Source organism: Limanda limanda, chromosome 11, assembly GCF_963576545.1.
Source record: "Limanda limanda chromosome 11, fLimLim1.1, whole genome shotgun sequence".
Lineage (NCBI taxonomy): Eukaryota > Metazoa > Chordata > Actinopteri > Pleuronectiformes > Pleuronectidae > Limanda > Limanda limanda.
In genome coordinates, this window is record NC_083646.1 from 3,290,481 (window position 1) to 3,434,659 (window position 144,179).

The following is a 144,179-nucleotide window of genomic DNA, read 5'->3' on the forward strand; positions in this document are numbered from 1 at the left end:
AACAGGATTTTAAATGCTCACGCAGAACCAGGCTTTAAAGGAGAGAAGAAGAAAGAGAAACAGAGGGAGAGCGGAGACAGGAAGTGCACTTGGGCCCAGACTGAGCCTCTTCCTGTTTGCTTTATGTTCAGGTCCAATAAGAATCAGGCTAAGAAAAAGAGACAGAGTCAGAAACCAAAAGTAACTATATTTGGAGGAGCAGGGGGTGGACGATGAGTCTCCACGCCCACCTACACCTGCCCTCCGCAACCATTGGACGGTATTAGCTGTCAATCAAACTGTGGTATCCACGCCCCTATGAATCTGGTGCTTTATGGTCTATTTGAGTCTAAATGATCATAATTTACTTAATGAACATCAGCTGTTTTGAAGAAGACTTGAAACTAGAGATTGAGACATAAACTCCTGAGGAAAATGTTTACTGACGTTATAAAGTGAGAAGTAGAGTCATTTTCTCATTGACTTCTATAGAAACAACCAGTGGAGTCGCCCCCTGCTGGACATTCCACACAGTACAGGTTTCAGGCATTTTCCTGTTGGCTTCAGTTTCTGGACCTGGAGTCTGCGATAAGAAAAATTAGATTTAGGTCTCAGTGATTTGGGTTTTTAGAGAGTGACATCACTCTGTTAGCGTTGATATAATGTTCCACCTTCTGGTTTCCGTGATGCATCAAGTCCAGTCTCTGCCCGAGTTTCACCAGCTTCCAGAAAACTTCCATCACAAGTTTATGGCTTTTCTTCTTCTTCTTTTCTTCCAGACGATTCATTGATGAATCGGGAGGTGAAAAGGATTTCAACGAATAACATAAGAAGTGTTTGAGAAGTTTTAACAAACACGTCCAAACTCCTCCGACTAATGATAAAACAATAAAAACCGAAGGCGGTGACGGGGACAGACCTTTGCAGCTCCAGGAACCTTCCTCCTCTGAATCTTCTCTTTTATGTCAAGTATTTCCAAAGAGGAAAAAGCAATTCGACAATTTAGCTCATATATATATATATTTATAGAAATAAAACTTGTGTAACCCTGCATTTGCATTTAAAGAGGTATATGTGCAACACTTGCAGACAGGACACATTCAGCCCAAGTGCTCTTGACTCCGGGGGACACCGTCTGTCGACTGATGAGACAAGTTCTCGTCCCCTGGTCTTTTTTCAGGTTGCCCTCACTCGGCTTCCGCAGCTCTCAAATTAAATTTCTAACAAGCTGCTAAGTGTGAGAAAACAAATCAACCACACACTTCACAAAGTTTGCGTGAGTTTCCCGATCCGCCCACGTCCGAGCTCAGCCATCACGGGTTCTAAAAGCACAGCTCAGGGTGTTATTGATTCCCCGGATCCTCTCGAGGCTTCTCCTCTGACGGGCTACTCTGGTTTGACTCCTCTTCTCCCACAGCGGCTCGTCTCCTTCTCTACTGTATGAACTCAGTGTCTCGGCCTCTCCGGCATTAATTACGAGCTCTGTGCTCCCTTCAACTCGTCTGTTCTTCAGACTCATCGCTGGCAGAAATATCTCTGTTAATCCAATTTGGGGCTTTGAATATTCTCCCAGAGTGTCTCAGACATTATTGAGTATTTGTGGGAAACGTTTAGGCCTGAAGTGAAAATTTCCTTTATCTGATCTGACTGAAGGATGCTCTCTTTTCAAAGGGAAGGCTATCATCATGCACTCGTACTGTAGAGAACAGAGACTGAAAGGATCTGAGGACTTGGCTCCAAACCAAGGTTGTGACATCACTTCAAGTCTCTCTGCTCAGGGTCGAGAGCATTTTTCTATTCTGAAGCTGCAGGATTTTAATACTTGTTCATGTTAATCAAAGCAAATGGCCTCACAGTTATGAAATCCACTTGGGTCTATTTTAATCCAGAGTTTTACTGAAATTCATATTCAAGACGTTTCCCTCTAAATCTGACGCAGCAGTTTCATGTGGAGAGTTTACAGCAGAGGCCGGTTGAGGCTTCTGAGTTCTCTAGCTCATTATTAATATGCATCTTTACTGCAGCACATTTAGTTCCATCTCAAACATCAGCTCTACTTTGTGCTGTTAACATTTTGAAATGAGTGTTTGCACAGCACGAGTGGAAAATAATAAATCAATAGTCAAAATATTGTACAAAACATGTTTTGCATTAGAAAACGAGCCACGTTTTATCAGGTAAAGCTCATTCAGAGGTTGACTTAAAGGTGATTAATGGATTAATTAACATGTCGTTAAGCAGAAAAAGCAAATCCCTCATGTGCATCATTTTAATTTTCTCTTTACTAGACGCTAAATGTGAACATGCACTAGATTAATTAACAAACTTGGGCCCCCATTCTCTTCAAGTCGAGACACAACAGTGACAACAGGTAGTGGAACGTTTCATGCCTCATTTCAATGTCCTCTAAAAGTCTTGAAATCTAAGATTTTAAACAAACAAACGACTTTATCTAACATTGATTGTTCATTTGCATTTGACTCTTATTTACCTTATTTATTTACTTCGGTTGTATTTTATATTTCTCAGGGAGGAATATTGGTTAACATTTGTTATTACCTCCACTGGAAAGGTTTTGTTTTCACTCTTGTTTGTTGGTTTGCAGTTTTACACAAAAACTACAGGAACCATGAATTACCACGAAACTTAATGACAGGATTTAATATGGGTCAAGATAGAATTTATGTTTGTTCTGATCCAGTGAGAAAACACAATTTTCAACATTTTCCTTGAGAGAAATAAATAGATCTTGATTTACAAAACATCATACGTGTTTTGGGGACTGAGATCTATGAGTCTGAATGAGATTAATATAATAATCCAGCACTAGTGGATTTAAATATGGTTTCAGAAGGAAACTGTTGGGCCTCTGCAGAGATATGAACTTTACTGAGTGACAATCTGGTTTGTAATTGACTCTATTGGATATATTTCATTAATATCAGCTTAGTGTTAGTTATAGTCAGGTGTCTACAAAGGTCTGAATGACTCATATTATTATTGAATGGAACCACTCTCTTGCACCTGCAGCCCCTGACCACACGGTGTCAGTGTGTAGCTGCGAATCCACTGTGGCTGAAACGAAGACCACCAGTCAGCACGTTTCAACAGAGACGTTCAGTGTCTCTGAGGAATGAGTTACAGATGTTTGGATGAGAGTCAGAAGCAGAAGTCGCTGAAACACAACGCTACACAACGCCCTGGAAAAAACAACACAAACACACACTGGTGATGAATGTTGGTCAAAGTGTTTTAATTTACTAAAGTGGATGTCGGGAGGAAATGTGAAGTGTTCGCCTACTGAACAAAGGAAATCACACACACACACTCACTCGCACTCACTCACTCACGCACACATAAACACAGACTCACACACAGTTGTGTCTCTATGACTTCAGAGGACATTACATTAAATTACTGGAAATTAATTATAACCTTAAACCTGACCTTAACCTAAACATAATCTCATTCTTAACCTTAACCAAATTTTAATGTAGACCTATCCTTAACCTAAACCAAACCTTAAACTTGTGCCAAAGCTAAACATAACCTAAAGCTTATCTTAACTTTACCCTTATCTTAACCTTAACTAACCTTGACCTTAACATAAACCTAACCTGATCATATACTTTAAATCTTGAGTTACTGGGACTTCATTTTGTCCCCGTAAATCCCCATAACGTGAATGTGTAAACAGATTTAGGTCCCAACAACAACAACAACACACACACACAAACACCCTTCGTGTTATCCCATAATTCCTGACCTCCTCCCTCTGTAACTACACATCCTCACCCATCTCCTTCAGCTCAGTTCAGCTAATAGAACGACTCAGAGCTTCATCTTCTGTTTCCTGTGAATAGAAGCAATCAGTCGCTCGTTCAAAGAGCCGACGGGTCCGCGGCCTCGTGCACGATAATTAGCCGAGTTAACCAAACCTCTGATTGACACAATGAGCGAAGCAGGTTGATTAGAAACCTGAACTGATCCGACTGGAGTGAAAAGGGGACGAGACTTCACCTTGATTCTGGGGGAAGAGGTTTATCAGAAACCAGAGAGTTGATTTACAGGATATTTCACAAGCGAGTTTGATGAGTCAGACAGAGATGCTTCGTATTCCAGTTTCCCTTTAATGTTGTACTAAGTACTCATCTAATAATGTAGCAGTGATTACTACTAAGTACTTGTGCAATAATGTAATGACATAGTACTCTAGGAGCAATTTAATTAAGTATTAGCACTTCTGTAATAATCTATTGGTGGATACATTGTACTTAAGTTATAGAGTAGTAAAGTAATCATTTGATATCGTCGAGACGACTTCAGAATTTTGTGTGATAATGTAATGAGCAACCACTGAGTACTTGTGTTATTATAAAGTAATGACTTCAAGTTCTTGTGTAATAATGTCGTAGAGACCCCTGAGTCGACATGTTTAATGTAGAAATATCTACCGAATACTTGTGTATTGATGTAGTGATGACAACAGATTATTGTGTGATGATGTCTTCTGACTAATCGTGTCATAACGTCAGCAGCTTCAGACACATCACTCATATTTAGACGTTGAAGTTTTCAATCAAACGTGTGAGAGAACTTCCATCAGCCTGGTGTCAAAGTCGATTTGTCGTCATTGTGTCTGAGCGACGTTTAGAATTCCATTCACACTGTGCCGCAGTGATCAATAAAACAGATTTCCCAGTTTGTCCAATTTCTGCAAATATTTGAAAACCGGTACGAGCAGCACATTAGCTGGATTTTGAACGATGATCTTCTAGTCGTTAGCGATGCTGCGGCCGGCCTGAGCCGTGATCGTGTGCGTCTCCAGCGCCTCCTCACAGCAGGAGATGATGTGATATTCTGGTCCCGTTCAGTCGGAGAGCCGAGACATGTTCGTGCGGACGCAGCCTGCGACGGCCCACTCATGCAGCCTTCGCTCTTCATCTAACGGCTCAGGCTAATTGGTTTTTGATCCACTGCTAACGAGGTTAGAAAGTGCTCCGGAAAGAAGGAAAACACTCGAAGCAAACTGTCAAAAGTGAGGGAGCAAGTGAAGGGATGAACAGACAGGACCTGAACAAAGAAACTTAATAAAGTCTTATAATAACTGACAAAAGGTGATTTCTTGACCTTTGCTTAGTTCTTTGTTCTTCAACACTTAATAAAATAGAAAATCTTTTTTTTATGTCTACAAAAGACTTTGTAAATGTGTCTTTTGAAAATTGCTGTATGAATAAAGGTTATTATTGTAATTATAATTGTACTAATTGTTTAACTACAGCTTCTATCGTTAATTCAATTCTGATGAATAAAAAAGTTGGAACACCCCATTTTGTCCATTAAGCTCTTTGGTACAAACTGCTTAAGTCAATTTAAACCTATTTTCATCTGGTTTACTTCCACCAGACAACAATTAAAACATCAGCACACAGCCTGTTACAAAGAAACACAGATTAACAATATTAACACACATTTAAAAGCACAATCCATTTATCAAATCTTGTTTTAGCTTGAGTTTGGTCTCAACGAACACCGGAGAAAAATATCAGTTATTCTTTTAAACAATTTAACTTTTATTCATTTGCTTTTTAATTACTTTTAATTTAATTTAATTTAATTAATTCCTCACTTTTACTTCTTACTTTATCTCTCTTATCTCAACTTCTGTTTAACTTGATTCTGTTATTTTTATTCAAATTTTTTCTTATTCATTTCATTTTGCCGCCTGCATTTGTCTTAAATTGTTTTTAATAATTTGAATTACTTCTTTTCTTTTTCTTGTTTTTTTCTGTCTTATTATGGTGTTGTCAATCACACGTGAAGCACTTTCAATGTCAAACACCTGCGTGAGTCGTGGTATAGAAAAAACCTTTTGACTGATTGAAATGACAAAGCTTTGACTTTCCACATTAATAACAGAACAGAAGGCAACAGTTTGTGTTGGGATCAAACTCCCGAGGGGGCGATGACGCTCATGAACCATGTGACGATGACACGACCACATGACACACGGCGCTGGATTCATGCAACAAGAGAACAAATGGCTGCAGACGACAGAAATCAATGAGGTGAGTCTCCCAGATCAATCCTGCGGTTGCTGGGCTACTCACTTCCATTTCCTCCCCTACACACACACACACACACACACACACACACACACACACACACACACACACACACACACACACACACACACACACACACACACACACACACACACACACACACACACACACACACACACACACACACACACTCCACACGACCCCAAACTCATTGAGGGTGACAAAGACTAAACATGTTACCGCCTGCACAGAGAAATCTACATTCTTCAAAACTGTCATCTCTTCAATCTCGTGCCGACAGTAATGATCCCGAGCCGCCGCCATTTTGAGACAAGCAATTTAAAGAAAAAAATGAGCGAGCGGAGGAGGACAAATGTCTCTGAGTGAAGAGGGGAAGAGGAGGGTGGATGGAGGGGGGTGGGGGGGCGCGGAGGAGGACTCGCTGTGAATCATTAGTTCAGTGGAAGCTTCGAGGTTCCAGGACTAATTGAGTATCAGTGTGAGCTATGGGGGGGTGGGGGGGTGGGGGCGGCCTCCGAGCTGCTGTCGTCAGGTGTTTGGGCCCGATGGGGGGGTGTGAGCGGGGGGGCACTATGCGAAATTAACAAAAACGGTTCATGCAGAACCCTCGAGTCTGACAAGGACGGTAATGATCCGGAGACGACGCCATTTTGAGACGAGTAATTTAAAGATAAAGATCAGTTTAAAGGTTTTTATGCATAAACTGGTGAAATCTGCGACATAAAAAACAAAGATAGGACTTGTGCGTGTATATTACTTGTGTTAGAATGTAGTACTAAGAACTCATGTAATAATGTAGCAGTGATGACACTGTATTTTGTACTGAAGTAGCAATGTATTGATGATTACTGAGCATTTGTTTAATAATGTATTGGTGGCTGCAGAGTACTCATATTATAATTAAGACCAAGTACTTATTTTCATACTGTTGTAATGACTATACAGTATTTGTGTGTTGATGCAATAACACTACTCAATACTGTACTACTAAGTACTTGTGTAATTATACACTGATGACTTCCAGTACTTGTATAATAACATAGTAATGACTAATGCATACTTTTGTAATAATCTAGTAGACTACTGAGTCTACATGTGTTATAATTTATAAATGTCTATTAAATATTTCTTTTGATGTAGTAAAGACTACTGAGTTCTTATGTTATCATTTTATAATTACTGAGTATTCATGTAGAAATGTATTATTGACTATGGACTATCAATGTAATAATGAAGTAAAACTAAGTACTTGTGTATAAAGTAGTAATGACCGTACTTGACTGTACTGTTAGTATTATTGTACCAATAACTACAGAGAACTCATGTAGTAACGTAGTAACTGCTGAGTACTTGTGTGATAACATAGTAATACATGAGTACATGAGTACTCCTGATTCATAATATCAACCTGTTGACGACTGATCCCGGTGGTTCGATTCCCTCTTAAGAACCGAAGCCTTTAACTTTATTATCTCATCGTCTTCTCTGTGTAAAGTCACCGCTGAGTCGAGATGTTTATTTTCTCTCACGGATGCAGACGACATTTTTTCTCTCTGACACTCGAGTCATATGAATAATTAACTTCTAACCTGCAGAATAATCAGCTCGACTTCCATCGCTCGGCAGAGGCAGAAAAACCGAGAGACAATCTTCTTCTTCATGGGGGGAAGTTAACAGAAACCGGCCTCTAATCTTCACTAGGTGATTACAGCTGAGAGGGAAATTATGCGTTTATGAGAGGAGCCATAACTTCAATAATGTCAGAAAGAAGAGTGCGATCGTGATGGAAAAAGACTTCATTTAAAGTTGTGATTAATATTTCTGAGCAGAAGCTGTGACGGCTGCATGAGCTGCTGAATTCTGAGTAAAGTTAGGACCTCACAGGGAGAAGACATGTTTTATACAGATGATATAATAACAGGAAGTTCTTTAGTCCTTTAATACAGAGTCTCATTAGCTCAGAATCATTTTCCTCAAGGTTTAATATCTTCAGCTGCGGTTATGGTTTCAGAACAACAGCTTCCTGAGCAATAAATGAAAACCCGATGACGTGTAATCAGCATCTCATGGATTCTGAGCCAGAAATCCATCCACAGTCACTTTGGGGTTTGAGGTACGACCTCCGGGAAAGTGTTTGTTTAGCACAAAGTCAGATTCATTATAATTATTATTATGATTCATTATTTCACACTTTTACATTCTGGCCTCATAGAAAATTAATTTCACTTTGTTATGAGCAGGTCAAACTGAGTCTGTTACTTTCTTCTTCAACAAACGACCTTCATCTTAGTTTTATGCTTTTTATTCAGTTGATTGGATTCCAGAAAAATGTCTAGTGTGATATGATTATTAAAAACCTTATTAAATCCTCTCACTTTTCTTGTTTACAACTCTAAAATAGAAAATCCATATTTGCACAGATGTGGAGTTTGTGTGTTGGTGCACGAGTGTGTGAAACTGAAATGTGTGTGTGACAGTAACTCATCAACAGACAGTGAATAGTGCTGTTATTCGATTATTCACTTTTGAATATGACTGATTATAGAGAGTCTTCCTGTTTTGGTCCGGCTGCACTGGGGGGTTTCCAGCTGGCTCCAGCCGCCCAGCGATGGGAGTGTTGGGGGGGGTGATGGTGTTGGGGTGAGATGGGGTGACACGGGGGGGGGAAGTGGGCCGAACAGGTTAAGACGAGCTCGGGTCTGCATGTGTGTGAAATCTGAGTCCGGCTGGAACAGACAAGCACAGGTGGCTCCTTGTCTCCGGGTGAAAGAGTCCGAGCTGCTGAGTCCAGATCCGAGCTCCGCCTGACCGCACCGGATTCAACCGGCAACCCACACACACACACACAGATACACACACACGCACACACACACACACACACACACACACACACACACACACACACTCAACAGACACACTACTGTAGCAGGGACCGGGGGTGTGAGGCATCAGGCCATTAGTGCCAGACGTGCCAGGCATAGCACAGAACTGCCGGCTGACCTCAGCTCGCCCTCGTGGCAAAGAGAGAGAGAGAAATACATTAACCAACATTATACAGTTTGTCCTTAAAACCATTACAGCTGCTGCTAGTTACAGGAAACTTAACTTTGAATCTCTGCATCTTTAAAAAAGGACCAGGACACAGAAATCCACCGCAAGCACCGAGGAGGTTTTCACCCCCGACCCCATTTTAATGACATTTATATGGAATATGACCCAAGAAATAATGACATGTAATGATGGATTTAATAATTTACATGTTTCAGCTGATCCAGAGGAAAGACGTTATCCATGGTGGACGGATTTTTTTTACTATGAATGAATATTTTGATGATCTTTTAGATGAGATTAGATTCAACTTTATTGTCATTGCACAGTACAAGTACTTATACATCAAAATGCAGTTTAGCATCTAACCAGAAGTGCAAAAAAAGGCAGTACAAGTGCAGAGTATTGTGCAAATTTAAAATGAATATGTAAACAAATAAGATCTGTACAGTAAGACATATATATGGAATATTACAGTATTAAGAGGTATTGTAAGATATAAGAACGGCTGCTATCGCTGTGGTGCAGTGTTCAGTTTTTAAATTTATTTGTCACAGATTTTCTTTCCTTATATAAAACCTTTTATACAAGTGATGCAGGACTGTACAGGAACTATTATGTTCATTCTGGTTTAATGTTATTTTTTGTTTCTGTTTTTCCCTTCACATCGTGTGTTTGTTATGTTTGTTGTTCGGGGGGGTGAGTCAGGGTCGGACCCAGGATTTTAACTTGTGCAGATGCCGCAGTCGGTTCCGATTTTAAGATCTCTTGACACATGAAAAGGTAAAATGACCTTTTCCATAAACAAACAGACTCAAAGAAATGCTCTCTGTTATCAGAAGTCTCTTCATGCTCATGCAGCAGCTCTGGGTTTGTGTGCCGAGGTTTCTCTCCAGATATTCATCTCTGATCTTTCTGCTGCCACGACACAGATGAGATGAGTTTTCTCTCCGGGACTCGACATATTCACGAATGACATTGAAAAATTCCACAGCAGCAGCGTCGCAGTCGTGCTGAAACTGGAAAACATCTATGATTGAGACGTTAATAACATTTAATTGGCTGAAGGTTGAACCATGAAGAGGAATTTCTGTTTGGAACATTTCCTTCCAAAATAAAGTTCTTGGCTGAGGTTTAGTTTTATCTTTTTATGTTTCCACATCTGCATTTTGTCATAAACTGCATTGGTCTGTTTGTAATGTACAATACAAGCATTATATTCTAACTAAAACAACACACACGCAGACACACACACATACACACACACACAAAACCACAAGCAAGTGGTCGGTTTAAATCTTTCAATAGAGTGAACATGAATTCTGCTTGAACAGTAGATTTCTTCCCTGAGGCCGAAGCAGAGGATCATGGTCCAAGTCTGTCTCATAAAACACATCCAGACCCGAGCCGGCCTCAGTGAAACGTGCAGAGAGGAAGAGCCGCGCTCCGCTCGACCACAGGTCCGTGACACGCTCGATTCCGAGTGCTGGGATGTGGGTCAGTTCAGAATCGATGCAGAGCTGCAGTTTAACTCCGTGAATCAAGTGTGAAAACCGACCAGAAGAGGTTTTTAAATCAGCTCCACGGCAGCAGAGGAGGTTTTTCATTTAACTGTTTCTCCGTCTGCTCCCTTCACTCGGTCAGGAAGAGTTTCCTGAGCCGGCCCGAGTCCTGGGAGGTTCCTGGCAGCGAAGAACATCTCAGAACAACTGTTTTGTTCTGAGATGTTCATTTCTCCTCTCGTTCTCCTCGGCATGAAAAGGCTCTTTCATGGAGACGTGTATGAAAAGGCCTGCGACGGCGAATCAGACGGAGAAATGCAACAGTTTTCACTGAAGACATTTTTCGGGGGAATTCGGTATTCGGCTCGGTGGGAAGGAGGAGGGAGTCCGTGTGTGCTGCAGCCCTTTGTGCTCCTCCATCGGTGTTTATGAGGCATTTAAAAGCCTCCAAATGTGCTGCGGTTTGCGGCCTGCAAGTCCACCGCCCCCCCCTACCCCCCCGCCCGAACCCTCCGGGCACGCTGCCATCGCAGACCCACAGTTAAAGTCAACAGACTCGACAGAGTTACGAGGGCGAGCTGCCGACTCTTTCCTTGGCTTGTTAAATATCTCCTTCCACTTCTTGCACGACTGTATTTTTCCCCCGACTGATGAAGACGTTGAGGGGAATCGAACCCGTTTCCTCTGGTCGTGTTTCCATGTTCACGTCACGTCAGCCTCCTGAGGAAAGTCCCAAGGCTGAGAAATCCTCAATCAGCCTCCAATCAGCGAGATGATTAAGCAGAATTAAACGGGATCAAACTGTTTAATGACTCCTTCAATCCACTGCCTGTGTGTGTTTGTGCAGGTTTAATGAACCCGGTTAAACTGGCAGATTATTTGCGTTGTTGTGATCCCTCATGGTTCAAATTTCCCTAAACTACTTTGTGCATTTGACATTTTTCTAAATGGTTATTAATGGAGTCTGGGATCAGATATTAGCCCAATAACGACCTGATGTCAAAGAAGACTCAGGCGTCGAGATGTTTAAATCAATTTGACACGGTATCGAACTTTCAGATCCATGTTTTCTGTTTTGCAGTCTTGGTGCATCCTCCTCTTCAGTCAGTCATAATCACATAATCTCACACATTTAAATTGATGAAATCCACTGATCACAAACAACATTAAAACAGGAAGCTGCTTTTAATGTTGTGCCGATCAAAGATTTAACAACATTTTTGATTTGATCACAAGACGATCGTATTTATCGTAAATCTGCTCCGACGTAGCGTTAAAGGCTGATGGGATATTTATTATATTTTATAAATAGCCTTCTTTACGATGCATCGTCCCATTCTCCTCACGAACAGTGTCGTCTGTTGACATGTGATTAAAACTGACGCAAACCGACTTGCATTAGATTAACTTTGTCACTCAGAATTATTTGACACCTTTATTTACTTTTTGCTCCGAGTTAATTTATTGTCATGTGTCCCAGCAGCTGAGGACACGACTCGTCTGTCTGATGTGAGGAGACGTGTTCTCATGATGAGACTCATATACGTCAAAACATAAATTGCACCTGTCCTCTGCATCATTATTTCCTCAAACTCAGTTTGACGTATTGTCGTGTGAGATATATTTTGAAAACTTGAAGTTCCAGCGTTCATCTCAACATCATGAGCAAGTATTTTAATTAATAGTATAAGTATGTAATGAAGGCGGAGACCTCTCAGCGACCGACTCTCTGGCTGCAGCAGCTTCATTAATTGAAAGACGTGAACCTGCTGAATCGATGCTTTTCACTTCAAACATTGGAAACCGGCCTGTTGGACAGATTTCAGTTCCTCGAGTCGTGATGCAAACACCGGACAGTGTGAAGACAGACGGAGAGGTCGGGACAGGGGCTGCATTTTATTTTTTTTTTTTTAAATACATTTTTATTACACTTTTTTTAGACAAGACAAAACAAACAGAACTGCTCAGGCACGACAAAAAAAAAAAAAAAAAAGGGAAACAACAGAATGTGGGCATGTGGATAGAGTAAAATAGAAAATAATTGAGATATTAATTAAGAAAATAAGAATTAATGACAGTGGGCACAATTTCCATCAAGACAAGGCAGAGTCAGATAGGAGTCAATACAGAGCATACCGACATAGCGAGGCCACAAAATGAACGTTACCCCTAAAGACAAAGTTAGTTACGAGGACAGGCTAGGCTGAGCTGGGAAATCCACGAAGCAAGGAAGATGACAGTGTGGACCCGATATGCTGCAAGTAAGGGTCCCAGACCTTATAGAAGGCGTCTGTTTTGGAGGGGCTGCATTTTAAAACACCAAAACTTTAAAAGTGTTAAAGGTTCAGTCTGTAGGATTTAGTGACATCTAGTGGTTGAGTTGCGTGTCGCAGCCACCTCAGGGTCGGTGGAATATTCCATCTCACGGGACTCAGTTTGGACTCCATGTGATTTCTTGGTGATTAACTGAAATCCCAGAGGCTGTAATTCACCTCGGAGTATTTCTCTAAATGGTTATTAATGGTGTTGATGTTGGCAACTCATGTCTGCTGCTTTACATGGTAACCATAACAACAGATAACAGATAAGCTCAGAATGTGCAACAACATTTTTCCACTCACACGAGCTTCCAAAGCTAATATTGGAATGAGAATAATGGAGAAAAAACCAGCTGCAGATTAATAACAAATCCAGATGATTCAGCCTGATTCTGTGTGAGAGTGCAACAAGAACCCTGAGCACATCCAGAAAGTTATAGATCTGATGGCTCCAAAAATAAATCAAAACGATATTAACCTCTAACAGGAAAGTTAGGTTCCTGCTAGCGACCAGGCTAATGGCTAATTTGATGGCTTTTGGGATTTGAACTCCAGACCACGTCTCACCCCGAGCAGCTTCTCCACAGACCTGAAGCTCCTCCTGGACGTGATGGATTGTGGATTTCGACGACCCTTCTGATCTCATTTCACCAGGAACGCTCCTCTGGATGTTTGGATTCAGTCTGTGTCTTCAGAAGGAACCACTGGGCTTCAGGATGAGAGCCACAGACAAGGTGAGGACGTTTAGAAAGACGTTCACATTGACAAACGAGACCAAACGTTAAAGGACAGTGACACGTACACATGTCGACGCCCTCTTCCTGTCAGACACACACACACTTCACACACACCATACTTCAAAGCCCGAGAGGAAGTTAATTAGAAGAAGGAACTTGAGGAAAGTTCTGCCCGACTTCCTCACCCGTCGTCTCCGATCCATCCTGACAGGCAGCGATCCGACTGAACTGAAAACTTTCCTTCAGCGTCAACTCCAGCGAAGACGTATCTGTGACAGAATGAGATGAAAGTCGTGCGTCAGTGTTTAACGAGCTCAAATTAATGCCCGGTCTAATGAGGCTCTCTCTGGGATCCTTTGAGTCCAGGCTTGGGGGGGGGAGGGCGAGCAGGAACGCAGCTTTTCAAACATGATCCCGAGGACGAGGAGGCCCGGAGCAGACCGAGGTGAAAGATGAAGATTAAAAACACAGAACTCTGCTCCGAGACCACATTAATGACAAAGCATCAAAGTCTGAGAACGATATCTAAACAGCGATTGATTGGTTTTCAGATATTCATGTTCCCCAGAGGATCAATTCTTTACGCTTGATTCCTGATTTTTTATTTCTAGCCACCAACAAATATCATAAATACTTCAGACTACATTGTGTTCGGCCTTATCTTGAAGTTGTATGCAAGAGATGATGGTCGACTCTTTTCTGTCTGTTGCTTAATCACAATTAAAATATTTGGCAAACCAGGTCTTTGCTGTTTAATCTCCAACTGGAATACATTCCAGATTTCATTAATGGAATTCTCTAATCTTATCTCATGTACAACTGACTTCTCCTGCAGTGATTGTAACTGTTAGTTGATATAACCATAGTATTTTATTGAATCGTCAAAAATGATTGTTCATGACCTTTTCCCTTGTATTACTGTATATATATATATATATTTGCATATTTATTTCATTCTTATTTATTTATTTTTTCTTTTAATGTATTAACTCTTCATTGTACCCTGTATACTTGTCCCTTGGCCTAGGTGGGGGGGCAGAGTCTTCTTTCTCCTCCATAGTGACAAAAATAAATGTTACTGATAAATAAAAGATGACCTTTAACCCACAGAACATTAGAGAAGCTGCGTTGGCTTGTTCCCCCCCCAGCCTCCATGTGTCCCTACATGTTGAAAGGTCGGTGAGAGCTTCACTCAGAGGCCGGTGCCTGGTGATGGATGAGAATATGAAGAGCGGCCTTGGAGAATTCCCCCCCGAACCGCTGACGGAGGACAGGACGGCTTCACGCCAGGGACACGGGACAGAACACGTGTCCTGGAACCAGGATCAGTGTTTCCCAGACAGATTCCTGCCTCACAGACGAGAGGAGCGACTGAAGAAAGACTCACCAGCTTCATGTCAGTGCAGTGATTATTCCTCTGACAGGTCTGGATAGTGAACGATGCTGAGACCTTCTCCTTCGGCCCTTTGCTGCCGGTTCCTCCACAGACATAATGGATTGTGAGAGCGTCTGTCAGCGAGCAGCAGCCGGGCTCAGACGTGGGGAATAGAAAGTCATTTTGAGGTACATGCTATGATTCCAGCGTATATGGTTTTTTTTTTTAAGGCTGGAGGGTTTGTGGGGAAGGTGCGGGCGGGGGGGTGGGTCACGCTGGAGCGGCTGGCAACACAAAAACCCATTTAAAGGAGTAAAAAAAACCTGCAGTCGCCGGTCAGACAGATTAAAGGAGGTAGGAGGCCGTGTACAGTAATTGGAAAATGTTTTTTCTCTGTCAGTCACAACCGGCGCTTTTCTTTGTCCACGTTTCTTTTCCCGGAGACATCGAACGTGATGAGGTCAAAGACAATAATTGGATTAGAGATCAAAATATTTTTTCAGGAGAGAATCTTTCAATTGCTCCAGACGAAAAAAGCAAAACGCAGAAACAAAGTGATAAATGTCAGACCTGCTCCAGAGTTGCTCGATGTTGAATCAGTGTTTTGGAAACGCAGTCGCTCCAGTTTCAGGTTTCAGTTCAAACTGTTCTGAGATCCTGGATGAGAGGAAAATCACAGAGAAAGATTAATACTTTTCTCTGTCACTATATATCACATCTTTGGCTTTACCACAATAAATGTCAGAGACTATTTTTACTTATTGAATCAGTATCAAATGTCCATTGCTTAATTTTTACTGGAAACTACATTATAATCAGTTTTCGGGGAAGGATAGAAGACACGATACATTTTACAAAGCAGCTCAGCTTTTCTCAATGTGCTGCATTTCATATCAGGAATGTTTCCACCATCACTTTCATTCAGCAGCTGTTTAGAATCATTCACTAGTTTGTAACTTGACGACCAGATCATGTAGAACAAGGCGTCTGTAATGAGTACGTATGGAATCAGTCTCTACAATAAGAAAATTTATAATTTGACCTTTGGTCCCATCACGTCCGTCCTGAACACATTAACAAGACTCAATGCTTCAGTTAAAAGACGTTTCCCCTGGAAGTCATCGGCCTTATTGACAAGAATCAAATAACGACTTCAGCCGAGGCTTATTTCCATTAGCACACATTCATCAGCAGCTGCCGTCGAGATGGAAACATGCAAACACGCTGGAGAGAAAAGGCCGAGCGCTCGGCCTGCAGGCCATCGACTGACGCTTGGTTTGAATCCAATAATTATGCAGCAGCTAATCGCCGTCCATTATCCAGCCTGAGTTCAATCTGCACCAGCAACAAACACGTCTCCGTCATCTCCTCCAGACACACACACACAAACACACACACAAACACACACAGAGACACACACAGACATGATTATCTAATAGACTGCAGGGAGGATAATTGCATAAACTAATCGATACCACCTCATTAGTGGAACTGTTTTGGCTGAAAGGTCGAGCTCAGCAGCCATCAGAGTCATTTCACTGTCTGTATTAAGACCAGAGCATCGTTTGGCTTTAACGTCTCAACCGGTTTATCCCGGATTCTCTCGGTGCTGATGCGTTTAGAGGAGAATCAACTGATGGACGTGACAGTAGAACTCAGCTCGATGATTTTTCAGAGGCTCTGACGTCTCTGGCTTCACGCTGATGGAACCTGTCGAGCGTTTAACTGGAAACAACGAGGATGATTGAAATTGTGTGTCTTTCCAGCAGTGGTTCAATGTAAATATCGTGTGTTTTAGCCGCTGGTGTCGCTGAGAGCTCCACGCAGTGAGAAGACACGAGCAAATACACAAAACAGATGGAACAGACACTTGACAACACGTACACGGCAAATAGAAAACGTGTTGCAGTGCGTTGAGCTTCCAGAGCCACTGTAGGAAAAGGTTTTATGACCAGAGCTAACATCCTTGATGTGGACAGAGATGTTTTTTACTTTGAAAATGTTTTAAAACAAATGTTCGAATGGATGTGGTCTGATTCTAGTGTCACATACTTGTGACACTAGATGGTGTTGTACTGTATATAAATGTGTAGGATTCTATTACATGGTTTGACGTTTTCGTTTCTATGGAATTACCTATCAGTGTTTGATATCATGACAAAGGTAAAACTGCATAACCACTAACTTATTTTTGATATCTGTAACATATAATTGTATGATCATTATTTAATGTATTTTAACTTTTGATATTTGTAATTTAACGTATGTTTTAAATGTTTGATATTGGTATTGTAATGTATGTTTTAAATGTTTGATATCTGTATGTATGTCTTCAATGTGGACCCCACTAAAAGTAGCTCTGTCTTAGGGTGGAGCTAATTGGGATCCTTCTAAATAAACAATAAACAATAAACAATTCTGGATCCCTTTAATCCCAAAGAAGAGGACTAACATGTGCAAACTCTGTTATTCCAGATGAGACACAAACACGACAACTGTTTGTTCTTTGGAACTAATCTCTAATGAAATGATCCAAAACTTTCTACCACTTGTAATAAAACATTATAATGTGAGTCTTGTGTTTTGCTCGGTTTCCGGAGGGCTGATTGGAACTGAAGGTCTCGGAGTCACAGCTTCCACCAGCAGACGGAGACTTTGCAGAAATGTCTCTCCACACGAGCCTTGAGCTCCCGGCTGTTTACTCGCTGTCGGGGGGGGGGTTCACGCCGTGATGTTTATTGTCTCTTATGCAACGGCCTGTGTGGAGTCTATTAGTCAGTGTAACTTGGTAATTGAATTCAGATTCACTTCTGTAAACACATCAGAGTTTTGTCTTCATCGCTCTTCTGTGATGGAAGCTTCTGAAAAATGGATCTTTACAGGGAAGCAAAACAAAACCCTGGAACGCCACGAAACTCCTGATTCTGAGTAAAACCTCAACAACACACTCTGCATTCAGACCGGTGGCTCATGGGTAGAGCGGGTTGTCCGATAAGCAGAGGGTTGGTGGTTCGATTCCTGGCTGAACACTGAACCCCAAAATTGCTCCAGACAGATAGAAGCTCTGTCTGAGTGCGGTTGAATGTCAACTGCACCGTAAACTGCTCTGAGTGCACGTTAAATGCAGCTCATTTATCATTTACATGAAAATTACCATAAACTTTTGTGACTTTCTTATAGTTCTTTTTGAAAATAAAAGCACTCAGCAGAGAGAAGAACTTCTATTATGTATGACTGCGTGTCAACTGGGGTAAGAGAAGCGACCAGTAAAACAGATTTTACTGATTTCTAACGGCTTGATATCAGTTTAGCTTTTTTTGCTCTGATTAGCAAACACTATTTGGATTTTTTTAATTAGTAGCTTATGCTAAATCTGTACGTTAAACATTTTTGTATGTCCGAAACCATAATTTGTAACAAATAATACATGAATTGCACAAAATGACAACGTTGTCAAAGATGCAAGTGTAAAATAAACCAAATAGAATTCACAGCATTGTTCCTGTGATGTCATTTTAGTTTGCTAAATTCTGTCTCTTTGTGTTTTCTACTTCCTGTCTTATTTTGTAGTCTTGTGTTCATGGTGTGTTGTCTCTCCAATTGCCCCTGTCTTCCCTGTGTATTTAAGCCTCTGTGTTTCCCCTTGTCCTCTGTCGGGTTGTACTTGTTGTTACACGTCGTTTCACGTCGTCTGAATGGTAAGTTCTTGTCCGCTGTTTCGTCCAGCTTCCCTATGCTTGTTTTCCTTGTTCTCTGTGCGCCTTGTCGCCAGTGCTGACTGCTAGTGTTCCTGTTTTGTTTGTTTGTCTTGTTAAAAGACTGTTTGTTATATTAAATTACTTTTATTTGATACCTCTGCATCCTTGGTCCATCTCTCCCTCATCTAACCGTGACAGTTCCCTTCACCATGGAGGCTTTGTTTTAATCCTTTTCTGTTTATTTATACGTTAAAAACTCTTGAATCGATCTCCATGGAACTTTCAGAAAAGATGTGAGTCCGAAAGTCAATCAACTTAGTTGTGGATCCGGATCAGGAAGCAGATCCAAGTGTTTCTTCCACCTTCTTTAACATCATGAGACGTTGAGTAAATCAAGGATCTTGATGAAAAACAACAGGTGTATTAATATAAGTGTTCAATTTGGTGCAGATGCAGATGAAGTGATTTTAAACCCGGTTCCATAAAGCGATGTTTGCACTCTACTGGGTTCATTCCAGTTTGAAATGTGAATGATATCTAATGACGTAGTTAATTTAACTTCTCTTCACACAGTCGTTGCTGCAATGAATAACAGACCTTGAGGCAGATAATAAAAGTAAATGATTTCTTCATTAATGAGAACAATGTATGCGTCGAGGTGCTCAACATGGGGTCATTGAGTGGATTTTCAATTTACGTATGCACAAGGTGTTATTATATATACATGTGCTGAGCTGGAGGGACATAATGTTCAAGGTATAATTACAGGATTATGTCCTGAAATAGTCCCGGACATTTCGCCGCAGGTTGCTTAGGATGAACAAGATAAGTGAAACATTTGTCCAAGAGCGAAAAGCACTTAGAGCTTCTCCGTTGAGCAAGGCTGAAGCCTGTACATGTTCTATGTTGCTTTATTATACCGAGTTATCATTTCCCTCTTTACTTCCTGGTTATTTACAATAAGTATTCAATTTAGAAGCAGGAACACAGGACACAACCTTGATAGGACTTTTATAAGCAGGTGAACACAGGTGACGCACTTCGTTCAGGTTTTATCGGAGTCCTGTTAATAAACTTGATTACTTCACTTGAGCTGTGCCCATAGAACAGCGTCTCCAGAATAACTGTAATTAGAATGAAAGCTGAAGTTTGTTTGCCAAGTTCTAACTCTGTTATGTTTCCTCTCGGTTTTTAATGCACAAACTGAAATGTCCTTGTTTGTCTTCTCACCAGAGGTTGGTTAGGTTAGACCAGGACTCCTCCACTGTTCAGCAGCAGGACCTGGATGTTTACTCCAGCTGTGTCCTCTCGTGGCTCTGGGCTCTTCTTTGTTGAAAGAAACTAAACCCAATGACATTCGCTGATGTTTGTTAAAGCCTTTAAAAGATACGCTCTTGATGAAATGTGTGTAATAGAGCAAGGAACTGTGGTTTTTAAACATCCTGACAAACAAACACTCAGACAGCAGCCAACAACTAACAGAGTCATCGGAGCGTTTCAATGGACTTTAGAGATCCGGAGCAGAACACACCCAGAGGCCCTCGAACCAAACTGAACCCTAGTGATCAACCAAATCTCTGAAATTAATAAATACTTATACAGTAGGATATTATACTGAGGATTCATCATGGGCAATTGGCCTATTAATGACCTTTATAAGACGATGCAAAACTGATATCTCAAGATTGAAGAAGAGGAGCCACTCACACAGAAGAACACGATGAAGACGTCAACTTGGAAAGACAAGACTCAAGAGCTTTTGTGAACGTGTGATTTCTGCAGCAGAATTTATACGTCTTGTTCATTACCCAGGCTCCACCCCTTCTCTTCACAATGTCCGTTGTGTTTGTGTTCATGCATCACCTGGAGACTTTACATTTTGACACAATCACCAGTGAGACACGTCATGTTTTCATTTTTATTCCTAGTATAAGAGACATACAATGGTTTTTCCGTGAGACCAAATTCATAGTAATTCAAGAGGCGCAGTCTGAAAATCAAACAGAAAAGGAAAAACAATACTGAATCCATGAGACCCGTCCAGATAGAATGTATTTACACCAAATCAAACACTGATTCAGACGTCAGAGGCGACAACGCTTCTTTTTCTCATTCAATCTGTCACCGGCAGATAAAGAAAAACTCACACACTCTTCAAACATGGCAGCAGCTCCTCTCATGGAACATTACGGGCGGGACCTTCAAAACCAAGTTGCATGTTTTATATTTGTTGTGTGAAAAGCTAAATCTACTTCTTTCCCCCTGAAGAACAAACCGTGTGGTCAGTTATATTTTCCTTCATTAACTGGATGAATGATCAACTCTACACTGGGTCCAATGAGCTTCGGGAGATTTCAAATCAATACAAAACCCTTTCAGATACAGTGAGTGACGCAGAGCTGAGTTCACAGGATCGATCATGGTTCCACTCGACTCTGACATCGTGATTCCTGAGGAGAAAACCTCAGCAGATGTTCTGCGTAGCGACCTCCGGGGAACCTGCTCCACCATCGCTTCCTAAGAATCAACCAACGAGACAAACTCAACTTGTCGGATCGATGTTCATTGCACTTCTCCAGGTTTTAACATTTTTGCTCAACAAAAACTTGATCTCCACTCCTGTTTATCTGCTTCCTGTGCTGTGGATGTTGACGCCCGGGGACTCAGGTCAGAATCGACAGCAGCAACCGTGTCCAGACTTGTGTCTCCTCCTGCTTTTAAACCAAAACTAGATCGTCTTCTTCCTCTGAATAAGAACTTAAGGAACTGGAGCAACATCTTTGCTTTATCCTTCAGTTAAATGTGACTTGTAGAAATAGCGACCGGTCGTAAGGTCGAGCTTCAGAGGAACCGTGAACTGCTCCTGCAGAACTCCAGAGAGATGCTAACACTTATTCTAAAAGAAATATAACAATGGCACCAGTAGGGGAAGTGACTCCCAGTAGAAAGTGACCGTCGCACACTCGCTTCACCCAACAACACACTGCAGGCTCACACTCCTGGGATGCGAAAAATAACAACAAAAACAAAACAACAAAGCGAAATGAAGGGTTTCATTCCAAAACTCCATCAATCTTAGAAAAAAAGAGACGATAATTTGCAAAATTAATATTCCTTTGTAAAAAAAAAAAAAAAAAAAAAAACTAAAAGAAAACGGCTCAATATACTCAAGATAAAACATAAAATATGATACAATAATAAGTGTTACAATCATATTCACAGTTACCAGTTTGTCAGACGACTTTTTAAATGACAAAATTCATTCTGGAATGAAACTCTTCAAATGTACAATAGATACTGTAATGACACGTACTGACGACCATAGAAAATGAAACACCAACAATATACTGGAGCATAGTAGCCATCAGAGCCCCTTGCATTAACCCCAATGTCACACACTATTATTAAATAAGGCACACATTTACACATACAGTTAAAATTTGGCTAGTAATTATTCCTTTATTTACAACCAATAGTCACAAAGTTAATAATTATAATACTTGCAATCCGTTCTATGTGTCGTGTTCACTCGTGTTGGTCTTGTCACTTGAGTTTACAGTATTTTTTTGTGTTTCTTCCACTGCAGAGGAAACTAAACCTTCTGAATTCTGTGGAGCACCAAAGTCAGAGGAACATTCTGGAGGAAACTAACTGGACCTGACATCTGCTGGAGCAGGGAGAGAAGAAGAAGAATAGCTGCTGAGTTGAAGTGTTTCCTTTCTCTTGTCGACACAAACTAATTTGGTTTGTTGTTTTTTAATTTTTTAGCCAACTTGACAATGAGTTGTGTTGATGAAGTGCATGATGAAGATACTTCTTAAGAGTGTGCGGGGGGGGGGGCGGGATCGTTTGATATGCCCAAAGATGAAAGAGTATAGTAAGGCCAAGACATAACTACTTTCGGGGGGGAATTTGCTGACTTTTCACCACAGGTTACATATACTGCAAATGTATATGTATACATATACGGTGTGGATATAAACACACATATATATACACACACATGCATAATAGAAACACATTCGAGGGTGGGGCGGGGGGGGGGGGACTGGTTACCAACACTACATCAGAAAAGTTTAAGCAAAAGCCTGAATCTACGCATCGCAGGAGCCTCCGGCTTCAAGTGTTCCAGATGACGGATGAGTTTCGTTTTTTCCAACATCGATGTGTCCGAAAACTGAGTTGCATTGTAAATCCACACTGAGGACATGGGCAGCCGAACATCAGGAGGTGGCGTCACGTCACCCGAGTCAGCGGTTCTATAATAAGCAAGTAGCTGAGCAATACCAATATGGTACAAAGATATTCGCTGGACAAAAAGAGATCGGGAAAAACAAGTTTGGTTGAGGCTTTTGTCCACAGAGACTCTGGCTGTCACGGGTTGTGTTTTCTTGTCAAGGTCTGAAACCTCAAACCCTCTGGAGTCCTTCACAGAGAACGTCCTCTGAGAAGAACCCACGAGGGAGAACCTCCTCTAGTCCAGGAGAGAACCTCCTCTAGTCCAGGAGAGAACCTCCTCTAGACCAGGAGAGAACCTCCTCTAGTCCAGGAGAGAACCTCCTCTAGACCAGGAGAGAACCTCCTCTAGACCAGGAGAGAACCTCCTCTAGTCCAGGAGAGAACCTCCTCTAGTCCTAGGGAGAACCTCCTCTAGTCCTAGGGAGAACCTCCTCTAGTCCAGGAGAGAACCTCCTCTAGTCCAGGAGAGAACCTCCTCTAGTCCAGGAGAGAACCTCCTCTAGTCCAGGAGAGAACCTCCTCTAGTCCAGGAGAGAACCTCCTCTAGACCAGGAGAGAACCTCCTCTAGTCCAGGAGAGAACCTCCTCTAGTCCAGGAGAGAACCTCCTCTAGTCCAGGAGAGAACCTCCTCAGTAGTTGAACTTCCCCTGCTGGTTCACCGGGGACGTGGCAGGTATGAACAAAGGTTTGGGGGGGACGTCGGGTTTGAGGGAGGAGCCCCGGCGGACGATGGCGCCCCCCCGGTGTGGCACCTCCTGCTCTCCGGTGTAGCTGTGCTGGCGAGCCAGGTACCCGTTGGGGATGAGCGGGTAGTGAACCTCGCAGGCGCTGCCGGTTGAGTTCATCCGTGCCAGCAGGGGGGGGGGCTGGTGCGGCCCACCGTTTCGTTGGCTGAAGCTGTGCTGGCGAGGGATCATCCCCCCTCCTCCACCTCCTCCTCCTGGCATCTTGGCGGCTGCAGAGATCAGCGAGTGCCTCTGGGACGAGTGCCTCCTCTCCAGAGTGGACTGGTGGTGGGGGGGGATGTCCGGGGGGACGTCCATGCGCCGGGTGAGGCTGTCTCGAGGTAACGTGGACGAGCTGTAGTAAGGAGCAGATTCTGTCTCAGGGATCTGAGGCTGGATCCGGTTGGCGAAGGCCAGGTGGCCTCCGCCCCCCCCACAGGCCATGAGACCCGACGGGCTCATCAGCTGGGAGTGTTTACTGCTGCTGGCGTCATGGATGTGCTTCAGGAGCTCGTCCAGGGAGGTGACCTCCATCACCTTCTGGGAGTAGCCGGGGTACGGCTGCTGGGAGAGCACACGCTCAACGTTGTGGATTTTACGTTCGTCTGAGAGGAGGTGCCCCCCCCCCAGCGGCTGCCCATTGGACAGGCTGTGGGAGTAGGGGAAGACCTGCTGGTGGAGCAGGGCGGAGCTAGGCCTGGAGCCGCCGTTGTGGGACTTTGGGTCTTTGGCGTTGTTGCAATTCTGGTTCTTCTCCCACTGGTTCTTGAAGGCCTTCATGCTCTTGATGGGAAGCTCCGGGGTGGAGTCGGGCGTCGGCAGACCGGAGAGTTCGGAGGAGTGGTGAAGGTGGTGATGGTGGGGGTGCACCAGGTCTCCCATGGTCATGGCGTGGTGGCCGTTCCTCCTCGGTGGGTGATGTTCCTTGCTGTTGGTGAAGAACGAGTTGTAGATCTTCGGCGACGACACCTCCAGCTTGTCGTCCTTGCTCTGGCTGTCCAGGAGGCCGTTGAGCTTGGCCAGGCTGCGGAGCGACAGCGCGTGAGGGATCGGAGCCTCGGGGTCCTTCGCCAGCTTCTTGGTCTTGTGGCCCGAGTGGTTGCAGTAGCAGGACACCAGGAAGCCGGAGAGGAAGGCGCCGAGGACGAAGGCCACCAGCACGCACGCGATCAGGAGCGTGTAGTGAACACTGTGGTTGGTCTTCTCCAGGTCGGGGGGGCGCCTCACACCTGGACAACAGAAAACAGATTGAGGAAAAGGTTAAGAGCCAAAAGAAGAAGAAGCAAAACACAAACATTCAAGAGCTAATGTAGGTCAAGTAGCAGCTGGGAGAGACAGGTTGCGTTGAGAGAGATTTCTCTATGTGAGAAACAGCATGGGGGGGGGGGGGGTGTTTGAACTCGGCTCTCTGCTCCTTCTCCCTTCACTGGTAATAGATCAATCCTGAGTTCCTCTCGGACCTGTGCTCTCCCAGAAGACCGGTGGAGAACCCAGACTTTCCCCGGGCCGGCGAGAAATCAACTCTGAGATGAATATTGAATATTTAAATATTGATGTGAGCAGAGCAGCAGGAACCTGAGATCATCTTCAGCGTCGGGATCAGGAGCGCGAGCACCTGGCGTGATGAACGAGCCAAAAATAACAGCACCGGCCAATCGCTCACCGGGTTCGACGCCTTCGCCAACACGGAACCCAAATGAGGTTGTCAAATTCTTTTCAAAATGAAGCCGGGGGGGGGGGGGGGGGGGGGGGGGAGTGTGTGCGACAGAGCACCGCGAACACAAGGTCACTTAGCCGCGGTAAATCTAGCATGTAAACGTCCTTGGGCGATGTGACCCCCGGCTGAGTGTTTTGCCTAATGGCGTGAAAGGCGGCGAGGACGAGAAGAGTGAAACCTGCCACCTCGTCTAATCAGAGCTCATTTGCAAGAGGCTGCCGCCATCTGTGGTGTCAGGCCCCTCCCCCCTCCGCCCTTAATGACAAGTTCTGTGAAACTGATTAGTCTGTGGAGGTGAAGGGGGGGAGGAGAGGAGGGGGGTTGGGGGGGGGGGCATGCAGATGTTCAAAACAAGTTAAATCCGACAGCTCGAGAAAAGCTTCCATGAGGAATGGAAACGGGAAAGTGATGATGTGTAAATCAGGCGTCGCTGATGAGATGTTCAGAGTGATGAAGACGAGGGTGATGAAGAGCAGATCGGCTCAATAATTCAGAGGAGCAGATTTTAATCTTTCCTCTGAATTGAAGCGACCCCGGACTCGACAGGACGACGGCTCTCGGGTCTAGAATAGTCCGACATTGGAAATTCATCTCTGGAGTTATGAATATGGATATGAACGGAATCTAACAGAGTGTTGGGATCTTATTTTTTGTCTCCGTGGTGATAAACAGTTCATCGTGAAGTGGAGATATATCGATAACAGCAAATGTAACAGGAGGCTTTTGGCTTCAGAGAGCCACAGAATCATTTTATCGTCCAACTCTGCCGGATGATTGATCGCCTGCTGCCACGACTTCAGAATCATGTGGAGATATTTTACGTGACGAAGCTGCAAAAACAACTCAAATTCTCCAAAACTTAATTCTTTGATCCCGTCGAGACAAAACCTCTTGGATGGATTTCATTTTTTTCCGTAAAATGAAACCTAACTCAGAGTTTCTGAGTGAACATTATTAAAAGGTAATGACGAAGTCCAAAGGGTCAAACAGGTTCCTCCTCAGAGTTCGTCTGTTGATTAGAGGAAAATATTAGGGGATATTACAGAGGAGGGAAATCTGATCAGAGTCGTTATATTTCAGTCAAATCTCGTTAGAAAATCCTCGAGAGACAAACGAGTGAAAACTAAATCTAATTTCCTTGAGGCCAGGAAGACGCCCGACACCACGACGCAGGAAACGGAGACACGAGCCGCTCGCCTCCTGTCGTCCACGAGGATTTAATTCGACTGAATCTTATTACAGACGAGAGAAGAATCTGAATCCTTCCAGGTTTGATCCGATCGGCGTGTACACACAGTTTCCCGGCCGACAGTTTAAAGCTTATCGTTTCAATCCTGAAGTTCCAGTGAAGTTCTTTTCACTCGTCATTATCCGGAGGCAGACGTCTGTGCAGGTGCTTGTGGAAGATTAATATCTCATCATCGTGTATCATTGCATTCATTCTCTGGCTGAGCTCTGCTGCCAGTTCCCCTCAGAGGAGCCGGAGTCCACCATCTCATCTTTCTGGATATATAACGCTTTGAGTAGAGCTTTCCAATTAAAAATCCTCACTTTTTAGCCATTTATTCTTATGATTGCCTGGACTTATGACCACATTAAAAAGCCATAAATCATAATTGCATTCCCAGTGGGAGAGGGAATCGAACGTGGTGCAGCAGTGAGCCGGTTAAATCCTCCTCTTTGATTCTTGGACAGTTTTCGTTTGTCTCATTACGCCGGCTGCCAATCAGCTCTGCGGCAAAGACACGAGTTCTGAGTTTTGGATTCTGACCGAGCGGCGTCCCGGCCTCGTGGGGGGGGCGGCGGAGGCGGAGGCGGAGGCGGAGTCATGCACCTTTTGGTAATGAGCCTCCATCTCATCGGGCTTCTGCCTCCTGTCGCCCCAGCGGCTCTCTGGTACCGGTGACTCATCAGCTCCCTCTGGACCGCGGCGCCCGGGCCTGACCTCCGGCTCCCCGGGCGGCTGATGGCTTCCTCCCGGGCGAAGGGAATGAGTCAAGTGGCTTGGCGAGGGGGGGGGTGCTCGACGCGCAGCTGAGGTAAACAAATCCAGAGCCGACAAACGACCTGTCACAACATGCTCCACCAGCAGGTCGGATGACTCCATCATCGGGTGTTGGGGACACACGGTGCCACCGGTCACAGTCGGATCGTTTCACGGTGAATCACCACGACAGCCGGGCGAGCAGCTCGGCGCCGAACAGGAGGCGGCGCCCAACTTCTTGGCTTTCCTCGCCGTGCTCGTGGAAACTCAACATTTGGGGTTTTTGAAACTTCACGAGTACTTTTATTTTAAAGTGAGGTGACGAGGAAGAAAATCGTCACCTCGTGTAGAAGCGATGGTTAACGCCGCTTTACGATTATCTCACAACTTCCCGCTCCACGTTTCCACGGATCAAGAGTCAAGTCTCCGTCTCTAAAACCGTCTCTTTGTGTTTCAACGGCTTAATATAGAGATATACCCAAGTCTGCCAAAAGGTAAAAAGACAGATGGGCTGCGTGAGTGGAGTCAGGGGAGAGGAGAGAGGGAGAGAGAGAGAGGGAGAGAGAGAGAGAGAGAGAGAGAGAGAGAGAGAGGGATGGTGACAGCCAGGGGAAAGAAAAGAAAAGGGAGATGAAGGGACGAAACTCAACCTTGGTGACAAACCGGCGATGAATAGGGGGGGGGGGGGGGGAGTGAACGAGGGAGGAAGGACTCGGAGAGATCAATAGAGACGGAGGAGCAGGAGCAGAGCAACGGGAGGATGAAAGCCACAGAGCGAGAGAAAGGAAAGAGAGCGAGATGGAGATAACAAGTGAATGTATGTGTCTGAAGGAGGAGAGAGAGAGAGAGAGAGAGAGAGAGAGAGAGAGAGAGAGAGAGAGAGGTGACGGGCTCGGTGACAGACCATCACTCTCCTCCCGCTCTGAAGCTCTCCTGCTGTGATGTGAGGAGGAGGAGGAGAAGAACCCTGATGCTCCTCCTCCTCAACCGCAGGAGGAGAAACGCTGCCGCTGCCACGCCGGTATAAATAGACGCTGCCGCGGCAGGTTACGTAAACAGGTTTTTAAAACACGCCGCTGCCTGAGCTGCATCTTACTAATTGGAGATGTTATTTTTTTTTTTTTTGGCATAAGGGAAATAAAGTCTGTCTGTTGTTATGTGTGAAGTGAAGTGCCCCCCCCCTCCCTTCCCCTCCTCTCCTCTCCTGCAGGTGATTAAGTTGAGTCTGAAAAACTAATTACAATGGAAGTGATAACTACAGTAAGTGATTAAGTAAATGCCGACTGACCAAATCTGCTTCGTTAACAATCCAGCAGCCATAAGCTTTTCCACGACACCAATTAGCGGAAATCTGAGCCGTTTGAAGTCTCTCACTTTCTCAGTGGTGAAGGGATTCCTCTCTCTCTCTCTCTTTCTCTCTCTCTTGCAGGACATTAAAGCCTCTGAACTGTACAATGCCGGAATTTTAAAACATTGCTGCGAGCGAACAGCTACTTTCATATCAAGGTCAGATACGAAGTGATTTAAACGGAACAACTTTTTCTTCAGCGGATGACTTTTCCATTATATCAGACTTTTCCTCAAGGGTGCGTTTAAACACTTTGCAAAACCTGAGAACAACTCGTCTTTTTTTTTGTCTGCTCGTCAAGTGAAGATTCTTTTTTCAGAATAGCCTCCAAATTACTTTCTGCTTCCACGAGTTTACAAGAGCATGTTATTGTTCCTTTAATGGATCCTCCGTCCCGACGAGGAGTCAGAGACAAAATGGCCCCGAGTTTCATATCCACCGTCTTCCTGCTCATTCTGCAGATTCATTTCTCCCAAAATTACAAAAAATAAAATAATAAAAAACACAATTGAACTCCTGAGAGACGCCCTGAGGTCGAGGAATGGAACAAATGAATCATTTTCCCTTTTTTTTCAAATCCGGGTGAAACGCAGAGCAGCTCCGACTCGTCAACGTGAGTTTTAGTAATTTGACAGTTTTAATTCCTGACGTCTGTGAACTGACAGACGTGGTTAACACACAGAGTGATTGTGTGCGTCACACACACACACACACACACACACACTGAGTAAAAGCGCTGTGTGTGTGTGTGTGTGTGTGTGCAGGACGCTGGCTGTTGACTGAGTGAATTCAATCATGTACACTTGTTATTAGGAATTTGCATAATATTCCACCTCAGTGCTCAGCCAATTGGATGAAGGTGTAATATATGCGCAGGAGCTGAGGTGATACGGTGTAAGGTTAACAGATCCTTTCCAATTGAAAAGCAGTGGTGATGAGAAGTGCATTTCATTCCAGGTGTGCCGATGCATACGGAGAATAGATTTCATTACAGGTTTGATTGAATGCTGGTAAATTAAGTGTGAGGTGGCATCTGGCAATCAGCGGCACACTGTGTGAACCCGGTCGCTGCTCTGAAGAGAAATCAGGTTTTTCTCAAGGAGCTGCAGAGAAGAAGCAAAGAGAAGAAGATAGTTTTGGTTTCGATCGTCCAGGTTTGGAGATATCGTCACTCGGCTGCACATGGACGTGAATGTTTGTGCTGATTGAAGCTTTAAAAATCATAACTGAAAAGTGGCGTGTCGTCATAACAACGACTCACAAACAGCTCCCGGCACAAAGCCAAGTGATTATAGATGATAATATTTTTAGGCAAACGTCGCAGATATCTTCAGATCAATGTGAAACCAAAACTATCTGCATGATGAGATGTCACCAAGTAGGAAACAGAAACTCTTTTAAATGAACATCTGATGAACTCATGAAGCCGAGCACATGCAGAGGGAGGAGTCCTTGTTCTCATCTTTACATGCAGTTGCATCAGAAACTTAAAAATACACAAAAAAAGGAAAGAGCTGTTAATTTGCCATTCAGAGGCTGGTAAAGCAAGAACTGTTCCAGTGCAAAACCTCCACCTGCCGAGGATCTGATCTGACCGGAGAGGAACCGGCAGCAGAGGAAGAGTCTTGGCTTTTACCAACCGGCTTAAAGAGACAGTCCACGCCAAAGTTCTACAGCTTCTACAAATCACTCTGTTCTGGTTTCGAGTTTAAAGAACAAAACAGCAAAAACAAAGAAAATGATGGAAATATTAATAAGAATCACTGGTTTCCTGGTGGAATCGTCTTTGGAGTGAACTGCTGCTTTAAGAGACGGAGAAACTGTTGCTCAGTGAATCCAGAATTATAGGCAGATCATAGAGAGGTCGGGGGGGGTAAAGGGGGGTCAGTGGGGGGGGGGTTACACAAAGGAGGCAGGTGTGGTTAAAGGGTTAGTCCGACTAAAACACAGAAGAAGAATAAACACAGGCAGGTAAAACTCTGGAGGACATACACCCCCAGAGGTCAATGAGACAGATTAAAGGGTCAGGGGTCAAAGGTCAGGGGTTAGGGCCAAGAGGAGGGGGGGGTTTGATCACTGCGGGCCCCGTGGATCAGCTGATCGCCCTCCATCCCGACACAGAGCCGAGCTCTCATGGCCCACACGGAGGTAAAAACCATTAAAATGTGCCGGGATGGAAAGTGAAGTATTCTGTGTGTGTGTGTGTATGTGTGTGTGTGTGTGTGTATGTGTGTAACGTTGTCGAGGTGAGTTTGTGCAGCGCAGTGTGGAGTGTGTGTTTTTAAAGAACAGTAAAAAGCATGAGGTCACTGGTGATCGTGGAAAAGTGCTGGTGAGCGAAGGGAAAGTGTGTCAGCGTGACCTTTAATGATCATTACACCACGAGTGTGAGTCAGGGAGAGCGAGTTGTGTCTGTGTGTGTGTGAGTGTGAGTGTGTGAGTGTGAGTCAGGGAGAGCGAGGTGTGTGTGTGTGTGTGTGTGTGTGTGTGTGTGTGTGTGTGTGTGTGTGTGTGTGTCTGTGTCACACCCTGACTTGTGTTAAAACGTTTAAGAGAATCCTGTCGGATCAAAGCAATTTAAAGATGTTAATAGTAAAACACACTTTATGGTTTTAAAAGAGTCACAGTTGGTTTTCAAAATCATTTCTAAAGTTCAGAGTAAAGGACTGAATATATTTTTTTGAATTATTATGAATTATTTCATTAACTCTGGTGTCAAACTGGAAATTAATTTTTTCTCAGAGGTGGTTTCAGTCAATTTTGTTATGTTTCATGATGCTGATGTTTGTTTGTGTTTCTGATTTGTCATATCAATGAGACCTGGATACCGTGGCTCCATTCCACCATCACTACTGGGATAATTATGATTCATAATCGTACAATCTATGGTTCTGTCAAACCAGTCTGAGATAATTTAAAAGTTTCTTTTGGTTTTCAGGGGCAAGATGGAAGTTTTCTTCGCCAGGATATATGTTGGATTCGTCCATCTTTATTTACAGTCCATGTTTTCAACTAACAACACTTCATCCTCACATTTGATTCTCTTTTTGCACGATTTTAAACATAAAACTATTGTCGTAATCTTGAACAGTTTTGACGCTGATGTGATCTGAAGAGGAGAAACCTCGGAGGTTGGTTTGAGGGGACGTGTCGTCAGAGCTCGACCAGACGATGTGTCTGTTGCCATGGTCTTCACAAGTATAAATAACTATCTGGTAAACGAGCTGGCATCGATGCCCCCCCCCCCCACCCCACCCCCCCGCCCGCCCTCATGTGAAGGTTCAGCCCGAGTTCACTTTCTGCTCGGTTCCTGTCAAGCTTTAATGAGTTGGAAAACACCCGCCTCACTTGATTCTATTATCGAGCCATCTCTCTGTGCACGTCAGTTAAATTAGCTGCTAGCGCGGCCTTCCAGTCCCACACACACACACACACAGACACACACACACACACACACACAGACACACAGGTTCATCCAAATGAGCGGAGGAGTCAGGGAAAAGGTCAAATCACAATGGAGGGCAGGAGAGAGGGAGCAAACCACCTGGAGGAGACTGTGAGGTGGACGTGGATCATCTCTCACCGGGGTTTGAACCATCGAGTGCAGCCGCCCACGTCCCGGCCAATATTCTACTGTGTGGTTTTTATCCGTCGATATCTGAGCCGCATAAACAATAATTCTCGTATAAACTCAGGTGAGCTGAGTTTTCTCTTTTAAATCCCTTGTTAAAACATACTTTTATCCAGGAGCCTTTCCTGGTTTTACCTTTATTCAAATTCTATTTTATTGGATTCTATCTCAAAACTTAATTTAAAATAATTTTTATGTCTTTCAATATTTGCGATTCCTGTTAGTTTTATTTTGCTGCCCTTGTAAAGCACTCTGTATTTTGGAAAGTGCTCTATAGATAAAGTTTTTATTATTGTCTGTATGAGCTGGATTTATTTTTAGTCCAGATAACAGTTAATGTTATTGGTCTCACTAGTTTTTTACAATGGACATAAAGAAAAGTTCTTTACTAAATGTATTGACTTTAATTCGTTCTAAATGCTATTAAGGCTTCTTAAATCTATTTTACAGTATTTCATTGTTATATTTATGAGAACCACTCTGCAGTGCACTTCTCTATGTGAAAGGCTTGATTGATAGATTGATTGATTGACTCATTAATTGATAGATATATTGATTGATTGATATATAGATAGATAAATTGACTGATTGATAGATAGATTGATTGATTGATTGACTGATAGATTGATTGATTGATAGATAGATTGATAGATAGATAGATAAATTGACTGATTGATAGATTGATTGATTGATAGATTGATTGATAGATTGATAGATAGATAAATTGACTGATTGATAAATTGACTGATAGATTGATTGATTGATTGTCAGCAGCAGCTTCATCTCTTATTAGTATCAACACTTCATCTTCTCATCTTTTTGCTTTAAGAGCCATCAGAGCTGAAAACAGATTAATTAGAGCAGGTCGTCATTCTGTCGACTCATCACGTTAACCAGAGTCGTTACATCAGCAGAGGCGACAGCTGTTTGGATTAAATTCACATCTGCTCACAAAGACAAACACTGGATCCTGTTTAGAGGCTGAGAGATAAATCAGCAGTTCAAAGTCAAGGTCACGACATCGGATTATTTCTCTTTTAATCTGCGTCAATAACGGTTTACAATATTTCCCATAAAGCAACAGGACTAATAACCACATGTTAAGCTCTCCTGCCTCTTTTTTACCCAGCAGATCTTTTACTTACTCAATCTTCTCTCCTTCCAGTCTCACGTCCTCATTACTGCGACTTAGGGCCGATTGAAATCCTAAACGAAGTCCTAAATCTACAGGTGCTGTCTGAATAAAGGCTGGAGGTCGTGTGTTAGTGTTAAATTGCCTCGGCCTGATGGCTCGTGGGTGAGCTGCCTCTTTGTTACAGCAAATGAATGTGATTTGGAGTCGAGACTAAGGAGCGAAGTCAATTTTCTTTGTAACGATGAGCAATTTACTCGCGTTAACGGCCGTGTTTCCCTCAGAATCTCCTCAGGTCGCCTTGTCTCTGTCCACCGGTTGTTTTATTTCGACGCCGCCTTGTCGGCCGGCCCACCTGGCGGCTGCCGGGCAGATTTGTGACCGAGCCGCCGAGCGTCTACAGAAGGTTCCGACACCAGAGCAGATATCTGGTGAGGAATGGACAGGAAGTGGGGCAGATTGGACGCCCTCTCTTCGCTGTGATGCTTCCTCTCCTTCCTTATCAAGCCGCCTCCTCTGATTGAAGCCGCAGCCCCACAGTCTCTGGCTGAAATAGATTGTGTGGCTGTTTCTTGTTCGCCCTTCACCTTCCCTCTCTCTCCCCCTCTCCACCTCTTTGTCCGATTCCCCCGGCTTCGGGTCCCTGCTGCTTTTTTATTTGTTGTGTTTTTTTTCTCATTTAAGCCTGAGTGGCTCATAATTGCAGGCAGCGAGTCTGGCTGTGAGATTGGACGCCTCTTTCACCCGCTGAGGATTTATGGACCTGTGACTTGGTGTCTGTAGATCTGAGCAGCGAAGAGAAAGACCTGCGTCACGCCGCCTTGTCTCCCTGAATGACGTCCGAATAAACCGACTCCTCTTCCTGTTCCTGCTGTGCAGCTCGTTTCCTTTATGAGATTATTTGAGGGTCAAAGAGACATTTTCCTGCATTTCCAGTCCTGGCTAAACAGCTCTTTGACTTGTAATGTTAATCAGTACGAGTGCGAAGTGTCACATTAAAAATGTAGGAAATAATGAGACTGCGGCCTATAAAGATCAAGGTGTAATTAAATATTCAGGAACTGGCTGAACTTTTATAGGTCATGTCATTTACTGGGGCGGCCGGACTGCAGCGGCTCTGATGCTGTGGACAATACGTGAAGAGGAAAGTTTCACTTCCAGAGAGAAAACTTTACTCCATCACTTTGACATTTGTCACTTTGCAAATTACAAACAGCAAATTTAACAATATAACCTTTAGAGAGGCAAATACCAGGCAATTAATCATCTTTGATAATAAGGAACGTGATGAATAGGATGATCTCAGCTTCTGGAGGGTGAAGCTGTTCATTCTGTTTCCTTTTTTTAAAGTATATGTTTTTGTGGGGCATTTTGCTTTTATTACCTATTACTTGTTATCGTTTGCTTTTACAGCAGAATAACAGAAAAACTACTGAACCAGTTTTTTGATTTCATTTTGTGGAGGGGGGGGACGAGACCCCATTAACCTTTGGTGCAGACTCTTTGAAGAATTGATTGAATCCATGACGTAGCGCTGATGCAGTTCTACACTCGCACAGGAAACAGATTCCGAGGGAAAGTTTGTGAGGGAGAGAGAGAGAGAACTGCAGCTTAAACTACGAGGTCTGCATGGACCCTAACAACATTATGGACGTTAGCACGAGCGAGCGTGCTGCACATTTATCTTTTATATCTTTTTATATAGATCTGTTTACGTCTAAATAAATGTTACGTTGTATAAATATTAGAAAAAGTGAGTAAATAAGAAGTAAATAGTGAGTAAATATATATTGTTTTTTATTGTTTTTCTTATGTGTGGTGTATTTATTGTGTTTTTATGTTTCTATGTTCATTGTATGCACCAATAACCAGAGCAAATTTCAGGTAGGTATAAACCTACTTGGCAATAAATACCTTCTGATTCTGATAGTACTCGCCTGATTGGTTCATTATAAAACTGTGGACAGTATAAATATGACGACATTGAGCGTGAAGGGCGTTTGGTCCGATTGGTCTGATGTGTAATGAAGGAACAAAATATTTCTACATATCTCTCACGTCTCTGATCAAAGCGAGTTTGTAGTAACCACTCGTCCGTGTGTGTGCGTTTTATCTGCTGCACATTTTATTCGCTTCTCTCTTTCTTTGGGGGATTTTAATATCGCTGAGTTAAGCTCAAAAGGGGTTTAATTTTAGTATGAATATGATTTAATATATTACATTAGATTACGGATTATAAATCCAAGGAACATGTAAAACTCTTTTCAGGCAGACGGATGAAGTCCTGATGAGTCAGAGTCCCGTGGGAGCGACGCTGAAGTTCACGTCGTGACTTTGGAGAATTAGAATTTCAAAGTCTTGAGTTCGCTGAGCGGGGGGGGGGGGAAAGCCTTTCTGAGGTGCTGGGTAACAGTGGGAGTTGTAAATGTAAATGAAGGTTCTCGGGGAGGGACGGAAACTTTACCTGGTTTGTGCTTCTGAAATCTCTGAGTGTGTTGTGAGACGTCGAGGGAATCTGTGCGTTTGCTGACGAGATAAATAAAAGATGAGGAGAGTTCAGCAGGGGGCAGCGTGTTTAGACTCAGGTGGATTCAAGGAGTTAATTAGAGGCGGTGCAGTATTTTTCCGTAAGTCATTAAATCTTGCACGTCCGCGGCTGCTGTATCGAGACGTACGGTTGAACATGAGGGGATAATAACCGGATAATATCCTTCAAGCGGGACCTATACAAAGTGCTTCTGTGTGTGTGTGTGTGTGTGTTGCAGCCTTCGCTCACATGATGATCACACGAGGCTTTTACTCTGAAGCTGCACAGGAAATCAAGCATCAAGCGTCATGTGAGGGTGAAGCTAATGAGGTGTGCGGTTAGAAAGCAGAAATCAGTGGGTTATCAGCGGCGTCCTGATCTGAGAGATTGTTTTCACTGGAGAGTTTAGTGTTAGTGAGCAGATGAAAGAGATGTTTCACCCTGAAGAACATTCACAGACTTTAACATGCAAACCACCGAGTGCTAGAGTGCTCGGCCTCAGACTGGAGCAGATCTTTTTTATCGACTATTCGCCAGAAACAGCAAATAGAATAAAAATGATAAGAGTTGAATTTATCTGCTGCCATGTCCTCCATCAGCTGTGAGAGCCCATCGCTATGGAAACACAGGAGGGATGATTGGTATGTTTCTGCCAGAGTGAAACATCTTCTCTCTTTCTGGGTTTGGTGTTAGTGGTCAGTGGGTTAGACGGCGTCCGGGGCCCAGCAGTGCAAACCCACGGGAGGTCAGAGTTCACTGAGGACACACATCCCCCCCCCCTTACCCTCCATCTCCACACTGATTGGCTCCGAGTCAGGTGACCCCTGTTCCCCCACTGGGGGAGGGCCATCAGGACCTGTACCTCTTTCAGGGTCACCTGCCTCCTTTGGGGGTGCCGCCCCGTGATAGGTTGTGCTGGCGCTTGTGGGTGTGGTCTTCCCTGCGGTTGTGACGAAGGGAAGGGAGGGGAGGGAGAGGAGGAGGGAGGGAGGGAGGGAGGGAGGGAGGGAGGGAGGGAGGGAGGGAGGGAGGGAGGGAGGGAGGGGGCGACAGAGTGAGCGATTAGTGAAATGTGAATCAGCCGAGACAATCAACTGCACAACAATGAGGGTGAGTCCTGAGTGGAGAGAAGACGTCACGTGTTAACACACAGAGCAGTGATGAGCGACAGGATGAGACACAGACGCCGGGTCAAAGGTCACCAGGTCAACGTCACCAGGTCAGCAGCGGAATCGAACCCGCGGCCTTTCTCTGAGAAGCTGCTGTGGCTTCAGGACTCTAACATCCTCCGTCCCTCGGTTGTTTCTCGCTGTGCAGACATTATTTATTCATGACAGATTTCAGAACATCAGAAACAACTTAATATCCAGAGGAGGAGAAATCGACTTTCTGCTCTTAAAACCAGAACTGAGGCTCCGGAGGATTAATGAAGATTTACTACATCCATCATAAGTCTATATATAAGTATATTGTTTGTTAACATGTTTTCTATAGATATGTTTCTATAGATCTGCCTGAATGTAGATGTATGGTGACTCTCCCTATTTTAACAGATATGTAGACTGTTATGGAATAACAACTATTGGTGTGTCAATACTTTTGTGTATATTTGTTATGATATCTACTATGATATGTATTTATTCTGTATAGCTGCATCATCACATGATTTTGTTAAATAATGGCTTGTGGGTAGTTTACTTTGTGTTTGTGTATTTTCTCTTATTCAAACATCTAATGCAGAAATTATCAGTCTCAACAATTACAGATTCATTTAAAATGATATCTCACTCCACACAAATAAATGACTAACATGCTTGAATTGTATCTGAATTGTTACAAATTTCCAAAAGTGGTTTGGCCTTATCTCTAAATATGAAACTCCTGATTAAATACTTTCTATTTCAACAACCTGGTGAAAAGCGAGGGGCCCGAAGGTTCTAATAATGATGTTAATCCTCCATCATCTTGTATGTTGTTTCTTAACATGATTTCTATAGATTTTCTTCTATACATCTGCCTGAATGTAGATCTACGATAACTCTTTCTTATGTATATTTGTTATGCTATCTACTATGATATGTATTTATTCTGTATTGCTGAATCATCACATGATTTGTTAAAAAAATGGCTTGTGGGTATTTTACACCACACAAGTAAATGACTGTAACATGCATGAATTGTATTTGAATTGTAAAAATTTCCACAAGCAGTTTGGTGTCATCTGTAAATATGAAACTCCTGATTAAATACTTTCTATTTCAACAACCTCGTGATAAGCGAGTGTCTCCGTCTTTTAGTCAGAATCCACAGTTTTGCAGGTGAAGCTCTTTCACACGTCTTTTCCTTTTTTAAAAACAGCCTTAAACTCGTCTCCCATTCAAACTCCTCTGCACTAAGTGTTTCCACAGACTCTATGAAACAGACACTTGTCTTTCAGATATGTTTCTATACATCTGCCTGAATGTAGATCTATGGTGAATCTCCCTATTTTAACAGATATAAAATTGTTTGTGTATATTTCTTATGATATCTGCTATGATATGTATTTATTCTGTATAGCTGCATCATCACATGATTTGTTAAAACATGGCTTGTGGGTATTTTACTTTGTATTTGTGTATTTTCTCTTTTTCAAACCTCTCGTTCAGAAATGATCAGACTCAACAATTACAGATTCATTAAAATTATATCTCACTCCACACAAATAAATGACTGTAACATGCTTGAATTATATCTGAATTGTTACAAATTTCCACAAGCAGTTTGGCCTCATCTCTAAATATGAAACTCCTGATTAAATACATATATATACAAACATAATTCTATTTCAACAACCTCGTGATAAACGAGTGTCTCCGTCTTTTAGTCCGAATCCACAGTTTTGCAGGTGAAGCTCCTTCACACGTCTTTTCCTTTTTTAAAACAGCCTTAAACTCGTCTCCCATTCAAACTCCTCTGCACTAAGTGTTTCCACAGACTCTATGAAACAGACACTTGTCTTTCAGATATGTTTCTATACATCTGCCTGAATGTAGATCTATGGTGAATCTCCCTATTTTAACAGATATAAAATTGTTTGTGTATATTTGTTATGATATCTGCTATGATATGTATTTATTCTGTATAGCTGCATCATCACATGATTTGTTAAAACATGGCTTGTGGGTATTTTACTTTGTATTTGTGTATTTTCTCTTTTTCAAACCTCTCGTTCAGAAATGATCAGACTCAACAATTACAGATTCAATAAAAATGATATCTCACTCCACACAAATAAATGACTAACATGCTTGAATTATATCTGAATTGTTACAAATTTCCACAAGCAGTTTGGCCTCATCTCTAAATATGAAACTCCTGATTAAATACATATATATACAAACATAATTCTATTTCAACAACCTCGTGATAAGCGAGTGTCTCCATCTTTTAGTCCGAATCCACAGTTTTGCAGGTGAAGCTCTTTCACACGTCTTTTCCTTTTTTAAAAACAGCCTTGAACTCGAGCACCATTAAAACTCCTGTGTGTCCTCAGCACTAAGTGTTTTCACAGACTGCTTGAAACAGACACTAGTCTTTCAGCTTGTTTCCACTACCTCACTCGGGCTGAGCGCTTCCACAGATCCTCCGTCGTGTGGCGGCCGAGCAGCAAACAGCCACATTCAGAATCATCTCTAAACAAACGCCAGGAAACTCGCTGCCAGAGGCTTGGAGTTATCAAACATATTTGTCTTGATGACACGCTCCACATCTCGATTGCTTTATTAGCTCTCTGTTGTCCTTGAGGTCCGGGGAGCGGCAGGCTGCCATTGGCTCGGGCCCGTGCGCTAATAAGCCTTAGCGCTCGCACTCTGCAGCCCTCGCCCGCCCCGTGTGCAGGAGCACGTTCTCGTTCTCTCTCTCTCTCTGCCAGCCGGTGGAGAACACTCACTGTGAACGAGTGGCCCCGTCACTTCGCCATCTGCGCCGGGCAAATTAAAAGCGAACGCCAGGGGGTGTTTGGCCCCGGAGCCTCCGACAACAGCTCCAGGACCACATCATTACTGCAGCTCTCACTCTGCTGCTTGCATCGAGTCGTTTGTTCTCTTTTTTACTGTTGATTCAGTGAAAAACAACCCAGAATGCACAATGTACAACAGAGGAGCTTTTGATTCGCGACACAGGCGAGCGTTTGACTCGAGCGCTTCTCTCTGCTGGCGGCGATGGTTTGGGCGCCGGGGAGGAGAGAGAGAGAGAGCGTGCCAGCGTTAGAGGAGCTCGGTCGGGCGTATGGAGCGTTACTGTCGAGGAAAGATGATAATTGATCTTCAGTGCAGAGACTTGAAAGCAGTTTTTTGTGTGAATCAGCTCGAAAAAATATATAAACAACACGGAGACGGAATCTAAGTGTGTTAGAAACTTCAGATAAAGCAGTGAAGCATCCGGGCGGCCAGCAGGGCGGAGCTTCTCCTCGAGCGGCGAGCGGCTTCACACACCACCGAGGCACCGTGGGACCCCGGGACGGTCGGGGGTCCGATCCCAAGCCTCTGGCGGACAAAGTGGCTTCTGTTCTGAGAGAGAAGCTGGATCAGACCCAGGATGGACGGGTCTTCGGAGCCGTAATGGCCGCCGTCTTCCAGCAGGACGGCTCTCTGCCACGCTGACACTAATCACTGCGCCGGATCAGCCGCGGCCGTTAACTCCCCCGTGTCATCATTTGTTCAGCGACAAAGAGACTTTAGGTCTTAAAAAACTCCTCGGAAAGTTGAGGCGGAGCGTTCCGGTCGCGCGGATGAAAAGCAAATGAGGCCGGACGAACACTTTCTGACTGAGAACGAGCGGCTTTGAATGTTTGCGCCGTTAGAAACCAACAGCAACTCGTCAATCTCCTCCCAGGCCCCGGCCAGCTTGGCGGCGTTTCTATTCCTATTGCAGCCGAGCCAGGGGCAGAGCGGTGTGGCCGGCGGAGGAGTAATGGGACGTGACAGGGATGATGATCCTTCTTGATACAGGGCATTAGGCAGAGCTCCCAGTCCATCAATGGAGTGATGCTTCAGACAATGGCTTCAATGTTTGAGCTGTCGGCCGAGGGAGAGAGAGAGGTGACCGAGCATTCAGCCGCGGCAAAGCAGATTCTGTAACCTCCAGAGTTAAAAGTAAAGAGAAGAGACGTTTACTTTGTACCAATGTGAATTAATGAATCTGAGGCTTCTCCCCACACGCAGGGTTTCTGCAGCTTCTAACGAGTTAGAACCACGAGGATTTACATTCAGGAGCAGTGACTACAAAGATATATCTGAATATATAACTGAGTCCAAGGATAAACCTGATCTACAACTCATTCTGGAAGATAAGGTGAAGTGAGGCGTTTGTAAAGTTGTATCACAGTTTGTTAATATCTGAGAACAACACATGGAAAAACAAGCGTTGATATAATTATGATCTACTGAAATAGATTTCTGAGCTAGTCCTAATATTTGAATGTATTCGAGACGTAAAACTGAAAGAGTTGCTCCATATGGAATTTGTTATTCAAGGATATTTCAAGTACATAAATACATCATGTGTATACTATATATTTCCATTTTTAACTGTTTAGTCATTTTGATTTTACCAGAATAAAACTTAGCACCTTATTTAGGGAAAAACTAACAAACCTCATTTTCATTTTGCTCTTCCTGTGGAATCAAACCATCAAGGACTAAGTTTCACCATCAAATAAATGTTTTACATAAACTTCACAATTACCCGTCTTGTTTGATTTAGTTACATAACGTGTAGAAACTGTTGATTTCAGTGAGACCCAGGCTCAGAAATTAAACTCCAGAACGTCAAAACTAAATAAAACAAATGCTAATTCCTGACGGAGACGAATCAGCTGAATCTTTATAGTCGGTGCTCAGTTGAGGTGAAAAGATAAAAAGACGTGTCCACTGACCATACGCTGAATCCAGCGCCGTGTTTTGCTTGCGTGTTGTCGCCAGGACGTCTGGAAAGAAACAGAAAAACACAACATCATCAGTGTGAGGCGTTGATAGAAATTCTGCTGCTCGTTGATTTCTAATGTGTCGTTGAATCTGTTCTGTTTAAATCTAAAGACAACAAACCCTTTGTCATGAAAACGACTTTGAGCCGACGCTTGATTAACAGACAAAGTTTGAGAACAGTATTCCAGCGCGGCCTGTGAACGGGGGGGGCGGACTAACCCCTCCTCAAGCTCCTTAAGGATGAACTGAATCACATCATAATTCTCTCCGTTCCAAATCCGTTACGTCCGCAATCACTTGCGGCCGCTCTCGCTCTGACGTCGGGATCCGCTGCCGCTCGACAGCTCGCCGCCCTCTTTCCTTTATTGCTTATGTAAATCACTGAGAATGAAGAAGTGTTTCCGTCTCACCGTGGCAGGTATCAGGGAGCTGATGGTGGCCGCTCTCCACATCCTGTTCGAATCCGCCTCTGCAGAGAAACAGGACACAAAGAGAAAGGAGCCATCAGCACATTGGCATCACTTCATTTCAAGAACCTGCAGGAGAACATCCAGCCTCTCGAGGATCCTCGGCCCTGTGGGGATCACCAGATTCTGGGATCAGCAGCGTGGTAATAAGTTGTAATTTCATTTAATTGTTCCCAAAAATGTGCCGACTTCGGTGCAGGTCTGAGCAACTTTTCTAATTCCCAACATGTCAGGTATCTGAGTCCACTCAGGCGCCTGCTGGTGTAATTGGCAGCTTCACTTAGTTCAGTGTCTCTGCTCTGCAATTAATGTCTCAGCGTATGATTGTAGCATGTCAGTAAAAATTTTCCAAAAGGAAAATGCGTTAATTTAGATTGACCGACACAAACCCCCTGTGATTAATATCTCTCTTCCCTTTCTGCAGCAGGTAGAGAAACTTGGAAACTGAAAACATGATGCGTGACGTGTTATTTTCAAACTTTAGGTATCAAGGATTTTTCCGGAGACAAAAGACAAACATGCAGAGTTTTCACACAAAAACTCTTTTCAGCGCCTGTTCGAAGCGTCTCATGCAAACAAAGAAAGACTTTTGTAAACATTCGTAAATTGATTTGTTGGTGTCACTGTTTTCATCGGAACCGAATCACAAACAAAAGCTCAATCACGTCAAGTAAATCCGTCATAAATGATTTTTACTTTGCAATTTCTGCCATCTTGAACTCGCTCCTTTATGAAATGTGAAAGCTTCTTTATTCGCCTTTTGAACCTTCGTCTGCAAACCGACAAGAAGAAACCCACTCTGACGATTATTGATTTCCTGCTCCTCCGATGAGAACATGCATACGATTGATTCGCCGTTCTCCCTTTGCAGCAGACGAACCATCTTTCACCTTCGAGTCAATCACGAATCAGAGGCTCATCCGTTCTCGCCGAGCGGAGCTTCGCATCAACGCCAACAATCCTCCCACACGTCGAAATGAACCAAACAAAATAAGACACGGGCTCGTGTGCCGCACAAATGTAATGATCCGGTCTCCACGCCGGAAAAACACGCTGTACGGGCGTGCGTTTCATTTGTATAACAAACCAATTAGTTTCTTATATAATCTAACAGCTCAGGCACATTATATTGTGTCTTACACAGCATGCAAACACAGGCTCCCTGCACCCATCTATAATTAGTGAGGAAAACACACACGCACATGGAAAATACACAATCTCGCACGTACATTTTTATATTTCTTCACACTTTTCGCTTCAACAAGATGTTCACTTTGGAGACAGAAGAGCTTCCAAGAAAGAAAAAGACAAAACTGAGGTGTAATAAAGAAAAAAGAAAATGTGAAATGTAAACAGGACGTTCGACCACTAACAGCCAATCCAAGTCAGAGACAGATTTTGCTCATCTTCCAGTTGATCTTTGGAATTAGTGTCAATTAGTTTATGACAGATTGTAATTTGAAATTTGCAGAACTCTAGTGACGTGTGTTTAGAAACTACTTCCTCTGTCAGTCACTTCAAACCAAGCCTCTCCTGCAGCAGCTTCCTGAGGACAGTAAGACAGGAGGTGATTATTAAAATCAAACGCTCTGTTATTATGCAGAGAACGAAGGAGTCGGGGACAGAACAAACTAAATAAATTAAATCTTAAAAATACCCTGACGACGTAGTTTTACAGTTTGCGTTCGATGCCAAACAACAACAGAACCATAAAAGGTCTGATCACATCCACAGAGACGAGGTTGTTTTCGTCGGCATGAGTCACAGAGAAAAGGTTTATTTTGGTACGTTTACACTCGGGTTGTCTCATCGGGCGACCGGTTCAACCACAGGATGATTGTTCTCTTTCCGATTAGCAAACAACATCCAGTGATTCAGAAGGAAAAATACAAAGATTAGAAGCTTTCTAAGAATTCCTCTCACTAACCAGAGCCCTGTAAAGCAGGATTGTTATTTACGAGCTTTCCAACCCGACCAGAGGATCAACCACAAGCCTCCGAATCAGTAATGTGTACGTGGACTTATTCACATTTTATTTACATTTCCCCTCGAAACAGCTTCGAGTGACATTTTCCTTCTTCTGCAGTTGAATCCTCTCAGTTGAATCAAACCAGCAAAGTGCTGTAAACACACAAGTGAGCTCGGTGACATCGGAAAACCAACAACACACGTGTGGAGTCCTTTAGAACACAACACAATCACAGTGAAGTGGCTTTTTACAGCACGGAGGCATAAAGTAATACGAGGTTTTGCACATTCGCTGGCAGCACCGAGCACTTCTGCCTCATTTAAAAAGCTCGGAATATATGAATATGTGAACAGTTTTAGTTTAAAAGGTTTTTTGCTGCCGGACACAAGATGTTTCCCCACTTCAGTGGAAAGTCCATTCTCACCGTTAAGTGCTCTGGAGGCTTCGAGTTCTAACACATCACATCACACACCTGTGGAAGTGTCACGACCACAGAAACACGACCGGCTCCGAACTAGTTATGTCACAAAAAAATCGTTTTGTTGCGCCCACGAGTAAAAACTCAGATTCTGAGGTCAGCGCGGAGACGTTTTCCATATTTGGTGGATGAATATGAAAAACAGCCTCTTGGTGTCAAACTCTGCACATAAATCATCCGGCTCAGTGAATGTCAACCGTGGCCGGCAGTGGAGCCACAATAGGCAAAATCCATTTTCTGAATAATGGCGTGGGGGGAGGGGGGATTCACACAAAGTGAAGCGGAGCCTGTAAACACTTCTGCTAACCGCTGGCGTGACAGGTCACCTTTACTTCAGAGGAACCACGACAGACGTGTCAGCACTCGACACCGTCATCGACCTTCTGCTGCTCGTGCATCTGAATAAACATCAGGCGAGAATTCATCTCTCATCCATCTGTCTGCTTTTTTACCCACAATCCCTTGCAGTGCGGGTTCCCCGTCCTGTCACCTGCTCGGCGACGCCCCCTCGTAGGACACGTTGGGTTTGGAATTCTAAATCGTCTGGGAATTAAACGGCGTTGTTCTCACTTTTCTTTCCACCTGGTTTCAGATTTCTTTCGCTGTGTGATTATTATTTGTGTCCTGACGTCGATAATAAAAGAACATTGATTTCATTTCACAGATCAGCGGAAAAACATCTCACGACTGAGACTTGAAGAACATTCCACGGGGGGGGGGGGGAACGTGCACTGATCATTAACACGTGCACATCGGAGTCCAGACCCCAGATCAGCTGCAGGAGCTGAATAAAGCTTCCAGGGAACGAAATGATGAATTGTGTGAAAGCAGAAATGTAAAATACAAATTCCAACACTGGAATCTTTAACTAGCTTCACCAAGGAGTTTATTTTTCCATCGGGTTTGTTATTTATTTATCAGGATTATACAAAAACTAACATGAAACTTGATGGAAAGATGCATTTTATGGGACCAACCAAGATCCAGGGATTTTACTTTCCACTTTCTTTTAACATTGTGAGTCTTTTTAAACCTTTTCCTTGATTTCTCAGGGAATAATTCTTGAATCTTGATTAAAACATTGGACACGTTTACAGGACTGAGATCTATGATTGTAATTTGGTGCAGATCAAAATAAGAATCAGGATCTAGTGAATATAGATCACGCCCTAAACTCAAATCATAAAACCAGACTCCAGAAGGTCTCAACTAAATTAAAAGCACCTTCTCCGTGTTGCTTGCCAACTTTCATGCTTCATTACACACAGAAATTTAATAAGGAAACATATTTCCAATGAAAAGCTCATTATTTTTATTACCTTAAAAGCAGTGGATCTTTAATAGTTATATCAGCGTGTGCCGGGAAACATAAACAAAGGTCCAGACCCCAGATCAGCTGCAGGAGCTGAATAAAGCTTCCAGGGAACGAAATGATGAATTGTGTGAAAGCAGAAATGTAAAATACAAATTCCAACACTGAAAACTTTAACTATCTTCACCAAAGAGTTTATGTTTCCATCAGGTTTGTTAGTTATTTTGCAGAATTACATAGAAACTACCATGGAACTTGATGGAAAGATGCTTTTTATGGAATTAACCAAGATCCAGGGATTTTATTTTCCACTTTCTTTTAACATTGTGAGTCTTTTTTAAACCTTTTCCTTGATTTCTCAGGGAATAATTCTTGAATCTTGATTAAAACATTGGACACGTTTACAGGACTGAGATCTATGATTGTAATTTGGTGCAGATCCAAATAAGAATCAGGATCTAGTGAATATATGAATGTGGTTTTATTTATGTATATATATTTTGGCCGAGAATCAGAATCCGAAATTCCTTCTCCCTAATTGTTTTTTTGTTCTTATCCGAGAAAGATCCGTATCTTCCAGGTTCTATGTTCCACAGCTGAGACCAGTCCAACAACAACTGAGCTGTTGAGTCTGGTTCGTCTGGTTAAACAGCTCCAGGCTGATTTCAGGAGGAGGAAGAGGAAGAGGAGGAGGAGGGGGAGGAAGAGGAGGAGGAGGAAGAGGATGAGTCTGGTTCCTCTGGTAAAACAGCTCCAGGCTGATTTCAGAGCTTCTTACAGAAATGAAAGTTCATGTCCGAGATGTGATTTCGGTGATTTAGAAACTTATGAACTTAAAGAAGCAGCTCGGAGCCGGTGACACGTCGGGAAGTTACAGAGAGATGGATCAACTCTCTGCTGACATGTGAAGAGGAGGAGGAGGAGGAGAAGGAGGAAGAGGATAAGAAGGAGGAGGATGAGGAGGAGGAAGAGGAGAAAGAGGAGGAGGAAGAGGAGAAAGAGGAGGAGGAAGAGGAAAAGGAGGAGGAGGAGGAAGAGGATAAGAAGGAGGAGGATGAGGAGGAGGAAGAGGAGAAAGAGGAGGAGGAAGAGGAAAAGGAGGAGGAGGAGGAGGAGGAGGAGGAGGAAGAGGAGAAGAAGGAGGAGGATGAGGAGAAGGAGAGGAAGAGGAGAAGGAAGAGGAGGAAGAGGAGGAGGAAGAGGAGGAGGAGGAGAAGAAGGAGGTGGAGGATGAGGAGGAGGATCAGAAGGAGGAGGATGAGGAGGAGGGCGAGGACGAGGAGAAGGAAGAGGAGGAAGAGGAAAAGGAGGGGGAGGAGGAGGAGGGGGAGGAGGAGGAGGAAGAGGAAGAGGAGGAGGAGAAGGAAGAGGAGGAGGTGGAGAAGGAAGAGGAGGAAGAGGAGGAGGAGGAGGGAAGAGGAGGAAGAGGAAGAGGAAGAGGAAGAGGTGGAGGAGGGAAGAGGAGGAGAGGAGAAGAGAAGAGGAGAGGAAAGAGAGGAGAGGAGAAGGAAGAGGAGGAGGAAGAGGAGGAGGAGGAGGAGGAGGAAGAGGAGGAGGAAGAGGAGGAAGAGGAAAAGGAGGAGGAGGAGGGGGAGGAGGAGGAGGAGGAAGAGGAAGAGGAAGAGGAAGAGGAAGAGGAAGAGGAAGAGGAAGAGAAGGAGGAGGAGGAGAAGGAAGAGGAGCCGGTGACACGTCGGGAGGAGACGGATCAACTCTCTGCTGCTTCAAGTGTTTTTATCTGATCTGATAACAATGAGAGAGTTATGGAATATGACCCGTTCTGATTCTTAATGAAGTTTCAATCTGCTCCACACAGCTGACCTGATCCCCCCCCCTCTGTCTCTCTCTCTCTTCTATCCTCGGCCGTGCTCTGTGTTGGCGTTGAGCTCTGGCGTTGGCGATTATGTCAGATGCATTATGGATAGCACAAAAAAAAAAATCCCCCCCGATGTTCCAGATGAAAAGGCACGAGGAGAATGTGAATCCCCCCCCCCCCCCTCCCCTCCCCTGTCCTCCGGATCAGCCACAAATCAGCCATTCAAATTTATGACACCTCTGGATGAGGAAGGAGAAGGAAAAAGAGGCAGTGAAAATAAATGATGTGGATGAGAAAGGAGGAGGAGGAGGAGGAGGAGGAGGAGGAGGAGGAGGAGGAGGAGGAGGAGGAGGAGTAGGAGGAAGAGGAAGAGGAGGAGGAGGAGGAGGAGGAGAAGGAGTAGGAGGAGAAGGAAGAGGAGAAGAAGGAGGAGGAGGAAGAGGAGGAAGAGGAGAAGGAGGAGGAGGAGGAGGAAGAGGAGGAAGAGGAGGAGGAGGAAGAGGAAGAGGAGAAGGAGGAAGAGGAGAAGGAGTAGGAAGAGGGAGGAGGAGGAGGAGGTGAAGGAGGAGGAGAAGGAGGAAGAGGAGAAGAGGAGAAGGAGGAGGAGGAAGAGGAGAAGGAGGAGGAGAAGGAGAAGGAGAAGGAGAAGGAGGAGGAAGAGGAAGAGGAAGAGGAGGAAGAGGAGGAGGAGGAAGAGGAAGAGGAGAAGGAGGAGGATAAGAAGGAGGAAGAGGATAAGAAGGAGGAGGATGAGGAAGAGGAGAAGGAGGAAGAGAAGGAGGAAGAGGAGAAGGAGGAGGAGGAAGAGGAGGAGGAGGAGGAGAAGGAGGAGGAGGAGGAGGAGGAGGAGGAGAAGGAGAAAGAGGAAAAGGAGGAGGTGTAGGAGGAGGAGGAGATGAGGAGGAAGAGGAAGAGGAAGAGGAGGAGCTCCCAGTAGGTTAATGAGTATCGAGCTGCTTCATCTTTAACTCTCGTCATGCTCCTTCTCCTCCTGATTCTCATCCCTTCCTCCTTCTCTCTCTCTCTCCCTCCTTCCCGTCCTCCTCTCTCTCCAGCTGCTCCTCAGCTCCTCTCACTGTGACTCATATAAACTCACGTTCATATTAAACTTATCACTTCAGGCAGGTTTCATATCGGAGGTTTTGTCGGAGCAGCCGGAGGAAAACGTTTCTTTTCTCCAGTAGAAAAACCCTAAATGAAATACAGATGTTCAGCACTTCTCTCTCTCTCCTTCCTCGTGTTCTCTCCTTCTCTCACCCTTCGCTTCGCTGGTTTTCCCTTCACGCTTTCCTTCCTTATTCCATCTCTCTCTCAACTCTTTCCCCTCATCTCTTTATTCGTCCTACTTTCCTTCGTCTTCCTGTGTTTCTCTTGTTCTCTTTCTCTCTGGCAGACGACGGAGGTTTTATTTGATGTTCTGGCTGATCTCTCCCAGGTTCTGGTCCATCGGTTTCCAGCCGGGCTTCGTCCCGCACGCCAAAACACCGACTCATAAATCAAACCTCGGCGAGCAGCTCGGAGTTCCTCGCCAGCAGGAAGACGCGTCGCCACTTCCTGTTTCTCCCGCTTCACCGTCCAGCGACGGCCACTAACTCCGAGCCTCGGACCCGATCATCTCCAGATCTTAATCACGCCCTAAACTCAAAACCGTAAAACCAGCTCCCGAAGGTCTCAACTAAATTAAAAGCACCTTTTTCCGTGTTGCTTGCCAACTTTCATGCTTCATTACACACAGAAATTTAATAAGGAAACATATTTCCAATGAAAAGCTCATTATTTTTATTACCTTAAAAGCAGTGGATCTTTCATAGTTATATCAGCGTTTGCCGGGAAACATAAACAAAGGTTTCAACTCATAAAACACACAAATTAAAGTCTCCTCCTACTTTTTGACATCTAATTAAATCACTTCACGATATTTCACGGCAACAGGAAGTGGATCAGATCGACCTCGCTTCATTTCACTGGAAGCAAAAACCTTTCTGAAAATCTATAACAAAATCTAAAGCTCAAAAATCAATCAACAAGAGAAACTTTATTAACTCGTAAAATATTGACGTATGATTTTGTTACCAAAGAGCAAAGCTATGCTAGCTGTTTCCATCTATCTACAGTGTTAATGCTAAGCTAACAAGAGCCAGACTTGATATTTTACAGTTTAACCATATAATTCATTATAAAAATCATAAATAAAACTGATGCATATATGTTCTGCACCGTTTATTCTCTAAGATAAAAGTTTTCAAACCCACAAACATAAACATTAAATCCTTTATGTTCGTGAGAGGCTCATAGGAATAAATCAGTTGGTTTCTGAAGCTAAACTCACGGTGATTAATTTTAATGAATGAGCATAAACTTCGGCAAGAAAGCAAATATGACAACATCTGCTTTCCTTTCACGTTCCACTCGTACAGGTCTGAAACCCACGAGAAGGTTTAGAGAGAAGCTTGTGTTTGTGATGTCACCTGATCTGAGCCCAGAGGCAGGAAACAGGGACATGTGAGTTCTGCTGCTTCACAGATCACAACCCCCCCCCCCCCCATCATCAACCTTGTGAGTATTTAATCCACACAAGATCAGAAGTGTAAAATCTACACATCGTGGTTTTTATAGGAGGATTATGTGCCTGATTATTTCTTGGCCGGGTCTCGGAGGCTTCGTGGAGACTCGTCTTCACCGTGCGGCTGCCAGAGAGAAACCCAGCTGCTTCCAGTCTCTATACTGAGATAAGCTAACCAGCTGCTGGAAACAGCTGGATCTCTGTCAGCGCCGACACACCGGGACGCCACCGAGCCCGAGAGGGAAACTGGCTGGTTTCCCAAAAAATATAGAAAAACCTAAAAATACACGAGGGCACAGACGCATCTAAAAAAAGGAAAAGGAATTTCCTATTAGCCTCCGTGTGTGTGTGTGTGTTTGTTTGTGTGTGTGTGTGTGTGTGAGGGCGGCGACACTGACACGACCGACCGACCGGGCAAAGGATACGTGGTAATTCCAGGTCTGCACATTTCATTTCAGGCCCTAAAATAATCTGTGGGAAGCCAGTCGGCACAGGAAGTGATGCTCCCTGTGTGTGTCTGTGTGTGTCTTTGTGTGTGAGGTAACACACACACACACACACACACAGTTTACAACCAGTGTACACAGAGATAAAGGAACAGTGATTTAGCAGCAGGTTGTACATCAGCCACATGGGGACACACAAAGTCCTTGACTGCCAGGAGGCAAATAGGAGGAGAAAACAGTTGCTTTAACTGCCTTTACACCCCCCACTCCTCCTCCTCCCTCCTCCTCCCTCCCTTCTCCACTACATCCATCTATCTGTCTCCCTTGTCATGCATCCATCTGTCCATCCAACCAGCCATCCGTCTCTCTCAGTTTGCCAGACGGTGCAGCCGAACATCACTTCTGATTTTTTATGAGACTAAACTCAGAGCGAGAGGCTGAAAAACGATGATGAGGAGAAAGATGAAGAGAAACCGAGCGGCTGAAAATATATATTGTGTTTTATCTTCTGAACAAAAGCAGTCGTGATGCGCTCGAGGAATAAAAATAAAGTTTACTTGTATTTCACTTTGCCTCTTTTCAGAGCAATAACCAGGTAGGTGTAAACCTACTTGGCAATAAATACCTTCTGATTCTGATTCTGATTAACCAGGAGACTGTCAGAGGAATAGATTGCATCATATCGCCTGGTGGTGCCCCCCCCCCATGATTCCCTGTGGTCCTGCTCCGTATCCGTGAGCTTTCAGAAGATATAATATATGAAACAAACACAAGCATCCGTCCGTCTCAGGGATAATTTCTGACCTCTTCCTGTTTTTAATCATGTTTGAATCCCTCAGTCATGATGGAAACATGTTTACAGTCTCAGACGGGAACGAGCCGAGCGTTTTATTAAAAAACTACAGTCAGATATTCATCATGTTGACGTCGCCCCATTTGTCTAATTGCAGATAAGTTATTGATCATCGGGGGGGCGTGGCTCGGGTCCAGAGGATCTGAACGACTCACTCGAGGATCCGGAGCGGATATGAAAACCATCGCTCCTGCTCCGGCTCCACGTTATTGACCGAGGTGGAAACGTGTCCTCTGTGACGGTGAGTTAGAGAAAGTAATAATGTCTTTATCCGGCTGCGTCCCCCCCCGGTGCCGTCCCACTGACCACACAACACACAGGTCGGACTCACTAATTACAACAAGTGCGTCCGGGGGAGAATTAGAAGCTGCAACCTGCTGCTGGAGGGTTTGATTAGAAAGCAAGATCTGCACACGTCGGCCCCCTGGTGCTTTCTGATCGGAGACCCCGGAGGTAGAGGAGAGATCCTCGGTGAGTCACGCTGAGCAGAACATTGCTGCTGCATCATTAATAAAGTTCAAAGAATATTATACTTCTGGGCACGGGTGGGTTTTTTCTCTACGAGCTGTCAAAGCAAAAGTGAAACCGGAGGAGAAACATCAAGAATATCTCAGTGAACACGTTTCTTCTGATTGAAACGTGATGAAAAGCCTCATCACTCAAAAGAGTTTCAAGGTTGAAAAATCACCTTATTGAACTTTGTCTGATCACACTTGCATTATTTATCTGCAGATGGGATCTTGTTTTATGCATCAATTTATTTTGTTTTTGAACTATTCCCCAAAAACTAAAATATTTGGTGTCTTGTCGAGAAATTAAATCAGAATTTTAACATTTTTCTTTGGTTTAAAGTTCACATCTTAATCTTTTACTGATTTATTAAACCTCCTGTGTGAATACATTTCACCATTTTTGATTTTGCACTTTGGAAATTCTTGGTTTATATATTAAGAAGTTGTTCTCCGCACCTGAAGCTAAAGAATGATAAGATGTGTTTATCCAGATACACAACTATGATCTTGTAAAACACAAAAAGCTTTTGGTTCCAAAATGCAGTGAAGCCGTGAGCAGAATCCACTTTAACACATCACACACTTCTTAAATGAATAGAAAGTTTTGTTTTTGAAATTATAACCTGTACACACACTGTTTTTTTAAATGTTGTAACACAAAAAATGCAAAACCACAATATCTGACAGTTACATATTAAATCTAAGTGTTTCACATCAGACTGAATGTGTCTCTGGTGATGTATCTAAGAAGAAGACAAAAACATCAGCCGTAGAGTGCGTGTGTGTGTGTGTGTGTGTGAGTGTGTGTGTTTGTGTGAGTCAAGACTTACTTTAATCCAGGTGAGACCGTGGCACAGCTGCCTGACTTCAGCCAAATGCAATAAGGATCCCGTGAAGACAGACAGCTTCTGCAAGACACACACAGACACACACAGATGGTCAGTGATGGAGGGAGGAGCACAGAGAAACGTGATTGAAACCCGGCAGATGTTAACTCAGGTAACGAGGCTCCGCTTCGCCCCCCCGGCCTCACAAACCCCCCCCAATCACTTTCAACTGCTGCTGCAACAAGGAGAGAAGAAGTGAGCTCATGTGAGTCCTGGTGTGAACCAGCAGGTAAATACAGCTTCACACCCAGGACATGTGTGCAGCAGGAGGCAGGAGGCAGGAGACAGGAGACAGGAGGCAGGAGACAGGAGGCAGGAGGTAGGAGACAGGAGGCATGAGGCAGGAGGTAGGAGACAGGAGGCATGAGGCAGGAGGCAGGAGGCAGGAGGCAGGAGGCAGGAGGCAGGAGGCAGGAGGCAGGAGGCAGGAGGCAGGAGGCAGGAGGCAGGAGACAGGAGGCAGGAGGTAGATGGCAGGAGGCAAGAGGCAGGAGGCAGAAGGCAGGAGGCAGGAGGCAGGAGGCAGGAGGCAGGAGGTAGGAGGCAGGAGGCAGGAGACAGGAGGCAGGAGGTAGGAGGCAGGAGGCAGGAGGTAGGAGGTAGGAGGTAGGAGGCAGGAGGCAGGAGGTAGGAGGTAGGAGGCAGGAGACAGGAGATAGGAGGCAGGAGGTAAGGAGGCAGGAGATGTAAATTCTGCTGTGGAAGGATCAGCACATTTGCACCAGAGTCGCCAAAAGCTCTGGAATCTTCTCGTCTTTCCAAGTTAACGTCTTCTACTTGTATTCTGTGATGTTTGTGTTCTTCCAGGTTTCACATCAGTCTCATTTGGACATTTTCTGCTCTTTTTACTCGGGGACTGTCAGGAAAAGTTCAGGAACTGAACTCAACTGACTCGGACATTTGCATTGTCTCAGAAAACCACGATGGAAACTTTCAGTGAAGCTTCTGAAAGCAGCTTCAGAAACTGATCGAAAGAAAAACATGCAGATGCATAAAACGACCAAGCTGTGTTTAACGTTAACAATTTGGTTAAAAGTTGAACAAAACAAAACAAAAGCAGCGTTTTACTCTGAAATCACAGAGTAACTATTTACATCTGAACCTCACGTCTTCATCATTCATGGTTTTCCCTCCCTCTTGTTCCTCACTCCCACGGACGCTCGGCGTATAAACACAGTTCAGCTGAATCGTTTCACGGCTACAAAGGGAACACGATTGTTTAAGTGGAGCTTCTTTGTATGAATAAAATATGTAATTAGCTCGGTCACAAACACTGACTAACAAGTATCCCGACCGCAATCTGCCGCACGGAAACAAACGCAGGCAATTATGAGAAGAGAGGCGGGAAAGATCACAGCCAGATTAGTTTGTGATGAGAGTTGAAGGACAGAGATCCGTTTGTTTTCTTTCCTAACGAAGGGAATTAAAGACCGGAGAAGCTTTTTGTTCTCTTCTGCTTCTCTAAAAGATCCGATAATGATATCACCCACGTACAATATGAGTATTTACAGAAGAAACATATCAACTCAAAACATAATTGAAAAACAAAAGGCCTGATTTCCTTTCTGTGATTAAAAAACTCAGTGATGTAAACAGGCTTCAAAGACGGGGAGAAACAAATGAGAGTTAAAAACTCATTTTCATCTTTTTAATTGAGTGAATTAAATATCTAATCACTTCATCTTCATTCTAAAATATCAATATATCCTGGTAGCAGTGAAATAAACAAACAAACCAAATGATTTGTGTTTGTGAAGAACATATTCACAGTTTGTCTCGTAGGGTTTTAAAATCTGAGAATATGCAGAAACTTCAGAGAGAATCACGAGTGAGGGATTCCTCTCCGGGGACGTACACAACTACAAGAGATGTGTAACACAGCACAACAACAAAACAACACAATTCAAAACCAATACAACAAAGACCGGTTCAACCTGCACAGCGCCCCCTGCAGTCTACAGGGATGTTCACTCTACAACACTCTGTTATGTTGCTCTTTCATAACTCGTTTTAACTTCATTGTGATTTATTTGTTGTTTGTTGTTAATCCAGGTTTTAAAACATCTAGGATTTGAAGCGTTTCCCAGACGCACAATTTGTTTGAGCTTCTCTTAGATTGAGATGAATGTTGATGTGGAAATATCCAAGAAAAACTCCCATTAAACCCAAACTCAGGCAAAGTGAGAGCGGAGGCCGACGTTTACTACATGAGCTGAATATCTGCTGAAGAAAAGTCTCTTGAAACTTGTTTTCTTTGCAGAATCCTGGTTTGACTTTTGCTTGTTTATATTCTGAATGTTCCTTTAAGTTCGCTGCAGGTCGTTGGCTCCTCATCAGCTTCACTCCTGCTTCACTCCAGCTTCACTCCAGCTTAATTCCAGCATCGCTCCAGCTTCGCTCCAGCTTCGCTCCAGCATCGCTCCAGCATCGCTCCAGCTTCACTCCAGCTTCACTCCAGCTTCACTCCAGCTTCACTCCGGCTTCACTCCAGCTTCACTCCAGCTTCACTCCAGCATCACTCCAGCTTCACTCCAGCATCACTCCAGCTTCACTCCAGCTTCACTCCAGCTTCACTCCAGCTTCACTCCAGCTTCACTCCAGCATCACTCCAGCTTCGCTCCAGCTTCACTCCAGCATCACTCCAGCATCACTCCAGCATCACTCCAGCTTCACTCCAGCATCACTCCAGCATCACTCCAGCTTCACTCCAGCTTCACTCCAGCTTCACTCCAGCTTCCCTCCAGCATCACTCCAGCTTCACTCCAGCTTCACTCCAGTTCTCAGTCGTACTGATGAACCACACGAGGCCTCATTCAGAGAAACCAGCTGATTGTAGCGTCGGCCTCATGTCGGCATCCCCTGCTTCCACTGACTGTACGTCTGTTGTGATTTAGTGCAGATTGTTTACTTCCTCCTCTTCAGGCCGTCGGCATCAACCAGCATCAATAGCCATTAGTCCCATTCTCCACGGTGTCACTTCCCGGCAGCGTCGGAGCACGGCGGCGTCTCCTCCTCTCTGAGCCACGCGTCACTTCTGTTGATTAAACTCTTCTGCTGATCTGCTGTCAGCTGCTCGGCCTCATGTTTCATTTAAGTCTGTAGTTTTTTTTAATCCCTCACTGAGGAACCGGTCTCTCGATCCTCTCGGCCTTCGCCTCTGATGCTGTGTCATCGCAAAAACCACACCAGGCGCCAAGGAGGGAGTTGAGGGTTTTTTCCCGCTGCTCTCGCGATCGTACCCAGCGCCGGCATAACGAGCGTAAAGCACACAGGGAGCAAAGACACGACAACAGACAACAATATTTACGTCTCTAGTGGCTTTGGAGATGTTTTTAGCCTGTTGTGCTGAAACCCCCCCCCATCAGAGATGAAGGTAAACACACGAAACGGAAATGCCATCAGCTCGCTGGTGGTGGCGCCGGGTGCGCACGCCGTGATGTCAAACCTGAAACCTTTACTGGCAGTCAAAGAGCGAGTTTTTAATGAGAACCCCTGTGACCTGTTTTTAAAATCCACCCAAAAAATGACTCACAACAATCTAAACTTAACGTGCAGGAGTCGCACAACCGTCGGTAAACAGAGGAATCCTCAGAGAGCGGCGTGTCACTCAGGCAGGATGAGGTAATGCACGACTTCCTGTCTGATGCCTGCAGCTCAGAGTTTGATGCAAGTTTCAACTGTTTTGTTTTTGTGGAGACGACGAGAAAAACAACAACAACGACACACGGCAGCAAACACAACCTGATGAAGACTTAACAAATCCAGACTCACTCACAACATTGAATAACAAGCGGCTGCAAAATAAAAATATCTCACTCAGGTTTTCAGCTAAAATTAAACTGTAAAACAATAATATTATATCCGTGCAATAATGTCAAAATGTTTGTATTATGTTTAACTGTATATATTCCTTTCATTTCATAGTTCCCCATATAAAAACGTACATTTTTGATCTTCATTAGTTCCCATAGTGGGACCGATAAAGCCCAATTCTCTCGTCTCTTCTCATGTAACCCAGTTGTTGCTCGTGCAGACTCTTCCTGACACGACAGCACTGACCACCGGGATCATGGGAAACTGATCCGAGGCTCCAGTGAAGGTCGCACTCGTACAAACACTCGATGCTGTTGTTCTTTCCACGGAGCACATTCTTCACCATGATGCTAACGCTCTGCAGTTCGTTCAGATTTACTGAAGCTCATAAAGCTCGTTCAGGTTCTGTTCAAACTCAGAAGCTGCCTCGTGTTTTATAAAATATCCCGTGAGGTCTTTAGGTCGGATTCGGAGAAGAGCTTCTTCCTGGTAAACAAACATTATTCCTCCAATTATGATTGCCGGAGGGGAAAGTGCTCCGCAGAACAACGTGCACATTCACAACGTGCACATCACGAGTGCATCGGAGACACAAGTTCAAACACACATTATATCTAAGGCCACATTATTTCTCAGATACACATCAGGGTAGTTACAGGTTTCTAAGAAGTATTTGCTTCTGCAGTGATTCGACTCAAAACAGAATCCGCAGAAAATAACAAACACTTGATACCAACCTGCTAAATATGTCTGAATCTTTTCCACAAAAACGCACTCATTGTTCTCAGAGAAATAAAAAATATAATCACAAGGTCAAAGAAAGTGGTAAACATCTTCTTCCCTGAGTTTCATGGTAATCCATCCGGTAGTTTGTGTGTAACCTTGTTAAACATCAAACAGACTAGAATAGCACTTTTATTGGGATCTGAACCAAATTACACACACACTCCATTATTTGTTCTAAAAATAAGAAAACCACATCCTCCCACTAAGTTCTGTGGGAATCCGTTTGGTAGGTTGTGTGTGTAATCCATACAAATAATTTAACAAACCAACAGACGCACAAAACAAAAGCTTCTCAAATTCAAAGCCTCCAAAAAAATCAATTTTAAAAATTAGAAACCAGGAGCTTCACTGACTCCGAGGGCAGGAATCAATGCTCTCTGTCACGTTTCACCTCCTCTGAACCCAGACACACACAGGAAGTGGAAAGAATCCAAACTTCAGAGTGAATCATAAACTTTTTCTTCATCATCAAAAACAACTTTCAGTCCCTCAAATAAAATCCTGAGCGGTTATTTATTCCTTTGCTCTGTCAGAGCATCAGAGCCGGAGCAGCGCCGGGTGTCGAGGTCTGAAAGTCACTCCGGCCCGAGTGTGTGGTTCCAATATGTGACAGGGAAATCGAGCGGCTTCAAATAAATGATTCATACCCGAGCCACAAGGTGTATATGAATCCCCCCCCCACTGTGCCTGCCACCTCCTCTCCTCTAACTGATATGACGGAGGTGAACCTGTGAACCTCTTCAGCTCTGGAGGAACAGACCAGATGTTTCCAGCTGTGGAGCTCGAAGTCGTTTCTTCTTCACGTGACGTCTCTTCTCTTGAATATATACGACATGTGTTGGTGTGTGTCCCTCGTCGCTCTTTAAAACCTCAGACTCCTCTTCCTCCGTCTCGCCCGCACGCTGTCATGCGATGAGTAACACAAAGGTGTGTGTGTGTCAGGAACTTCCATTAGCTGCTGAGGGGAGATGGGATTCATCCAGGTTCTGAGGAAGGGACGCACAACTTCCAGCTGTCATTTAGCCCACAACCAGGGAGTAACACAACAAAGAGCTGGCTTCATCTCAAACTACACAAAACAGACCCACTAGAGCTGGTTTAATCACAAACTACACAACACAGACCCACTGGAGCTGGTTTCATCTCAAACTACACAACACAGACCCACTGGAGCTGGTTTCATCTCAAACTACACAACACAGACCCACTGGAGCTGCATGGTTTCATCTCAAACTACACAACACAGACCAACTGGAGCTGGTTTCATCTCAAACTACACAACACAGACCCACTGGAGCTGGTTTCATCTCAAACTACACAACACAGACCCACTAGAGCTGGTTTAATCACAAACTACACAACACAGACCCACTGGAGCTGGTTTCATCTCAAACTACACAACACAGACCCACTGGAGCTGGTTTCATCTCAAACTACACAACACAGACCCACTGGAGCTGCATGGTTTCATCTCAAACTACACAACACAGACCAACTGGAGCTGGTTTCATCTCAAACTACACAACACAGACCCACTGGAGCTGGTTTCATCTCAAACTACACAACACAGACCCACTGGAGCTGGTTTCATCTCAAACTACACAACACAGACCGACTGGAGCTGGTTTCATCTCAAACTACACAACACAGACCCACTAGAGCTGGTTTCATCTCAAACTACACAACACAGACCAACTAGAGCTGGTTTCATCTCAAACTACACAACACAGACCCACTGGAGCTGGTTTCATCTCCAACTACACAACACAGACCCACTAGAGCTGGTTTAATCTCAAACTACACAACACAGACTCACTGGAGCTGCATGGTTTCATCTCAAACTACACAACACAGACCCACTGGAGCTGGTTTCATCTCAAACTACACAACACAGACCCACTGGAGCTGGTTTCATCTCAAACTACACAACACAGACCCACTGGAGCTGGTTTCATCTCAAACTACACAACACAGACCGACTGGAGCTGGTTTCCTCTCAAACTACACAACACAGACCCACTGGAGCTGGTTTCATCTCAAACTACACAACACAGACCCACTGGAGCTGGTTTCCTCTCAAACTACACAACACAGACCCACTGGAGCTGGTTTCATCTCAAACTACACAACACAGACCCACTGGAGCTGGTTTCCTCTCAAACTACACAACACAGACCCACTGGAGCTGGTTTCATCTCAAACTACACAACACAGACCGACTGGAGCTGGTTTCATCTCAAACTACACAACACAGACCCACTAGAGCTGTTTTCATCTCAAACTACACAAAAACCGACCGACTAGAACTGGTTTAATCACAAACTACACAACACAGACCCACTGGAGCTGGTTTCATCTCAAACTACACAACACAGACCCACTGGAGCTGGTTTCATCTCAAACTACACAACACAGACCCACTGGAGCTGGTTTCATCTTAAACTACACAACACAGACCGACTGGAGCTGGTTTCATCTCAAACTACACAACACAGACCAACTGGAGCTGGATTCATCTCAAACTACACAACACAGACCCACTGGAGCTGGTTTCCTCTCAAACTACACAACACAGACCGACTGGAGCTGGTTTCATCTCAAACTACACAACACAGACCCACTGGAGCTGGTTTCATCTCAAACTACACAACACAGACCGACTGGAGCTGGTTTCATGTCCAACTACACAACACAGACCCACTGGAGCTGGTTTCATCTCAAACTACACAACACAGACCCACTAGAGCTGGTTTCATCTCAAACTACACAACACAGACCCACTGGAGCTGCATGGTTTCATCTCAAACTACACAACACAGACCCACTGGAGCTGGTTTCATCTCAAACTACACAACACAGACCCACTGGAGCTGGTTTCATCTCAAACTACACAACACAGACCCACTGGAGCTGGTTTAATCACAAACTACACAACACAGACCCACTGGAGCTGGTTTCATCTCAAACTACACAACACAGACCCACTGGAGCTGGTTTCATCTCAAACTACACAACACAGACTGACTAGAGGTGGTTTCATCCCAAACTACACAACACAGACCCACTGGAGCTGGTTTCATCTCAAACTACACAACACAGATCCACTAGAGCTGGTTTCATCTCAAACTACACAACACAGACCAACTGGAGCTGGTTTCATCTCAAACTACACAACTCAGACCCATTGGAGCTGGTTTCATGTCAAACTACACAACACAGACCAACCGGAACTGGTTTCCTCTCCAACTACACAACACAGACCCACTGGAGCTGGTTTCATCTCAAACTACACAACACAGACCAACTGGAGCTGGTTTCATCTCAAACTACACAACACAGACCCACTAGAGGTGGTTTCATCTCAACCTACACAACACAGACCCACTAGAGGTGGTTTCATGTCAAACTACACAACATAGACCCACTGGAGCTGGTTTCATCTCAAACTACACAACACAGACCCACTAGAGCTGGTTTCATCTCAAACTACACAACACAGACCAACTGGAGCTGGTTTCATCTCAAACTACACAACACAGACCCACTGGAGCTGGTTTCATCTCAAACTACACAACACAGACCCACTGGAGCTGCATGGTTTCATCTCAAACTACACAACACAGACCCACTGGAGCTGGTTTCATCTCAACCTACACAACACAGACCCACTGGAGCTGGTTTCATGTCAAACTACACAACACAGACCGACTGGAGCTGGTTTCATCTCAAACTACACAACACAGACCAACTGGAGCTGGTTTCATCTCAAACTACACAACACAGACCCACTGGAGCTGGTTTCATCTCAAACTACACAACACAGACCGACTGGAGCTGGTTTCATCTCAAACTACACAACACAGACCCACTAGAGCTGGTTTCATCTCAAACTACACAACACAGACCAACTAGAGCTGGTTTCATCTCAAACTACACAACACAGACCCACTGGAGCTGGTTTCATCTCCAACTACACAACACAGACCCACTAGAGCTGGTTTCATCTCAAACTACACAACACAGACCCACTGGAGCTGGTTTCATGTCAAACTACACAACACAGACCGACTGGAGCTGGTTTCATCTCAAACTACACAACACAGACCAACTGGAGCTGGTTTCATCTCAAACTACACAACACAGACCCACTGGAGCTGGTTTCATCTCAAACTACACAACACAGACCGACTGGAGCTGGTTTCATCTCAAACTACACAACACAGACCCACTAGAGCTGGTTTCATCTCAAACTACACAACACAGACCAACTAGAGCTGGTTTCATCTCAAACTACACAACACAGACCCACTGGAGCTGGTTTCATCTCCAACTACACAACACAGACCCACTAGAGCTGGTTTCATCTCAAACTACACAACACAGACCCACTAGAGCTGGTTTCATCTCAAACTACACAACACAGACCCACTGGAGCTGCATGGTTTCATCTCAAACTACACAACACAGACCCACTGGAGCTGGTTTCCTCTCAAACTCCACAACACAGACCGACTAGAGCTGGTGTCATCTCAAACTACACAACACAGACCAACTGGAGCTGGTTTCATCTTAAACTACACAACACAGACCCACTGGAGCTGGTTTCATCTCAAACTACACAACACAGACCCACTGGAGCTGGTTTCATCTCAAACTACACAACACAAACCCACTGGAGCTGCATGGTTTCATCTCAAACTACACAACACAAAGCTACTGTAGCTGGTTACCTCTCAAACTACACAACACAGGCCCACTAGAGCTGGTTTCATCTCAAACTACACAACACAGACCCACTGGAGCTGCATGGTTTCATCTCAAACTACACAACACAGACCCACTGGAGCTGGTTTCATCTCAATCTACACAACACAGACAAACTGGTTTAATCACAAACTACACAACACAGACAAACTGGTTTCATCTCAAACTACACAACACAGACCCACTAGAGCTGGTTTCATAATACACTTTTTTGTTGGTTTGAACATTGTGTTGAGTTGTTGTCTGAGATTTCAACAGTTGCTTTGTGAGCACGATTCACTAGAACCAACATCAATTATGAATAAAACCACAAAAATGAAACACAATAACTTATCGTTTCCTGTTGTGTCTACTTCTTAAATCAACACAACTTTTTGCAGTAGGTGACAGTAACAATAATACAGTTATTTATTACAGTAAAACACTGGGAGCTGAGTGTTTCAGGGTTTCGGGGCCTCCTCTGCCCACTCATTGTGTGTTTTTTTTTTCATTATTAAAACCTCAAATTTCATACAGTTCCAAGCCGCTGTTTCAAAACAGTTTTTTGAAACCTAATATCTGCAGCAGGGGCCTCGGGTGAAAAAAAAAGAAAAACCCGACGGTGCCGACTCCAGTGAGACGGAGAGATTCAGAAGCAGAGAGAAGATGGAGGCAGAGAAACGGAGAGATGGAGTAGATGGAGACGGATCCATCGGTGTGGTGATGGGGCTGAAACCTGACCTCCTGACCTCTGCTGATGAGGCTCATAAGGCCCCTAATCCCAGGAGGAGGTGCGCTGGAGTCTCTACCACGGATTTGGGGATGTAGCCCGGCCTGTAAGCTTATGTTATGTAAGCCAGACCCTCTCCTCCTCCTCCTCCTCCTCCCTCTCCTCCCTCTCCTCCTCCTCCTCCTCTCGCTCCTGCAGCCTCGATGGTGGCTCCCGGCCAATCAGCTGGATCCAATTTATGAATGAGTGATTTTGAGAGCTTCTCCAGACCTTCACAACGAGGGGTTAGCATGCTATGGAGCTGAGTGTGTGTGTGTGTGTGTTTGTATTCCCCCGGTGGAGCTGAGGAGAAATCCTGACTCTGGGTGAGAGGGGTTGACAAAGAGCATGGGAGGGGGAGGGAGTGGGGATGGGGGGGTTCTCGACATTCCTCAGAACCCCAAAAATAGATTCCCGAAGCTGGGGAGCGACTCTGCTGAAGCCGGGGTTAAAACATCGGGCTGGAAAAACAAAAGGCTGAAGAGAAACAGAGACGCCTGAAGGCTTCTCTGTGCTCGGCTCATAAAGCTCCACGGCCTCCGGACACTTTACAGCTTCTCCACCAGACAATAACAACCATGGCAACTGTGTTCACAGCCCGACAAGCACATGATCACCGTGGACATTTCACAACTAATAAACGATTAATAATTGATGAATCTCTCTCTCTCTCTCTCTCTCTCTCTCTCTCTCTCTCTCTCTCTCTCTCTCTCTCTCTCTCTCTCTCTCTCTCTCTCTCTCTCTCTCTCTCTCTCTCTCTCTCTCTCTCTCTCTCTCTCTCTCTCTCTCTCTCTCTCTCTCTCTCTCTCTCTCTCTCTCTCTCTCTCTCTCTCTCTCTCTCTCTCTCTCTCTCTCTCTCTCTATTTCAAATTCTCCTGTCGCCTATAAAACGTTGAAAGATGACCGTCACTCTTCCTCTGACTCCGAAGTGTTTCTTTTATTTGTCTGACGTCCAAAATGATTCAATTTAGAGACAAATGTGTTTTAGTTTCCTCAGTAACCTGAAAACACTTCTCCACTTCCTCCACATATGGAAAAATAATGCTCAGATATCCCAGATTCAGTTTTTGAGTCAGTCTCAGCTGTCAATCATGAGATTTCCCATGTCATCAAATAACTAATTCAGACCAAACAAATACATTTTTGTCCCCTTCATTAACATGGAGGAGGCAGGTTTTTTCTTATCCGTCTATGGATAAAGGTGATTTATTGGCACCAGGTCTTTAATTCGATTTTCACATGTGACAAAGACATTAAAATAACTCCGTCCAAGTGGAACTAAGATAAAGTTAATGAACTTTCAACTTAAACTGCTGATAATTTCCGCTCTGTAACATTTAAACCTGAAGCTTCGACTGGAATCCGATCAGAACTTTGACTGTTTCCCAAACACAACATTTCTTCGGCCTCACTGAACTTCCTCCTCCTGCTAAGTTTATTCCTCATTCTCTCTTTCTGGGGGAAAGTCCATGAACCAGGCCGATGATCCACTAACACCTGTTATTTGGTTCCAGCGTTTGTCCAAATCCCTCTAACAGCCCCATGAGTGGACACATTTCTTAAATTGGGAGCTGCAGAGTAAATCGATGGCGTTTTACTCGAGTTCCCCGGCAGAGCTGGAGCACAGGGAGGACACCATGAATTCACAGAGTGGTCTCGTTCTTCAGGCTGGTTTCAAGACCTTCCAACAAATTTAAAATCTTATCTCTCCTACTTTCAAATACACATTTTTACCTCAGAAAATACTACAATGTTTTTTAGGGTTTTTCTATTAAAGGCTGTGACTTTTATTTATTTTCCTTCATCTATAAATCATGTCCAAATATCCAGAAAGAGAGTGAGAATGTGATTTGTTGATGAAAAGCAACGCATACAAAATTAAAAAAATACAAATATCCAAGAAGGACAAATAGGACGTAGAAGACGTCAACTACGAAAGACGAGGAGATTCAACATTTTCCTGTAGTTGTGAACGAGTCGGACCCGAACATCTCCTGCTGCTTCTCCACATGAGAAACACAAACTCCAGTAAACGTTAATTTTTCATAGTTCCTGTTGGAAAATGTTTTTTCTAGATAAGTAATAAAAACCATTTAAACACAAATTCACTGAGTGGTCTCATTCTCCAGGCTGGTTTCAAGACCTTCCAACAAATCTTATCTCTCCTGCTTTTAAATCAACATTTTTCCCTCAGAAAATACTACAAAGATCTTGAGGATTTTTCTATTAAAGGCTGTGACTTTCATTTATTTTCCTTCATCTATAGATCTGACTAGAAAATGTCCAAATATCCAGAAAGCGAGTGAGAATGTGATGTGTTAATGAGAAGCAATGGATACAAAATTAACAGAATACAAATATCCAAGAAGGAAAAATAGAACGTAGAAGACGTCAACTACGAAAGACCATTAAAAACGTTAATTTTTCAGTTCCTTGTTGAAAATGTTTTTTCTAGATAAGTAATAAAAAACATTTAAACACAAATTCACAAAGTGGTCTCATTCTCCAGGCTGGTTTCAAGAATTTCCAGCAACTTTTAAAATGTATCTCTCCTGCTTTCAAATACACATTTTTACCTCAGAAAATACTACAAAGATCTTGAGGATTTCTCTAATAAAGGCTGTAACTTCTATATCTATAAACCTGACTATAAAATGTCCAAATATCCAGAAAGAGAGAGAGAATTGGATGTGTTGATGAGAAGCAACGCATACAAAATTAACAGAATACAAATATACAAGAAGGAAAAATAGAACGTAGAAGACGTCAACTACGAAAGACGAGTAGATTCGACATCTTCCTGTAGTTGTGAACGAGTCTGACCCGAACATCTCCTGCTGCTTCTCCATATGAGAAACACAAACTTCAGTAAACGTTAATTTTTCGCAGTTCCTGGTGGAAAATGTTTTTTCTAGATAAATAATAAAAAACATTTAAACACAAATTTTACAAAGTGGTCTCGTTCTCCAGGCTGGTTTCAAGACCTTCCAACAAATCTTATCTCTCCTGCTTTCAAATCAACATTTTTCCCTCAGAAAATACTACAAAGATCTTGAGGATTTCTCGATTAAAGGTTGTAACTTCTATATCTATACACCTTAATATGAAATGTCCAAATATCCAGAGAGTGAGAGAGAGTTGTTGATGAGAAGCAACGCATACACAATTAACCCGAACATCTCCTGCTGCTTCTCCACATGAGAAACACAAACTTAATTTTACACAGTTCCTGGTGGAAAACGTTTTTTCTAGATTAATAATAAAAACCAACAACCCCACACTTTGCTCCACAGGTGACTCACTTCTTGCAGGTGCTGTAGTCGGAGCAGCGGCTGAGCGGAACCCGGATCACGCAGCTGGAGAAGGCCACGAACACGGCGTGGTGGTCCCGGTCCAGCTCCAGGCCCAGGACCCTCCTGTCCTCCCCCCGCACGTTGCATCTGGGGACAGAGGACAAACACCGACTGTTACCACTACATATTCTTATATATTTATATATGTATCTATTTTTGTTGTTTATATATAGATATATATATTTATTGTACTTTCCACTCCAGCAGCACAAGAACACTTCCCTACTGGACACTGACACAATCACATCATTGCATCCCATTCCTGTATCTGTAAATATATTCTCCGTATGTGATTTATGTATGTATGCCAGTGACGTGTTTAAGTGTTAACTGTATAAGCTACTGGATGTTCTAAATTTTATGAATTAATAATAAAGTATCCATCTATCTATCTATCTGTCTTTTCATCTGTTTACAAAAGAAGTTAACTGTGCTGCAACTGGCAGCGTCTGAGTGTGAATCGAACACGGTGCAGATGTCAGAAAAACAAAAGAGGACACAGGGAAAAGAAAGCCCCCCCCCCCTCTGGCTATACAGGGTGACGCAAAGCGTGACAATAGACCAACGAGTGGGTGGGCAGGACACATCAGAGGAGAAGAAGAGACGAACAGAGACAGTGGAAAAAGAAGCTGAGTAACCGACAAAGAAAGTGAGAAAGTGAGGGCGGACAATCGAGGACAAAGAGAGAGAGCTGGAAGTGGAGAGAGCGTCTCACTTGTTGGGGTTGTAGACGTCGATGTCCTCCAGCAGCTGCGTGCCGAAGGAGGCGTTGGCGCCCTCGGTGCTGGCGAGGATCTTCAGCACGTGGCCGTTGTCCGAGCCGAGGAAAACCACCGTGTAGTTCTTGAACGGCCCGGCCGACGTGTCCACGGCGATCTGGGTCAACTTGAATCTGCATGAGGGACAAACAGACAGATTGGGGAAAATAATCAAGAAGGGAAGTGGAGTTGAAAATCAGACGCGTCTTCTAAAGTGAAGCTGACGTTTCTATTCACACTGATTTGAGCAGAAGGAGCCGATGATGTCACATCTGCAGGTTCGTGTCTTATCGTCAAAGTCGATTTTCCCAAAGTAAACAAAACAAACAGTAGGCGAGCGCCGGGCTCATTGTATAAAGCATCAGTCTGCAATCAATCACTCCATCTCCCGTCCCACCATCCCCTCCATCCTCGCCTACATCCCTTAATCCCTTCATCCCATTAATTCCTCCGCCCCTCCATCCATCCATCCATCCATCCATCCATCCGCCCACGTCCCATCGATCCTTCCTTCCAGCGACTCTCTGCACAGACTCCTTATTATTTGAGTTTGGTGTTTCGGAGGAAGTCCAGAGAGCCGTTGCTTTATTCATCCAGCTCCTCACACCTGGGAGCTGCCCAGTATCACCACAGCTGTTGACTGCTGGCTCCGGCCGGGCAGCGGGGGGGGGGGGATTAAGAGCCGGGGCTGAAGGGCACCTTGAGTCCAGCGGCTGTTGACAGAGGGATCAGCTTCACTTTCTCAGGCTCTGGGACCTGAACAAACAAACTTCCTATAATAAACCCACTTATATTCTTTGGCATCACTTGCTTTGGAGAATCTTTGATGAAAGGAAACCCTCAGAGGCTCCTCCCCCAGTCGCCTCCCACTGAGGATGGTGTGTGTGTTGACCCACATGCACTCCACGTGCACTTAATATGAAAAACTCTGGCAGTATCGTGTGTGATTCTCTTCTGGTTCGGTTTCATTTATCCAGCTCGTCTCCGGGGACCAGGCAGATGTGATGGTTCTGGCGCCAGATGTGAAGTGGCGCATGTTTCCTCTGTGGCGTTGGGTTGGCTGTGAGCCTGAGCTCTGCTTAAGGAGGCATGGAAGAGGACTCCTGTGCACTGTGTGTGTGTGTCTGTGTGTGGATGTGTGTGTGTGTGTGTGTGTGGAAGGTGATTCTACAGTGTGTATCTACCTGTGTACCTTCGTGTCTGAGGTTTGTGTGACACCAGTGACACCTATCCCCAATTCAACCTTCTACCCATCATCATGTGAAATCAGTGGATTCTCAAATGTCACCTACACACACACATACAGACACACACACACACACACGCTGGTCAGGGCTGAAGGAAGCTCTCCTCCAGCTCCTCCTTGACGTCCACTGGAATCGACCGCTGCATAAATCCAACGGATCTTAACGAGGGACGAGGTGGTGTGGTTCCACCTGAGCTCACGCATCGATACTGACCACCGCCCCCCCGAGTGTGGAAAATGGAGAATAATCATACCTGGGTACTAACCATGACAGAAAAAGTATTTTCTCTCCAAGACCTTTGTCATAATTACAGCGAAGCTCTGCAGCAGAGCCGACGTCCATTTAAGCGCCGTGTGTTTTTAAAATCTGATTTAATGAAGATGTGTTCAGAGGAGAACACTGAGAATCTGAGAGCACTTGAACAAAAGCTCTGCAGGTGATTTAACGAGTTCTGGTGAACGAGTCGGTGCATTAGCGACATTTAGAGAAACCGAAGCCAAACAGGCTTCAAACCAAGAGTTACACTTAAGAATACTTTATACCACTTTATACCTTTAGAGGTGAAACTGGGAATCCGTCCATTTTAAAGTGATCAGCTACAGTGCAAGGGAATTCATTTATAACAAGTTTCTAGCATAAATTAACAATTTAATAATAAAAATTGGTCAACTGACAAATTAATCGAGCTTGAATTTATGAACGTAACTTAACTTGGGTATTATTTTACTCTGATGTAAAATGTTATAGTGCAAATCAATATTGAAAATACTAATTAATTGTAGAAGCATTTTTAAATTTGGTTTCGGCTAATGAATAATTTCAATATCAGTTCATCTGTTGATTCTTCTCTGATCAGTCAGTGGTGTAGATTCTATTCAGACTCTCAGAGTGAGGGATTCATCATTTTGATTGTTTGCTCATCTTCATCAGTACAAAATCCATAACAAATTATAATTATGATTAAACACAAAATCTCTCTGTGGTTTTATTGGTTAGAACAGACTCTGTACCTGCTGGTGGTTCTGGTGAAGTACGGCCTGTCGTTGACCGAGGGCACCGACTCGTCCATGAGCGGGTACGACTTGATGAAGGTCAGCGTCTCGTCGGGGAAGGTCGTGGACGACTTGTACGCCGCCGCCGAGCCCTCGCCGGCGCAGCAGCCCGGCCTGTGAGGCAGCGGAGGAGGAGAGAAAAGAGAAAACTCATCAGCACCGAATCAACTTTCACAGGCACAGATGAAGAAAAGCTCTGGCAGCTGTTTGTTTCTTGGCGACGAGCAGGAGGGAGGGAACAGGTGCATGCTGGGATTTCTTCCAGAACAATAACAACAGCAGCTGCAGAGTCTCTATCGTCAGACGCAGAGAAACAACGCTCCTGCAAAGTGACAGTTTGCTATTTAAAGGTTTTTCCTCTCACCTTGGCTTCGGGACCTGCTCCTCGGGAACAGGTGTCCACGCCGACTCGCTGTTCCTCTGCTCCTTGAATTTGCCGCTGAAGGCCTTTTCGATGTCGTCCATGTAGAACGCACAGACCGCCGAGCCGGTGATGCTGGTGGAGAGGTCACAGAGAGAGAGGATGTTACAAAGAGCGAGACAAAGGTCGGAGATTCAGCTTCGTGTCCAAGGTCGGAACAAACTGCAACATGTGCACAAAACACTTGAATGCTTTTTATTTATCTGTAATCTGTGTTATTACTTCATTTATCTAAAGAAGCAGAATTTATACTTCATGTCCTGAATCCTGCTGCTCTAGGTTCTGGACATTTTTCTGTAGTTGACCCAAACTATGTCCTGCTGCTTCTTCATATGTGAAAGACGAATGTCGAGAACCATTTTTAAGACATGTTTCAGTGTTCATGTCTAAAATCAGCTTCAGGTTTAATGTTAAGTCAACTTTGGAGGCAGGATTTTCCCAGTATCAGTCATAGAGTTTAAATAGAGATGGAGGATGGAGCCGTTGTTGAGACCAAAAACCAAGGAACCTTCTTTGAGAAAAGTTTGGTCCTTGTCCCATCAGCTAACATGGAGGAGGCAGGGTTTATCTGTTTCTTGCCGAGTCTGTGTTTTTACTTTATTTATTTACAGAAGATGAATGTTTACTTCATGTCCAGAATCCTGCTGCTCTATGTTCTGGACATTTTCCTGTAGTTGTGAAGGTGTCTAATCCAAAAAATCTCCTGCTGCTTCTTCACATGTGAAAGACAAATGTCCAGATGCATTTTGCAGTGTTCATGTCTGAAAACAGCTTCAGGTTTGATGTTAAGCCAACTTTGAAGGCAGGACTTTCAAGGAGAGTGTAAATAATGATGGACTATGGAGCCGTTGTTGTGACCAAAAACCAAGAAACCTTATTTGGGAAGAGTTTGGTCCATGTCCCATCAGCTAACACGGAGGTGGCAAGGTTTATGACCTGTACTGGAGCCAACCACCAGGGGGAGATGTCATATCGTCCATCTTTACCCACAGTACGGCACCAGACCACGTACAGTCACTGAGTATTTTCCTGATCTGACCTCAGCTTCACTTTTGGGAAATAAAAAATCACCAGACAGTGAAACGGTGGCACGGCCCGTGAAGCACCGACCTGTTTGCCTGCGTGGTGAAGACGCCGAGCACCGCCGGCCGGTGGTTGATCTGCAGCACGTTGGTCAGCGACTGCAGGACGTCGAAGTAGAAGAAGGAGTCGCCGGGCACGGAGCAGTTCAGCCGGGCTTTGAGGAACGAGGTCCAGTATCGCTCCAGGACCCGAGGGGAGCCGCCGTTATCGTTCTTGCAAACACGAGCGACTCTGGAGAAAACCACCTGAGCAGAGAGAGAGAGAGAGAGAGAGAGAGAGAGAGAGAGAGATCCTGATTCATACCTGATGCTGTTTAATGACGTCAACACAAAAGAAGGAAAGAACCAAAACCACAGACGAGCGCCTCACCTTGCCGAGTGTGGTGTACTCCACGGCGATCTCGCTGAGGAAGAAGTACACGTAGTTCCCGTACTCGATGGCGTGGAGGAAATGGGGCTCTGTGGGGGGGGGCGAGGAGAAAAGAGGTGTGACAAACGCGCTGGCAGAGACGCCTTGTTGCCGACATGACGCCGCATTGTGAGCAGGCTGGCAGCCGGGCCGACAACACAGAGGCTCAATTTGGAAAAATGTGTCCAGGATGGAAATAAAGAGCGAGAGTGTTGAAAATGGCAAATCTGAATAATGGGCCAGACCAATGGGGAGAAGCATTCGTACAAGATTTATTATTCTGAGAAAGAAGAACTCCGGCTTGTTAAAAACCTAATTTAGAAAAGTTTCTTGTGAAATTTACGAGAAAGTAAATCAGAGTTTAAACCGGATTTTCTTCATGAATCCATTCAGAACTTGAAAAACTAAAGAACTTCAGATCTCAAGCGAACTTATGTTGGTTGAGGAGAAAAGATTTGTGGTCTTTGAGAATCTGTCCAAAACGAGAACAACCCAAAAAACCTGACTTTGAATGTGTCAGAAATCAAATCCAGATCTACCTCCTCACGTGGTCACATCTGTACGTGAACGTGTGAAACCGCTGGACTCTCACCTCGCAGCCACTTGGAGTCGTACTTCACCGTGCGCAGGACGGCGCTGCTCTCGCCCAGACTCCGGTAGATCACCGCGTCGCTCGCCAGGAAGTCGGTCATGGTGGCCGAGTAGAAATCCCCACCTGAGAAAAAAAAAAAGGAGAGTAATTGACTTATTGAGAAACACGGCCCGGGATCACAGTTCAAACACACCACTCCTTTTAAGTGTCTATTTCGGTCCCAGATGACTTTTATTGCCCTTTGAAAACAGGCGTCGGGAACAGATGAAGGAGAACGTGTCACTTTTAATAACGGCCCCGTGTGAACTTTGCATAAATGTCAGAGGAAACCTGGCAGGGCCGAGCTCAGGTCTGCTTCTCTCTTCACTCTCCTCTGAACCTCATTGACCCCGACGTGTTCGCCGAGTATCAGCTTCCTCCATCGCTATGATTAGTACAAAAGAAAATGTATCTAACCGCAGATTAGAGCCCATCAAAAGAGACATTTTCAGACGACACCCTGTGTTTAACGGCTTTTATTCATATTCTGCTTTTTAGCTCTTACTGTTTCCAGAGGTTTAGAAAGGAAGCAGCCAACATGTTGCTTAAGCTATTATTACAGTTAAATTATAGGTTATGATTTCCTTTTTGTATCATGCACCGTTGTATTCAATGACCACATGTTGCAGATAAAGCAGATGGACAGATGGATTGATTCATTGCTCATCATTTACAGAAAATACTTTTACTGCAGCAGTTTCAGTCACTTCTTCAATAAAAACGTCAACTAACTGACAGGTAATGTCCGTCCTTTCAAATCAATCAGCTTTTAGACTTCTTTATCTACGTCTTTATTAGATGATAATAATAATGATGACAGAGCAAAATGGAAAAAGATCCCAAACTGCTTTCGAATAAGTTTCCTCCAAAAGAGAAATTCAAAAGATCCTTTGATAATCAACACATTTGATCCACACTTGATATACGATGGCTTTGGTTTCTTGGCTCAACATGAAAATACATATTCGATCTCAAAAGACTAAAGTGTCTGAGCTTGTGTGTGTGTGTGTTGCTGACGCTCGTGTTTCACCCATGATGACCTCCCGATTTAATAAACATCAATTTAACGTTCAAATGATATGAACTGCTTTCATATTTCAGCATCAGCCAAAATAAAAACAATAAAATTAGAATTACCGGCCTGTAGTTGTATACCTCCGCTAACCAGAACAGTTTTTAAAGAACTTTCCTAAAGACTGCTTTGAGACATCATGGCTTTGTGAGGCCATCATGACCTTCACCTTTGACCTCCCAAATCTAATCAGTTAACCTGTGAGTCTAAATGAACGTTTGTGACAAATTAGAAAAGATTTCCTCAAGGTCTTCTCGAGATATCATGTTCACAAGGAGACGGACACTGACTGTCAGTGGGGAGACATGTCAAACTTAAAACTGATGTTACTTTAAAGACACTTTTAAAACAAATATAAGCTGTGGGACCTGAATCCATCATGTTTCTACAATCACTCAGTTCACTCACCAGCGAAAAGCCCGACGTTGGACTGCCTGGACTCAAAGGGACAACGGGCCTGTCCCACCACCTCCTCTCCTTCCTGCTCCAGTGTGGACATCTAGGTCAGAGAGGACAAAACCATTCATAACAGGACAACAGACCTGTAAAAACTGCACTAGTAAAACAACAGCACATAAAGGACAGAGTGAAGACAGTAAACACAAAGACAACATCATCGTTTACACTCGCAAACCCACGAGGTCACTGCTGCAGAATCAATCACAGACACACAAACAGGTATTTAATGTGCAGTCGTGTTTTAAAGCAAAGGATACGCAACAAATCGATGTGTGATAATGAACAACAACACATGCATCCTGGAGATTAGTTTCATTTGATCCGTTGTGCGCGAGTCGAGTTCGTTAACGATACGTTTTGAGAGGAAACTCGTTATCTCTCGTCCGCAGAGTTTTAGTGACCGCTTTCAAACCTGCTGGTAACAAGGTTGTGTAGCTCGTACATGACAATAAGAAAAGCCCGGCGGGTTGTGTGTGTGTGTGTGTGTGTGTGTGAGTGTATGTGGAGAGGAGGTCTTTGTCGACATTATTTTCCGGCTTTTTATGTCCATATTCTTTACTTCTACTTCTCTGGTAGTTTTAAATTGTGCTTTATATAAAATATAAAAACACGATGTATTAATTGATGCATCATGATTTAACACAAATGTACGCATTTGGGTCACAAGTGTGTTTTTTAAGGCTATGGTGATAACCTGCCCCTTCCATGTTAGTGGATGGGACATGGAGCAAAGTACCGTACTTTTCCATCAGCCAATCGTCACTGCTCAGACTTTGGCTCCATCTGACATGATTGTATCTGGGATAATTTAAGGCTTAATTTCCTGATGGAGGAATTGGAGACGCGTCGTCTAAGATGACGACAGATTACAACACTGCCGCTTAGTGGTCGGAGGTTGAAACAACACAAACCAAACCACTGCCATGAATCTTTGATTATAAACAAACAAATCAATACGGTGGTTTTGAGACTCAGTGTCACAAACCATAATCAGTATCATATTCTCCCACCTCTATTCAGTTTGGACGAGTCCGGCTGAATTGTGGGTGCTGGGTTATTGTTGCTCTGTGTTCTCCAACTCACAGGAGGAGAACATCAGCCATTAAACTTCACATCAGAGCTTTGCCACGAAAACTCAAGGGATGTGAAGAAAAATAACATGTCAGCTAGTGGGAGAGGAATGTGTTTACACCCCTGAACCTGACGCAAGCCAACAGCTCTGCCCTAAATATCACTTGTGTGAAGTGTTCACTTATTATTCAGACCGAGCCTCTGGTTTGTGTTGCCGCTGGAATCAGTTGCGTTATAAAGCACAAAGTGTTGCTTTTTATTGTAGCCACCTGTTGTACGGCATCAGATGTGAGCTCCGCTTAGATCTGCTGAAAAGAGCTTTTTGTGTGAGTGAAAATAAGAAAAACATGGATTTTAAAAAAAGAAACAGAAAATCACACAAGTGAATTAGAGAAAGTGGCAAAGACGAAGAAGTGTTTTAATGTGTTTTCTAGTTTGGCTTTTATTAAAGGAAGCAGGCACACGGGGACAAGCTGGAAAGACACAGGAACCACAGGGGAGACACTCTCGCATTTTACTCCTAAATGTAGATTTAGAAGCTGCTGAGACTCCAGAGGTAAACATTTAATTTTTGTTTTTGTTGTAATAACTTTTCTCAACAATTCATGTCTGTCAGTTCTCCCTTGACAAATGCAAAATAAATGCCTAAAACTAATAATCTTTCATTTCTGAAAAAGAGGTTCACAAGGGGCCGACTGTGTTCTGGTTTCTAAAAGTGAGAACTTCAATATTTCTCCAGAATAAACTCCAGCAATGTGATCTTAAACCCTGGGAAAGTAATTCAAAGTCAGGGAACAGAGAGAATCGGGTAAGAACAAGTGTTTGGAGGGAATTATTGAGCATATTGATCTGTGACTACAGACACTGAATGGGCATCGAACCCCTTCAGCAGGAGTTGCAGCCGTAACATGACAGGGAGCAAGATCCGATTCTGCATATTTACATGTACAGTGAAAACACTGATCTATGGAGGGTTTTGTTTTCTGCATATTGTTTATAAACTATATCGGAACTCATGGGAACAACCTGCTCGGATTGGACTGAGTGCAGGACGAATGTTTTTGCCGCATGTGAAGAAGATTCCCTCACAAACCAAAGTGTTTAAAGACATAATAAATCAATTTAAACAAAGTATATTTACATTTCTAATTGTTTTCCAGAGCTCCAGAGTTTCTCTGAGGATTTGCTCGATCCTGCGTTTTTACAACTTTATCATCCACGGCTGAAATAACCGGCTTCTGCTAATAACCTTCTCTCCCTTTAACCAGAGAACTGGTTTCTAAAAATCTAAAGATCTTAAACCCTGGGAAAGTAATTCAAAGTCAAGGAACAGAGAGAATCGAGTAAGAACAAGTGTTCGGATGGAATTGTTGAGCATATTGATCTGTGACTACAGCAGCTGAATGGGCATCGAACCCCTTCAGCAGAAGTTGCAGCCGTAACATGACAGGGAGCAAGATCCGATTCTGCATATTTACGTGTACAGTGAAAACACAGATCTATGGAGGGTTTTGTTTTCCGCATTTCGTTTAAATACAATATCGGAACTCATGGGAACAACCTGCTCGGATTGGACTGAGTGCAGGACGAGTCATGAAACAGCTGGAATTGTTTTTTCAGTAAAAAAGAAAATATATTTAATACGATGATATCGTTACTTTTGAGAGGTACTTGGCAATTTAGAAAATGTTCATTCCACCGGGACTTTCAACGAGCAGCCGCAGGAATAAACTTAAAAATCACGATTCCGTCTCTGATCAGATATTCAGGAATCAGCGATACTCAGCGTCTCGCCTGCAGGTCGACTCCATTTCAAGTGAAACAGCAGTTTTTTCTTTTTGATCATAAAACAAAAAGAGCTCAGAAGTCTCGGGCAGAAGTGAGGATTGAACAAAGCGTTGCGGTGACGGCCGATCGCTGCCGAGCGGGAAGATGAAGACAGATGGATTTGACGCTTCAAGGTTTTTCCTTTCTGCTCGTGTGCATCACGGAGGCATGTTGAAGACAAGCCTCTCTGTTGTCTGCAGAGCAGCTGTCTCAGCAGACTGGTCAGTGGAGCTGCGTGTTCACGGCTGAGCGTCCATTCATGTCTCTGACCAACACACACACACACACACACTCACACACACACAAACAGACACACACACCCTCACACTCAATCCCCCGTTGTCTTGCACAGACTCTTCATGACGTCTCAGAGACAGTTTTCCTTGATATGATTTACACTCGTCTCTCTCTCCAGCTGTCTGGATAGTCATCTATTGTGGGCTGGGGTTTATTCTTTAGACGAAGGGGTAAGTGGATGGGGGGATGGGAAACATCTGGGGGGGGTTTGTACAGAGAAAGAGTATGTGGATGTGTGTTGGTTAAACTGTAAATCAGCCGCTCTTCACCAGAGGGAGTCCACGGCGGCGAGGAGGCGTTTGGACGGAGGTCGCTGTGAAGCTCTGGACTCGAAGCTGCAGCTGTGAACTGAGACTGTTCAGGTCACATGACACCTGAGACCTTTTAGATTCTATCTGCCGACGGTGAACAGCTTTAATTTAAACCACATTCGGCTCCAGACTCACCGGTAACACAAGTCAATACGACCACGTGTTGACTTTTGCTAAACAAAGACGTGAGAGGATTGTGGATAATATTGGATCTTCGTGCCGTTATTAATTCATTATTAAACCAGATGAGTTTTCAGCTCAAGGTCGTTGGTCGACCCCAGAGAGACGAGCTGCAGTTCAGCTTCAGGTCATGAATTTAACGAGGCGGCTGAAGAAAAAGGTTTCAGATGTATTCTGTCATAATGAGTATGTGGATTCTTGAGTTATGGGTAAAACCAGGTCACGGTGACCTTGACCTTTGACCGCCAACTTCCCATCAGTTGGTTCTCACGACCGATGAATGTTTTTGCCGCATGTGAAGAAGATTCCCTCACAAACCAAAGTGTTTAAAGACATTCAAAATAAATTAAAACAAAGTATATTTACATTTCTTCTTGTTTTGCAGAGCTCCAGAGTTTCTCTGAGGATTTGCTCGATCCTGCGTTTTTACAGCTTTATCATCCACGGTTGAAACCACCGGCTTCTGCTAATAACCTTCTCTCCCCGTGTGAACCGTTAAAATGATTTTTAATTTCACCCGAGCAGTAAAACATGAAGCCAGGGACGAACCCTGCTCACTCTGACCTCGTGATACGGACGACTGGGTTAGTTCACAGAACAGCTCTGGAAATATAAATATCATCCTGACTCGCTCAGCCTCCCCCGCACTGGTAGATTTACAGAGTGTGTGTTTTCTCTCCTGCGACCTGCTGCTGCTGCTTCACACACTGACGCAGCTTTACCTTCACCTTGTCCTTAAAGAAACTGAATCTGGGAGTTTTGCATGTTTGTTATTATTTAGGTAAAACAAGGACATAACCAAGATTAGTCTCCTCCCGTCTCTCCTCCTCTCGTTCTGTCTCCTCCTGTCTCTCCTCCTCTCGTTCTGTCTCTCATTCCGTCTCCTCCTGTCTCTCGTTCTGTCTCCTCCTGTCTCTCCTCCTCTCGTTCTGTCTCTCGTTCTGTCTCCTCCTGTCTCTCGTTCTGTCTCCTCCTGTCTCTCGTTCTGTCTCCTCCTGTCTCTCCTCCTCTCGTTCTGTCTCCTCCTGTCTCTCGTTCTGTCTCCTCCTGTCTCCTCCTGTCTCTCGTTCTGTCTCCTCCTGTCTCTCCTCCTCTCGTTCTGTCTCCTCCTGTCTCTCCTCCTCTCGTTCTGTCTCCTCCTGTCTCTCCTCCTCTCGTTCTGTCTCCTCCTGTCTCTCCTCCTCTTGTTCTGTCTCCTCCTGTCTCTCCTCCTCTTGTTCTGTCTCCTCCCGTCTCTCCTCCTCTCGTTATGTCTCCTCCCGTCTCTCCTCCTCTCGTTATGTCTCCTCCCGGCTCTCCTCCTCTCGTTCTGTCTCCTCCTGTCTCTCCTCCTCTCGTTCTGTCTCCTCCTGTCTCTCGTCCTCTTGTTCTGTCTCCTCCTGTCTCTCCTCCTCTCGTTATGTCTCCTCCCGTCTCTCCTCCTCTCGTTATGTCTCCTCCCGTCTCTCCTCCTCTCGTTCTGTCTCCTCCTGTCTCTCCTCCTCTCGTTCTGTCTCCTCCTGTCTCTCCTCCTCTCGTTATGTCTCCTCCCGTCTCTCCTCCTCTCGTTATGTCTCCTCCTGTCTCTCCTCCTCTCGTTATGTCTCCTCCTGTCTCTCCTCCTCTCGTTCTGTCTCCTCCTGTCTCTCCTCCTCTCGTTCTGTCTCCTCCTCTCGTTCTGTCTCCTCCCGTCTCTCCTCCTCTCGTTATGTCTCCTCCCGTCTCTCCTCCTCTCGTTCTGTCTCCTCCTGTCTCTCCTCCTCTCGTTCTGTCTCCTCCTGTCTCTCCTCCTCTCGTTCTGTCTCCTCCTGTCTCTCCTCCTCTCGTTCTGTCTCCTCCTGTCTCTCCTCCTCTCGTTCTGTCTCCTCCTGTCTCTCCTCCTCTCGTTCTGTCTCCTCCTGTCTCTCCTCCTCTCGTTCTGTCTCCTCCTGTCTCTCCTCCTCTCGTTCTGTCTCCTCCTGTCTCTCCTCCTCTTGTTATGTCTCCTCCCGGCTCTCCTCCTCTCGTTATGTCTCCTCCTGTCTCTCGTCCTCTTGTTCTGTCTCCTCCTGTCTCTCCTCCTCTCGTTATGTCTCCTCCTGTCTCTCCTCCTCTCGTTCTGTCTCCTCCCGTCTCTCCTCCTCTCGTTCTGTCTCCTCCCGTCTCTCCTCCTCTCGTTCTGTCTCCTCCTGTCTCTCCTCCTCTTGTTCTGTCTCCTCCTGTCTCTCCTCCTCTCGTTCTGTCTCCTCCCGTCTCTCCTCCTCTCGTTCTGTCTCCTCCTGTCTCTCCTCCTCTCGTTCTGTCTCCTCCTGTCTCTCCTCCTCTCGTTATGTCTCCTCCTGTCTCTCCTCCTCTCGTTCTGTCTCCTCCTGTCTCTCCTCCTCTCGTTCTGTCTCCTCCTCTCGTTCTGTCTCCTCCCGGCTCTCCTCCTCTCGTTATGTCTCCTCCCGTCTCTCCTCCTCTCGTTCTGTCTCCTCCTGTCTTTCCTCCTCTCGTTCTGTCTCCTCCTGTCTCTCCTCCTCTTGTTCTGTCTCCTCCTGTCTCTCCTCCTCTTGTTCTGTCTCCTCCTGTCTCTCCTCCTCTCGTTCTGTCTCCTCCTGTCTCTCCTCCTCTCGTTATGTCTCCTCCCGTCTCTCCTCCTCTTGTTCTGTCTCCTCCTGTCTCTCCTCCTCTCGTTCTGTCTCCTCCTGTCTCTCCTCCTCTTGTTCTGTCTCCTCCTGTCTCTCCTCCTCTCGTTCTGTCTCCTGCCGTCTCTCCTCCTCTCGTTCAATCAGAATCGGCCATTATTTCACCATCACCAGTTTGTCCTGTTTTCCGTCAACAGATTCCTTTATCTTCGGTCCTGTTGACCCAACATACCCCCCCCCCCCAGTGAACACTGTGTCCTCAGTGTGTACAGACCTGCTGCTGATATCAGCTTCAGATAAACAGAGAAGTACCTCATGTGTCCAGTGGGTGCTATATTGCTGTATGCTGTATTCAACGTAGTGTTTTTCTCAATGGGCCACATGTGCCTCGTTATTTATGCTTTTTTCATAATTTCCCACCTATCTTCTCACTCTGAGCTCACAGCTGTTTGTTGTAACATCAGTGAAACGCTCTCGGTCTCTGCAGCAGCGTTCACGTGATTCTATCTGTTGTTCAGGCTCGAGCAGACGATCACAGACGTACTGAGTCGGAGGTGAACGGCGGAACTTGGGCAAAAGGGAGTGGAAAGGATTCCCGACTGTTGTTTTGTGAAGTGTTTGAAATCTCGATCTGTAGCTGGACCCAGTCGTCAGAACCTGAAGTAAAGACTTGCTGCTGTTACACAAATAAGATCTCATTATGTGTAGTTTAGTAGTGTATATATTTTGATCTTTTTTATTGTGCTTCGGCACTTTTATTTAAATTCTGTTTTTCTCTTATTTCTCTTATTTTGCTGTAACAAGTGAATTTCCCCGTTGTGTGGATAAATAAAGAAATCTAATCTAAATCATTGGCCCTGAACACTAGTTCCCTCAACATTAAGTGAGACCCAAAGACTCTGGGATGTATTTCAGAAAGAAACTTGAGCCTCTAACAACACTTCAGACAAAGAGTCAGGTTTTTATCAACTGAGGAATATTTCCAAACTAATCAGACTTAACAGCCATATTTCCTTTTATAGTAACAAACTACTACTGTCATTTTTTGCCTCAAGCCAACAACGAAACGAAATCCATTAATCCCCTCTCACCTCATGTATGTGATGTTTAGCGTGTTCTGAATGTAGTAGCATGTATGTGAACTTGCCTTGGGCCGTATGTCATGTGACGTGTTGTGTAAAACAGTTTTTTCCCTGATGTATAAAACATCTGTCGTCTCTGAGCCCGTGTGTGACCTGTTTTTATTCGTGCGTTTACGACGTGACATCGCTGGTTAATGACACTTCCTCACAGAACGAGCTCGGTGCCAACACGATATGAATCTAGTTTGCAGCTTGTTGTTTCCATTAGCAGCCGAAATAAAAGGATGCAACTCCTCACAGACAAGGACACGGTCCATCATCCTGTCACCGCAGCTGTAATATGATCACTTATCTATAAACAAGGCGGCGGTGGCATGTGGTCGTGCAGCGTCTTACCTTGTAGTTGCGGCAGGTCGGGTTGAAGGCGTTGGTGCCGCAGGCGAAAAGCGTCTCGTCGTTCCGAGGCACGAGAACTTTGATGTAGTTGTAACATTCGTCCTGTCGGGAGGAAAAACAGATTGAAGTGAGAGAGCATCAGGGAGTTTAACCGTCATCCTCGGCTTGTTGTCGTGGTTTTATGCCAAATGCCTTTTGCCAAATGGCTGTGGAACCGATTCTGATTAAACTGGACATAAACTTTGCCATTTGAGCAATTTAGAGCAAATCTCGTGACAAATCTTATACTCGGGACGAATTTCAGCTTCATCAAGTGTTTGTCGTGAACACGGGGGATCGGGAGCTAATCAGATGCTCCCAACAGCTCAAGAAATGTCAGAAATTTTGCTCGGCACAGGATTCCTCACAAGTGGATTCCACAAAATGGAAAAAACACAATAGAAGGAAATGTAGTTTAAGGCTGGAAGCAATAGCACAGCAGGAAATGGAAGGAGGCTCTTTAACGTACAGTAATCAGAGTGAAGCTGGTGATTTACACTACAGACGCCTCAAACATAGGTTTCTTTAAAGAGCCAAACCAACATGCCCACATCCTCTGAGCCCCCCCGTGTGTCCTGAAGCCAACGCCTCTTACTGTGGACGTATTTTCACAGAATCACACATGTAATCAAGGCAGAGCTTTAAATGCTTGTAGCTTTTAAACTTCGAGGATCTGGAGGTTTGGTTTTCACATCTCAAACTATCGACACTTGAAAAACTCCACAGCAGAGGAAACAAGGGCAAAGGAAGAGGAAGAGAGGGAGCATTTTAAACTGAGAAATGGAGGAAGATAATACTCACGCTGTTCTTCCCCCTCAAGGTGCATTTCTCCACATCCTTCGTCTTCCAAGTCAGTTTCTGAAACAGTGAGCAGAGAGGCTGTCAGCACACAGACAAGCAGCTTCCCCATCGTCCCAGCTTCTGTTGGTCTCCATCGTTCGAGTGCGACTGTGATGAAAATCTCATTAACTTCATAAACTGTCGTGGAGCTAAACACACAAACAGACACACAAACAAACACACACACAGAGGGACGCCTGCGGTGGCCTGCGCAGCTCCTCACTGTTCCACAGGGATTTAAAAAAAACACTAAACACTCTGTACGATTCGTGTGGATCTGAGAGGACAAGCGTGCAGGAATCGAACGTTTCTATCTAGCCCCAATCAGCTCCAGACCACAGACCCACTTCCTGTTGTGTCCAGTGAAGCGTCCCCTTGTCAACAGGCTCATCCAGCTGAAGGTTTAATGTTTCCCGGCGTCCACCGTGGGAATATCTACTGAACTTCTCTCAGGGCCGAGTTTCCTTCCACTGGATCCTTCCTGGTCTCTCCGCTCACAGGAGTTTGATGTTTCACTCAGTGACACGTAAACATCTGGGATCGTGGACTGAACTTTACGAGAACAAGACAGAGCGTCTGGAGTCGGACGTTCTGCCGGGAGTCGGAGACCGAGGCTGCGCTCCTGGTATTTCAGACTCGTTAGGTTTTAATGCCAAATGTGACTTTCAGAGGTTTCAGGCACTTTAGATCCTCGACTGGTTTCTGCCGCGGATCTGAAACCTTCTCACTTCTCTCCTCAGATGGTCCTCGTGTTTCTGACAAGCACCATAATCATTCTGAATATAAAATAGAGGATTATACACAAACTTTCATGCATATGCACATTTTAATTACTGTTTTCACATCTACTAGTTGTGTCAACAGCACATTTCTGAATATACAAGTTATTTAACAACGCAGTGCAATTTAATTCCCACTGAATGAATAAACAAATCAATCAATCATGTATCCAGGGAGATGGAATCTAACCAGTATTGATATTTGGGGCCAACTCCGGGAAATAAAAGGGAATGATACAGAGATATATATATATATAATTTATGATGTAGAAAATTAATTTAACTTAGTTTATACTTTTACTGTGAACTGCATAATGCTTCAGTTTTGTAAGATAAATAAAAGATACTGATCTTGTAAATATGGAGGATTTGGCCGTTTACATATGAAACATACATTTACCAGTTATCTGGAATAGAGAGGACAAAAAAATATCATTATCCAGTTAATTTATTGATTGGCAACAGTTCTGTATGTCATATATTCAGTTTCGCATTTACCTTAGATTTTTCTCTCTTTATATGTAATATGAAAAGGGATGAAATAAGAGTACATGTATTTATGTAAGAACGTGTGCAAAATATAAGCATCCTCTCCGTATTTTTTACTCATGATTTTTATAGCAGCTATAAAGATCCCAATATGTGGAATCCGTCAGACTCTCTTCACCTGAGATGCTAAACGCTGCTGCTCCGAACTGAAGAAACAAACTGGGACCACTGTGTTCTCGATTACAGACTCACAATGATCCTGTAGTGTAACACACCACTGGGGCTGAGGGTCAGTCCTCTCGGTCCCTGAGACACAACTTGTACCACGAGCCCTGAGTTCTCCTGTTTCCTGTTTCTCAGACAGCTTCTATTCCAGCCGTCAAGTCAGACACTGCTCGGAACCTGTGAATTCATGAAACCTGGCAGCGTGTTGTTGATGAAGAGGAGTCGTGCATCTCAAATGAGCTTTGTTCAAACGCACTAAAGCGACTCATTTCCTCTGAGTGGAGCTGGAGCACGCTGCAGTAATCACACACGGGAGTAAATAAGGCTTTTGTCTAGGACTCGCTCACAGGAACATGTTTGTGCTTCACGACAACCGAGGAAAACAAACTGAAAACTAGAGTCGCTGTGATCGTGAAACTGAAGGAACATCGTTGGATGAGGAATATAGGATAAGGCTGTTTCCTTTACAGGAGACATATGCTGCTCATATTCAGATTGATCATTTGAAATGGTTTCCCCCACCCTCATGCTCGTCCCTTTCCTTCAGGGTGAACGGATCCATCTCCTCCTGAGCAACATGTGACAGACCTCCTTGAGCTTGAAGCCTGGAACTCCTCCAGTGCGACTTTGAGGAGATCAGACATGATTCAGGAGGAGTCAGCGTTATGGTAATAGCTCACTTCCTTGTCCATGCTCGATTTGGTTTACTAATAATTACTTATAGCCATCCAGGCCCGCGGGGATCGGCGAGATGAGGGGGTGGGGGTGGAATGTGAATGAGCACCCTGGTGTGAAAAATGAAGAGCTGGTTCAAAAATGGATTCTGAGATGAAGAGAAGGAACTGTTTTCTGGCAGCGAGTCAGTCACACACTAACGATCGAGCTCGGAACAGGAGCAGCGAGAGTGTGACGGAGGAACACGAGCTTCAATGAGTTTCCACTCTGCTGTCACAGCGGCGCCTTTTCAAAAGCATCATATACAAACTTTCAATGTCTCACACAACATAACTGGAACCAGATGGACTCACATCACATCCCAGTGCCTTGTGCTCCGGTTGACGGTGAAATCAATATTCCAGATCCCTGCGACATGGAGCGGCGGCCTGATCAGAATGAATATCCGTGTTTGCCGCTAATCTAAATATAAGCAAACTAAAGCCGGGGCCTCGGAGGGCTTTTATTTAAGTGCAATCATGTTCGACAAATGAGATTCAGATAGGAGCGAGCACTTCAACAGCCACGAGAGCGCCGCCGCCGCGCCACTCGTATTGGATATATGTCTGAAGAGAGATTGCTTAATACTCAAATGAAAAGGGAGGAAAAGTGCAGAAAGGAAAACAACCAGATACAAACAGGATGCTTTGTTTTTTTTTCTGTTAAATTGCTGTGGGTCAGAAACACAGAAAAACAGGGGACAGGTGCGTCATGGTATAAAACACCAAGGTTTTATGTTTTCATTGGTATTTGTTTGTCAGGAAGAAGGATTATGGAAAAACTTTGTGGAAGTGTGAGTTATGAGTCAGGGGAAGAAGCCATTTCAATTAGAGAAATCAGGCATCTATAGGGAACTGATTGATTTAAATCAAGGGGACTGTTGCTTTCAACTAGTTGTTTTATCATATTGTATATTTATCGTCTGCAGAATCCAATATTATGATATTAATCCAGGAAAAATGTCAAGTGAGCCGGCAATTCAAAAACTATCGGCATGATCAAATCAATTCAAACTCTCCTTAAATGTCAAAGTCGCACAACAAGAATTCATCTTGGATGAAGTAGAGGTTTTTTTTGCACTGAGGAAATATCAACAGGTCGTGTTTGTACAAGAGACACGTTGAATAATACTTTAGGTAAATAAAGTGATATCGACTCGAGCAGAAGTTTAGAGAAAGGTTATAAAGAACAAGTTTATACAGAACAAGAACATGTTGGTTTGATAAAGACGTGACAAACACCAGAAGATCTTTAGGACTTTTCCTACCTGTCGTGGGATTATCTGCTCGGACGAAACAGCCAGATTGACGGCAAACACGTGGTCCCTGCAAGAGATGGAGGGATGACATGTTAGAAGAAGAAGAAGAAGAAGAAGAAGAAGAAGAAGAAGAAGAAGAAGAAGAAGAAGAAGAAGAAGAAGAAGAAGAAGAAGTTATTATATCACAAAAAACCCTTCATTAAAACAACAAAGGCTTCTCTCCTGCTGGATTGAGAAGGTGGAGCAGCAGGAGGTTTATTGGCTTTTCAAATTTGTAACTTTTCAAAACCAGCAAAACTTTTCCATCTATCGACCCGATCCGTATGAATCATTGAGGGGGTGGGGGGGGCAAACGGCCGCGGAAAAATAACAAGTCCATTTAGGAACATTAAGGATCTCCGTACCTTTTTCGGACGGAGGCCTCTTGGCACCGATAGTCGGAGTCGGAGCCAAGAAGTGAAGCGGAATTTATTCTGCACAATGAAAATAAGGAGAGGAGCTGCAACCTCCTACTTTTTGGATAATTAACCTCCGACTTCTTGATGGAGAGGAGAGCAACACACAATTAGACTGAGCGATGCACAAGGAACAGTGCGGAGCTGCTGCCAGGACCTGAGAGGAGTTCTCCTGAAGTGTCTCACACGGAGGAGAAAGTTTGAGGAACATTCAGGTCTGAGAGGAGGAGGAGGAGGAGGAGGAGGAGGAGGAGGAGAGGAACGATTTGCTTGAGTTGTGGAAGTTGAAGAGTTTTTAAACGTCTGCCCTCGAACAAAGGTCGCTCGTATAAAGGTTTTAAACTGAGTTCTGCCTCAGTGACTTCCCTCGTTAAACAAACACATTCAGTATTTAGGAGTAAAACTTCTCTATTAGCGATATAAGAACAGATATATATTTAAAAAAAACATAATGCTCAGAGGTTGTTATTATACAACGACAAGGAAATGTAACTTTTTCTGACAATTAAACCATAAACTTGGGAAATAACTTTGAGTTTAGTAAAATCAGGTTGTAATAAATACTTGTTTTAATCTAATGAACACTTCAGGGTATCTTCGTCTGCCGGTAAAGAAAAGATATAAAACAGTCGGGGTCTGGAAAGTATATTATGCAATTATAATTATAAAACATAACTACTCTGAAATGGAAGAACTATCATTGCACCCTGTGTGCATTTAAATCACATTAGTGTGAACTTCATGAGCAAAAGCTATGAAAACATATTTTTCTCAACATCGATTCCATTTTAAGACGAGATGATGATGAGACGTCGTTAAACTGTGATCAACCCTATTCTCCAAAAATAAAAAGACAAATAAAAACTTTTTCTCTTCCAAAAGAAAACGAGGAGAATACATTTATATCTTATAAATCAGCAGGAGAGCAGCTGACAGCTCGGTGAACACAGCAGGGGGCCGAGCGAGTACCTCTCTGACACTTCTTCTGTCAACCTGGGGTTTTCATCTGATGTTTGTGAGATAACTTTGTTTAAAATGACAATGTTATGTTTATAACTGAGGTAGAACTGTAAAAATGTTCGTAATATTGACAGAAAACAACAATTTTTCTATTTTTCTGACCCTGTACAACTCCTCCCCCTCTGTCAGAGCCACCATCACAGAACTGCACTACACCTGTCTCCTGCACTGTGGACCCTGTACAACACTCCGCTCCATATACACTTACTTCACATCATATGTGATATGTGTTCATATAAACCATATTGATATTATATATAATTTTATACAATAATATTGTCTTTTGAACACTCTGTCTACATATTCTTACACTCATAGTATATTATATTACCTATTGTATAGTCAAATACTTATATTTATACCTCTACTATATATATCATATATTATATCATACTCTCTGTATATTCTTTGTATATATAAGTCTATATACACATATTTATACATGTGTACATGTTATAATTATAATTATTATTATATTATTACTACTATTATTATATATACTGTTGCTGCCATTATTACTATATACTGCTATTATATTGGTATAATTACTATCATATATAAATATATATTATGTTATATTATATACTATATATACTGTACTATTTTTATATACTGTCTAACAATAACATTACCATCATATCATCAGTACTATTACCATCATCTTGCCACTGCACCTTATCTACCTATTTATCTTGTGTTTCTGTTTTTTATTCTTTCTACCTCAATATTTTTTATTTTATTGTATTGTATTGTATTCAAATATACCGGCTGCTATGACGACTTAATTTCCCTTCGGGGATGAATAAAGTAATCTATCTATCTATCTATCTATCTATCTATCTATCTATCTATCTATCTATCTATCTATCTATCTATCTATCTATCTATCTACCTATCTATCTATCTATCTATCTATCTATCTATCTATCTATCTATCTATTCAACCTTGTTTCTCTGTTTAAATGTTACAGGGAAAAGTGGGTTTTTCACTAATAAAAGTGCAGCTAGAGCCACATGTCAGATTCTTTTCCACATGAAACCTGCAGGTGAGAGTTAAACTGACCGGGCAGCGATGTAGAGCATGTGGTTGATCCTCAGCATCCTCTGGAAGTCCAGGCCCAGGCGGACGGTGTCATTGTCCGACATGAGGCCCTGGAAGCTGGGGTAGAGGTAGGAGGCTGCGGGGGGGGGGGGGGGGGGGGGGAAACCAGACGTGAAGAAGAAGATGTTAAAACACTCGTAATAAAACCAGACACAAGCTCACGCCTCCTTAGGGAAGTGAGACTGATGCATTATCTCCCTTTGAGGGAAAGAAAAGCCAGAGCTCAAACTCGACAGTGATTCACAGAGAAATAATAAAACGATGAGGAGACGCAGACTAACTCCTCCTACTCCTCGTGTTATTAGATCTCAGTCGTCACATGTCAGTGATTCTACAAACTGTGTGTTGGTCTCACATCGGTCACAAGGAAGCAGAGCGACAACATTCAACAACAAATTAGCAACTGAGAGAAACATTTCACCTTCACAGGTAGAAAATAACACAATAATGAAAGGTGTACTGTGCTGAAATACCCAGAGCACACCCACTGTATGCTAATGTGCACTTGTGGAGATGGATGAGCGGGGGGGGAATATAGCATCCAAAGTTGCAGTGTGATTTAAATAAGTGGCTCCCGGGAAGCAAATCAAAACGCATCTCAGAGGAAAGTGTCTCTGTCTGATCAACATTGAAACAGAAACAGTTTGAGGTCAATGGAGTTTAACTTTGCTGTTGTCAGGTGTTTCAATTTATCAAATGATATCACAAGGTTTAGAAAGTCACAAGTCTAAACTTTCTGTTTCCACGGGTGGTTGGAGTTTGATTCGGTGGAAATCAGGTGTGCGTCCATGCGCTTAAACAAAATGAGGAGGCAGCAGCATGAAAATATTAGATAAGATGAAGTGAGGGAAGTGGTGCAAAGAGAATGATATAAAAAGGAGAGTGATATAATATCCACTCTGTGTTGCACCGCGGCGGATTTTTCATTTTTTTTTTTTATTCGCCCTCCTCTGCATTTTAATTCCAGCCGACTCACAGGAGGACGGAGGGGGGGGGGGGAAGCTGCCGTGCGGTTTGAATAACAGGACGACAGTCGGTCGGGGGGGAAGGACGTGCATGTGGTTAAACAGAGAAAAGGAAGCTAGAGGCAGACGTAGAATCTGCCTGTTCACTACTGACGGCCGACTGACACCACCCTGTCCTCCACATCACACTCTTCCTCCTCCTCCCTTTCCTCCCTTTCTCTTTCTCTTTCCTGACTGAGCAGTGATTCAGCTCAAGGCCACGCTGCTGTGGATCTGTAGCTTCCTGTGTTAAGCGCCCTCCAGCCTCCCATCTGACCCGGGCTGCTGCTGAATTAGCAATGCCCGCTAGAAATACTCCACAATCTGAAAAGCGTCTCTCTGCTCCACAGGGAGCCGTACTTCCCCCCGAACGCTCGTCTGCAATCGACTGTTCAAAGATTTAAGCGCCTAATGTCTGGCAGAGCGCTGGACCTCGCTGCTCTGTCTGGTGAGGAGACTCCCAGCGGCTCGGTGGTCCAGCGGCTCGGTGGTCCAGCGGCTCGGTGGTCCCCGGTGAACCAGCTCTTTCTAATTACTCCTCAGCACTTTCACAGCCTCTAAAGTTTAGGGGGCAGCAGGGGGCACGGCCCAGGGGCTGAATCACAGAGCAGGTGACGTGTCCACAGTTAGATCTGAGCAGCTACTCTGCTGAGGAGAGACTGAAGAGAAGCAACGTGCAGCTTCCTCCGGCTGCTGCTGCAATCAAACGAGCACCTGGACTCACCATCTTTCTAGCTAAAGCAATTAATCCTTAATCCGATCGTCAGAAAATCTATCAGCAAACGATGTAAATGATGATTGTATGTTCAAAAACTTAGGTACAGCATACGTGTGACACTAGATGGTGATGTACTGTACAGAAATGTGTAGTATTCTCTTACATGGTTTGCAGTTTTCGCTTCTATGGAATTGGATATATCAGTGTTTTATATCATGACAAAGGTAAAATTGCATAACCACAAAGTTAATTTCTGATATCTGTAATAAAAAATTGTAAGATTGTTATTTTAATGTATTTTAACTTTTGATATTTGTAATTTAACGTATGTTTTAAATGTTTGATATCTGTATGTATGTCTTAAATGTGGACCCCACTAAAAGTAGCTCTGTCTTAGGGTAGAGCTACTGGGGATCCTTCGAAATAAACAAATAAACAGATGGCACGGAGCAGCAGTGGTTAGCATTGTTGTGAAAGAAGGTTCCTGGGGTCTTTCTATGTGGAATTTGCATGTTCTTCCTGAGTTTGCATTGATTTCCTGTAAGTACGTGGCTCTCTTCCTATCAGCCTCTTGCTCGGACTCCACAAGTTTACATAAAATAACAAACGCCTTTTGAAGGATTGAGTTCGAGTCTCCTCATCTGTCACAAAGAGACAAAAAGCCGAGGCGAGTCCCAGAGGAAGCATCTCTGAGCTTCGCCTTCATCGACTTCCGCCCGACGAGCGCCTCACACAGGAAGTGACACGCACTCCAGAGCGACCTCGTGTCCCGCTGTCACCTGCTGGGACCAGACGTGACAAATAGCTCCCATTACACCTGGGACGGAGCGCCACATATAGCTCTATTAGCGCGGCTATTTCTGCTAATGGTTGCATTGCTCTCCTCCAGATAGATCAATTACAGAGCGTGGGCCGTGGTCTCGGCCGCCTTTTAACTCAATTATGGGCCATTACATATGGCAGCCGGGATCTGATCTGAAGACCTCCCCAGTGATTGGGTGGCACTGATGAATCACAGGGGGGGGGGGTGTCTGGAAAGTGTTCAGTCAGTATCTCGTCCTCGGAGCTGCTGGTAAACTCTTGAATTTAAGTGTGTAATTTGGTTGAGATCAAGCAGATTTAAATGTGGTTTCATAAGAGCGTAGGTGTGAGTAGGCGCTCTACTGCTCGACAATCTAGGAGGTTTCAAGCAAAGTGTATTACTTGTTATTTGTTTAAAATAAGATATAACACAACATTTTCCCATTTACATCTACATCAGGAACCTTCAGTTCTGTTCAGCTGGTTCACACCAAGCAAAGAAATCATCCAATCAGCAGTTGTTGCTCATTTATTTGTGGTTCGAGTCACGTTGACTTTTACAAACGAACCAAAAAGTTACAGCTAACGACGACATGTACAAATCCTTCTAGTTGATCCATAAAAGCTTCATTTTCCAGAATATTTCAGATCAGAATCTCAGACAGAGACTCAAAATTGCCCTTTTCACACCAAATCAACAAAATACAGATTCAGAGAAACATGATGTTCCAGCAGCAGAATAAACCGATGCTAATGTGGTCGCTGTGAACGCGCCCTGAAACACGTCCACCTCACCGAGCGCTGGTCCCCGGGGACGAGATACATACAACACATCAGTGACCCACACTTTACTCTTACATCCACTCCTGCAACGGAGATTGCTATGGCAACACGACAGGGTCTGAACTCACAGTCTCTGCCCACGGTGCTGATGGGCTCCAGGTCTTGGGGGAACGGCGCGGCTCCTGAGGACAGCTGAGGCACGGCAGCGGCGAAGGTGAGCGCCAGGAGGAGCGGCAGGACGGGCGGAGGCGAGCCGGGCATCAGCCTCATGTTGGCAGAAGATGAGACTTCACTAGAAACACATGGCACACGGCAGATTCCCCTCCCACCTGAAAGGAGACATGATGGAGAAGGTTAGCAAACAGCAGAATGAACAGAAGCTAATAACACAATGAGTGTAATCAAGTGGGTTTGTAGGTTGGACAAAAATAAACCCAAATTATTATTATATGTAAGTCAAAGTCAACTTTAATGTCAGTTCTGCTCTTCAGGACATAGACGGGATGGAAAAGCTGTTTCTCTCTGATCCTCGGTGCAAACAGAAGAACATATAAATACTCCAAACATAGTACACAGTAAGATGTAGTATACACAAAGTATACAGTCACAACGCACATGGTGGAAAAGATGAGAGAGGTAATGTAATCGGAGTATTGGCATCTGCCCTGAATTCCATTTCAGTGGAACTCCACTAAAATAAGACATAAAAACATAAAAATCTCAATTTCAACTGTTATTATATTTATTGTGCTCTGAGCGTTTGTTCTGGAAACAAACACGTGCGACGTTCACAGAGAACTTGGCCGGTAAACAGGTTGTGATTCGTTTATTGTACATCTCCAGACATAGGAAGAATGTCTCCATCTGCATAATTACAGAGCTGCTGCAGCAGAACAAAGGCAAAGGGTCGAGTCGGAGATAAAGACGTTTTCCTCCGACGAACACAAAAGAGCGAACCAGACAGAAGACGCAGCGGTGACGGCTTCGTGTCGTGTAAAGAAGTCACGACCTCGTCCGCCTCCTTTCAGAGTCACTTCACCTTTTCCTTCTGACACGTAGAGAAACTCGGAGGATGAGAGAGAGACTGCGTGAGAACGAGCAACACGTTTCAGATCTGAGCGAAGACACGGATCTGTTGAGATAAACTTCAAACCCTGATGACCGACTTATTAAGGGCATTGTGTCCTCAACAGGCGGGCGGGGGGGGGGGTTATTGCACTGTGTGGTTTGGCAATGAGACACGGGCCACATGGTTTTAAGTGGGAACAGGAAAGTAAGTCAACAGAGACATGAACCGTCATCAATATTGATAATAGCCTGCTTCATCTAAATGCAGGGGAGAAAGCTGCATTTAGCAACGAGGCCAAGTGATGATCGCAACGCCATAAATCCAGAGGAGTGGGCGGCCGTCTGCTCCTGTTTATTCTGTGAGTTACAGCAGCTTGTGTGGCCGGCCTGAGGCGATGTATGATGACAGTGCACATGATGGGTTAGCCTCATATGCCACGATGTGGACGGGATTCTGTTGTTTCCTGCCAACGAGGAACTCCTACCTGATGGAACCGAGACAAATCCCTTAAAATGCCAAAGAGACTCAGAAGAGACAACGGATGATAAGGACTCTTGTTATTGAAAAGCTTAAAATCTGAACAAAACAGAGATTAAACACGATGCAGGTCCAAGACACAGAATAAGAAATAGTTCATTGCATATTACAATTTGACACTGTTCACTGTTTTGCATTTTGCATTTCACTTTTTACTTCACTTTTTATGTCTTTTATCTTTCATATGGATTTGTTTATGTCTAAATTAATGTTACTTTGTATAAATATTAGAAAAAGTGAGTAAATAAGAAGTAAATAGTGAGTAAATATATATTGTTTTTCCTATGCGTGGTTTATTTATTGTGTTTTTATGTTTCTATGTTCATTGTATGCACCAATAACCAGAGCAAATTCCAGGTAGGTGTAAACCTACTTGGCTATAAATACCTTCTGATTCTGATTCACTTTAAGGTAAACCAGCACATCCAGGCATCATTATATCCTTGTGAGGAGTTATTGACATTTATTGACGACTCACAGGGCAAAAGGGGAAGAAGCCAGCAGCCAGCAGAGTGTGGTAACGATACACAACCATAGTCAGCTTATGCAAAACCCGTCATATACCCTGAAAGTCAAGCTAACACCTCGACTACGAGCCAGGAGACAGGGAGCAAGCTGCCCCATGACGACTTTATCATTATCCCGAGCTGCTGCCGGAGACATTCTGCAAGCTCCGCTGGATTAAAGTAACAGAGCAAACTTAAGCTACGAGGACATGTCAACTTCAGGATTAAAGAAACGACTGCCACATCATTACGACATATGGAAAACTGCGTCAGTAAGCAGCAGGCGGACAGAGGTTCACACCCGACGCAGCAAAACAAAACACACACCAGCTCCTTCAGCTGCTGTAGAACTGGTTCTTCTGAACCGTCGTGGCCCCGAGCCATTCCCATTAAAATAGGGGAGTTGACTACGAGAGGACAAAGGTCTGTGATGATGTAAAAACAAATTAGTTAGCTCTGAGCCAAGTTTCTTAACGGTGAAGAGAGAAATCCGCCTTCGCATTTCAAGTGATTATAGACTCACTAGGATTACAGAGAAGTTACAGAGTGTTTACTGCATTAAGAATTGCAAGGCAGCAGCATATTTCATGTGGTACAGTTTGTTTTCTTCTAGTCACCTTCATGTTCTGCTGACATTACCAACAAATCTTAATAAATATAAGTTATTAAAGTTTAAGGCTTTAAGTTTGGTTCACAAGAAGTTGCTGCACATCCTGTTTGACCTGTATCACCTCGAATGGACTCAACAGAAACCTTCCTCTGTTATTACCTCCCGTGTAAATGTGACAATAAAAGCTACGCCGCACCACAAAGTCTGAACTTTCTTACACAAGGTCTCATGGTTTCCTGACTTCCTGTGCAGTCCGAGGCGGGAGCGCTTGTTTCTGATGAGCTGACAGCTGTCAGAGGGAAATAAGGCAAAGCTTATCTCCTCCCATGTTCCTGCTCTGTGCTCTGTGTTGTGTTCTGGGGTTATGGGACGAGAGGGATCATTGTTTTTAATGAAATGGACTCGTTAAGCCATCTGGGAGGCGTTGACAGTCGGGTCTGTTTGGAGGAGACACGGGTTTCTCCAGGATGCCAGGGGGCGCTCCATCGATTATCTGACTTTCACTCCGATTACCAGGCAACGCTGCATCGGATGCATCCACACAGAATCATTCTGGCGTCCCCTGGCCTTTCGGTGGGTTAATGTAGAAACGAGACGTTAATAACAAACTCAGTCTTTATCGGTGGGCACGAATGAGGACATAGTCATTTAAATTCATGCATAAACTCCTGCAAGTAAATTTTTATCTACACCAGTCCCCGCTTGGCCCGGGATAATGGTCCCATAAAACGTCACACTTAAAATCTAAAGTCCAATTTTATTCTCAATCAACTGCATCGCACCGCGTGCACCTGTCGACTCGGGGGGGGGGGGCGTCCACTTCCTGCCAACACCTGCCGCACGCCACCGAACAGTGGAGCCTTAATCCGAAAGCTGAGTCGGTCCCTTAATAGTCCCTGACCTCACCGGGGCCGCGGTGCTGCCGGGGCTAATCCACCCGCCTCCGATAGCCGCAGAATGGAGCGCACCTCTCGCCTCGGTGCAGGTGGAGATCTCGGAGGAAGCCGGGGAAATGTTTAAGCCGCTCTCTCTCTCTCTCTCCTCTCGTATCTGCCGTGCACACCGGTCAGATTATAACGAGCGAGCGCACCCCCGGTCTCCTGGACAATTTTCAGACACAATTAGCCACATTAGCCTCTGCTCTCCGCAGGCCGGTGGATGCGCGGCAGCGTCGCAGGTCACCGTCGGAACACCGTGATCATAGTGAGAGGAGGAGAAGTCAAGTGAAAAGGTACAGTCCAGGATGTGAGGTTGTATCTGTGTTCAAGCCACGGATGGAATTCATTTAAAGGAGACATATTATGCCCATTTTACCACAGTTGATATGGTTCCTTGGGGTCTTAATGAAATGTCTGAAACATATTTTGGTCAAAAGACCACAAGGATCATTTAAAACAGCACCTTTTTACCCTGTCTAAAAAGCAGCCCTCCTCAGATTGACCTGTTTTGAGTGCCCATAATAGTTTTCATAATATGTCCCCTTTAAAAAGGAAATGCTCAGAGGAGGTGATTTATATAATTCATGCAAATCAACACATCTCTCATTGTGTGTATTGTTTCTGGAGCCTTTTCAAACATCATTATCCATCAGTGTCTCGGTGACACTATTCAAACCCCCACTGACTTGTCTGTGTTGTGTATATATAACTTTACAGAATCCCATACCTTTAACGCCCCCATGCACACTGGTTCCCATTAGCATTACTGGAGGATAACATGGTGTCAAGCTGTCGAGCTCCCTCTCGCTTCTCCAGACCAGCGTAGAAACAAAATAAAAACCCTGCCTGATGATTTTTGATTTTTCTGTTGTTGTCAAAACAACCACATGGGAATTCTAATGTGACAGGAGGAGAAAACACCACATGATGTGAGCGGTGCGCCGAGAGACAAACAATCCACTGTTGAGGCCCGAGCCGCATTGTTCCTCTTCCTCGTTCTGGAGGGTTCATCAGACCACCGATCTCCCCCCGAGTCCCATGACACGAATCACACAGCTCATCACCGCCGGCGCTGAGCTGTTATTCTCCGAGCGCTCGCACATCCGTCCCAGGGTTCACTCCCAGTCACAGCTGACATTCAAACACAACACAGGACGGGGGGGAAACAACCTTTCCCCACCGAGGAGCACAGACAGTGTTTGGTAAATATTGATGATGGATATTGTTTCCACACCAAAACTTCTCTTTTGTGTATTAACATCAGTTTTTTTTCCCCATTTACCCCAAGAGGTTATTTCAACTCCTCACTCAACCCTCAAGCACAGGAGGAACTAATTAGGTTTCCAATGGTTAACCACGTGAATGTCATTGCGGCAAATTGGAATTGGGATTAAGGAGAATTTGGCAATAATTGAGGGAACAACCCCCACGGGACAAAGAGGTGGATTCTATGGACTCGTGTTTTCATTGGTTGTAAATTAGTTCATTCTACTGTAGCTACAACTTAGGATACAATTAATAATTAACCTTGAAAGACCAAAAATTAAAGCAATATTTGCCAACTTTGTTTGACCTTAAATCAGCTCCAGCAAGTTGAAGAGTGAAGCTGAACTGTGGATCAGTTAAAACCAGAGTTCATCTCCAATATTCAGTAGGAAACTCTTTAAATACAAAGAATTCTAAATAGCAGTTTGGTGGATTTGTTAAAGCCGCAGCTCCTCTGCTTCAGGAAGCCGGGGATTATGGGTAATATTAACTGTTTTTGAGTTCAATGAGTGGGACTACGCAGTCAGAGCTCCACTAAACACATAGATGTAGTTTTAGCTCTACATTGAAACCACTTCATCCCTCAGTAATAGATCCCAATAGAATCAATCACCACATGGGGCTGTAGAGGGCGCTGTTGCTCAGTAAAACGTTACACAGTGTTGCTTTAAAATCTGATTTTGATCTGATATTTTGGGTTCAACATGTCTAACAATTCCACTTTGATGAATCTGGAATACACACATAAAATGGTCCTTCAATAACAGTGATTTTAACCGTTATTCAAGCTTAATGAGAGGATTTCAAAACCAGTTATTCTTACAAAGTAAAAATAAAACTTAAATATATACTTATGTGACCTTCCTTTAAGTCCGATGTTCAGACACTGCCGGTGTCACCTGTCTCAGACCAGGCTGACGCTGTGTGTAAATACCTGACACGGCTGAGGCATCTAAGCTGGGCGGCTGAATACAAACATGTCAGATATAGAATCTGGAGAATTCAGTATTTTTCAAAGGGCCCTGCAGTCACAGAAACAGAATGGCTCCGGGGGGGGAATATCTCCTTGGCAACATTTTTAAAAAGTCCATTAGCATCCCTGGTCGAAGAGGAGTGATGGCTGGCTTCTCGCCTTTTACCAAGAATAGAAAATCAATGGTCCCTGTAGTCCTTTAGTTCTTGGATTAGTATGTCAACTGCCTGCTGTCTGTATAATGTAGTCTCATTCTCACAGCGCCTGCATTGTGCCATGGCAAAGAGTGAGGGGGGGGGGAAGATGGCATCCAGGATGAGCTGTGTCTGTCAGGGGGGGGTTGGGACCCTCCTCGCCATCACTGCCACTCAGCCCGGGCTCAGGGGAGGCGGCTCTAACCTCAGCACCCCCCCGGTTCAGACGAGTGACGGGTGAGGCCATCGATTGTCACCGGGTGTCAGACTCCTCCGCTCGGTGCTCATCGAGGAATCCCCACAGATCAGAGCCCAGTTTATACCCGAGCGTCCGAGGAGGATCTTGATTGATGTCAAAGTTAGACCGAGCTGACAGCGAGAGCCAATAAAAGTTCTGGAAACCGTTTCTGCTCTGAACTGATCCGACGGACATCATTAGACGGGAGGGAGATGTGGATGCAGGGATCACAGAAACCATCTTTAAGATTCAAGGACTTTTCAAGGACTTTCCAGGCCTGATTCCCTCAAATCTGAGGCCCCAGCATGAAGGAGTCGGAGGAGCAGATCGAGGTTAATTAAGGTTGCAACGTTCAGAATCTGATAATGAGAACTAGCAGGTGTTGCTCAAGCTCCCAGGCAACAGCTACTTCAACGTGTGAATTTCCGTTTCACAATGATGCAGACAAGCTGGTCTCTCGCTTTCTCTAACACAACACAACTCAAACATAGTGTTTAACATGAGGGACAGAGGCTTATTTATGAGTTAAAGAGACGAAGGGACACATGAAGACAACAGATTGGAACCAATTTTCTGACATTAATAATAAAATAAACATGTGTTTTTTGCACAAAATCTCCAAATACAACCCATGTCTGTCTGAATCTGTTTTCAAAAACTTGTAAGGCCTCGATATTCATTGAAATGTCCCCATGGGAAGCCTGATGGTGTCTCCCTGAGAGTCCAACGCTCAATACAAACGGAATTACTCGACTGAAACCCAGTGATTTGTGAATGGGTATCAAATCGCTCCCTCCAGTCAGTCCTGCTTCCAGGACCTGTTCCTACAGAGAGCGAGTGGGCCAGACTTCACACACACAGGAGGATCCGTGCAGGACTCAGACAGCGAGACGGTTCTCTGATCGATCTGCACAAACCGCTGCAGGCATCATCCATCGTCTTCATGTCTATTTGCAGCGGCTGAACAGAAAGAAGCCCAGAGGACCATCAGTCGAAGGAGGATCAAGCCTGCGCCAGTGGAATCATCTTCATCCGTCTGAGTCCTGTTAATTATTTAGATTCATTTTGAGGAAGGCCTATAACTCACTGACCGACCCGTGGCCCCTGTCAGTCAGGATCCACCTTCAATCTGCTGTGGTGCTTATGGCATTTTCAAAAACAGGCCTTACCTCAGGGTCACCTAATCAAAACCATCAATTTTAAAATATCCTCTGCGGCATTTGTCCGGAGCCGTCCTCCCTCATCTCTCCTCTCTTCTCTTCATACATAAAAGTGAATGTTAACTACGCCCGCCTCCTCTCAATCTCTCCGTCATCAATTATTCAGGGTGTTATTGAGAAACACTACCTGAACCCGTATTGACAGAAATCTAAGCACCGTCATTCTCTCAAGGGCGTCATAATCGGATACCCCCCCGCCGCCCAGGTTTGCAGGGCAAGGTTTGGGAAAAGCTCGGGTAAAGAGAGATTGTTGTTGTTTTCTGTATTTTGTGTGTTTCCATTTCTATTTCAGGGACTCGACTCATCGCCTGGGGGGGGGGGGCGATCCCTTCGGAGCGTTTAGAGAAAGTGCTCGAGAACCTGAACTTGCCAGATTGGAAGAAATTAAAGAAATCTCTGAATGAAGCACCAATGTGTGTCATTTCATTACCTGGCAAAGACGTTTACTCAATCTAACCATGTAGGGAAATTTAAATCAGAATCACATAATCACATGTCATGCAGCGCTACACCAGCCAAAATCTCTACAGGAATTAAAAAACACCACTAAGAACGAGATATTCACAATCCGATAAATAACGTGCTGTAAACAGGGACTTCCTGCACACGACTGTACGAGGATAATTAGCGTTCTCCTCCCGTTAACTGATTTATCTTCATGCACATCATTGAAACACAACACCACTGATCCGAGGCTGTACACTGACGTCTGCCGATGTGAAAACCAACGGAGAGCAGCTGATAGAAAAGGAGCAAAGAGCAGAGGTAATTTCCTGTCCCACGACACGTTACACACTATTGTGTCGCCGGAGCCTGTCAGGATTCACACAGAACTGCTGACCCACTGCGAGGGCGTGAGGAGACACACAACCTGGCTGCATGAGGCCGATAATCAACAGAGCGGGCAGGATGGAAATATGCTGATAAGAAGCTGTATTGTGTTGAGGGGAGACAGCTGAGAAACAACGGGATTCTGTCCGGTTGCCAGGAGATGGACTTTCCAACCAAGTCGATGCAAAGACACTCGTGGCCGCCTGGGCTCCGAGTCAAAGAGAATACAGATGTGAGAGGAGACATGATGTTTCTCTCCTTTGCCTCCATTTGCATAATGTGTGGATAGCAGCTAGTCTGACACTAAACCCGTCACACAACAGTTCTGCTGAGGTTGAACACTTTGGGTGGAAAGGGATTCACTATCCATTTGGTGAGTTTGTGGCAACGAGCAGCACGAGTAAAGTGTCGTGTTATCTGAACATTAAAGCATTTAAATCCATTCAATCTATTATGAAGCTGGAAATGAGCAGAATGAGTCACTTTAAAAGGCTTCGGTGGTGTTAGCTGGTTTCCCTCGGGTGCAGAAACCAACACGAGGGAACACAACAGCACTGAGCTGAGTGGTTTTCTGCTGTTGCTTTGATCAGATTTGGTTTGTGAGTGTGTCTGTGAATATATGTGCATGTATACTAACAAAAATAACTAATTAATACTTTGATCACACTGTGGAGGAGAATTTTAAGAGACTTGCCTGAGTAAACATTCACTGCAGTGGGCGGGAAAAATGGTGAAATCGTACACGTCAGCAGAACGACAATAAGAATCATCGGGGACTATACAAATGAAAAGACAGGATTCCGACCTTCAAACTAACCTTGAAGTGAGAGTTACAAACTTATTGTGCGTTCGATGCTGTTTCATGTGCCACAGCTTGATTTCTGCCTCCATGAGGACAATGGTTTCCATAATTGAATCAAGGACTAGATCTGAGCCCACACGTGCGTTGCCTGTTTGCAATAAACGGAAATGGAAACGTGCAACTTTCACTTTGCCAGTCGCCGAGGAGGCTTCTGCTGAGGACCACCGCTTCGAGGACTTCACGGTGGCTTTGTGTCCATTAACTCGGTGGCGGACAAAAAAAAAAAAAGAAGAGAGTGAGACTTCTCTATTAACACAGAGGCTCTTTGATCTCTATCTCCCCCGTGGTACCAATTAGCTCAGCTGCACCGTTTGCATTTCAAACTCTTTGCGCTTCCTATTTTTCTGAAAGACATCCTGCATGAATTATCAACCTACCGGAACTTTTATTCCCTTTCGACGAAAAAGTGAATTATGAGTGGCGTGTCTCTGAAGTTTGGCTTCTTCAAACGAGCAGCGAGGAGGAAAGATTTCAGATTCCTACGTTCCTCCGACCGATCACGTTGTCTTCATGCTTTTATTTCACGGTGATGCAACGACATGGCCTCCTGCTTCTTCCTGTTTGTCTTGAAAGGAGATGAGGTCACAGCCAAAGTAGCTTTCTACCCCAGCGCCGAGACACCGGGAGGCAGCGCAGTGGAGAAGTGATCAAAGAAGATAAATAGCTGTGAAGATTCTACCAATGCTTTTATCCCGTGTTAGCGAAGGCAATCACAAAGACGTCACCCACAGAGATCCATCCCTGTCACGTTAAGTCCCCGGTAAGACAAATAGGGAGGGTGGGTGGGGGGGGAGAAGAGCTTCTGAGGGAACGTCTGACAAAAGTACATTCGGTGAATTTCACTTGGACAAGAACAAAAGCAGCGAGCCCTGCTTTTATAAATGAATGATTTTTGCAATCTGAGCGGTCGATGCTGATGAAGGGAAATATAAATCAAGGGTAAGCGCGAAAGCTTCTCGGCGAGAGTGCCTGGCTGAGATAATGGCATCATCATGCCCGTGTGGTTCGCTGTACCAGGGAAGATTAAACACTTTATCATTGTCTTTGGGACAAACAGTCTCTCCACGTCGAGCATGCATCTCTAGTTATTAGACGCCCTTCCTGCTCAAACCTGACATCGGAGCGTCGGGCTCATCACGCAGCCGGAGCCTGAAGAGGAAGGAGGAAATGGGACGACGGTCTTATCAGGCCGGTGCTACCTCTCAGGGCAGAAAGCCGACGGTGGCGGGCGACCTCGCTTTTATTACCCCTGATCACACTGATGATGTCACCTAAACACAAACTGAAAGGCCCAGAAGCTTTCAAGCTCAGTTTATCTCAGTTTATGGCTTTAACAACTCTGTCGCTCACAAGAAAAGTCATCGGCTACGGGGGATCACGGACTGAGGAGTCGTGGAACATGGGAGGACGACGGCAGGAGTTGGGCCGTGAAATAAGAGGAATGGGACATGAACGGTGACACTGGGAAAGACAGTAAATCTAAATGAGCTGAAGGAGGAAGAGGAGGAGGAGGAGGAATGGGGGAAGGAATGACAGTGTCTCACAGCTCACTGGTCTGGAATCAGCCAGACAATCAATTCCACCACTCAGCTTCAGGCTGGCAGGTTCTGCCTCGGTGACAATGAGCCTCACAGGGGGCACCACATGATCAACACTCACTTAAATGCTCGGAAACTGGAGTCACACCAAACTAATTTATCATGACACACAAAGAAACCTGAACTCCATCCTCTCGTAGGAGTGGCTGCAGCTTTCCAATGGGATCAATTAAGTACTTCAGATGTTTCTTCTTTATTATGTTAATATTAAATCTGAAACCACTTAAGCTCACTCTTTGTAACCAACACAAAGTGTTTCAAGATTGAGGAAATTAAATTGACTTCAAACTAAAGCCTTTCTTTAATTAATGACAGGATTAAGAAATTATTCAGTTGCTATTGTTCTGCCAGGTTAAATGAGTCCAAATAAATCCAATATATTCCTCATATGTTAAAGCGACAACATATTTTAATATATCATCCATATAGCATGCCTTTGCAGATTGTGTAGTCTCGGATGGACACAAGAGAATTGGAGTCCGAATTGGAGAAAGTCCCACAGATCCTGAGCAAAGTGAGAGTTAGATGAACTTTTCCGAAGCGGCTGCCAATCGGATTCCGTCTCCGAGGCGACATCAGACACATCGATCACCGGTGTCCATTGTTCCTCCGACAGCTCGGCTCCTTCTCCGTCTCAGCAGCACTAAAGTTTTTCTAAGACGTGTCTAATGTGTCTGAGCTTTGTGTTGAAGCTCGGCCTGGATTTCAGCTAAGATAATGTACAGCCTCTCTAGCTCTTAAGGAGGATTTGCTCTTATCTCTGTGCAGTCATTAGAAGCGGCCCGGCTCACGAGTCCGTCTAATTAGGGCTGGAATCATCCGTCCTCCTTCCCAACATAAAGATCTCTACAGCGGCCTCGGAGGATTACACAGCCATTGTGCTTAAGATGTCTCTACTTCTGCTTTTGACGTGCAACGACTGAACTGAGCACATTTCTCACAGTCTGAGATTGAAGATTATAGACTCAAAGGTATATTGTTGAATGTTCCCTCCAATGGGAGCCATGAATATAAACCACATCCTGCCTAATATCTGTTGCCACACGTCTAATCGTTTGAAATTCATGTTTCCTTGACAGACAGGTCTTTAGTGTTTGTGGAGTTAAGAGTCCTCGTGCAAAGCTCCGTGTCGCCCCACAAATAAAAAACAACACTTGATAGTGTGGATCAAAGCGTCGCGTGTAGTATTCATCTGTCGACTCTGTCGCCTTCTCCGCGCTGAAGTGCTCCACTCATCTGCATTTTGGTGTTTTAGAAAGCTGGTGTGAAGCCGACACAAAGAGAATAAAGGAAGTTGAGAATAGACTAATTCACGCTGCGAGAGCTGGAGATGGACGGGAGGAAACAAGACAGAAGATGAAAAAACAAACGCTCCCCAACACCAGCAGACGTGCCACTGAATCTCCTCCTCCTCCTCTCTCTTCATCCTTCCACAAGGTTCGGCTATAAGATATAAGAAAGGGATTGGGACAAAGGGCCCATCTGTAAAAGAGCCAGACTCCGGTGTGAGCGTGCTGCTGAGCCCGGGTGGTGCTGTCATTACGTGTGAGTGTGTGATAAATGAACTCTGTTTGTGGGATTTGAGATACTCATTAGTCTGCGTTCAGCCGGGGACCTGGAACCATTACTCCTGCAGCTTCTGTGACAAGAGGCCGAACGTGTCCGAGGTAAAGAGCCAGAGAAAGTCTGCATTACTATTTGGAAGCTTGTTGACAAATATTTCATATATCTACTATATCATATATTTACGTATCTAGAACTATCTAGATCTGTAATTCTCAGATTAACATATCTTGTGTATCTAATTGGGAAATAATTGTGTTTTATATAATATTGAGAGCAGCTGTCTTTGTTTATTCATCTGGTATTTGTACTAAACAGGTATAGCATGTTTCCAATTGTCATAATAAGAAATAAAAGGAATTCGATAGCAATTAGCATTTTTCTGAACCACTGCTGTCGTTTGTAAAGGTTTCAACAAGCTGCTTTATTGTCAGATTTACCACTGAACCAGTGCCTGGGACACATTTCTTATATTATTGGTAAATTCTTGATTCCTAACTGTAGCTGGATGTTGATCTATTACATCATCTGACCTCATTAAGAAGTGTTTCAAGACTTCAGGCAGAAACACACTTCTCTCTCCCAGGTCACAATAACGATGAATCTCACCGTTATACTTTCCTCCAGCGTGACCTGAAGCCACATCCACAGCACAGCCTCAGCCCCTCTGCGAAAACTTCATATGCAGTTAGCCATTATTTATGTGCAGTTCTCCCGTGAACTGTGGCTGCGGCTGCCAGGAGGTTTGTGACACAAAGCCACTACAGGAGGAGAAACAAGGACACAGGCTGTCCAACATAAGCACTGTGAGAAAATGTATTTTTAAGCCGCCCGTGTCTCCGCCTGACACGATGGAGCGTGGTGTCTTTAAATGCATGATAGCAAAAAGGATGTATGTAGCCAGGAAACAAATTCCCTTATTCCACCGGCGCTATGTGACAGTTTGTCATGTCACATTCTCACCACGGTTCCTTGTGGCTGCACAGAGGGACGAGCCCCCCCCCGCCTGCGTCAGAGGCTGGAACAGTCGTCTGGACGTCTGGATCCAATCAATACGCAGAGACAAGCATCTGCAGGGGTCTCCTGTTACTGTACCTCTGCTCCCGTGGCGGCGGCGCCTCCTCCACCTCCTCTTCCTCCTCCTCCTCCTCCTCCTCTTCCTCCTCCTCCGACCCGTGTGCAGACGGCTCCGTGCTGCAGGCTCCTATCGGCACCGGGCCTTATCACGCAGCAACACAGGAAATGTGATAGCACGTCGGGCGGCCGCTGACACTTTAATTTGTCGCCGGCGATGGGGTTTGTCAAACTGCTCCGGGAGTCATCAGCCACCTGGCCTTGTTTGCTCACTCACTCCGCAGATGACTTTTCAGCCCTCTTGAGGAATCCTTCGCCACAATGACCTTGATGCTCAATCACGGCATATTTCTCATTATGCTCAAGCCTCCGAGGAGCAGGTAGCACGTTGTTCTTCAGGTCAGGACAGTGCGCTGGGTACTGATGAACCCGCGTGAGTGCCATGAAATAATTGACACAGTCATTTGACTCAGGAAAAAAAGAAAAAGAACAGCGAGGAGATTTCTCAAGGAGCTGCAAAGCTGGAAGTGAGAGGGAGACGCACACTTCCAGTGAACAGACCGCCGGCAGAATAATAAGCAGAAGAGTAAATACATTTCATAACAGTGGCTTCAACACAACAGTAACTCTCTTCACCTCCAACTTTCTCTTCTCCTCCAGTCAAGGTTTCTCAGTAAAGGATTTTCTTTCCTCTCCACTTTCGCCAAGTACCTCATCATGTGGGGAACTGTTGGATTTCTCCTATTAATGCTGCAAGGCCTTGGTCCTAATGCACAATATGACTGAAACATCATATATGTGAATATGTTATTATCGTCACCAAACAAATTATGTTTTCATCACTGTCCGGGTGTTTGTTTGCTGGTTTATACATAAAATACAGAATGGATTTCCGAAGATCCTTGAATTTTCTCCAACATTCTGAAATAACTTGTTTTTTTACACCTCACAAATTTCACAGACACTAACTCACTAACATGAATCTTGATTTTAATAATAATCTACCATATTAAGGGGAGTGATATCTATGAGTGTCTGCAAATTGCTGCAGCTCGATTAAACTGATTCTTCTGCACTCTGACATTACCAGTTATTGCCCAATGGTGCGACTGAACCGAGGCAGCTGATGCAAAAGAAAATGAAGTTGTGAGTCGTGTTGAACAAGCTGCTGTAATCCAGGTTTAATGCAGGATGATGAAACTCATCTGCTTAAACTTCGTGGCCTGAAGTAAACCTGGAAGCACGAGAGCGATGAACACAGCGCTGACCTGTGATGATCTGGAATGATCACGTTTTGCTTTTGCATGATATTTAAGAAAGTAGCATCGCACACACCAGGACGCACAAACACCAGAAACACACAAACACAGAGTCTCTATGATACACACTGTGAGATTGTGTGGAGGTTTTTGATACTCTGACTTTTTAAACTCTGCGGCCTGTGGCCTGGCTGCCGTCCAATCTCAAAACAAACCCGTCTTTTAAAAGAAGCTGCAGAACAGATCCATATTCAGAGAAGAAGAAAGTAAGAGGCTTTGGGAGAAACTGTTATCACACAGTATATATATAATTTACAGCCAAGCTTGGGCCCAGTGATAGACGGATGGTATATACTTTAAATAAAGACTTCACATTCTGACTCCAACATATTCGTCCTCCTCTTCGATCATATTCCTGCTCAGGAAACTGTCCAGATAACTCAATTTAAAAGTCAGTTAAAACCAGAAACTGACATTCAACTTTCACACTTCTTCACAATTAAAAACTCGCACCAGTCTTCTTCGTAAATGAGTCACTCCTCCAGAAGAGGAAGGGAGGCGGATTCACTTTAATCTCAGCGATTTCCTTCCCTCGCCTCTGTCTCAGTAATTTGCTGGTACTGCAGATGTCTTCTCTCTGTGCTTAAGTCCTTCAGCCATATGGTGCCGCCGCCCGGACCATGACACAAAGGCTTTTTTTAATCACTCTTCTCAATGACGGAGCACATTCCGTCATTAAAGAGCTGGAGGCTTTGAGGCCGGCTTCAGCCTCTCGCCTCCCGAGTCTTCTGGCTGCAGCCGGGGGTCGAGATCCCTACGTCTACTGCAGCCTTGTAGAAAAATAAGAAGAATAAAGGGAAAGAGGAAAAACATTGAAGTTTTCCTGCTTTCTGATCTATTGGAGCTGCTTCTCTGCACTTTCCACAACACTCTGTCCTCTCTCTGTGTGGATGAGGAGCACGTTTAGAGGACTCAAATCTGTCATTAAACAAATCGTCCCCTTCTGTTTCACTCAAAGAGCTTCAGCACACTCCTGCAGACAAACCTCACACACCAGAACACAAAGATGGAAGTCTGTTAGAAAGAGAGATGCTAATCCGGGAGCCACATCACTGTATAATAAGCCACTTGCAAGAAATCTGGGGGTTATATTAGATTCCTCCCTTTTTTCTATAAGGACCAAGTACATAAGGTTGTCCTGTCCAGTTTATCCAATTTAACTTAATTTAAAAGATAAATATTCCCCTAACGTTTGCTTACACAGAGTTGTTTCAGTCTTTATCTTTCACAGACCAGAGTTCTGTGACGCTCTCTTGGTTTTCTCCAGGTAAATCGACTTCACTGGGTTCAAAGTGCTGCTTTTAAAAGGACTGTTTCAAGAAGAAGGATTCCAGCCTCGGTGCATTGGCTTCCTGTTTGTTTTTGCACTAAACTTTTAAGGCTTTACACATTTAAGTTGAGATGTTCAGATACCAGCATCGGGAAAAAAGACTCTGTTCCGGCCAAATATCGGTGAGAACTCGAGTCTATGTGCTGAGAGTATATTCAGTTCTTGTCCTGTAAATAAATTATACCGTACTTTTCTCAAAGTGCAGCTCCGGTAGTGGAACATTACCAAGAGCAGGAACAAGTGTCAGCACTTTGACTCTATTTCCTGCTGGTAAACTCAACAAGTAAAAAAACAGGGACATGCACCATATGCAAGGCTTCAGTTTCAAGAGGTTGAACTTGTGTTGGTAATTAAAACACGTGCAACTCTCACAGCATCTGAAGAACCATCACACAAAAGAGCACGAGGAGTTCATTAAGCACCAAGTGCAGCACCAAACTTTGCTTCACACGATGCTATAAATTTGGCAAACACAGCCCCAGAGCAGCAGAGATAACCCAGAAATGCATCGAGTTCATTGTTCTATTTTTCTAAAAGCACTGGTATCTGATCTGTACTCGGCTGATATGAAATAGTCCGGTTATCGGTATGTGTATCGGGGAGGAACCTTCTGTATCAGATAATCTTTTGTGCGTCTGCACGACATCTCACACCAGTTGAGATTCATCTTCTGGTCGTTTCCAGAGCCAAATCGGTGACTAAGGTCTGAGCCTGGTTTTGCAGAGCCACCGAACTCTGGAAGGACTTAAAAGCTGAGATTAGAAATACTACAACTGTTAGATCCCTTCTTCAAATACTTTCATCTGGGTTTCAATCTTGATTTATTCGACTTAATTCTAGAAATGTTTTAATTTCATTGTTGCTTTGTGTTATCCTCTTGAGCTGAACTTTGTGTGTTTCTTAAGAGAATTCCTTCTTCAAATAAAGCACATTATTATTATCACTGCTGTACGTTTTTAAGCATCTGGTTTGTTCCACAGGGGAAACAAAGATAATCTTTTCTCACAAAACAACCTGCAGGTCAAAAACTGAAGCTAATTGGCGACAGGATAAATATCCAAATCCATCTGCAGAAGGAAAAGAGACGGTTTCAGTGCAAAAGACCCAAAAGCTGAGAAGCAGATCCTGTTCCATCTGGAGCGAACTCCTCTGGACCGGGGCCAGCTGTCCACTCAGATCAATGTTAATGTGCAGAGGAGTTATCTGAAGGGTGAAACTGACAGACCTTTAATGGGCAAGCGTATGAACTTAGTGTAATGGAATTAATTTGGCTTTTACCCTCAAAGTAAATATGATTCAACAGCACAGGACATTACCATAAATTAAACCCAGAACTCCCCCAATAAGTTTCTCCATGTTGTGACCTTTACGTGTCGTTTCAGTAGAAAACTATATAATAAAATATATTCCTCTGTCGACCCTTTGCTAATTTGAATTCTATCAGTATCATTTCAAACAGCCTTGAGGGAAGCTTTGGAGAGTTTCCTGACTTTCACCTCAACTTAAAAAACGATCCCGGCCTCATTATCCAGACTTCACTTAACGTGTCAGCGATGGAGCCGCTGAGGGAGAAGAGGATTCCTGTTAAAGTCGAGCTCACGTCATCGGAGTCGTGTTCCTGACGCAGATGTTGAGACCGAGTGCAGGACGGCTGCAGCCATGTTTGCTGACGCTGTAAAACAGCAGCTCTGCTCTTTAAGGAGGGATTTCTCTCTCCATTACACGGAGATGAATCATTTAAACTCGGCAGCGGACTTGTTTTTGCACTCCGTGTTCTGAGGGCTGTGGGAATGTGAACACTGGGGGTTGTTATGGGCAGCGAGGTCTGCATATTGTTTGCGCTGACAGAGAAAGAGCTGTTATCACAAACTAACCCCCCCCCCCCCCCCACCCACACACACACAGTTTGCTGCCTGTGCTCCAGCTCGGACACACAATCAGATTCCGTGCGTTTGCAAGGAGCTGGCGTCCTTCCAGGATCTCTCTGTTTCTAATTGCTTGCTGTGTGAGGTTCGGACGGTTAGTTTCACTCGCCCGGAGAAATTACATCATTTCATCTTTCCCCACGTGAGGATAATGAGCCGTTGATGAACATGAAAGTCAGCAAAGAGTCTCTTTGAACTCCAAATACTCGGGGCGTGTTTCAGAGGAATGTCGATGTGCTTCTCTGTCGGTAGGAAAAACCAGTCTGAACGCTGCTGAACACACCGGCTCTAATGGTTGATCAATAAAACCGTTCTCCTCATTTGAGATTCAGTGAAATCGAGTGGGAGGCGTTGAACCATTTGGAGGAATTAGCTCTCGTGCTCTCTCTCACCTTCACGTTCGCTCTGTTCGGCCTGAGGGAGATTCTCGACTCTGCACATGTGTCTGAGGTCAGAGGTCACATCAGACCAGCAGATCGATATCCTCTGGTTCTCTGCACATTAAGCAGCCGTGGGAAAGTGATCCCGTCACGTTTTACGTCCAGGAACCTGAAGCTGTTGATCCTCCTGCCCACACACCGAACACATGGTTTTAATGAGAGGAAAATCTGATCCATTAACGAACCCACTTCATCTCTAAAACCTGTATTTTGATGGGTTGACACCAATTTGGAGCCGGAGAGGGACTTTCTGTGTGTTTCTCTTTCCTGACACTTGGAGCTGGAGATGTTCTCTCGAATCATTTGTTCAACAGAAGCTCTCACGGCTCCACAACGCACCAAGTGACGGAGCCTGATGTAGTAACTTGAAACACTCGGTTGCATGTTGACTTTGAACGTGCCAGCATCTTTGGGGCTTTACTGCAGAAGCCAACACACATTAAGACAAACTTCCAAATGTTTTTCGGCCAAACCTCGCACGCTTGGCAAAGACTCTTTTTATTAGAGTTGCTGGGAATATGGAGGGTTTTTGTTTTTCAGCAGGAATACAGAAAAACTACTGGACTGATTTCAACAGAACTTGGTTGGAAGGATGGAACTCGGGCCAAGAAAGAACCCGTTCGATTCTGAAGCAGAGCCAGAGATTTGTTATTACTTTCTTTAACAACGTTATTCCAAGATAAGGATTATTTAGATAATTAAATGAATTAATGCATGGATCTTCCAACATGAGGTCACTGTGACTATTTACTATTCAGCGTGACTGAAACTCTAATCACCAGTTAGTCAAACAGAATCTGTTTTCCATGTTTGAAGAAATCTCCTTACGGCTTTCTTGAGATATCGTGTTCACCAGAATGTGGACGGACATGAAAACATAAAGCTTTCCCGCACGGAGGCATAAAAACCCTTCTTCTACGAGGACAATTATGATTTAATGATCAGTATTGTTTTGTTGGCCTTTAGCTAAAAGGCCTGAGCGGCTTTGAGGAGACTCTGGGGCCTCGGTGGATGTTCTCCGGTTCGTTACGTGTCCAGTTCCAACAGAAGTGACAAATATCAGATCTTCTTCCACCCTCATAAAACATGACACTTAAATACAACACTACGCTTCACTAGTTTTACTTTAACAACAGTCTGGTCAGGTTCTATTGGGAGAACTGGAAGTTGCCCGTTAGGATGTTTCCAATCTTCTCATCTATAAATGTTTGCGTTTGCAATTAGGAGAAAGCTACAGAGACGCTGACAGGCCGGAAATTTTCCAGAGGAAACAAACTATAAATCAATATTGACTATTTTTAATTTATTCAAATTAGACACTGGAATCACCTTAACAGTTGACAACTCATTTACAATCCCGGGCCGCGCTGTGATGACTTGTTAATCGGCGAAGGTGAAAAAAAGAAAAAAGTTAATTGCAGTGCAGCGCGATGTAGTTTTTCACTTAAAGAGACACACGGGAGCTGCTTTGTGTTATGGTTTTATTAAAAAAAGCTGCACTAACAACATTTTCCATCAAGTTCACGTCCACCTGAGCCTGTGATGCATTCTGGGACAAGAGATCCAACCTGAGCAAGAACAGTTCCCTGGATTCTTTTAGTTTTCACCTCCTGCTGCTTCTCCCTTTAGAATCAGGAAGCGTCTATTTCCTGTAAGTGAGGCATTCGGGGAACATCTGTATATTATAGCAAGAGAAAATACAGGGTGACAACAAACTCCTGGTTGCTGCTTCTTTGCATGAAAATAGGGTTTTAGAAGAAGAGCTTTTGCAAATGCACACATTTCTGCACTTTGCCAACACTGTGTTCACACTCGACTGTTTTCCTTCTCACACAAAATGGATCCGGAAATTGAGAATCACTAAAGAATCGAACCAGGACACAGCTGAGTTAATGGCAGTGGCATCAATAGCATCTTATTAATCCCCATCTCCCACCACTTCCTGTTGTTTAAAGTGAGATTAAAAAGTGTATCTTTCGAAATCCTTGTTCAACTGTGACGGGAATAAAAACAAACCCATTTGGGAAACATTCCCACATCCCAGGGCCACAGCCTAATGAGCGCCGCCGCTCCTGAAAGACAAACCGGGATCCTACCAGACGACATGTTGCAATGAAAACACACCCGCAGGGATTTTGAGTGGAGCTGCAGCGAACCCACATTGTTAGGAGGGACACAACACTGTAAACACAACAGCCTGCTGACATGTACAGTACACCAGTGCGGGTGTAGGGTCGGTGTTACAGCTCCCAGACTCCCAGCAGCTCCACCATTAGTCTGAGCTCCGTCTCGCTGTCAGAAATCCCTCAGCGTCCCCTCGCCCCCCCGAGCCGAGCCCCTGACAGTTACCGAGCGCCTCCACTGCACCAATCATCGGCCCTAATGGGGACGGAAGGCTGATGTAGGGTGGCATGTGTGTCAGGGTTCGCCCGTCGTGTGTGTCGGTGTGTGTGTAGGTAACGAACGCCAGGATTACACAAGTGGAGCATGTGTGTGTGATATCAATTCATGTCGCTGCGGCAAATGGCTTCAGCACCAGACTCCTCCCAGCCACCATCTGCCTCCTCTGTGCCAATTTGTCGCGGCACATCCGAGTGTGGCCGTGCCCTCGTTTAACATCGAGCAGGAGCACGAGTCGAGGAAGAAGGAAAAATAGAAATTAAGGGCGCTGACAAAAGGCTGCAGAGAGAGAGAGGTCAACTGGAGTTTATCAGAGTGTGAGGAGATTTTAAACTGGGGGGCGATCCCGGTGACTCAGGTACAAGCCACCCTCGGATTTTTAGAATCTAGACCACGAGCGACAAAATGATATAAACTTAAAATGAAAAATGCAGGAGACGGACTGAGGCAGCTGGCGTCTCAGCGTGGCACCGAGGATCTCCGGCTCCTCCAGAGAGAGAGTCCAAGTGTCCTTGAGCAAGACACTGAATCCCTAACTGCTCCTGACGCTGTGCCATCAGGGTCTGGATGTGTGTGTGTCTGTGTGTGTGTCTGTGTGGCTGGAGGAGATGTACACTGTGTGGTGGAGCACTTCCTAGTGGACGTGTCGTATGAATGGAGTCCATTTACCATTTGGCAGAACGTCTCCTGTGTTTGGAGGCAGAACAGACAGGTGTTAGAACCATGTTCCTGCCGGGAGCCGCTGGGATGGAACAGAAATGAGCCTGATTCACTCGTAAGAGGCTCAATCACAGTCTGAAGCTTCCAGAGGCTAAAAGGAGGTTTTACACCTCGTGTGGTCGGGAACATCGGACTCTGTAGTTTAGTCTGAAGCAAAATATCACATAAGAAAGATGCGTCCAGAAGAACAGAACAAAATGAAGTCCGACCAGAAGAGGAGTTCTGTTTCTGGATCAAACTGAACAGAGTGAAAACACATTGTTGTATAGTTTGGACCTTCGGACCAATCACAAGAAGAAGAGACAGCATTAAACAGTAGAAGAGAGAAAAAGAAGAAGAAGCAGCTGCTGTCCTCACCTCCGAAGATATGTCTAAATAACGATAAAACCATTATATTACCATGGCAACCAGATTGACCAACACTCAGACCTCAGACACAGGCCTGTCTATAAACCAATCAGAGTGAAGTAGGTAGACACAACCACTGAACGCATGTCAGACAAAACTCTACAACGAGAAACCCAAACTAACCAGATCAAATGTACACAATCTACCAAACCCTCAAACACTGGTGCGTCTGTACAATCTGACACACAGGGGCGGGGGGGCAGGGATCGTGAAAAGCTGCAGTTTATTATTTATACTCTAAAAGTATGTGGGCCGTGAACAAATGTTCAAAACATCCCAACTATGCATCAGACTAAGTGACATTTCTCAGTGGGACGGACACAGTGCAACGCTCTGTCGGGGGGGTGGGTGACAAGATATGAAAGCTATGCCACTCGCTCGCCCTTTGCCTGCCTCCATCTCTCTCTCTCTGGCACAATAATACCTCCATTCTACTCAGCGGTCTGATCATGTTTCACGCCTGTGCGCCCGCATTGACGACCGCTCTGTCCCATTTCACCCCCCCCCCTCTGATGCGTCCTTGTGTCATCGATAACGACAGGCAGAAAATGGATGTTCACATCAGAGCCCTCACGCCACGGTGATGCCAGGGACCTGCTTCAAACCTCCTGTATATATATGAATTCATCCTCCGCACCAGACTGTGGTGTGTATTGTTTCCCGGCTGTCAGCAGAGAGTGCGGTGCAGAAAGTGGAGGGGCTTCTATTCACCTGCACTGACGCACAATGACCCACAACGGCCCCAGGTCGCACACATGTGCACGGCCCGGCCAAAAGGAGGGATCACGGCACAATGGTGGCGCTTTGAAAGTGGCGTGAATGAAGAGATAGTCCAACGTGAGCATTTGTGTTATTGAATGAGAGCTCACGGGGACAAAACCCCTGTTTGTGTGTGTGTGTCTGGGCGTGTGAGGCCGACAACAGTCTTTGTGTTACTGTGGAAAAACAGATTATTGTCCTGCAGCAGTGAGGTGTGGGTGTGATGGAGGAACGTCATTGTGTCCTGTCTCCATTATGATCAGCCTCGCTGGGTGTGAGCTTTAAATCATAGCAGACAAATAGATAATTATATCCCTGCGTCTTAACGACTCAACATATTCTCTGGTTATGACGGAGAGAATAAAACACAACAGAGCTTCACACGAACGAGAAGAAGACGCAGAGGAAAGATACAGAAAGTCACTGATGCACTAGAAATGTACAGAATCACTTTTTTGTGTGGCTTAGTTTAGTGAAGTAACATGAAACAGAAGCAATCTGAAAAGAGGAAATGTTTAAAAAAGGATTAATTTGGTGCCGTTTGCAGCAAGTTGTCATGAATATGAAGAACAAGATTTTAAAAGTGAGTGAAAGAAACTCAGAGCTCATCAAATACTGTTAAATTCTGTTCCTCTTCTTAGGAGAAAGTAGTTTTTCATCTCGACTGACGGTTTCCGACAAGAGTTTTCTTGCCAAAGCTAAAATAATTTTGGCTTTATTTTTTCTCTCACTTGTTTGAAATGGAAAGAGGAAAATGTCAAGTATCACTAATCAGAATTTGGCACCGGAATCTGACTCAGAATCTGATTTAATTCAGCTTGTTTCTGCTGTTTGTGTGTTTTACTTCTTTCTAGGAAAATATGGAGCATCACTGGAGTTGCATCGATTGTCTTCGTCATGCACGATACCAGAATAACCGGATACTACTCAGAGATACTCTATTGATCCATGATGTAATGGTGAGTATTTTGCAAAAAAACACAATGAAAACACAACAAAACAAACGCAGGTTCAAACTAAGAATAGCAGAACCTTGTTTGAGCAAAGCCAAACCGGAAAAACAGGAATAACAGCTCAACTTACAGACAAGGTGTTTGTTCTCCACGCCCAGCGATCTCCAAATCCACCGGTGTAGCTCCTCCCACTTCTGACAGGAAACGACGTAAGCACGGGGGGAAAGTAGGACGTGGGATCCTGGTGGTGGGTGGGGGGGCGGTCGGGGCCGAGACCCCCTTGTGAGAATCTCCCTCCGAAAAACGTTCAGTCCTCAACAAACTTCCTGTGAAAACAGAAAAATAAATCATGAGGACGGAGAAACAACTCGCGAGGAGCAGCTGCAGCGGCTGGAAGAACCTCGGGGGTCCTTCCCTGGACCCGCCGCCCCCCCCCCCCCCCCCCCCCGTGGTGAGGGTCTCTGTGTCCTCTTAGTGTAATCTCCTCAGTCACTCTGCTGTCATAACATCACAGCCGACACAACAGAGAGGCCGTAAATAGATCCAGATGTGCCGGGTTACAACCACAGCGTTCCGATGATAAGAAAACGGCCTCGGGGGGGTTTACGGGCACGACTACACAACGACACGCGAGGAGATATTTCTCCTTTATATGGATTCAAATCGTTAAATCACACGGCTTCAAAGTGTGTGTTCGCTGACAACACAAACGAGTTCATGGTTGTGTAGCTGGTGATGTCCACAGCTCCTCCCACGCCCGGACTCAGCTCCTCCCACACTCGGTGTCTTCAGACCCGGAGTCAGCTTCTCTGCACCGTGTGGTCCAACAGGTTTCACTGCGTGGGCATCGACAAAAACTGCTTCTCATAACAATATGTCACATGTTGGAGGAGGTGTTGTGCAACAGCAGCAGAACTGATAAAACCTCAGGATGTCAACAGAGAGAAACCCAGTGTGGGAGAAGACAGATCATGTACTGGTTTCTGTGTGTGTGACCACAGGAGGACCAGGACCACGACCAGGAACTGCTTCTATACAGGTCTATAAAGTAATTAACTTGATTTATAACGAGTTTTTGTCTCAATCTGTAGTTTTTTCAGGTTTTCTTCAACCAAGCTGATGTTCATTTAGTCAATTATGATCGATTCAGAGTCAAATGGACTATAAAGCAAATTGTGATTGACAGATAGTATCGTCCACGTTGGACAAATTTGTTGGGGGCTTGTTTTCATCCACCTGATATTCTCACAATGTGAAAACTGCTTCTCATAACAATATGTCACATGTTGGAGGAGGTGTTGTGCAACAGCAGCAGAACTGATAAACCTCAGGATGTCAACAGAGATAAACCCAGTGTGGGAGAAGACAGATATTAATGCCTAAAGTCTGCAAAACATGCACAACCATGACTTCTGTTAGCAAAGAGACCGGGGCTAGCCAATAAAATTATCTTTGTTCACGTGCTCCTGACTCAAATTATCTTCTCTGCACAAAATTAGGATTGAAAGCAGTTCAGCTGTGTACAATTCTCAAAAAAAAAAAAAAAAAAAGTGAGAAGAAAGTAATGCACATATCAGATTTCAACTATGTCGACCAGAACACCTTCGATCTGGCAACTGCAGGACTCTTTCCACTTGGGAAGACTTGGATGGGGTCGAACCGCCCTCGTCGTCATGGTGATTTTGAGTTATTTTATTTTCCTTGTAGAGCTTTAGACTTTTATTCGTTACAAACTTGTTTTAATGAGTGCTCACCTCAAGTAATAGGCCTTAATGGCCTTTGTTAATGATAACAGTTTAGACTTGCTTTTCTTTTTCTTCCTTTTTGTTTTGGTTGTTTCACTTTGAACATAAACCATTTATTTTATTTTGCTGAAAGTTTTGTTTGTTTCTTTACCTTTTTTATTTCCTTTTCGATATGGTTTGCAGTTTCTTGTTCTCTCTGTGTGACCAGTGACCACAGGAGGACCAGGACCACGACCAGGAACTGTTTGTATAGAGGTCTATAAAATAATTAACTTGATTTATAACGAGTTTATGTCTCAATCTGTAGTTTTTTCAAGTTTTCTTCGACACAGCTGATTTTTATTTATTAAATAATGACTATTCAGAGTCAAATAGACCATAAGGCACCGTGTGATTGACACCAAACTGAAGGTTTCACAACATTGAGAGGATGACATCACTTTTCTCTGACACATCTTTCATCTACAGCTTCATCTACAGTTTCCTCCAGCATCTGAGTTAATGTACTGGTTTCTCTCTGTGTGACCAGTGACCACAGGAGGACCAGGACCACGACCATGACCTGTTTCTATAGAGGTCTATAAAATAATTAACTTGATTTATAACGAGTTTATGTCTCGATCTGTAGTTTATTCAAGTTTTCATCAACACAGCTGATGTTCATTCAGTAAATTATTGTCGGTTTAGAGTCAAATAGACCATAAAACACTGTGTGATTGACACCAAACTGAAGGTTTCACAACATTGAGTGGGTGACATCACTTTTCTCTGACCCATCTTTCATCCATCCCCCCCCCCAGGCTTCTTATCATCCATCACTTTGCTGGGGGCTTGTTTTCATCCTTCTGAACTTCTCACAACGTGGAAACTTTTCTCCATCGGCCCACAGCCGGTCTCTGGAGGGTCATTCACAGAGGGGGGGGGCACAGCTGCTGGGGAATCGAACCGCCGGCGCTCCCGTCGTTAGCCCGCGTGCGCTACTGCAGCGTCATCCTTTACACCCAGCAGCCCCCCCCCCCCGGCGGACACGCCACAATTACCCTGACGAGAATTCAAGACGGATGAACTTCCTGTAAAATCCGTTCCTGCAAGTTCAGCCACACACACACACACACACACACACACACACACACACACACACACACACACACACACACACACACACACACACACACACACACACACACACACACACACACACACACACACACACACACACACACACACACACACACACACACACACACACACACACACACACAGATGATCTGTGGTGACTAATGGCAACTGGTCCATGGATTTCCTGTAACCAAGCTTCCCTCCTATTAAACCCACTCACTATTTAACCCACACACACACACACACACATACCTACACCCACACGACACTTGAATGAAGCCGGGGGGGAGTAAAGAGGGCGGAGCCACCTCTGAAAATCTGTTTAAAGATAAGTTTCCTTCATTACAAACAATCTCAGACTGTTTACTTCAGTATTTTGACACGTTGGTAAATGTGGAAACATCACAGCTGTTCCTCTACTGAGAAAACATCTGCATCAATAACACAACAACGTTCATGAGAATGATTGTTTTCCAATAAACGTATTGATCAGAGCGAAAAATGTAACTACTTCAGTAAATTCATGTATTTATGTCAGTTTGTCAAATGTTTGCATCAGGAAAACGTTTATTTCACAGGATAAACAATTTAGAAAACAATTGAAGTTATAAAGATTTGGTTGTACTTGTTTAAAATACTAATGATGACTTTAAAAGAATTTGTGTCTGTTGGAATCCATATTAATTTACCTTATTACACATGTAGAGCTGCAGTTTATACTTATTTACTTCATCAATAAACACAAAAGGTCACTAGCTCTCGGGTTTGGAAACTGGTTAAAACAATCAAATCAGTTTCCTAAACTCTGTTCTAACGACTAAAGGACCGAAACCAAACCAGAGGGAAAGTGATTCCCTGTGTTTTGTCCTTGAACACAAACACACAACCATTAGAATCTCTCCTGAGTCACCGAGTCATCGAGTGGTTGGATTAAACAGATTGTTTCACTCGTGGTCACAGTGGGAATGTTTGCAAAAAAAATCCTCAAAGTCCTTTAATGGAAAACAAGTAATTGAAGATGTGACCGAACCCTCGTCGCAAATTGAACAATGAATTTGGGGAAACGATAAGATCATCTCCCGATAAAAAGCTCCTCTGAATTATTAAACCCTCACCAGTGAACTCTGGAGAGGACGTCCCCGAGAACAACATGTCCAGTGGATAAGCATCGTGATAAGGAGTCGGGCTGGCAGGGGGGGGGGGGGACAGGACGTGGACGGGAACAGCCACCAAAGAGCAAAGAGGTTTTTTTTTTGTTGTTGCACAGATTTTCTCTTTTTTCTTCCTCCTCCAGCCTGAACAGAGATTCCAATATCGATTTCAGCGAATGAGATCAGCCGCCGGGGTCGTTATCGGGCTCCGTGACTTCAGCTGTCGGGGGGGGGGGGCCCCATTAGAGCTGCAGCTCAAGCAACACGTGGGAGATGAGGGATAACGTTGCTGTGATTGTTTCACTGCGACACTGCGATCATTGTTCCCCGGCTGCCGTCAGTGGCAGCCGATAATTCTCTAATCTCATTTTCTAGGAATAGTCCCGCAGAGAGGGGGAGGGGCCTTATCTCGCCATAATAGTTTTGAGGTGAGCGCCATTAACCAGATGAGCTTTTCAGAGAACAACATTCTCATTAACATCCCTCATCTCCTTCTGAGGTGTTCCACGAGCCCCCCGACCCCCCCCCCCGGCAGACCCCATGCCTGCACCACCAGGCCAACGTCTCCATAGATATATATAAAGACTAGATGTCTCGTTGGACGGAGCCGGACGTCCGCACATGGTGGCCATCTTGCTACAGGCGGCTCGCTCACCCATAACATTGTGTTGTAGTGGTACGTACTTTTAAAATAACCATAACTTGCTAAATTTTCAAATTTTGTGGTGCAGGCATGGGGTCTGCGAGGGGGGGTCTGGTTTGTTATAAAAGTCAGAGATGTAGTTATGACACTGCATAAATTATTGAATTTTTTTGAAAATAACATAATTATTCATAAGTATGCAGTGTCATATCTACATCTCTGACGTTGATAACAAACCAGACCGTTTAAAAATCGGTTGAAAATTGAGCAAGTTCTGGTTATTTACCACTACCAACACAATGTTATGGGTGAGCAAGCTGCCCCCTGGCAAGATGGCCGCCATGTGCGGACGTTTGTCTCCGTTGGCCGGCAACGCAGACGAGACATCTAGTCTTTATTTATATCTATGAACGTCTCTCTCTCAGGAGGTGATGCTCCCATTCGACCTCCCATGAGCGGATCTGGCAAAATCCTTCCTTTGCCAAACTGACCCCGGACAGATTCATCCCACACACACACACTGACATCACACACAGTCACACGGACACACACACACGGACACAGACACACACAGACACACACACACTGACATCACACGCCCGACTCCACTCCCTCTCTTCTGGATATATTTCCCTGCAGGTCTCGCGGTGCTCACTGGGTTGTGGTAGTGATCAATGGCCCCTGGCAGCGGGCGTCGGGGGGGCCCTGGGCTCCAGGAATGGAGGTATTAATAATGGAAGGTCCAGGCTCTGTCATATCCTCCATTAGCACAGAGGAGGCGGGAGGCCCAACGGCTGATTGATTACTAATTAGATTAATTGCAGTCCTTTTAAAAAAAGGAGGAGAGAGTAATAGACTGGGGGGGGGGGGGGCGGCAGAGGAGAAGATCCACAGAGGCGGTTTAGAGAAGAACTTTTCAGATTAGAGATCCACATTCTCTCCTCTGAGACCGAAGAAGCTCGAGTCTCTGTAATAAAACAGAATTCAATCAAAGTCCAACTTGTTACTTTAAAAAACGTTTAATAAATTTCTCAGTTCTCATTTGTTCCTTATTAGATATCGTTGTGTGGAAAACATGACACGACAAAGACCAAACCAGCTCCACCAAACCAGCACCCTGGAATATTTGCATATTTGCACCAGCACCATAACAAGCATATTTGAATATTTGCACTACTGCACAAATTGAACATTCATCTGTAAAGATATATATTTAGATGTATATATTTTATTTTCTATTTAAAATTTTTGATTTTTCTATTTCATTGTTATTCTATTTTATTCTTTTTTTATTCTATTTTATACTATTTCTATTTTATATTTTAGGGTTGAAATTACTGAGCATTGCTAAAAGAGAGTGTGTGACCCAAGCATTTCATTGACAGTGACTACTTCATGTTATCTCTGTTCTTTGGACAATAAAAAATCTTGAAATCTTGAAACTAACACTCTGCAGCTTCCGTGTAATAGTGTGTAGTGTTGTAGAAAACACACATCTGATAAAAAAGGTGTTTGGAGATCCAGTTTCTTTTAATCTCGCCGCTGTTGTTTGAATTTAAAACTAATAAAACTCACGTTAAAGTTGTGACAGGTTTTGAATCGTATATTCATCAGAACTCTAAACGTAGTTTGAGACACTAACTATTGTTCTAATTCACTTTATGCTTCTCCCATATCTCAGAGCGATGCTTAGAAACCCATTAGCAGCCACTTAGTGTCATTTCATAACGTCCCACATGATGAATGTGAAGCGTATTTTTTCACGAGAGGACGTTTATTGACGAATTGATCAAAACTAAAACCGTCGGTCAGTGAGAAGCGGTTTCACTTAATTACAATTATCCTTGGGTTTTAATTAAAAACGGTGGAAACGTTTGTTTGAGGCTTTTCCAAACGGACGATATTAAAATGATTGCAAAGCTCTGAACACTTGATTAAAACAGGCATCAGGCTGCGAGAGCTAAAAAAAATCATTCCAGGCACCGTATCAACATCAGAGCTGCAATTATTTCTGTCCAAATCACGTCTTCGCACCCAACAAGTGGCGAGGGCAGGCACGCACGCTCCAGTCTCTGAGCACCGGACTAATTGGCACAGCGGTACGGCCACACACTCATTACACAAACCCACACTCCACATATAAATAGCCCTCACACTTCGGAGCAGATAATGCTTTTCCAAATAGGGAGCTGCGTTATTTGTCTCCGCCTGCCTCTGCACCAGCAGACCGTGGCGAGTCGCATCTTGCTTCGCTGGTTCTCGCCAACCTCGGGGGGGGGGGAGGAGGTGGGGGCGGGGGGGTAAAACAGCCCCAGCATGCATTGGTATGTTTAGCACAATAACTCCGCCTATTTTAGACTCCTGTAAACACATGATTTATCTGCAGAGGACTCACAATTGGCTCCCGGTAAAATGCTGCTTCATTTTGCTATGTTATATGTTATATGTTATATGTTATATGGTGTATGTTATATGTTATGTGTTATATGGTATGTTCTTTTTTATTTCGTAAAGCCTGTCTACTAAGTAGATGTTTCCTGCCAGGTCACAAGATCACAGGTCACACTTAATAGGTACTTACTTAATATATATTCATATTATTTAATTTAATATTCCCCACTCCTTCATCCTGTAAACTGCCGCTTAATTTTACTATGTTATATGGTGTATGTTATATTTTATATGTTATATGGTATCTTCTTTTTTTATTCTGTAAAGCCCTTCTACTAAGTAGATGTTTCCTGCCAGGTCACAAGATCACAGGTCACACTTAAGAGGTACTTACTTCACATATATTCATATTATTTAATATTCCCCACTCCTTCACCCTGTAAACTGCCGCTTCATTTTACTATGTACGTAATATGTAATGTCATTTTTTACATTTTTTGTAAAGCCCGTCTACTGCCGGCCATGTCCCAAGAATTTCACTGTGACAAACTTTGATTTGATTTGATTTTGATAGCTAAAATGAAATTGAAATCCTGTTCTGCCTCAAATTTAATTTAATATTCCCCACTCCTTCATCCTGTAAACTGCTGCTTCACTTTACTATGTACGTTATGTTATATGGTATAATATATGTTATATATAATGTTCTTTTTTTATTTTGTAAAGCCCGTCTACTAATCAGATGTTACCTGCCAGGTCACAAGATCACAGGTCACACTTCATAAGTACTTCACATATAATCATATTATTTAATTTAATATTCCCCACTCCTTCACCCTGTAAACTGCTGCTTCATTTTGCTATGTTATATGTTATATGTTATATGTGATATGGTATCTTCTTTTTTTATTCTGTAAAGCCCGTCTACTAAGTAGATGTTTCCTGCCAGGTCACAAGATCACAGGTCACACTTAATAGGTACTTACTTCACCTATATTCATATTATTTAATTAAATATTTCACACTCCTTCACCCTGTAAACTGCTGCTTAATTTTACTATGTTATGCGTTATATGTTATATGGTATCTTCTTTTTTTATTTGGTAAAGCCTGTCTACTAAGTTGATGTTTCCTGCCAGGTCACAAGATCACAGGTATCCCTTAATAGGTTCTTACTTCACATATATTCATATTATTTAATTTAATAATCGCGACTCCTTCACCCTGTAAACTGCTGCTTTATTTTGCTATGTTATACGTTATATGTAATATGTTATATGGTATATGTTATATGGTGTATGTTATGTTATATGTTATATGGTATGTTCTTTTTTTATTTTGTAAAGCCCGTCTACTAAGTAGATGTTGCCTGCCAGGTCACAAGATCACAGGTCACACTTCATAGGTACTTCACATATAATCATATTATTTAATTTAATATTCCCCACTCCTTCACCCTGTAAACTGCTGCTTCATTTTGCTATGTTATATGTTATATGTTATATGTGATATGGTATCTTCTTTTTTTATTCTGTAAAGCCCGTCTACTAAGTAGATGTTTCCTGCCAGGTCACAAGATCACAGGTCACACTTGATAGGTTCTTACTTCACATAAATTCATATTATTTAATATTCCCCACTCCTTCACCCTGTAAACTGCCGGTTCATTTTACTATGTACGTAATATGTAATGTCATTTTTTACATTTTTTGTAAAGCCCGTCTACTGCCGGCCATGTCCCAAGAATTTCACTGTGACAATAAACTTTGATTTGATTTTGATAGCTAAAATTGAAATGGAAATCCTCTTCTGTCTCAAATAGTCCATTCGTCCACATTCATATCACGACTCTGACACGATGATGTCATCAGGAACCGGAGCTCCGATGCCAATGACTCCAACATGAGCCGGGCTTCTTTCTTCTTCTTCTTATCTACTGTCACAAGTCCTAAGTCGACCGGTCTCCGTCAGCGTCTCTGACAGCGAGACGAGTCTTCACGCTTTCTTGTCACAAATGAGATCTTGAGGGCCTGTCAGGATCAAGTGGAATATTAGACCCATTAATTATTCCCGCTCTTTCATGGCGCTGGGAGGCGGTTATGAGTCAGTTACATCGTCGGTCGCTCACATCTGACAAACTTCATCTCGACTGCACTGCCGACACGGTGCTGCTGGACGCTTCATCCCAGAAAGCACCATATTCAGAAAGTCTCAGGTTTTGCAAATGACCGTCAACAAACATAATTAAATTGCTTTATAACGAGTTTATGTCTCAATCTGTCGTTTTTTCATGTTTTCTTCAAAACAGCTGATGTTCATTTGGTGAATTATTGTCGATTCGAAGTCAAATGGAGCATAAAGCACCGGATGATTGACAGCTAGTATCGTCCACGTTGGACAAAACAAACAAAATCCAATTTTTAAAAACTGCATGAGGTATTTACCAGCTTCGATAGATAGATAGATAGATAGATAGATAGATAGATAGATAGATAGATAGATAGATAGATAGATAGATAGATAGATAGATAGATAGATAGATAGATAGATAGATAGATAGATAGATAGATAGATAGATAGATAGATAGATAGATAGATAGATAGATAGATAGATAGATAGATAGATAGATAGATAGATAGATAGATAGATAGATAGATAGATAGATAGATAGATAGATAGATAGATAGATAGATAGATAGATAGATAGATAGATAGATAGATAGATAGATAGATAGATAGATAGATAGATAGATAGATAGATAGATAGATAGATAGATAGATAGATAGATAGATAGATAGATAGATAGATAGATAGATAGATAGATAGATAGATAGATAGATAGATAGATAGATAGATAGATAGATAGATAGATAGATAGATAGATAGATAGATAGATAGATAGATAGATAGATAGATAGATAGATAGATAGATAGATAGATAGATAGATAGATAGATAGATAGATAGATAGATAGATAGATAGATAGATAGATAGATAGATAGATAGATAGATAGATAGATAGATAGATAGATAGATAGATAGATAGATAGATAGATAGATAGATAGATAGATAGATAGATAGATAGATAGATAGATAGATAGATAGATAGATAGATAGATAGATAGATAGATAGATAGATAGATAGATAGATAGATAGATAGATAGATAGATAGATAGATAGATAGATAGATAGATAGATAGATAGATAGATAGATAGATAGATAGATAGATAGATAGATAGATAGATAGATAGATAGATAGATAGATAGATAGATAGATAGATAGATAGATAGATAGATAGATAGATAGATAGATAGATAGATAGATAGATAGATAGATAGATAGATAGATAGATAGATAGATAGATAGATAGATAGATAGATAGATAGATAGATAGATAGATAGATAGATAGATAGATAGATAGATAGATAGATAGATTACTGTATTCATCCCCGAAGGGAAATTAAGTCGTCAAAGCAGCCGGTATATTTGAATACAATAAAATACAATACAATAGAATAAAATAAAAAATAGTGAGATAGAAAGAATAAAAAACAGAAACACAAGATAAATAGGTAGATAAGGTGCAGTGGCAAGATGATGGTAATAGTACTGATGATATGATGGTAATGTTATTGTTAGACAGTATATAAAAATAGTACAGTATATATAGTATATAATATAACATAATATATATTTATATATGATAGTTATTATACCAATATAAAAGCAGTATATAGTAATAATGGCAGCTACAGTATATATAATAATAATAGTAATAGTGATATCTCATATCTGAGTTTAGAGGATGTTCATTCCAGTAATAAACCATTCAACAGTCTGAATCAGGTCTAACCCAGCAGGACGATGCTTTGTGTGAAGCTGATTGTCGACGAGCTACTTTCAGAATGACGACTGTAAATCCACCATAAGTATAAATGATTGTTGGTCTGTCAATCAACATACTGTATAGACCAGATTTCTTTAAGCTGTAAAACGATGAACGATTTTCCACATCACGCTCGTCCGTTCTATTCGGTGATGGCGTGAAAAAAAACAACAGTTTGTCTTCCACCTGCAGTTTCTTCTGTCTTTGACTGTAATTGCTTTCTTTCTTTTCTCCTTCCCTGTTTGCCCAAGGCCGCCTCCCATCTCCTCCTCCCCACCACCCGCCCCCCCGGCCCCCGTGGCTCAGTGCAGTGACGCCACGCTGTGCTAATTGAAAGCGACCCTGACTCGTCCTTTTACAGAACCGCTCCGGCGGATGCCCTGTTGTTTTCCCCGCCGCCGGTGGCTGACAACTGGCCTTTCGGCTGCGGCGCGGTGCGGCGTGACCTCTGACCCTCGCCGTGTCGGGCGCCGCTCGCTCTGCAAACACGAGGGCCGGTCCAACGCCACACAGAGAGAGAGAGAGAGAGAAAGAACAACTGCAGATGAGACGAATGGCTCCATCAGAATGAAGGACTCCTCAAGAAACTGTTAAGAGACAGATCCTTCGGTTGCTTCACAGAAAATATCTGCTTCACAATTCAGAGGTTTCAGGATTCACACACATTTTGACCAATGGATTTCCATGACTTTTCAACAACTTTAAACCAAATTTTCATGTCCAAACATTTTGTGAAATCTCGGTGTATACATGACAAAGTGACAAAATGTAGTATTTAAACTAACAATGAGAATTCCAAGGCATACAGTAAACCTTACGCATACGCTGTCACACTAACTCAGTATGACAGCGTATACCTGCTTATATTTTGAGTGTATTTCTTTAAAAGCATATGAATTATTTAAAACTCAGCGTAAATGAACGACATGAAAATATGAATATAACAAATTTCCATGACTTTTCCAAAAGTTTTGGGCTTTTTTTGTTTTCCCAGGACTTTTCCAGGCCTGGAAATACACATTTTACAATTCCATGACTTTTCCAGGATTTCCATGACCGTAGGAACCCTGAGGTTTACAATCTGCAAATTCAATGTAGATGCAAAACTATTTCAAACCATCTTCTCCGGATTGTTCTCTGCAAACTGTGAAGGACAAAAGCAGGAACGCTAACCTGATAGACGAGCTACAGACCACACCATTAGATTCTGCTGTAACTTAATTCCTTTATCCAAAAGCAGCGATATTCCACTGAAGGAAAACACTTGTACCTGCAGTGTTCCAGTGGTGGTGGGGGGGTGGAGGGTGGGGGGGCTGCTCTTATCGCCCTATAGCTGAACAGGACCGGGCCACATAATGTAATAGCCTCACCCGGGCGCTCGTAAATCACCTGAAGAGGCTTTATGCCACATGCACTGACACAACCAATCTGCCAACCTGTGTCTTTATTAAAGAACACATTATACTGAAAGGTGCCCCCCCCCCGACCAGTCGCCCTTCTATAAACACCTTAACTCATATTTTATGCAAACACAGGAATACAAATATTTTCCTCTGCAGACACAAATACATTTATGCAGACTTTTATGTACAGAATCTCTGCGTGTGTGTGTGTGTGTGTGTGTGTGTGTGTGTGTGTGTGTGTGTGTGTGTCTGTGTGTGTGTGTGAATAAGACAGACTGCTATTGTTTTTATATCTCGTCCGCCTCCCTCCTCACAATTACAGCAATCTTCTCCCACAGCGAGCGATGCATAAATTTGTAAGTATGAATGTCTATTCATCTGATTTGCCTCCGTGAATCTCTTCGATTTTATTGGCGGAAGATGTGTCTGTGTGTGTGTGTGTGTGTTTGTGTGTGTCCTGCTTTGATGTATTGCATTGTTTCTCTCTCAGTCCGTCCTTCCAGTAACTTTGATATCTCACTTGCAAATTGTCAACAATAAAAGTCTCTTGAGCGAACAAAGAGACAGTCGGTAAACGCCCGGCGTGAATAAAAGGGAGGAGACATCCAGCTCTTTAGTTTGTGCAAAACAAGACGTCTTTGTGTGCGTAACAAAGAACTGAATCTGTGTCATATGTGTATTTAATGGGACCTTCAGGTTGTCTCTGCCCTACTTAAAGATTTTTATTCTCCAGATTCTCCCCTCGAGAGGATTTGAGGACGTTCCCTCCTCTGTCTCATGTGTGCGGAGTGGATTTTTGAATAAGGCACGAAAAGAGCAAACTCGTCCTGGAGAAGCCGATCTGCTCCGAAAGGCCGAGTCCGATCCGGGAGTTTCAGAAAATGTCACATTGATCACGACAGGTAACAGGAAACGGCAGAAGTCTGCAGACACACAGACGATGATGTGCTGAGTCGGACCTTTCAGAGAGAGACACCATGTGACATTTTCCTCTGTGTTTATCTCTCATGTTACAAGGTCACCCTCTACATATCTTATCCCATTTGGTTTGGATTAATCCCCTCTGTTATCGTGGTGTTATTGTCACTGCACCTCTGCTCAGCTGAGCCTAAAGAACGATGCTCATTAGGGTTTGTTAAGCTGCTGGATAAAAGATTTGACATTTGCTTACGATGCACACAAATGAGGAAACACGCACACTTGAAGGACTTCAGGATGTCAAATCTCTGACTGCTTCTCCTGAGCTCCACGAGTAATTGCACAAACTACACGTGTCTCCAAACTCTGCAGGCGGCTGTGCACGCTGCTGCCGACCGAAAGCACGCAAAACGTGAAGAGGAAAAACACTGAATCCCTTTTTCTCCCACTCAGTTCGTGTAAACACAAGTAAGAAGTAACCCCACGGTAAACACCGGCAGCACAACACGTCCCGCGAAGAAAGCCTTGCCGCTGAGAGACAGAAACGTAAACACCTCCCAAAACTCTGAGGAGAAGAAGTTGTTACACTCTGGAAATACGAGGATTGAACAAAGACACGAAGGCAGAGCTGCTCGCTGGAGGGTTCTCTCGTGCGGCTGTAATCTGACCGGTGGCAGCGGTCCAAGACAATCGCTCCTCGGAGGAACCGTCCTCTCCCACCGAGCGGCTGGGACAGATGTGTCTGGACGGGAGAACACTGAGGCGACTGGAAAACAGAGAAACTCTTCCTCCACACTTTGCTTGAACCTGAGCTGCTCAAAACAAAAGCTGCGTTTCCACCACAGGAACTTTCACTGAGAACAAGGAACATTTGCAAAAAGCTCCTCGAGTTTCCACCGCAGGCACCAGGGTCTAAAATAAGATATTATTTATGAATATTTTTACCCCCAAAAAATCCCTCTTCTAGGGGGTAGAGCTTTTTGAAAACACTGGAACATTTCGGTCGGGACATAAACTACTGAAGATGACTTATTTAACACATTTGAATGATTTTAAATGTCTCGATAAAGATTTTAGCAGCTTAAATAAGTTTGTTATCAGGGTTCTGCTGATGTACACACGCTTAACATCCCAAGAACTGCAATAACTCCACCAAACCAGCACCCTGGCATATTTGCATCAGCACCGTATTAAGCATATTTGAATATTTGCACTACTGCACAAATGTATCTATTGTGGTTTTATTTTTCTCTTCATCTGTAAAGATATATATTTATGTATATATATATTATTTTCTATTTTAAATTTTTGATGTTTAATTTTATTCAATTTTATTGATATTCAATTTTATTCTATTTCTATTTTTTTTTTTTTTTTTTTGGTTGAAACTACTGAGCATTGCTTAAAGAGAGCCTGTGACTCAAGCATTTCATTGCCAGCGACTGCTTCATGTTATCTCTCTGTGCATTTGACAATAAACATCTTGAATCTTGCAGGATCACTGCAGCAGATGGTTTTCGTTCTTCAGTAGAAAAGATCACTCGCCAAAGTCTGAATCAGATATGAGATAATCTGGATCCTGATGCAGGCTGCGTGTCCCAGAGCAACACATTCCTTCTCTTCCACCTCAGTCTCAGTCTCACCTGTTCCGGCTTCATACGTCCGGCCGACAACTGGTCAGAGGAGGACAGATCAAACAGTCATTCGTTATCAGGTCTGATGGTGAACGTGCGACACAGATCCAGGAAGAGAGACGTAATCCAGGATTACAGCGGCGTGGACGTGTCATTTCGTGTTCGTGTTATTTCTCCATCGCCTCTCGTGTGAAACGTTGGGTTTCAACTCCGTCCGTTTGCTCCGAGCTCTCCTCTGGCGCCCATCGATGGCACGCCGTGGACCAGCATAGACGAGGAGATAATGAGCTCCCGTTGCCTTGTCAACGCCATCCCTTTATCCCCCCCCCCCACTCTGACAGCCCCACTCCTGTGCTCCGGCGCCCCGTGTGCAGAGCTCCTCAGCAAACACGGGATCTGGATAGTAGATGAAATTTCATATTGTCTTAAACCCAACAGGCGGCCACAGGAGCAGAATCCAGCCTAGAGGAGAAGGAGGTTTGCTGGCAGGAGGAGCAGGAGGAGGAGGTGGTGGAGGAGGGGGGGGGGGAGGGGGTTTAACTGCCTGTGAGAAGTACTAATTTTTACACAAAGTATAAGAGGTCAAATTCCACATAAAGTCTAAGCACCAGGGGCCGATAACGGACACGGTGCTCGACCTGCACTTGGTCTGAGTAACTTACTGAAGCATTTAAATCCGGAAACGTTTTAATAAAGTGATATTTCCCTTTCAGCAACTTGTTTTCAATTCATGAGCATATTCTCAGAGTGGATTTAACAAGAGCCGTCATGTGGGGACCAGCTAATGAGGACGCGTGTTAGCACAGAAATAAACAAGTGGAACTACTGTGTCTTCATATGTCTTGAATTTATTTCTTTATATTTTACGCTTCTGTTCTGTTTCATATGTGATAATATTTGCAAATCTCTTCCATTTAAGTTCAGAGTCTCGAACCAGTATCAGGTCAGAGCTCAGCTGTCAGCGTTTTAAACAACAGAAGAGAAGCAATAGAAATAAAAGGCAAAACAAGAGAGATCAGGAATTAAATGAGGCCGAGCTCCCAAAGTTACACAATTTACACAACTGTTACGCAAGACCACACCACACACTGGGTGATTAACAGGTGATTAGCGTGACGAGTAATCATCACATGTGGGTTTGTAATGGTTTCGTTAACGACTGAAATGTGACACAAGTTTATTTACGATGCAACTTCTCTTTGCGATTCCCAGCTTCACGTCTATTTATTTTGGTTTTATTCCCTGTTCGTGTTTCTCTGAAATCTCACAATGGAACAAAGAAAACCCAAAGTTTGTTTGTCCGAGTTGATAGTTTTAGAAACTTACTCTCCAGCTTTTAGCGTGAGGAACTTTTCCCTGTGTTAAGATAGTTTTCACTTCCATAGAAACAGCAACCGACCATGTAATCAGATTTAAACGTCAGGAGGTTTAAATTGCTCGTAAGTGAATAAAGCACCAGAGACACAATTTATTCCACAGAGAATGAAATGCTAAATAATTACTCACTCTGTTTCCCTCCAGCGTCTCATCTCAGGTAAAAGCTCAAACGTGTGTTTTAATCCAAAGGTTCCTCCTCGTGTTTCCTCTGTGGTTCCAGTTTAAAGCTCCTCTCTCTAACGCTCGTCTACAACTCTGGTCGGTTTTGAATGAAACTCGCATTCCCTGTCTTCTATCTACATTTGCATCGTGACATTTCCTGTAGAGTGGCATTCCCCCCCCTACCTGTGTGTCACCAGAGTGTGAGATTCCAACCCAGACACACACACAGACCCACACACACACACAGCATTCAACTCTGTCACGCACTCCAGGAAGTGGCTCGTTCACCAGCTCACTCCAATCAGCTGATTTCCTCTTTGTTGAAACTGTAAACATTCTCTCTCCTCCAGCCAGACGTCCCACAAGCAGTCATTTTAATCTTCTAACAATCGCTCTAATCAACTGCTTTGTTAACAAAACATACATCGAGAAGTCGAGCGTCTCCGTCTCAGTATTTATTCTGCGTCAATCGACATTTTACTTCACTCAATATTTGCTTTCTCTTATATTTTTGAGGGAAAGCTTATTTCCAAGTCCTGCTTGTAAACATCTGCTGGTAAATTCAGTTCTACAGTGAGAGTTCTGGCACATTTAGAAAAGCTAACGTCTCTCTCTCCCTCTTTCTCTCCCTCTCTCTCTCTCCCCTCTGACTCTTTATTTCTGTTTGAACCAGACAACGATATATATATATTTCATTTTTTACAAAAAGCGTCTGCTGAAACTAAAACACGAGAAAAGAACCGAACATGTTTTTATCCTCTTTGAGTCAAAGGATGAAAATCTCACCTCTTACCTGGATTTGTCAGAGAAGCTGTTTTGCATGTGGTGCGATTTTAAAAAATCTAAAATATTCCAACAGGACTTTTGGGGAATTAGAGTGCAAGGATATAAAAGTAGAGAAATAACATTTAAATATCAAACTTCAGCAACTTTAATGGCTGATCCAGAAGAAACTTCACTTTGTCCAGACTCCAGGATGAATCATGACATCAGCGTTGACGAGATGTAAACGCCGGGCGGTAAATATAAGCAACGCCCGTCAAAGCACTTATTCTCTTTAACTCCCGGGGAGCGTTGGCCAACTGCATGAGTCATGACAGCTAAATGAAAAGATGGCCGACCCTTTCACAAGCGTCTTTGGCGAGTTTGTTTTTCCTCCCGACAGCGACTCAGCGAGTTGGCCGATGCTGGGACATGAGGTGGTGAGAACGCCCTCCACCATGTTGTTAGCTGGCACTCTCTCATGTGCTATGAAGGGGGGGGGGTGGAGTGGGGTGGGGTTATGGAAATCATCGGGGTATATGGCCGAGCTTCACTCCTGACTCGCTCTGCTAATGGCTTTCCGAGGATTGGGGGGTTCTGCCATTTGTCAGTTTGACTGATGTCCCGGCCGAGAGGATCAATCTCTCTCTCCACCATCCCTCCCTCCCTCGCTCCGACATCAGAAGGGAAAGTACAGCGCCGCCGCGACACGGTGAGCCAGAGCGGCGTGGACGGGCTCCCGGAATCGAACTTGAAACGGGAAGAAGCCTCCACCTTGCACAGGTACGAGAGAGGGTAAAGGAAGACAAGATGAGAAGAGGAGAAACTTGGCAAATCCTCATTTTGTTCATAATAGAAAAGCATCAAACAAGGCCAGAACCCACAGGAAACACAGGGGGGGGGCTGTTCCTATTCCTGGAATATTCTCTGTGAGAAACCAGGGGTCCGTCTCCCCCCCGCTCTCACTGCATTAAGTGAATCTTATTGAAGCCTTGCAAACAGGAAACAGTGAGTCTCTGGAGAGGAGAGGGAGAGTAAGTGATTCTGCCTGCACGGGGGAGAGAGCGAGAGAGAGCGAGAACGAGAGAGAGAGAGAGAGAGCGAGAGAGAGAGAGAGAGAGAGAGAGAACGCTGAGTGAATGAGATGTGGCGTCTGAATATAAAGCAGGGGTGGGGGGGCAGCAGGGTGAGAAGAACAGCTGAAAGAGGCCTCGGGCGCCAGGTGAGACCCTGTGGTCGCTCATTTAACCGGCGTGTGGGCGGAGTCACAGCGACAGGTCAGCTGGACGACTGCAGGTGACGTCTCGACACGCAAACACACACACACACACACACACACACACACACACACACACACACACACACACACACACACACACACACACACACACACACACACACACACACACACACACACACACACACACACACACACACACACACACGCCTGCACTGCAAAAATAATTTCCTTTTCAATCTGCCACACAATAACCGAGCCGCTGTTTATTGACCTTTACCGCGGCGTTCGCTTCCTCGGCTGCAGGAACAGAAACAAAGCTCCGACTGCTCAGTGCATCACATCCAGCCGGCGCTCAGGTATCCACCGCTCGCCATCGACAGCGAGGACGTGTGGCGAGCGTCCCCGGGGGGGAGGGAGGGAGTGTCTCCCTGACAGCTCTGATGAGCGGATCATCAGAGAAGACGACCTGATGTTAGAACCGTCATTAGCGCCGCAGCAAATCAATTAAAGGGAATCGGAGACGTGAAGGCCGGCGTGCACACGAGAGTCGGAGAGACACGTGGCTGCAGGAGGAAGAACAACGCAGGATTCAAACTGAAAATAACAGATGATGTTTTCAAGAAAAGGTGGAGTAAAGAAAAGTACAGCCCCCCCACAACCCTTTACCAAACACAGGCTGCTTCACTGATTTACTGTTAAAAAGCTGTTTCTGATTTGTTCCACCAAATTCACTCTTCAAGCTCTGTCACAAGATTTTTCAGTTCCCTGCGCTGCGCCCATTCAGGTTTTGATTTAGTATTTAAGTTTGCTTCTTCTTATACGTTTAACATTTAGGATTTATTGAACGCCAGGTGGCTTCTGTCATCCGGCCATTTTATTTCATGGTCATCCATCTAGTTTGGTTAGACGGCATCCAGGAACAATTCAGATTTTCACCTTTGATTAAAAAAAAACTGAAATCTACTGAAAATGCATTAATATAAGAAGCTGAAATCAGCAAAATGTTGATGTTTTTGCTTAATACAAATTAAAATGATGATTGCTATAATTGGTGTTTGGCCTGGTTCAGGTAGAAATTAATGCAAACATAGAATGAACGTCATAGAAATGCAGTTATGGGTTCTCCTCTCTAAATAAAGTACTTCCTTGTGACATATACAAAACTACTGTTTTGGAGCAATGGAGAAGCAGTGACTTCTGGACAAATTGCAGTTTTATATGCAGGGATATCACCAAGATTACTTAATTAGAAAGTGAAATCAAATAGTCAGTGTGTGTTTTGTTAATGATCTTTAAAAATAATAATTTTGCAACTCATCAGTTTTTTCTGGACACTTCATATTTGTTGTTTCATGACATTTGAAAGTTGTCCTACATTCCCGGGGATGAGAACCAGAGGTGGCGACCGTCAGCCACCGAGAGAAAAGGCTGGTGACAGCGCCAGTCCTATTTGGCTGATGAGCAGCGGAGGGGGGGGGGGCGCAGGGGGGTCGGCTGAGGCTTATCCGCCAAAACAGCCGGGGTCACACCACACCTCCCGCCCTAAGTAGAGCCACGACTCAACGACCACACGCAGGGAGAATGTGAGGGAAGCAACAGGAAGTGAGAAGCAAGAGAACACGGAGGAAGAGACACTGAAGCTTCTGGGAGGAGATCAGAGAAACACAGGAGGATCATGAGATCCTGTGAGAAGCTGCTATTTACAAAGGTAGAGGTATGATATAATATTTTGCATTTGAACCAGTCAATCCAGTTCGAATATGAGTTTGTTTGCCTGCAGATGTAGTTAATTTAAAAAGAGAAAACTGAGATAACGGCTCCAAAACTACACATGATGACCTGTTTAATCATTTTAACAAGAACAAATTCCACCGGTGGGTGCAACAGCGATCTGAACAATATTTAAGATTATTTTCTGTATTTCCATAATCAAATTCCAGATGAGAATTGTCCATATATCAAATTACTTAATTTGATAAAGCAAAAGAGGAAGAAACGCAGATAGAAATAAAGATGGCGACCTGGGAACGACTTTAACTTTTACCCAGAAACCCGTCGGCTGTTCTAACCTCCCAGGAGGAGGCAGACTCTGCAACACCCCATCCCTCCACAGGGGGCGCTGCACACACTCCCCTTGTTTGTCACGGTCACTTTCTGCCAGGAAGTGTGACATCACAGGTGTCGGTTTGATTAAGACCTTGACGACGGCGTCTGGGCGAGATGAGAGGAACTGTGTGAGAGCAGCTGATCACACGGAGGAAACCTCGGAGTGAAGGACTTCTTCAGCCTCTCGGTTCCATTAACCAACTCCCACGTTACAGGAGACACAGGGAACGGTTCCCTCTGCTCCTACAAACAGAAGCGTGGCAGCGTTACAGCCGTCTCCCTCCTGATTGATGAAAGTGCCATGTCTGCCAGCGCCTCCTTTACATAGCTGCAGCACGCCATTCATCACGGGGGAGAAGGGACGGCAGCATTCATCTTAATGGACTGCAGCCCCAAACAGGTCCGAGGTCACACGCTGCTGCCATGAAGAGCGGGTCGGGGGGCGGTGGTGGTGTGTGCAGGGAGATAAGAGCTGCACAGTCCTGTCAGGTTAATGTTGGTATCACCTTACTAACAGTATCTGCATCGGGACGGGTCCTCTACACACACACACACACTGTCCCGGGGGGGGACGGGAATGTTTAACCACTGCTGAACGATGATTCCACCTTAAAAACACGGCTGTGAAAAACAAACCCCGGCTGCATGCTCCACATTCCAGTCCACCTTACAGGAGCATGGTGCATATCCAATGGGAATTTTAGCTATTTTACACGTACATGTCAGGAAGGTTTGATGGTTCTAGAGGAGCTCTGCATAGTGGGACGATGACGTTAAGGCAGCGTCACGAGGGTCATCGTGTGCTAAGAGTCTTTACGATATCCTTATTTAGAAAGATGTGGGGCGCAGGTAGGTAAACACACGGCTCGTCTTCACCCTTCATCTCTTTACGTTTCCATGTTTAATATCATGTCACTGAAGAGCTGCCAAATAATGTATATACATGTTTCTGGATGCTGGAGACAAAGAGAAACATCCCAAAAAGAAACATCAACTAAAGCCACAGTGAGGAAAGTTGACACCTGAGCACAGAATTGGTTAAACATCGACATTTACCATCAAGAGAATATTACATTATGAAAATAAACACATGCTGGAGACTGGTGTTATGCGTCCGTTTGTTGTCCAGCTGTGTTTCCACCTAAATGTTGTCCTGGAGTTGGCAGCTCCGACTGATTCTTTGTGGAAACTGAAGAGAAATCAGCCGAGCTCGTTATCGGAGCTTCACACCGATTACATTTTTTCACAAGTGTTATCGTCATCTCTTGAAGAAACATGTTTTGCAGCTGGATGGAAGTCGGACCACAGCTGCTCTGGTCGTCTCCACACATCACTCCCACCAGTCTGACGTCGCCTCCAGTCAAAGTCCCCATGAAGTCGTTCAGATGTACAACTTGACCACAGGAGCAGAGGAGCCAGGTGCACGGCCATGATTGTAAACAGCTCACAACAAAACAAGTCTTTCAAGTTATTATATCTACTCAGCACGACCTCGACTGAAACCAGTTTATGCCAAATCCCTGAGGTCGCTTCTACTAAAAGAGCAAAAAACCTGGAGTGATGACAGCTAAGAAGTTCTTTCCTACATGGGGAGAACTTTATGATCCGTGACTTCACTCGCTGCATCACAACCAGCCGTGAGGAGGGCGAGAGACGGAGAGAGAGAGAGAGTTCAGAGCCACTAGGAACAGAGCGAATGCAGAGTAATGAATGAAAGTGTGTGAAACAGCTAAAGGTCACGATTTCTACTCTAAACTAAACTTTGATTTCAAAACCCTAACATTTAATCACGACCTCCCTCTAGTGCAAACGTTAACAGCCTTATGGAAATTTTAAAACTGATGCATGATGGTAAAAAAAAAAGAAAAATGGTTGAATTTAATTAATTCTGCACCACAAAACTACCGTTTGACATTCCTGAAGTTTAGTAATTCCATCAGTGTGCAAAGCACGTTGGAGGTAAACACTGTGCAGCTCAGATCTGAGGCTGACACACAAACTGAACCACGTCAGGACGTTCGGTGCATCGGCTCAAACCGCTGCTGCTCGACTGATGAGTCACAGGAAACCAGTCGAGGGATCGGACTACACGATCACAGCGGTTCCCTACGACCTCGGACGCCGAACTAGAGAAGGACACTAAAGCAAAGTGTTTGTCTCAGCAAGTGAAGTGTATTCGTTATTTTCTTACTTTGCCGGCTCGTCTTGGCAGGAAGGCGTCGGGGGGGTAATTGGCATGCAGGCTCCGGCCGGGCAGTTAGACGAGCCAGGTCCCGAGCTCCGGCACAAAGCACAACGGCTCTGCTGTGCCCGAGAAATGAGTTTAAAGCTGAGATTCAGCAACAGGCTGAGACCTGTACACCGCCGCTGATGCCATCCATCACTACAAATCCATTTCTCTGGGCAGGGCAACACACACACACACACACACACACACAGAACTGAAGCAGGTACAGATTCTGTCGATACAGGTTTTCCAGCAGTAATCCCGGTGTTTTTAAGGCGTATATTTGGCAGTTGTTCAGGATCTTTTCACTTCTTAGTCATGTGCATGTGACAGGATTTCCACATAAGTCAAATTCAACAAAGAAGCCGAACCCCCGGTGATAATCCACCGTGACATCACACGTTGTTGCCATTTTGAGTTTAGATTTCTAGTCACGTTGTCCAGCTCCATCTTGTTTTATTAAACCAGAAATACCAATATTGGAGGAGCAGGGGGTGGAGCCTACATGCCCACCTACACCTCCTACCTGCACCCATTGGACGTTAGCTGTCAATCACATGGTAGTATGCTGCTTTATCCTCTATTTGACTCCAAATGGGATCATCAGTTACAAAATGCAGTATTGGAACAGACCTGACTCTGGGAGTTGAGATCACAAACTCCTGAGGAAATCGTTTACTGACGTTATAAATCAAGAGAGAACAGACGACTTCCTCATCGGCTCCGGTTTTCAGACCCGGAGTCTACGTCCCATTTTTATCTCCAGACTAAAGGGGGAGGGAGGGAGGGGAGGGAGGGGGGGGGGAGCCGACTACCCACAGCTCCACTAAGTGTATCAGTCAAAGCAGATGTGGGAGGAAGACAATGACTGGAATTGAGTTGAGGAAGGTGGTGAAGAGGAGGGGAGGAGGAGGACGGTGTGGGGAGCTAACAGCGGATCGACTCTTCTCATTAACTTTGCCGAGGCCTGGGGAGAGGTAGAGGAGGAGGAGGAGGCAGGGGGGGGCGATGGAGAGGAGGGGGGAGGAGGGTTTAATGAAGACTCCTGCAGCGACGGTTGGTCTCGCCCACTGAGCGGCGGCCCGGTGAGTCGGCCTGGCAGACAGACGGGCTGAGGAATTGATCAGCAGAGATGTGCACAGACTCCCAGGCTGTGTTTTAGTCGAGGTGGAGAACACTATCAAGGAAATCAAAGCAATGAAATGTCACTGGATTTTTTTTCCTCTTACCAGTGGGAGACACAACTCCACTTGCACACGTAGGAACGTAATTCCAAATTGGAGTTTCATTTGCACCGACAGCTAGAGGGAGGGGCCGCGAACAGACCAACCAAATCACTCGGGTTTAGGATTCATCAGAACGGAACCGGCTGGAATCTGAAACAGAATCCTGGAGAAACCCACCCGCTCCTGAAGCTGCGGACCACAGACTGTTTAAACATGGACGTCTTCTCTTCCTGCACCATACAGATATTAAAGGAGACATATTATGCCTATTTTACCACAGTTGATATGGTTCATTGGGGTCTTAATGAAATGTCTGAAACATATTTTGGTCAAAATACCACAAGGATCATTTAAAACAGCGACCTTTTTACCCTCCTCAGATTAGGTCAATCTAACGCTAGCTCCGGTGGTGATGATGGCGATGGTGGTCCAAGGCCATGTAGCGAGACTCCCTACATGGGTATGGTGTTGCTATGACGTATTTTCGGGTCGTAATCCCATTGGACGCACTCAGGTGTATTGTTTCTGACAGAGAGGAACCACAACAAATCTCGGGAGTTGTTTTTTTCCAGAGTTTTTGGGACGGTAGACATGCTAGATACCCAAATTAACGTGTCCAACCACTACAAAAGTAGAATTTTCATAATATGTCCCCTTTAAGTGAAACATATCCTGGATGCAAAAGCTGCCATTTGGAGCATTTGAAGCTGGAGTGTGTCCCGATGTAAGGGTTGGCCTTATTAGGAGGCCAAACCAAACCGGTCTACAGACAGATCTGTGTCACCAGCTTGTCCCGCCCTAAACGCTGCCACCCAGCAACAGAGCTGCCGTCAGACACAATGATAATCAACTGACTTTTGTTCTGCATCATAATTCTGGGTCTTGGGAACTGTTTATTGTTGTTTATTACACAATGTACTGTTCTGCAGCTGCTGTGGCATTTTGGCTGGTAATATATTTACCCATGGGAACAATAAAGTATATTTGATTTGATTGAGAAGGTTTTAATGCCCCTCAGGTTTTTCACATGTTTAACATTAACTGTTCTTTTGAGTTGAATCTCGATCCTCAGGAAACAAACGTCTCATTACTTGCAGACGCCATTAACTCTTTGAAGAAGAAGAAGCCTCTGAAAGACGCCTAAATTGAGACAGTCTGTGAAGTACCAGGGGGAGGAGCTTCGAGAGCGAGCTGTCAATCAAGACAATTGCCTAATCAATTAACTTATTAAAACCAAACCTTCTGGAGTTAACAGCACCAGATTCTACATATGTGTGATAAGAACTGGCTAAAATGACAGAAAACATATTTGGATATTTCATTCTAATCCATGTCCCATCTTCTAACATGGAGGAGACAGTATTCATGAGTTATACTGCAGCTAGCCTCAAGGTGGTGATAGAGACGCTTCGGTCCTCTCGATCTTTATTAACAGTCGCTGCTGCTGACATATTGAAACCGAGGCTTTTCGGAGTCTCGGCCCCTCGCCGCTCGGCTGTCCTCTGTCGAGAGCTGTCCCACTTTCAGCCCCGGCTCTGTGTGGCATCTATCTCTCACACGAGCGGCAGCGGCCACGCTAACCCGCCGCTGCCGCTCTCATTTTCCTCGTCTATTGTTCCAGGCTCAGAGATTCAGCCCGGCACAGTGAGCCCCTGCGATTCTGTCATCTCCACAAACTCAATACTTGCCTGCACTGCTGATAAGCAGCCAAACACCGAGGTGATGAATAAATCACAATACGGCGCGTACACACTCCTGACACCAGGAGGAGGCCTATTTATTTGGTGTATTTTCAGTTGTATTGAAGGATTCTGAATCCAGTGGTGTGTGCAGCTCCTTGCTCTATCACACTGTCCACAATGTGTGCATCAGTCCGATCCCTGCAGAGAGACACTGAACAAAGAGAAGATATCCGCCTCTTGTCAGAGAAAGGTCTTTATATAAATCTGATTTGAAATGAGGAAGTTCTCATTTGACATGAAAAGAAATCTGCATTTTATGGTTTATAATCTGCAGATTTGGGATATTCAAAGCAAATAGAGTGGAATAAAAGTGTTTTTTTCATGAAGATCAGTAAAATATTCTGAGAAATGTTGAAAGAGATAAAAAAAAAACCTGTCTTGGATTCGCCCCCTGATTCCAGATCTGATCCGAAACTTTACATATTTCTTCCTGACCCATATAACGCATCCTTACGCCAAGTTTGATGTTAATCTGTTAAATAGTTTTTGTGTAATCCTACTTAACTAGAGACAAACACAGGAGGTAACTGGAAACATGTCTCCACCAAGTTTTACTCAGAGATTTCAGTGCCTTAAATGTCATCAGTGAAAATGTTTTAAAAAATCCTGGCTCCACCCAAATGAACCAATAAGAAGCTTCCATCTTTCCAAAGTCTCAGACACATGAAGGCGAACCACCGAAGCTCCTCTGCAACTTAGAAGCATGAAGCCTGAACAGAAACTCAACATCTTCTCTATCTGACTCGTCTTTAATATCACACAGTGTATTTGTTCCTGTATCCCACAGAGTTCTCTGGATCTTCACCAGTAACGAAGGTTGAGACAGTGCTGGAGGCTCAAGTCACGAAGAGTCGAGGGTGTAACACTAGAGAACAATGTCTTCTACAAACGCACAATCCATTCTGTCTGTGTTGTCTGTAATTTTCTGCCACGTGAATTCCCCAAGTTCTGTTCTGCTTGTCAAACTAGTTATTTTGCTCCAACCCTAGAATTATCAGCGGTTTGAGTGATAGACCGGTTTCTTATTGGTACAGATTTTTTAAGGACAAGGCAGAAATCAAATAACCTCAGAACAGCAGCATGATGGACCCGTTCATTATTTTATTTATGTAATTGTGGTGATTTTAAGTTTTTTTCTGAATGGAAAACCAAGCTTAGGTGTGAAAAGGTCTTTTCAATGCGTCTCTCAAATTAGCTTTGTGCTTTTGCCAGCCAAACCTTCTTGTTGCTAATGGCAAAGCCGACATAATGGGGTAAAAAATTACTGGTATATTTAATGAATATATTAAAGGAAATTCAACATTATCAAACCCGTTTGACGGAGAAATGTAACAACGGCATTTTACAGTTTCTCCATAAACATCATTATAATTTACTAAAAATAAACCAAACATATGTTCATGTCTTCTGAGTTCTGTAAAAACAAAAGGTTTTCACATCAACAAACAGACGCCAGTATCGTCCGTGTCTGAGTGTTGTTGCTTAACAGATTAATTGGTCAGACTCTATTTTTAATGAGTCTCTAAAATTACCTCAGCAGTGATGTCCGCAGGTTCAGGTCTTTTCAATTAGCAGCAGGATATTATGCAGGTTATTAAAAATTCCCTCCCGGTGGTGAATCAACCTCAAGCCTCTTCACAAAAAGGTTTTATATTTACAGCTAAACAGTTAGCACAAGTAATGACGGTTACAAAAGAAAGAGCAAACCGAAGACGTCACCAGGTTTATGAAAGAAAGGTTTTCATAAGTCGTATTTAAATGAAATCTCCTTCTCCTGCACTGAGTCGGGTTCTGTCTCATCTGCCTGTGACACATTTCTTTGACATTTGCTGAAGGACTGTAACCGACCTGGCAGAGAAAGTGCATCGAGTTTGACAGATTCTTGTAGTTAGATCTGTGGAGAGCCCCCCCGGGGGTCCGCAACAATTCAGGCCTTAACACTGTCACCATAGTTACCACTGGCTGACACCGCTGGCGATGGCGAATGGACTGACCGCGCTGGAACATTTGAGACGACACTGGCAGAGCCTGTGTGCATCGTCTCACAATAAAGACCTCGGGGTTCGAGGGAGCAGTCACAGCGAGCCAGTTGCTTTTAGAGGAAGTGAAGAACTTTGTGGCGAAACACGGCGGAGGGCGAGGAGGCGGGGGGGGGGGGGGGGGGGGGACAGGCCTGGCAGGGCGTCCATCTCCAGCTGGCGTACGGTGGAATGTTAATTAGGCCGGCAAACACCAGACACCTCCTTCCTGAATGTCACATCCTCATGTGGAGCCGACGGGTTCTGTTTGCTCCCGTCGGGCAAAACGCTGCCGTTGTTTGTTTGTCTTTCCAGCGGCAGATTCTCCTGTGTTCTTATTTATATTTTTATATATATATATATGTGTTTTTTTTAACCCGGGGCATTTTCTTTTAAGATTCCGCGGCTCCTCCTCCTCTCAGCCCTGCTGTTGTGTCGTTTACTCGGTGATGAATGGCTCCATTTCAACTCCAGCGTTTTTTGGTCTTTTTTCATTTTAGCTGGAATAGATTAGAATCTGTGCAATCGTGTAGAAAACAAGATTGATCTTGCTAAAACACAGAGGAGGAGGGGGGGGGGGTACAGACTGCACTTAAGTCTCATGTAGAAAGTCTCACACACATTTGGTTTGACGCAGGTTCTCGGCTCCTGCAGAATCAGGACTTGATAAGAAAAAGGCTGAGAGGCCGAGAGTAAACAAGCGTTGTGGTGGTTTGTAATGAGACATGACAGAGTGAGAACGCCGTGGCCTTTTAAATGGCAGCGCTCGTTATCGGCCCGGTTTCACAGCCTCCGAGGGGCA

The 144,179-nt window shown here is 44.1% G+C and overlaps 1 protein-coding gene across 1 annotated transcript; it reads right to left on the reverse strand.

Annotated features, from left to right (window-relative positions):
- Positions 1-23,514: 23,514 nt before the first annotated feature.
- sema6e (sema domain, transmembrane domain (TM), and cytoplasmic domain, (semaphorin) 6E) lies at positions 23,515-92,174 on the reverse strand. Its single transcript, XM_061082011.1, has 18 exons — positions 92,016-92,174; positions 88,543-88,657; positions 86,014-86,071; positions 82,501-82,557; positions 81,661-81,762; positions 73,861-73,951; positions 72,342-72,464; positions 71,711-71,799; positions 71,369-71,586; positions 70,202-70,333; positions 69,796-69,951; positions 67,496-67,672; positions 66,730-66,867; positions 53,260-53,337; positions 42,424-42,482; positions 41,965-42,015; positions 36,832-36,987; positions 23,515-24,937 (listed from the first exon to the last, which is right to left on the reverse strand). Exons 1-18 carry the CDS (start codon positions 92,155-92,157, stop codon positions 23,613-23,615), a joined length of 3,267 nt encoding a protein of 1,088 aa, XP_060937994.1. The 5' UTR covers positions 92,158-92,174; the 3' UTR covers positions 23,515-23,612.
- Positions 92,175-144,179: the final 52,005 nt, after the last annotated feature.

Coding starts and splice junctions, on each gene's coding strand:
- sema6e (XM_061082011.1), bottom strand. CDS start 92,157: ATGAGGCTGATGCCCGGCTCGCCTCCGCCCGTCCTGCCGCTCCTCCTG. Junction 73,952..81,660: donor CGACCTGCCGCAACTACAAG/GTAAGACGCTGC, acceptor TCTCTGACCTAG/ATGTCCACACTGGAGCAGGA. Junction 66,868..67,495: donor GACGTCTACAACCCCAACAA/GTGAGACGCTCT, acceptor CTCTGTCCCCAG/ATGCAACGTGCGGGGGGAGG.